Below are 131,693 nucleotides of genomic sequence, written 5' to 3' on the forward strand. Positions count from 1 at the left end.
GAGAAATCATCTGCGGAGCACCTGCTCCCGGTTTGGACCCTTCGTGGAGCACCTACTCCAGACGGGAGAAAAATAAGGAAAACATCTTTACCTAATCTCAAGCCGCGTGAAAGGAATAAAAAGAGTCCAAGCCGCCTATCTTTTCTTCTACGCTTTTCTTTTTACAATTTCCTGAACCAGAGAGTTTTTACTTGTAAGCTTTTGGGAGAAGAAATCTGCTACACTTGAGAAGAATTCTGAACCCTATTATCTCTTCTGCGATTTTTTAATCCATGAATTCCTTTTCCTCTGTTGCTGTGTTTCTTTTCTCCATGTCTGAGTAGATCTCTTAGCTAGATTAAAGCGTTCAAAGGATTTCATGAGTTAAAGGATTAGATGCAAATAGGGCTTGATATCTATTGTCTTCACCATTGTTAGACTTAATGCTTAGGTTGAATTGATCACTCAATCTGCGATTTTAGGTTAATCTATTCATCAAAAGTGTAATAGGTTGCTAGAATAAACATTGGTGAGCGGTTTGTCCTTAGCCAACGACAGTTGAAGTTAAGGCAAATCGTGAACAGATCAAACCTGCTAGCTAATGCTTGTCTGCAATTTTCTAAGTTCAAACGACAGTTTAGGATTTAGGTTGTTAGACAAAGTTATCGAGATCACAACAGTGGATCGATAAGCTTTTCTGTTTGAGTTCGAGACTTGCGTTACACTTGTGCCCTGAATAGTCATCTGGTTCTTATCTCTGAAATTCCTGCGAATTGCTTTGGTCTAGTGCTAGTTTTAATTTGAATTTAAATCGTTGTTTGCCATTCTGTTTACTTTTTAGTTTTCGCAACAAACCATCTTTCGTCTTAACTTTAATTCAATCCTCGCAAAGTCATAGAGTAACACTGGTCCTCTGGATTTCGAATCCTTTATATTACAACTACATCACTGTTCTATTGCAGTAGAAACTAGGAGTACATCCAGTGTGAATCAAATTTTGGCGCCGTTGCGACGGGGACCAATTCTGTCATTTTTCCCAGGTTTGGTGTGCTGCGAGTGGTGATTAGCGATGGAGGCTCTCACTTCATCAACAAAGTCTTTGAAAACTTGTTGAAGAAGAATGGTGTAAGGCATAAGGTGGCGACCCCATACCATCCTCAGACGAGTGGGCAAGTTGAGGTTTCCAACAGGGAAATCGAGAACATTCTGCAGAAGACTGTGAGCACCACAAGGAAGGATTGGGCAGTGAAGCTTGATGATGCTCTTTGGGCATACAGAACAGCTTACAAAACACCTTTGGGGACTACACCATTCCACTTGGTGTATGGAAAAGCATGTCATCTTCCAGTGAAACTTGAGTACAAAGCTGCTTGGGCAGTGAAGCTGCTGAATTTCAATGCAAAGAGTGCTCAGGAGAGGAGAGTAATGCAGTTGCATGAGCTGGAGGAAATTAGGCACCTGGCATATGAAAACTCGAAGATTTACAAAGAGAGGACAAAAACTTTCCATGACAAGAGGATCCTCAACAGAAGCTTTGCACCAAACAATCAGGTATTGCTCTTTAACTCTAGATTGAAATTGTTTCCAGGGAAGCTGAGATCGAGATGGTCTGGACCATTCACCATCAAGGAGGTTCGACCATATGGAGCTGTAGTGTTGCTGGACACTAAAGGAGGCGAGTTTGTTGTCAATGGACAGAGGTTGAAACCATACCTTGCTGGTCCAAATATCGCAGAAGGTGAGTCAGTCACCTTAAGCGATCCTCCTCAAGCCTAAATGGTTTTCCAAGTCAAGCTAATGACTTAAAACAAGCGCTTGGTGGGAGGCAACCCACCGGTAAGAGTTTCTAACTTTGTGTCTTTCAATTCTTAGCTACTAACTTTGTTTTTAGGTTCTTTGTTTTTGAAAAAAAAAAAACAAAAAGATAAAGCAGGTAGAGAGGTTTTCAGCGATGGAGGTGAAAAGAAGAAGAAGGAGGGAGCAACCCACCGGAGCACCTGCTCCATCTGCTAGGTTGGTGAGCTGCTCACCACGTAGAATTTGACGAAAGAGCACCATAGCCCCCACCGGAGCACCTGCTCCAAGGGGTGCTCACCACGGACAATGCGACGAACGAGCACCCTGCTCTAGTTTGGAGCACCTGCTCTGCCAGGGTGTTTGGCGCTTCCAGGTAAGTTTTTGGGGAAAATTGGAGTTTTAATGGGAACGCAGGGGCTAGTGTGCAAATTTTAGCAAAAGATTTATTTTACACAGAATTTTACCCTACCTGAGTTTCCCTTTTTTTTTAAAAACCCCGACCCATAAACACCTCCTCCTTCCTCCTTTCTTCTTCGCCATACTTGATACTTGAGCTCAAATCCCAGATTTTTCAAAACTTCACCGATTTCAACGTTTTTTTTTTTAGTCTAAGTTCATCGGTTTTTCGTCCTCTCTCCGTTTCTGCAACCAATTTCGACACCCAGCAAAGGTATGACTCGCAATTCCCTTTTAATATTTCGGCGAAATTTTTAAAAGGGTGCTTACTTCTATCTGTGTGTTGATTTCGACCTATGCGCATGTTATTGAGGTTCTAGAGCAGCATCAGTTTACATCTATGTGATTATCCGCTCTACATACACACATGCAAAACTCTGCTCGAAAAATTAGGTTGGAGATTTTCTTTGGGCTTAATTGTTTTCTTCTTCAATGTTGTTGCAGGAATGCCTCCCAGAACAATGTTCAAGAAGAATGGAAAGAAGAAGAACGGTGAGGGAAGTAAACCTACCCCATCGACGTATCCATGGCCTCGCGAAGGAAACACACTGATCGAATTGCCTGATGAGTTGATACCCGAACACACGGACGAGCAGTGGGACCAAACGGACTCGTTCTATTACAACAAGCTGCTCAACATCAAACTGCAACCAACCTTAGTGATGTGCACAGACACACTAAAACGGTTGGGAATCTTCGATGAGGTGAGCATCATCCTGCGCAACACGAAGCTGACGCAACTCGCTTTCGAGGACGACGATCTCTACCCTGATCTGGTCCGCCAATGCCTCGCATCTGCAAAGTTGCGGTACACAAATCCGACGAAGCCAAAGGCTGATGAAGCGACTTTGCTGAAGGGAAGCGCTACAGCATCGACATGGCGACGTTTTGCACTGCTTACGGGTTTCATGACGAGGATAAAGAGCTGCGTTTCCCGAGTAAGTTCGAGGTTTCCAACCAATTTTGGCAAACCATCGCCTCCGGCCACTACAAGTCGAACACGGCAAGCATATCAGTCATTCGCCACCCAGCTGTTCGCATCTGTGCGAAAATCTTCAACAACATGCTGTTCAACCGTGATTCTGGGAATAAGGTAGCGCTGGATGTTTTGATGTTGCTTTACTTTGGTTGTGGTGATTTGGTTGCAGACTCTTACAGCGTCAGCATCCCGGTCGAGCACAGTATCAACTTTGGAGTTCAGCTGGCGCAAACCATATGCGCAGTGAGGACCAAACCTTTTGGGAGTTCGCAGGTCGTTTACATTGGGAGTCTCCTCACAGCGCTCTTCACTTTTGCTCATATTCCTCTTCGGTATGCTACAAAAGATGTGAGCCGGAGGAAGATGGACACAGCCCATCTGCTGACTTCAGGTTTTCTATGCGATGAGAACACCTACAGCTACAAAGGTGCTTACGGAGTTGCACAGCGCACGCCTCTCCCAAATCCTGCCATGACTGCGCTAAACACTGCAGCTAACCTGCGTTTCCTGATGGAGGTGCCACTTTTAGCTGATGCAGCACACGACGAAGCACCCGCTCCAAATTCTGGAGCACCTGCTCCGAATTCTGGAGCACCTGCTTCGAGTTCCGGAGCACCTGCTCGCGCCAGTTCTTCACGCTATCCACATTCACCGCAGGGAGATGAGGAGCTGCCTGACTACGTTTCAGCTGATGCTGGTGAGTTCGAGTTGGCTCCTATCTCTGATGATCCTGATGATGCAGAGTATCGGAGGTGGATGGTCGCGTCTACAAAGAAGAACAACAGCCTCATGAAGAGGTTGTTGCAGATGCTTACCAGTGGATGTCGTAGCAGCACTGCGACCGCAGCCAGATCTCCGGAGAGGCACCCGAGACGCAGACGTCGCACTGGTGGATCTGGTAGTGAGAGCCCAGAGGACACCACCACTCACTGACCGCTAGTAACATCTCTCTACCACCATTGTATTATCCGCCTTGATTTCTTTTCTTTTATTTGTTTCGACAGGATTTTTCTCTGCTCCTATTTGTACACCAGGGACGGTGTATAATAAGTTCGGGGGAGGATCTTGTCATCTTTTGCATTTTCTTGTGTTTTTCTTGAGTCAGTTTTATTTTGTTTCTTTGAGTCAGTTTGTTATATGAGTCAAGTCAAAGCTTGTGGGAATTAGGACCAATTCTATGATGATTTCAGACCATTTGTGAATCTTGACCATCTTCTTCTAGTGATTATTGCTGCAGAATCATCTAGATCGACTAATGGAAAATCCAAAGACAAAGCAGTAGACTAGAGGAGCCCAAAATTCTTGACACATCCAATGAACCTGAGCTAATTTTTCAGCTCTTCATTTTCCTCATCGATCAGGTTAGTGCTCATAGGGCTTGACTCCTCATTCTTACCTGACAAATAAAGACCTGTGTGATAGATTTGGTATTCTTCTCTCATGTTCTAAGCATTGTTTCAGGCTGTTTCTAAAAAAAAATGAACAAAAGGCAGAAAAGATTGAAATGATTTTCTTTTAGAAGTAAAGGGTTAGGAAAATTTCCAAAGATCCCATTATTTTACTTCTAAAGTGGAATGATCACACAATGGATGGAAGCGAGGGGTAGGAAAATTTCCTGTGACCCCATTATTCGCCTACACCTTTGATATATAATGACGGGACAAACCGGGGATTCGGTGGCAATCACCATCAATACTCGCGTCTTTGAACCTTGTTATATGTGCCGAAAAAAAAAAAAAAAAAAAAAAACGAAACAGCTTGAAAAGTGAATAAGTTCGGGGGGAGAGGAAAGGTATTTTTGTGTAGTATGGTCAATTTGTTAAGGTACAAGTATGGGAACGAGTCTAGAAGGTCCTTAGCACTAGTTTTATTGATGAGATTCAGCAATGATGGGACATGGATGATGTTATGAAATTGAGGGACTAATCTGGAAAGCTGCAGCGTCTACGGAGAAGTACATGGAGGTTAGATTTTTGATTGATTTTGCAGCAGATTGTCACATGCCTTGGTCAGGTTTACGGTCTTTTGAGTTTTGCGAGTTCCCAGCTTTATTCAGTCATTCTTTTGGAATTGAATTTGAGTTTGTTTGAGGACAAACAAGGATTCAAGTTCGGGGGAGTTGATGAGTGGAGATTTTGACTCATTCTAACCTGTGTTTACTAATTGTTTTAGGAGTTTTTGGAGTCTTTTTAGGAAGTTTCAGGTGACTTAGAGACCTTATCAGAGGATTGGAGTGTTTAGGAGGCATTGGAGCAAAAGGAGATGAATTTGAGCAATAAGGAGCTATTTCACACGCTTTTGGAGAAATCATCCGCGGAGCACCTGCTCCCGGTTTGGACCCTTCGTGGAGCACCTGCTCCAGACGGGAGAAAAATAAGGAAAACATCTTTACCTAATCTCAAGCCGCGTGAAAGGAATAAAAAGAGTCCAAGCCGCCTATCTTTTCTTCTACGCTTTTCTTTTTACAATTTCCTGAACCAGAGAGTTTTTACTTGTAAGCTTTTGGGAGAAGAAATCTGCTACATTTGAGAAGAATTCTGAACCCTATTATCTCTTCTGCGATTTTTTAATCCATGAATTCCTTTTCATCTGTTGCTGTGTTTCTTTTCTCCATGTCTGAGTAGATCTCTTAGCTAGATTAAAGCGTTCAAAGGATTTCATGAGTTAAAAGATTAGATGCAAATAGGGCTTGATATCTATTGTCTTCACCATTGTTAGACTTAATGCTTAGGTTGAATTGATCACTCAATCTGCGATTTTAGGTTAATCTATTCATCAAAAGTGTAATAGGTTGCTAGAATAAACATTGGTGAGCGATTTGTCCTTAGCCAACGACAGTTGAAGTTAAGGTAAATCGTGAACAGATCAAATCTGCTAGCTAATGCTTGTCTGCAATTTTCTAAGTTCAAACGACAGTTTAGGATTTAGGTTGTTAGACAAAGTTATCGAGATCACGACAGTGGATCGATAAGCTTTTCTGTTTGAGTTCGAGACTTGCGTTACACTTGTGCCCTGAATAGTCATCTGGTTCTTATCTCTGAAATTCCTGCGAATTGCTTTGGTCTAGTGCTAGTTTTAATTTGAATTTAAATCGTTGTTTGCCATTCTGTTTACTTTTTAGTTTTCGCAACAAACCATCTTTCGACCAGAGTAACACTGGTTCTCTGGATTTCGAATCCTTTATATTACAACTACATCACTGTTTTATTGCAGTAGAAACTGGGAGTACATCCAATGTGAATCAGATGGTTAATGGAGCTGACACGAGCGCAGGAACTGACGTGTTCCCATAGACCATTATCGCCCATGACAAGGTTTGCCTTCTTTCGCTCGTGGGTTTTGTCTTTCTCTCACGTGTTTTTGTCCGGCGCCGAATTCGCCTTCATATAAGTCTTAAATCTCCAAAATTTTGGGTTAATTATCTAATGTATAAAAATTATTTAAGATTTTAACTTGTTCAAAATTTCTTACATCGACAAATGTCATCTTAAGCTTCCAATATGGAGTAGAAAACTCCAATCTTCTTCTTACAACACATCTCGCAAAATATTTATTTACCGACTTACCTCCTTTTAAAGCGACTCATCAGTCAGGTCTGAAATTTGAAAATCGGCAGAGCTATTCAATTTATTAAAAATTTAGTTCAGTCTTCTTTTTTTTTTTTTTGCCTCAAATAGATATTCCTGAATGTTAATCTTTTTCGGAAAGTTTGATGCTAACAAGTACTCAACTCATTTTTTTTTGTTTGCAAAGAGTTCAATACACACTGCTAAATTTAATTTCATTGATGAGATAAAAAAAGTTAATAATAATACACAAACAACCAACATTTTTAATTTAAGAAAAAAAAAAGAACATTTCAAAAGTCTGTTTGATGATTTCTTTTACAACATTGCTCCTTTGTAATTTTTTCTAACTTGCACAAGCATTTGAATCGATAGACAGGACATGAGTCACGAGTTTTTCTAAATACCTGGAAGAAGAGCCATCTTTACTTAAGCAAACTTTAGCTCGCTCTTTCCACTTCAAACACATCTCTGTCAGTCCATCTCCTTCCTCTATTATTACACTTCTTATTACCTTCTCAATCTCCTTCCTATCCATCTTACTTCTCTCTAACATCACCCCGGCTTGCCATACATCAACAATGTACCTTGCATTCACACGCTGGTCCGTGAAACAAGGCGTACATATCATTGGAACACCTTCACATATGCTCTCTAGTGTCGAGTTCCATCCACAATGCGTCCAAAACGCTCCCACCGCAGGATGCGCCAAAACTTCTAACTGATTCACCCATTTCACAATTTTTCCTTTACGACTAATGTTATCTATAAACTCCCGAGACAATGACTCAAGCCACTCCGTCCCCCTTACTAGCCCTGGCCTAACCACCCACAAGAATGGTCGTTGGCTGTTTCTTAGACCCCAAGCAATCTCGAGAAACTCCTTCTCCTCTATATCCGCAAGGCTTCCAAAACTCACATAGATCACAGACTTCGGGTCTTGCTTGTCGAGCCAATCGGTTGTTACATGGTCTTCTTTGCTCTTTGTCGTTGGCAGAAAGCTGTCGGTATGTTTGTGAAACGGTCCAATCAGGAATATCGGAACTTGTAACTCGCTGTTCAAAGCCATAAGCGAGGGTCTTTCAAGATCTTCGAATGTGTTCCATATGATTCCTGAAGAAGACTTGGCTCCTTTCACCATGTTGTTGACTACTCGGAATAGTTCCTCCGGCTCATTCGTTTCCATCACCGGAAGATCCTTCACTTTCAAAGGTGTAAGCTCTGTCACCGGCTCATCTAATCTAGAATCTTTAGCAAAAGAAATGTATCACTATTTAGCTTTTGATTGATTGTTTTCATTAGTTTTTGGTTTTACATCTTTAGTATAGGTTACTCTATCAGAATGAATATACTCTTTTTATTACATTAGGCAATTTTTTGTTTTGATTGTTAATAATAAAACATATAAAAATTCAAACTTATACATTACATTATATAGTTGACAAAAACAAAAAGGCTAATCAATCTCTAGACTCTAGCCAGCCAATAAAACAAAGGAAAATTGTGAAAGGTAATCATTTTTTTTTTTGGCCAAATAAAAGGTAAGCTTTTATATTTACCTTGTATAGGGAGGTAATGCTTATCTCTAAGGAGAGGGTAAGCGGCATAAGCACAAAACGACGCCGCACCACTGGTGCTCAACACCATCCTACGAATCCCAACCTCCTCGGCCGCATCCTCCGTGTTCTTACCCCAAACAACGTCGGAGACCAAACAACACACCTTCTCTCCTCCGCCTACTTGCGCCGTCAGAGACTCACGAAACGGCTCGGCGTAAGTTTGTCTCAGCAGACGAATGAAAGCGACGAGGTCCATACCGGAAGCCTCTGGTTGAGCAAGAGGGTCCTCTTCTTCTCCTTCGTTGTTGTGATGGATGGTTCGAAAAGTGAACTCTGGATAGAGAGAAGGATCGGGAGGGTTAAAGGAGGTGTGGAGTATCGTGACGGAGAAGCCACTGCGGTGGAATATTCCGGCGAGTTTGATCATAGGGTTGAAGTGTCCTAGAAACGGTAAAGGGAACATGATTATTCTCCTTTCTTTTCTCTCTTCCATTTTTACGTTTTTTGTTATTGAAGATTTTTGAGGATATATATTTGATTTATTGTTGGTGTGTGTTTCAAACTTCTACTAGTACGCCGCCGAGAACGACTTGGGCAAGTAACTGAAGTGCATGACTACAGTGGACCCCGACCAATATTGAATAAATAAATTGTATATTAATAAACTGAGAGGAAACCTTTACAAGATATCTGGTTTAACAGAAAAAAAAAAGAAATAAATAGCCTCAGACGAGGAGACATAATTAGAAAAGAATAATCTGATACAGAAAAAGAGCTTTACTATCTAGATATAACTAGATATCTAATAGAATAGAGTATCGTTATGTTTGTGAAACGGTCCAATTGGGAAGATCAGAACTTGTAACTCGTTGTTCAAAGCCATAAGCGAGTCTTTCAAGATCTTCGAATGTGTTCTACATGACTCTTGAAGAAGACTTGGCTCCTTTCACCATGACCCGGAATAGTTCCTCCGGCTCATTCGTTTCCATTACTGGAAGACCCTTCACTTTCAAAGGTGGAAGCTCTGTCATTGGCTCATCTAATCTAGAATCTTTAGCAAAAGAAATGTATAAATATTTAGCTTTTGATTGATTGTTTTCATTAGTTTTTGGTTTTACATCTTTAGTATAGGTTGCTCTATCAGAATGAATATACTCTTTTTTGTAACATTAGGCAATTTTTTTATTGTTAATAATAAACATAAAAAAAAAATCAAACTTATATATAGTTGACAAAAACAAAAAGGCTAATAAATCTCTAGACTCTAGCCAACCAAAAAACAAAAACAAGGAAAATTGTGAAAGGAAATCATTTTTTGTTGGGCCAAAAAAAATGTAAGCTTTTTTAATTACCTTGTATAGGGAGATAAGTTCATGTCCATCAGGGTATGTTAACCTGTTTTGAGTTCGAAAACCTGGGTCTAACGGATTTTTTTTTAAAAAAAGAAAAAATGTTTTTTCCAATGAACTTGTATGCTAAATAAGAGATTTAACAACCAGTCTCTTACGAGACGTGGCAGAAGGGAATTGGATGTTGGGGAAAACTTTTTGGATGTTTTTACTAATTAACAACTCCAAGAACAGTATCACCAATAGATGCCAAAACGAGTTCGGTTTGTCCAGTGTTCATACTTCCAAAAATTAATAATATTTAAATACTAACAACACCAAATTGAGCGTCTTTATGGAGAGTATCTCAACTTTAAAAATAATTTTAAAAAATAATTTCAGAAAAAAAATTGAGAATCGGTTCTCAAATGAGAACTTTTGAGAATCCCTTGAGAATTCCTCTTATTAGACACATTCAATCTCTAAATAGTTCATGTTCTTTCTTATATTAATTATATATCCAACACTTTAAAATACAAGTAAATAGTTTAAATATTTTTTTTTATAATTTTCAATATCTATTAAGCATAAGATAAATTTTTAAAATAATTTTAATTGATATTAGTTAAAGTTATATAATATAAATTAGTAATGTTTTAATAAATATAATTAAATACTATTAATAATGCAATAAATTATAAATAATATAATAAAATTATATTATAATGAAAAAATTTCTAATTTAAAATAATATTGAATATAGTTTTAAATAAATTGTAATTAAATAGAAAATTATATTAAAACAATAATATTATATGAATGAAAAAATTTAATTAACTTCATTAATAAAAACGTGAAAATGTAATTTTAGTATAGAAAACAAACATAGAATAACTTAACAAAAAATAAAATTCAAAATACATAATTAATATCATATATAAAAATAAAAAACCACAAATAAAATTAACATAAGCTTAAATTTTTTTTTGTTAAATAAACTTAACATTACAAGGCAATTTAGTTATATTCTTATAAACCATTATAAGTAATCTTATAAACTCTTATAAAAAATCTTAAAATTTTATAAGTATGATTATAAACTTTTATAAGTATGATTATAAACTCTTATAAGTAAGCTTATAAAATCTTATAAATAAGCTTATAAATTCTTATAAATATTTTATAAACTCTTATAAGTAAACTTAAATAAGTAAGATAACTCTAAGACATTATTAGTCAAAGACATTTCATTTGAAAATAAGATAATTTGATATTACATGAAATTGGCGATGTCATTTATTACAAAATAAGATAACTGGCACAACAAACAATCTAAGATAACTAATACAACAAACAATATAACTATCTTACCTTATGATTAAAGCATATTTCCATGAATTTGTTTTTCAAAGTTTCTTCTTTTTCTAAAAGTTTTGTTTTTGCAAGAAAACTTCTAAATATTTCCATTTTTGATAGTTTATATCTCTCTGCTATGTCTTTCTCTTTTAATGCCCACAAGCTCTCGAGCCTTGATCGAGAATAGGCCTCCCTTTCTTCATTTTTTGCTTTAGTAGTAACCTTCTTCCCTTTACGCTTTGACGACTTTACTCCGAGAGGACGAGCTTGCTCTTCCACATCTAGATCGATAGGACTATCTGGATTAGAGCTTGAAGAATAAATGCCATCTTGACTCAGTTTTGTTCTTTTTGAGCTTCCATTACCCTTAGAATTTTGAGAAGTGTAAGAACTACACCACTTTTGATCATGTCAGAGTTCCCTCCATCCATGCTCAAGTGTGAAGTTACTCTTATAATTGTTGTAGTATATTTGGTATTTAACTTGGAAAACATCATCTTCAGATTGGCCACTAGTTCTTTGGCACACAGCATGATCATAAGATCCAACTTGTAGACGCTATCATTTCGTTTTTGCCATCTTTGCTTGCAATTACTCCAATTTCTCTTTGATAGGTTTGCAACTGCGGGACTTTCTAAAAAATATGCTTTAATTTTTCTCCAAAAAGCAGATGCTTTTTGTTCGTGACCAACAATTAGATCCTTACTTGTATTTAGGCATGCACTAATGAGAACGACATTTTCAGCTGGACTCCATTTGTGTTTTGTTTATCTTCGATCGGTTGAGTTTTGAACTTGGTTTGGATCATCACTCTCTCCACCCATATTATTATATTGGGTACTATATTGTGGAATCTCTGATGAACTCATTAGAAATGAGGTTGAAATTGGAGAAAAAGAATTTGTAGTATTACTTTCTTGTAGATTACTAAGAAGATCCATGAAATTTGTTGAGAAATGAAAAGGATTGTTTGAATCCATAATTCAAGTGATCAAAGAAAGAAAATCATATATGGTATGGTATATAAGTGAAGACATAAAGTCTATACTGTGTATATAGAAGATGATAATAATTTAATATCAGATTTTTAAATTTTCAAGAATTTTACGTATGTAAAAGATTGTATTCACATGAAAATGTTTTCTTTGTGTGATAATGGGGAAGATAATTTTCGTTGAATATTATACAAGGTTAAATACAAGACTGATCATTAATATTTTTGTTTTTAACGTAGACATGAGTTGGAAAGGTAAAGGAATCTTCTGCAAAATTATCTCCACAACTACAAGCAAAAGATCAAACTGCAAAGGTCATTCAAAAACGAATACTGTATATGCTAAAGGAATATATTCTTACCACTTACTTCAAAATAATTCCAAATAAAAACAAATTTCTCGGCTATATAACGTAGTATTCTCCATCAAATATTTCACTCTCATCCCACATATTAAATCATTCCAAAAAAATCTTCCATCAAACAAATTTCTCATTCACACTCAAATACAAACTTTCATATATTAAATGTCATCTCCTCTTCAAAATCCATTCAATTCTTCACCGAATTCTTCACTCGATGAAGAATTTGATAAAGCTTTTGATAAATATTTTGATGAAAAATTTGATAAAGCTTTTGATGAACAATTTGAGAGAGTATTTAATGAGTTGTTAGGTGATTATGAACAACGTCAAGAAGCAAACAACTCAAGACAAAGAAATCGTCGAGCCGCTCGTGGAACAAAACTTGAATACAAAAGACCCCGCACCACAAGAAGGACACACCCGCCTGTGGAACAAAACGACGCCGCACCACTGGTGCTCAACACCATCCAACGAATCCCAAGTACTTCCTCCGCCGCATCCTCCGTGTTCCTCCCCCAAAAAACGTCGGAGACCAAACAACACACCTTCTCTCCTCCGCCTACTTCCGCCGCCAGAGACTCACGAAACGGCTCGACGAATGAAAGCGACGAGGTCCATACCCGAAGCCTCTGGTTGAGCAAGAGGGTCCTCTTCTTCTCCTTCGTTGTTGTGATGGATAATTCCAAAAGTGAACTCTTTTGTTTTTGTTATTGAAGGATTTTGAGGATATGTTTGATTTATTGTTGGTGTGTGTTTCAAACGTCTAGTACGCCGCCGAGAACGACTTGGGCAAGTAACTCAAGTGCATGACTACAGTGGACCCCGACCAAAATTGAAAAATAAATAAATTGTACATATTGAAGTGAGAGGAAATGACTGTGACTTTTAAAACTTTAACTTAAAAAAAAACTGATACAGAAAAAGAGCTTTTTACTATCTAGATATAACTAGATATCTGATTCTCCTTCTTCCCTGCTGCACATTTGATATCTAGAGTCTATGCACATTCCCCTTGCTCTAATTTTATCTATATATCACCGGTAAAACACCACAAAAAGTTCAAACTCCAGAATAGTTGGAGACTAATAATACAAAAATAAAAGTATAATAGATGAGATAGTATAACTATACATAATCGTTTGTGTATAAGGTGGGATTCTCTTTTTTTTTGGGTCAAAAAGTGGGATTCAAACTTAAAAACCTCAATTTCAGTTTTATTTGGTTATGAACCAGTTAGAACCAGATTCAGTTTAGAACGAAGCTGTAAAACCGAATAAATTCGATTTAACACTCAAATCATCTTTGGTATTGATTGTTTTAGCCATTCCTAGAGGTAATACTCACTCACACGGATAATCATACAAAACTTAAACAACTTATAACATTATTATTTCAGGAGGGAAAAAAAACATAACATTCAAAAGTTTGATGAGCGCTGTAAACATTGCCTCTTCATAATTCTTTTTAACTTGCAAAGGCATAATTATCAAAAGATGTAAACTACAGAATAATTGGAGAATAATCATACAAAAACCAAAGTATAATATAGATGAGATAGTATAATTATACACAATTGTTTGTGTATAAGGTGGGATTCAAACTTTAGAATCTCAATTTCAGTTTTATTTGGTTTAGAACCAGATTCAGTTTAGAACGAAGCTGTAAAACCGGATAAAATTGGTTTAACATTCAAATTGTCTTTTGGTTTGATTGTTTTTGGCATCCCTAAAGGTAATACTCATTTTCACAAGGATGAACAATGTCAATCGTACAAAACTTAAACAACTAACATTATTATTTGAAGAGAAATAACATCCAAAAAGTTTGATGAGCGCTTTAAACATTGCATCTTCGTAATTTTTCTAACTTGCAAAGGCATTATTATCAAAAGACAGGACATGAGTCACAAGTTTGTCTAAATTCTTGGAAGAAGACCCATCTTTACTTAAGCAAAGATTAGCCTTCTCTTTCAAGGCAAAGGACCTCTCTTTCATCCCATCTCCTTCCTCTATCATTGCACCTTTTATCACCTTCTCAATCTCCTTCCTATCCATCTTACTTCTCTCTAACATCATTCCGACTTGCCATACATCAACAATGTACCTTGCGTTCACAAGCTGGTCTGTGAAACACGGTGTACAAATCATTGGAACACCTTCACATATGCTCTCTAGTGTCGAGTTCCATCCACAATGCGTCCAAAACGCTCCAACCCCAGGATGCGCCAATACCTCTAATTGATCCGCCCATTTCACAATTTTCCCCTTACTTCCAATGTTTTCCACAAACCCACAAGGCAATGACTCGAGCCACTCGGTCCCTCGGACCAACCCTGGCCTAACCACCCACAAGAACGGCTGTTCACTGTTTCTTAGACCCCAAGCAATCTCGAGAAACTCCTTCTCTTCTATAGCCGCGAGGCTTCCAAAACTCGCATAAACCACAGACTTGGGGTCTTGCTTGTCGAGCCAATTGGTTGTTTCATAAACTTCTTTGTTCTTTGTTTTTGGTGGTAGATCGACGCTATGTTTGTGAAACGGTCCAATAGGGAAGATCGGAACTTGTAACTCGCTGTTCAAATCCATAAGAGAGAGTCTTTCAAGATCTTCGAATGTGTTCCATATGACTCCTGATGAAGACTTGGCTCCTTCCACCATGTCGTTAATTATTCGGTATAGTTCCTCAGGGTCGTTCGTTTCAATTACCGGAAGATCCTTCACTTTCAAAGGTGGAAGCTCTATCACTAGATCATCTAATCTAGAACCTGCATAAAGAAATATTTTAGTGAAAAAAAAATCTTTATCAAATATCTGTGAATACATTATTATCTACAGTTAACTTATTTTTGTTTTGATTACAAGTAAGTTAGCATGATACAAAGGTAATTAATTTTTTTTTCATTGTTCGTATTTTGGTGGTCACCAATCAAAAGATTAGATTGGAACTATGGGGTTAATATTGTTTGGTAAAAATAAATAAATTGAAATTAAAAGATAAAATGTATAATTATACCTTGTTTATTACGGAAGTAACCCTTATCTCTAAGGAGAGGGAAAGCGGCAAAAGCACAGAACGACGCTGCACCACCTGTCCTCAACACGACTCTACGAACTCCAACCTCCTCCGCCGCATCCTCCGTGTTCTTTCCCCAGATCGCGTCGGAGACCAAACAACACACCGTGTCTCCTCCACCTACTTCCGCCGCAAGAGACTCACGAAACGGCTCTGCATACATTTGTTTCAGCAGGCGAATGAGGGAGACGAGGTCCAAACGCGAGGTTTCTGACTGAGACAGAGGATCATCACCTCCTTCTCCTTCGTTGTTGTGACGTATGGTTCGAAAAGTTAAGTGTGGATGTCGAGAAGGATCGGGGGAGTTATAGGAGGTGTGGAGGATCGTGACGGAGAATCCACGGTGGTGCATTATTCCGGCGAGCTGGATCATTGGGTTGAAGTGACCTGGAAACGGTAAAGGGAACATGATTATTCTGCTCCCTTTGCTCTCTTCCATTATTTTTCTTATTTACTTTTGTTTTTTTGTTCGGGATATTTTCAGGAGTTGTTGTTGTGTAAACTCTTACTACACTTCGAGACTAATATGACATACTATATATTTACCTTGTGGACAAGTTAAGCATTATCTTTAGTTCTTTACACTACACGCGTCTTCAAATTTGTGGTGTGTTTAGTTTTACTTCTTTGTAACAAATGGTCCAATTCTTAGTAAAAACAAGAAAACAATTGTCCAAAAGCACGAAAAAGTTGTGCATTGATTTGCTTCGGACAAGTTTTCCAACATAAGATAACTCTTATTCATCTCCTTATTGTAACGCCTCCGGCCTTTCATATGTACAGTCAAATTATAATTTCAAAATGGTACCTCGTGAGGCTCGTGAGGGTAAGATGAATAAAGACATTAAAAAAAAAAATTAAGACAACTATTGGACTGAACTATGTAAACCAAAATCTTTAGGTGTCTAGACTCTCTGTATACTTTTTCGTTAGGAACGTTCCTCTTTTGATGAGCTGGGACGGACCAAGATAAGCGAATATAGGATGTTTTAGATGTCTAGTTTTTTTTTTTTTTCCCTCAGATGTTTAGTTTTCTTTTTTACTAATTTTGATATGATGAATTGTAATTTGTAACGCCCGAAATCAACGGGGTTCCATCTTCTTTGCATAATTTTCCGTTTGAGCCTAATAATTTCTCATTTTCTTAATTTACCTGGTTCAAGTTAGGATTCAGTTTGGGCTTTTTTTAGTCACTTATATAAGATGGACTTTTCATAAACTATGAAATGGGCTAATCCCCTAATTAAGCAACGTTTCTAAAAAACACACACACTCACACACTAATTTGGTGTATGTAATTAACTAAATTATTAATTAAACAACATCATCCACTACAATTTTTACTTAAGATTAAGCAACTACATTTCTTAAGAAGAGGATGTTTTTGTTGGGAGATCGATACCAAATCTCGATTTTGGGTCAATATTCCATGAGTTTATTTTAAGTATATACCTTTATAGGAGCTCCTTTGTAAATGGCTTAATGTTTAATATGCTTAATTAGTCTTTTATTTATAATTTAATTGCGTGAAATGTAAGAGACAATTAGGTGATTTAATTTTCCTTTTTATATATTTTTATGTCTTCTCAAAACTTAAATCAAATCCGAAACTTGAATATATTTTCTTGTGACAAAAAAAAAGAAATCAAATAAAAAAGGTTTATTTACTAAACCGAAATTGCATCAAATCAAACCAACTAAGTAAAAATAGATAAGGGATTTTTTTTTTTAATTGATGAAACAAATTCAAACAATAAACCAGATTTTCCTCCTCTTATTCATACAATTGTTTCGTTCATCACAGACAACAAGTAGTGGAAAAACCACATAGTGTGAGTGTGTGACCACTACACATGTGATTTTCTCGTTTTCTCATTTGACCTTATATATTGGTCAACCATTTGGGGTTTCTAATGTCGACCAGGAATTACGGACTAATAAAATAATGAATATAAAATAAAAGGATACATAAGCAAATAAACTACTAATGCTTTTTAGCTGTCTTATTGAAATGAAAACCTTAATAAAGAGAGAACCCTCGTCAACATTTAATACACAATAGACAATAGAGCCCTCTTTCACTCACTGTCGTTATGGTCGCGCCGCCCTTCGCCGCCGCGTCCTCTGACATCCATCCGCCGTGTCCAGCGGTCTCCGAATCAACCCTGAGTCAACTCGGCATCCCGAACGAGTTCCCTTACGAGTTCGACTCCTCAGCCTTTTCCTCTGTTTTCAACTCTTCAGAGGACTCCACGGAGACGCAATGTGAAACAAGCGACGACGAAGATGACTTCCTTGCCGGGTTGACTCGCCGACTCGCCCTCTCCACTCAACGCCTCTCTTCTCCTCCTTCCTTGGTCAACGACAAACCTGAGGTTAGCTAAAAAGCTTCAACCTTTACAAATGTTGGAAACTTAAAACATTCACAGTTAAAAAAGCTCACTTTTTAAAATTCTTTTCTTCAAGGTGAAACCTGCGAATTCAACACTGAGTGGACCCGTGAGCTGCTCAAACTCCGGAGACAGGAGTCCCAATGGTCCGTTTTCTCAAGTGCCTTCACCGTCGACATCTCCATTTCGTGAAGAAGAAGAAGACTCTTTGAAAGTGTTATCGGCTGCAGCTGGAGAAGTCGCCAAGATCAAAATGGCTAATTTCGTTGCGAAACCCATTAGCCGCCCAAACCCTAACCCTAGCTCCTTCGTCCCCTTTCCTCAAAACGCAGCGTTTTGTGACTACTACTACTGGCTATGGCAGCCGGTTCTGTTCGCGTCTCCTTACCCCGTTGGAGGCGTTTTAGCCGCCCCAACCGCCGTTAAACAGACGTCTGCTGGTACCGGCGTTTTCATTCCCCGGAATCACCCAAACCCTTCAGATTCCCGGAAGAAATCAGGTAACTTTACACCTTAATTCTCAGTAGGAATTTTGAGAATTTTCGCTTAATTTTTGAATCTAAACTGAAATCTGGATTGATTTCAGGAGGTGGATCGGTTAAGTTTCGGTCAAAGGTTGTTCACCAACAAAAGCCTAAGATTAAAGAGTTCTCCGGTCGGTCTCAATCGTCTTTACAATCTACAGGAAGCAGCAAAATCGGTACTTGTTCAAACATTCTCAATATTCATTACTAATCTAGGAAAAAAACAGACATTTGAAGCTATCCTTTTGTTTGCAGTAGCTGGTGGCTGTCTCAAGGAAGAAAGACATCATCTTCCACAAGAATGGATGTACTGAGCTCAAAATTAAGTTGTCTAGGATTCAAGAATTTGGAAAGAAGAGAGAAACAAAATTTTCGGAAATGGTCGTAGTTAGTTTGGGTTAGACTTATAGTTGATATTGTGATGGTTAAGGGTTATAGTAAAGAATAATTGTGTTGGGTGGTGAGTTGGTTATTGTTGTTAGTTGTTGTTTTTAATTAGGAGAATAACAAAAGCAGCGGTTTTAATAAGAATATTTTTTGGCCTTGGGAAGATTTTTCATCTGCTCTTCTTTGGTTTAAAATGGTTATATGTCGTTGTAGTTTAAGTTCACAATGGGAATTCAAATGGTGTGTTGTAGTGCAACAACATAGTGCTGAGAGTACTTTTAGGGTGTTTTCTGTAGTTTTGGAATCTATGGGGTTGCAAATTATCTGTAATTTTGTTTGGTTGGTTTGTTTTGATTAATTGAAACAAAGTTGTAGTGAATAATTGTGGTAATAGAAAAGATTGTATCCCCCCCCCCCCCCACCAGAAATTGAACTAAGATATTTTGTTGGACACACGGAAATTGTATGAACATTGCTTACACGAGAAATATGATGAAAGCTGATAGATACAAAGGCAGAGCATAAAACATTTATATCATGTATATCATGCCTTTGAGTTCATTTGCGAGTCCTCTTCACTTTTCAGACTTGTTACAAGCCTGAATTCTCACAACGTGTCAACAGTTTCATTTACTAAGTATTTTAGCTTCTCTCTATAACCAACCCTATGGAGCGTATGCGTGTCACTATCTCACTCTTACAATTTCTGCATATCCAATTAATATGGTGATTTCTGTTTAAGTAACCGGTAAAACGCGTTTAATTTGGAGAACCGCAAGTAGTCTAAATCCAGGGTTAAAAATCCAACTTGACTTAAAAATAGTCTTAAAAAATCGAAATCAAACCCATCTCCGAGAGTGAGGTTTTTATGGGTTCATCTATATATCTCTTAATTAAAATCCTCTTTTTATTCAATCAATTTTGATGGTAACATTAATTATTAAATGAGATATAGTAACTATGACAATAAATCTTTATTTTTTTTTTCTTTTTTCTCAAAGACGATCATTTATCGTCCCAGTCGAAACAGTAAGGAAGTGACCCATCGCGATTTATACGACACATAGGCTTGAGTGAAGTGGAGTAACTTCCCACCTCCCAAATACATTCTTTACAGACTGGAGTACTTCCAGATGGCGTATCGTCTCTTGATACTTTAAATATATCAAAATAATGAGATCCACCTCCATATCCCCACGTAAAATGGCAACGGAATCTCGTAGTTTTCCAAAAGTTAACATGAAATCTGAAACCCCATGTATGATTCCAAGGGATATGGATCAATCCCAAATCATCCTCGCTAGATTTGCAATGTACGTTCACAGTCTCCCCGTTCTCTACAACGTTGTGGATCACCACATGCTTTCCTGCTAGAGGTAAAAAGCCGTCGTGGCCGCCCGATCCTGCAGATGTTGGTGCTTCCGCCACATCATTTATTGACACAATATCTAACGCTGATGCAAAAAGAACAAGAGTAAATAATGAGATCATAAACATCAATATGCAATGAGGATCATTGGAGAGAGCCATTATATTGTTATGTAAAATTATGCGGAGTGGATTGTTAGATACAACTTAAGATACATATATATTTATATAGACGTGAACAAAATGTACGGTAGCTTCTTTTCCTAATTATTCATGTAACGTTGAATGGATATTTAATTTTATGGTGGTAGTGTTAGTATGTATAGGTTGTACATATGAGTATACCTATATATGAAGTTTGACTAGTATATATAAGTATATAACTATATATATATCTATAAATATATGAAGGCACTATATTATTATATACTAGTCAAACTTCATATATAGAGGATTTTGAGAGATATCATCCAAGAAAACATTGTGTGATTTCAAGAGATATTACTTTCCCACCTCCCAAATACATTCTTTACGACATTATTATATATGAGTATACCTAAATATGAAGTTTGACTACTCTAAAGATTAACCGACGAATTTGTGTGTATATATAGTTTATAGGTCTCTTTTTTTTTTTTTTGACCGATCGAATAAGTTCCAGTACCATTTGGATTTGTAGATTTGGTAATATAATTCTGATCCAATCTTGTCAGCACAGAGTGACATGTCAAATTTTTTTCTTTGAAAAAAAAAGAAGGAAGGGTTACGAAGTGTCCTACAATAAGAAATCGAGCTTACATGAGGCTTAAAGAGACCCGTCTCAGTCTCACTTTCGCACATTTTGTAGGTTTTTAGAACTATTGAACTACGATTTATATATGACTGGATTTGTTATATACATGTATATTAAATTCTAGATGGATCAATATTGGACTCCATCCAAATAACAAGAACAATTTTTATTTTTTTACGTCAGTGTTATACTTATTTTAGACGATCTAAAGATTGACTAACAAGAAACCACGTTTTTTTTCGATGAACCAAGACATGAATATGATGGTCTAAGCAAACGGGATGGCCACATCCAACCATTATATCATTATTTCATTCAATATATACCTAAAAGAGAACATACGCACCGAAAAACTATCTCCATTAGCTGAACTTTGTAGATTTTAAATTTATTACATGTCAAACATAAAGTATTCACGATAGCTCTAAAGTATAACCACATTAATCCTCTCATAGAAAACATTGAAATCTCTATCAAAGTGATAAATTTATTTTATCTTGTAGACAGAGCCGTGTTTACCATGTAGTGAAAAAGGCTTTCGCCTCAAGCCCCCAAAATATGTTAATTTTTCAGGGCCCCCATTTTCTTAAGAGGTGGTTAAGTGGTTTATGGTTGGCATGAGGTCTTTTTTTACATAAGATTTTTTTCTTATTTTTGTTTATAAGAGAGAAAAAAAGGAATAAATATAGGAAATAGATTAAGATTACATTCTCCCAATAGTTTTAGGAAATTGATTAAGATTTGTTTAGATTATCGGCTTTATAACATCCTAAAATAAGATCAAAGCCCTAAAGCCCAAGAGAAAAAAAAAATCATAGATTGCTTATCAGATATTGCTGACGATTCCAGTTTCAGTTGCCTTGGTTAAAAGAAGTTTTTCAAAGTTGAAGTTGATAAAGTCTTAGTTGCGATCAACTATGTCACAAAAAAGATTGAATGGCCTATCTATCATATCTATAGAAAGAAAACTAGTTAAGGACCTCGATTATGAGAGTTTGGTGAAAAAGTTTATTGAAAAAAAAGGAAGAAAGATTATGTCTTAATTAGTTTTTTTAGATTAAAATTTTATTTTTGAATATTTTATATGATTTTAAAATTATATTATATTTTTTGGTTAGAAAACTTTTTTTTTAAATGAAAAAGGCCCTATTTTTTTAGTTCGCCTTAAGTTCCTATAAACTTTCGCACGGCACTGCTTGTAGAAATTTTGGCTAGAAGCTTGGATAAAGTGATGAATCAAATTAAAGTAATGTAAAACACGGAGTTTTAACGGAAACATTCCGTATAACCCAATAATTAATAACCCAAACCAATGAAATTGTAGAGATTCGAAAGAAGTTTTGGTTTAAGTTTTGGACAAAAGACTGCGGGAAGATCACGGAACTCTTTTTGTCCGAAATCTGACGTGGCAGGTATAACGGCTACTTCGAATAAAAAATAAAAAGAAATATATATATAAAAAATCGCAGAGAGACGTTAAGATTTGCATGTGACCTTTTGCAAAATTCAAAAACATTAAGACAGAACAAAAAACAACACAAACAATTGGAATAATCAGAAGAAGAAAAAGAAGGATTTTTTTTTGTTCTCGAATTCATGGAACACAACAACTACCACTCTTCTTCTTCTTCTTCTTCTTCTTCTTCTTCTTCTTCTTCTTCTTCTTCTTCTTCTTCTTCTTCTTCTTCTTCTTCTTCTTCTTCTTCTTCTTCTTCTTCTTCTTCTTCTTCTTCTTTGTGATCTTTCCTTCCTTATTTTTCTGGGTATCTAAAAAAATTCCCTCTTTTTTAGCGAAATGGAGAATAGCTGTATTGCGTTTGAGGGATCGAGACGATATGGTGAGAGTAAACGAACCGTTGGTTTAATTGACTCGGTCACCGAGTCTACGACCGAGTCGAGCCTTAGCAGCTCAAGTTGCGGTGCTGGATCGAGCTCCGGTAGGTCGTCAGTGGCTGAGAGATCTGTCTCTTCGCCGTCATCTCCTCCGACGAAGTCACAGCTCCTTGGATGGCCGTTAGGGCAAGGCTCGTGGAGGAAGAGTTCCGGTAAGATGAAGAAGAAAACGCCGACAAAAATGGACAATTTTGGGTTTAAGAGAATCGGAACAGAGACTTCAGGTTTGTGGAAATCAATCTCTCTGTTTTATAAGAAACGCCCTAAACACGAAGGAATATTGACAATTTCTTTTTTGTAGAAGTTGAGTTGTTGAAAGAGAGAATGGCGAAATTGCTGCTTGGTGAAGACATGTCAGGTTCTGGTGAAGGTGTTTGTCCTGCTTTGGCTATCTCAAACGCCATTACCAATCTCTATGGTATTATAAAAACAAAAATTTACATACTTTAGCTTGTTCTCTAAGTGATATTTAATTGATTTATGATTCTGAGTTTTTTTACTTTTATTTTGATGAAAGCTGCGATTCTGGGGCAACAATGGAGGCTAGAGCCATTACCTAGTGAGAAAAAAACCATGTGGAGAAGCGAAATCGAAGTTCTTCTTTCTGTTAGTGACCACATTGTTGAATTGGTACCTTCTTTTCAGAGTTTCCCCAATGGAAGCAAGATTGAGGTATTTAATTCAATTTCAAAAGTCTACAACTTTAGTGAGAATAAGTCATGTAGATTGTGGATGATTGTCACTGAGTAATTGTGTTCTGTTTCATTCATGATTTGGTGGGTTAAGGTGATGAATTGCAGACCAAGATCAGATCTGTTCACTTGCCTTCCTGCTCTTCGGAAGCTAGACAATATGCTTATTGTAAGAACCTGACCCTTTCTCCTTGTTGATCTCATGAGAATCTGTGATTTCTTAAACTGAGTTTCACTCTCATGATGTACACACAGGAAATATTAGATAGTTTTGGAGAAACAGAGTTCTGGTACGTTGATCAAGGGATTGTAGCTGCGGAATCTGCACGGTCCAACTCTTTCCGTGAAGATGGAGACAAATGGTGGCTTCCTCTGCCACGTGTGCCATCCGATGGACTTACCGAGCAAGCTAGGAAGAAACTTGATCACACTCGAGATTTCACAAACCAAATCTTGAAAGCTTGTATGTCAATAAACAGCATTGCTTTGGCTGAAATGGAAGTTCCACAACCATACCTTGAAGCACTTCCAAAGGTAATTTTTAAAAAATAAAAAAAGACAAATTTTTGAGTTGTTGAATCACAATTTCTTCTATCTAAAACTGTTTTAATCTCGCAGAACGGGAGATCATGCCTTGGAGATTTTCTTTACAGAAACATCACATCGGATAACTTCTCAGCGGATTACTTGCTCGAATCAATAGATCTTTCATCTGAACATGCGGTTGTGGAAATGGCAAACCGAGTAGAAGCATCAATGTACATTTGGAGGAGAAGAGCTCACTCAAGGCATTTGATTTCTCTGTATCGATCCACAGGTGCAAGACCCTCATGGGGGATGATAGTGAAAGAGATGATGATGAATCAAAACGATGGTGACAAGAGGGAGATATTTGCCGGAAGAGCAGAAAGCCTATTGATCCGCCTCAAGCAACGTTTCCCGGGACTTAGACAAACAGCTTTGGACACAAGCAAGATCCAATTCAACAAGGTTTTTTCTTCATTACCTTTTCAAATCTTACTTAAACATGACAATATCAAATCTTTCAAAACATTTAAGTATTGAACTTTTTGCAGGATGTAGGAAAGTCTATACTTGAGAGCTACTCAAGGGTATTAGAGAGTTTGGCTTATAGCATTGGTGTACGCATAGAGGAAGTGTTGTACATGGATGACATCAGCAAAGATGATCATGATGATTCTTCCTCAGACAAGCTGAAATTGTTGTCTAAAGAAGAAGCATTGGGTGGCTCAGGCTCTCTAAGGAAGAGACTTTCGGCTCCATCATTGTTCTCTGTGTCATTCTCAGGCACGTCAACTCCGTACAGAACTCCATCTTTCTCTGCATCAACTCCAAGTTATTCGCCAATGCCATTGACAAGCCCCATTAATGGAGGAGGAGAGAGAGCTCCGTTTCTCTCAAGGAGGAACATTAGGGAACGTTGTGGGTTTGGTTCAAAGAAAGCATTGGCTAATTATCTCCGGGGTTGAATTTAAAGAATCATATTTTTATTATTATTATGTTATGTTATTGAGTTAAGCTTAGTTGATTCTTTTTGTTATCTCGTGTTTCTTTTATATATAAAAGCAAATCGCTTGTCTGTATCACAATCCACTTTATGTTGTTGTCCTGGTTTGTATTCTAATTCATTCTTCATTGTCTCTTGTAGAACCATATATGTTATGTTCCAACATATATTATGACTCTGAATGGTTACTTAGGACAGTGTATGTTGCTACTCTCAGCCACTCAATCAAGTCTATTGTGGGATAGAATTTCAAATTTCTCAATTCTCTTAACTGAAACAGAACACACACACACATACACAAAAACAGAGGAACTTAATACTTAGCTCATAAACTTAATCAGCTGTAATTGGCTTTTTCACCACTAACAAATTCGGTTAAACACTCAGCCAACACTGAACCAAGTTATTCTTGCTCCAATATTCATCTTCAAGATTAAACATAGTATATTGATGAGACCCATCTTGCTTATAGGATGTCGAAGCTGAGAAGTAAACAAGGGTTTAGTAAGAACATTAAGCTAGTTGATTTTCAATCAGCACATTTTGAAGGTCTTGAGTTGTCCAGATTGCAATTTTAACTCCCTGTCACTAATATGTTATGTGTCCTCAAGAAAGATTGTTTTGTTGTATAATATTGAAGTTAGTTAAAATCTTATGATTGAAAACTAATATAGATGGAAGTAGAAGCAGAACAAGTTTTATTTGATTTAAGGTAACATTACATCCATAAGATCGAAAAGCTAGCAGGTATTGATTCAACCATTATTCCATTATACAAAGACAAGTCCCTAAAGTGGGAGCTAGCTAGCGAACGATCGTGCTAAGATAAGTGACTTAATCTCAGTAGATAAAAGGAACCGTAGTCTTCAAGTAAGATGAAGCCTCCTTATATCCTGGCTCATCACCCTTCGGCACAAAGATGACGTCAAGGGAATTTGGGTTGAGAACAAGGTGCTCTATAAGACTGGTTGGTTCCGTGAATACACCGACACTGCTAGACTCGTAAACAAACTTGTAGACATCGTTGTCTTTCTGGATCGTGAACGTGCTGTCAGGTGCAAAGACAGAACCGGCCGCAGTTATGTCAGGTGTTGGGAAAGGTGAGCTTTTGTCAACTCTCCAGATCCCTGACTCAGGGCAATGATCGTATGCGTCGTAGCGAATGCTTAAGTTGGTGGACAAGGGAACGTAGTCTGCTCCTGACTGCAACAAGAATACAACAGACAAAGGTCTATGTCTATCCGACAATACGGCCACTTGTGGACATTGAATGTCGAGGAATCGCTGGTGACGAGAGATCCATACTTCTGGTTGACCGGCCGGGTGGATGAAATACGGTTTGTTGGGCTTAACTGGTCTCCCTTTGGCATCCATCACGGCTTCGTTGATCCCAAGAGCAGATGCTGTGACGACGACCGTGAGCAGCAAGAAGATCACCAAGTTTGTGGTTGCAGCTGGTTTCATCGTGTGGTATTTGCTTTCTTGTGAAAACTATTTCTCTTTCTCTATCTCTCTTTTTGTTATTCTTTCTTTTGCTGTGTGTTTGGTGTGGTGAGCTCTTAAGGCAAACGTTGCTAGGGTATTTATAGTGGAAAAATACATGCATGCTAAACTAGAGAACTACTAAAATAATGGAATCTTACCTACTAAAGCTTATAAAATAATGGAAACATTTATGTTATAGCACTTGTCACGAGATCGTATAACATCCAGCTTAAACTGATTATTTGTACTTTTCTTTTAATTAACTCGATAGCGGAAGCAAGATGCGTTTTGTTTTGCGTTTAGATTGGAAATTTAACGTATATATATATATATATATATATATTATTTTTTTGTTAGCATTGCTCAAGTGATTATTGCTTGCTCTGCATCCTTGATTTTTGATATTTGAAAATAAAAGTTTTAAGAAAATTATAATTTTTAGGACGATCGAGAAATCATTGATAAACGTTCCAACTGCGATAAATAAATAAAAAAACCACAGTTTAGGAAAAAGTAAATGTAAATATTTAAGAAAATATCATTCTGAGATTGATATGAAGCCCTCTAATATAGGCAATGCAATGTACCTCTCAGATAAGCATATTCTTAATCCAGCATTCAGGACATACTGTATGACATGGTGATGATGGCCATTGATCGACCGACCTTGATGAATCACCTAACATTTCCACGGATCGGAGACGAGTTACTAAAATTTAGTGGCATGCTTGCACTTTTTAATATTTAAGTACGATCTTTTTTGTTGTTTCACCGATTTGAATTCAAGGGTGGTCTTGCGAGATCTTGTTCTCCATGCCGTTTTTTCTTATGTTGATGTAAAAAATATATATAGCAAAATATTATTTCCACATTGTAAAGTTAAGCATGAACGTTAACAAACTCAAATTTCATTTCATTTCATTTCATTTATTGTTTGCGTGCGCGTCTAATATGTGTATGTATTCTAAAATATTGTGATTTTATTTGAAAATTAGTAATACATAAGGAGAGAAGGATGTTACTAAAATTTACTTGTTAAGTCAGTCACATTTACGAATTTCAACATTCAGGAATTCGATATGGGGAAAAACAATAATCTACTTCAAGAAGTTGATCCAATTAATTGATCACAATGATTCCTCCAAAAACTAGTGCGCTGTCGAACAAAAGTAAATTAATTAATTGTAGTAATCTTATATGCTACCTAGTCTAAGATAAGAGATCAGAAAACTTAACGTGGCATATATAGCGAATTTTACGAATTGTAAAATAAACACGTTCAAGGCGAGCTACTGTTTATTTAACAGTTCACTCTGATCCATAACGACTAATCTATTAGTAAATTGAATAAAATCTACCCAAACCTTTTGATTCATCTTAACTTATTAATCTTGTATACGTAGACGTGTTAACTTGTGACAATTTTTAAATCCAGCGAGATGGATATGCGCCTAGATGTTCGTAGACGTGTTAATGGAGAGATACAACGATGAGTAGAAATTACAGTAAATATGATGGCGAATAGACTGGATCAGCGATGTTAGGAGGAAACGGCAGAAGAGCATTCACGATTTACCTTTGAAACCTACGATTCACTATATCTTTCCAGCCTATCAATTTAATCATAAACGTAAAACAATTTTATGTAATTTGTTGACATAAAAATAAAAATAAATGCTATAAATTCTTTTACGAAATGAGCTCATTTGAAGGAAAGGCATACGAGATGAGCTCCTTTATAGGATTTTGATCCATTGATTGTTTAGTTCTTTAAATTTGATATAGAGAATTTGATCATCAAATTCCTAGTTTGCAACTGATATATTTCGGGTGGGACTGAACGGGAAGTTTTTTTCGTCTCTTTTGATTTATTTGTTCATTACACGGAACATAAGATATTAATTAAGATACAATGAGCTTATGCTATTTTATACTAGTAATAAATATGCTTATTCATTATGATCTAAATATAAAGTTATATTACAATCATACATATAGCACCAAATGCATCATATAACATCGCATCACACCACATAGACACACTATTAGAACAAACAATAATATCATCCAAGAGGCTTGTCTTAGTGTTGCGTTTTTCGTGAACAGAACAAATCAACATGTCAAGAACAAGTTACTCTTCTTTTATACAAATACTACGTACACTCTTTAATTTAGAAAGGATCTTTATATAGCTTGTATATAGTAGTACTTTCATATTAAGATTGTCTCTTAATTCCCTGTAAAATGGTCACAAAGACTATATCAGAGATTATGTAGATCAGAATAATTTGTGAGACCTAGAAAATTAAAAATAATAAAATATTAATATGTTGTGTGATCTAATAATAATTAATAAGTAATTTGAGGTATATATATATTTGATAATTCAGCTGAAATTTTTATCCACTATCTTTTTTTTTTGGTCTTTAGATAAAGAAATTACGAAAAAAGCATGAGATTTTCCGTAATCCTTCTGGAGCATCTATTTTATTTAATCAAAGTACCTTAGCAGTTGCTCAAAATCAGGATTGCACGACATGCAGTGCATGTTAGTAATATAGCGACCCTGCATGCACCAAATATAAATTTTTGTTATCATAATTAGTAATAATGTAACAAATCGTAGAAAATGATCGGATGTAAAACGAGCCTTTCAAATTGTTATAAGTAAATCTTTAGAATTGGATAGGAAAACATGCGATATATATACCTTCCCACCAGTTTCCTCTTGATGCGCTTTTGGAATCGCCTTCCTCTCCATCTTTCGTGTACTGTATATATAAATTCAAAGTAAATTAAAGGAGAAAAATAAAATCTTTAAATAAATACATATACAAATATAGACTATATATACATACGTGTAAAGAATATGAGTTTTGTCACGTAGGTGTTATGTATATGACTACGACTTACAGTATCTTTGGTGGTAGTCGTTGTGGAGGAATATTTCTCTTGGCCTCCATAGTAAATGGATGAGCTCAAGTGGCAGGGTGGTTCTGTTTCCTCATTATAATGGTAACTCTTTTTCTCCTTTTTGTTGCTTCTTTCACCTCTTTCATCTACATATTAACCCGCCAATCGTTGATAATTTTTTCGAAATGACATTAAAAGACTACATTTTGGAATCAGTAGAACACTAAGTAGACAAGTCACACTCTAAATTTTGACGCATTATTCATAAATTTTTCTTTAATTTTCCGAGAATTCTATACTCCATATTTGTTTTTTTAATAACCAGAGGATTCTAGACCTCAAAATACTGAATAATCTATAAACCATATGAAAAATGGATATTTACAATTTGAATCGTTTACAGTAACCATTAACCAACCATCATTTATTTAGAGTCCATGACATGGATTTGAAGTTTCTTAAGCCAAAATAAACATATCCCACTTCTACGAAAAAGAACTCATGAAAGATTAATTACTTGCAGATTGATACTTCAGTTGTCCACCTTCACTTGTGAAGCCCACTTGCCTCCCCAACATCCCCTTTTAGTTCACACCAAGAAAAAATTAGAGAGTAAATCAGCATAATTATTAATATTAATCTAGAGCTCGTAAACATATATGTAACATGCATATGTACGTTAAGAATGATTTACGTATTCTTCTGGTGTAAAAATATGGAGATGACGTACCGCAGAGGGTGGTGGGAAGATAGATTTGAACAATCCACTGGTTGATGAAGAAGACAATGAAGAGGCTCTTGGACCAAATATATGGTCGAAAGACGAGGAAGAAGAGGATGAAGCAGCAACAGTCTTCTTCTTGTCCATTGCCAACGTTGTGTAGGTGGATATGTATATGTATATAAAATTTAAAGGGTCTTTTTGGGGGAAGATGAATTGTAAGAGAAAGGATTAGATTTGCAGAGAGAGGCGAAGAAAGGAGAGATCATGTGATGAAACAAAAGAGAAGACACGTGAAGATTTGCAGTTGTTTTGTGAGACTGTTATTAACTGTCGTCTCTGCATATTTATAGTTGAAAACTTTGACTACATGTGATCGGTCTTTTAGATTATTTGTAGCCTATTTTAAATCTATTTACTCGTCATTTTCTTTGTGTTATATCTGTCATATGAGAAATTGAGAATGAATAGATATGTTTTAGTAAAATATTAAAAGACGAATAAGAACAAGAATATTAAAATTATATTACAAAATTAATGATAATTTTGGTTTTTATTATATAAGTAGAAGATAAAGTATTGTGGAGCCTAATTTTTTATATAACTTGTACTTTATATAAATTCTTCCCCTTAAATGGGCATCATTGAAGTTACACGATTTTTTTTTTTTTTTTTGGTAAAAGAAGTTACACGATTTGAGATACAGAGATGAATATAATACTAATTAAATAAAAATCACAAGACTTTTCTACACTAATTTTTGAGCTATTTTGTGAGCTATCGATAGTAAACTAATATAGAGATAGTGTAGATCATCGTAAGAAAATAATGGATTAATTAAATTATCAACTGTGTAAATCAGTATATATTTATGTATGTGCTTTGTTAGGTGTATGGCCAGTCCCAAAATTTATATCTATCGACATAGAGGTTAAGATTATGAAAGAGGCCAGTCTATATTTAGACTAGCAAGGAATTCCAAGCAATACCCCAACCGTAATTAAGGACAGTGCTGATTAAGGATCTATACTGTTCATTTTCGGTTTCCAATTTGGTAGGGTATTTTTGTAAATCTAACTAATTTTAGATTCAATTTCCTTATAATATGAAAATGATAAATTTCTTCAAAAGGTTACGCGGTACGTACGCTACCAAAAGTAGTTGTCGTATCAATTAACGTAGAATCTTGAAGATCATTCCCATGAGTGACCTAATGTAGTGCCCACACTAAAGTCAATAAAGAATTACGAGGCAAATAATATGCAAAATGCTTTCCAAAGTATTCGTAAAATAACTTTTTGTTCTAGAACATTATATATAGTTATGTTCTAAAAGGAGTTAATAAATTCCTTAATATTAGAAAGAAAAAAAATCCATACGAGAGCATACATTTAATTTGCTCGTTGTGAAGTCATAAATCGACTGCAAAAATTGTCAAAATTATTAAACGGTCGTCTAGTGACTGATTAACGTACGGAATAGTTTTCTTTAGCCAATACAATTTCATTAGAATGACGCCATGCAATCGAAACATAATATGATTAAGCTGACAGTTTCTATCACATTCATGCATGTCTGATCATGTATTCAATATAATTTTTAAATGGTCTCAGTTAAATGTTTAGTTGATTGGCAAAAATATTGAAATATATAAGAAAATTGGTGTCTTAATTATAGGAAAAATAAAAGAAACCATAAACGTTTCTTACAAAAGAAGCAACAGAAAAAATCAAATGACGTTTTGACAGAAAACAAATAAAAGCAAAGAAACAAAACGTATATTGAAAAAATGTTTCGATGGAAGTTTGAAAAGAACTAGTGGGTTGACATTTATACCAATCTGCGGAGCTAGAGATAGGTATTATGGGGGTCAAAAAAAATTGGACTCAGTATATAGAGAACAACAAAAAGAAAATTTGACCAATTCACCACAACAACAACACTTGAAGTAAGCTTGCAAACAAAATTTTATTGATTTGTAGGGGTCACTTGACCCTCTCTCCAAGCTTGCTCCGCCACTGAATCTACCGTTAATATGATGAACGCAACAGAAGACAATAAAAATTTATTGTGTTGGGGAATATAAGTATATATATGAAGGACCATAAGATCGATAATGTCAAGTTTAATTCGCTGTAGTGTGATATAAGATTCATCAATAACAAAGGGTTGACTCTGTTGGTGTCTCGCAACTTGCAAATTGTGGTTCATATCGAAAAAAAAGAACAATTATTTTTTCTTTGCAATTTGTGGAATCAACGCGACACAAAAAGAAAAATGATACCATATTTTCAGATTTCAATAGAAAAGAATACTGATGAGTATATCTTATATAACAAGATGACTGTTCATGAGAAGGGCACAGCCGCACAAATATCCATATATTGACATGCATGAAGAATGTTGGAGAGAGAAGCATAGCCACATGTTAAGAAGGAGATAAAGAAGATATAGCTAAACAAAAAAAAAAAAAAAAAAAAAGATATCGCTAAACAACATATATTCTCTCTGCACCTATTGTTCGAAACTTGGACCAAATTACCGTTTCGAAATTCGGATCACTTATTCTTGGTTGACATTACATTTGACTTGAGTTTCTTCATCTTAATATTGTAAGTGACACTTTGTAAAATATTTTGGTCATTTACTTTCCACGTAAACACCTCTTCACGGATGCTTTCTTTTGACCACTTCTGGACAATAACTAAGTATATTACTTAAAATTACAAAATAGTAATATTAGCTAAGTTTTAGTGTTTCAGCATTGGCGAATTTGAACTGTCATTCTAGACACACACACACAAAAACAAAGAATGTTGGCATAATAAATTTATATTAAAAATACATAAGTTTCAAAATCTTCAATCTTTTTGGAGTAATTGTAGAACATCTTCTTCATGAGTATCCCTGAATGGCTTGAAAGTAACACAGTTCCTTGAATGTATATTGTCCTTGAAGTTGTATCTTGATAGCCTTTCTCGGTATGTGGAGCAACATATATGAGTCTTTCTATTCCTGAAATCTCCATGAGTCTCTCTCTTTGGTTTTGCTCTTGAAGGAGGCCCTGGTGGTTTTGAGCAAGGTATCATGAAATTAATCTTGTGGTGTACGTTATAGGCACAAAGTCAACCTTTTTTAGCCTTTACTTTCTCCATCAAGTCATTCAGTGTTTTGTATATATCATCCTTCTGAGGGTGGTGTTGATCCCCGGAGCAAAACTTGTGGATTTTACCTCCAACAGAAAACCAACTCAGTCCAGGTTCTTTTCTCATTGCGTGAGAGTTCATCATATTTCTCACATATAATTCAGCTTCAATATTCCCAGCTTCTCTATATGTGTTTGACAAGAGAACAAGAGCAGCTGAATCTTTTGGGTTGTAAGAGATAACCTTTTGAGCAGCAATCTCTGCCAACTGAATGTTCCCATGAACCCTACATGCTCCAAGCAATGTCAACCAGAGTTTCACATCAGCTTCTATTGGCATCGTCATTATAAATTTCCATGCTTCAGATAGACGTCCCACGCGGCCTAGGATATCAACCACACAAGCATAATGTTCAAGTTCCGGGACCAATCCGTATTTTTCCTCCATCAAATGAAGATACCTCAAGCCTTCATCAACTAGTCCACCGTGGCTGCAAGCAAATAGAAGGCATAGAAATGTAACAGAATTAGGTTTTGGAAAGACAAGCTCCATTTTTCGAAACACTTCCAAGGCCTCCATGGCCATACCGTGTTGGGCATATCCAGATATCATGGCGGTCCATGAAATGACATCAGGGTTCTTCAGCGATTCAAAAACCTTGATGGCTTCTCTTACGCTACCACATTTTGCATACATATCGATAAGAACACTCTCGACACATTTGTCTCTAGCGAAGCCAGTTTTGTACGTTAAGCTATGGACTTGCTGCCCATACTCGAGAAAGCAGAGGCTAGCACATGAGGCAAGTACACCGGAGAATGTGATCTGGTTTGGTTGAAACCCCATTTCTCTCATCTGAGAGAAAACGCTTAGTGCTTCCTCCCATTCAGAAGACTGAGAATAAGCTGTCACAAGCGTTGTCCATGAGATTTGGTTTGCTTCCTCCCTAGTGTCAAAAAGCTTCCTCATTGCTTCAAGTTCCCCACATTTGGCGTATGCATCCATTAGGGCATTGCAGAGACTCACATCGATCGATTCTTGGCCAGTTTTCCAGATCATCCCCTGAACTTGCTTTCCATATTCTAAAGACCCCATGTCAGCAATTGAATTCAAAGTACTGCAGTATGTGTATACATCTCGCTTGACATTATTCTGACACATTCTAAGGAACAGCAACATTGCTTCTTCTCCGTTCCTAGAAATCGTATAAGCAGATATCATAGCGTTCCACGGTAAATTCACTCCGCATCCAGAGAAATTCGCCTCAAAAATTGACCGCGCTTCAGTTACACACCCACATTTTGCAAGCATATCAATCAAAGCTGTTCCAACGTGTATGTTTGACTGTACACCCATTTCTTCAGCAATACGAGTTATGTATCTACCTTTCTCAGCATCTTCCAACTGTCCAATAGCTTTAGAGACACTAATAAAACAAGATACATTCGGTCTGATTCCCTCCTCAAGCATTCTCAAGAAACTATTGTATGCTTCCGTGTAAAGACCGTTTGACACAAACCCTGATATCATCGCATTCCATGACACTTCGTTACGATTTTCCATAGAACTAAACACCTTACAGGAATCCCAAATCCTCCCCAACTTAGCATACATGCTAAGCAAAGATGTATTAACAAACGAAAGAGACGAAAATCCCCGGATTATAACTTGAGCATGAACCATTTCACCCAGATCAACACTATCTACACCAATACATGCCTGCATTGCAGCAGAAAGAGCGTACTCATCAGGGAAAATATGGCATCGCAGCATCTGAACAAAGTAATCAATACCATCACGGTAAAATCCGTTCTCCGTGGCTCCGACCATTAAAACAGTCCACGAGAAAACACTCTTCTGGGGAATTTCGTCGAACACCTGACGAGCAGAACCGAAGTCGGAGCATTTGGAATATGAAATAACCATCTGATTCATCATCACCGTCAAAGAATTCTCCAAAAATTGAAACTTTTTAATGATACTATGAACTGATTTCGTTTTCTCCAAACACCTTTTATCTGCAGACTCTCGTAATAGCTCAATCAGTGATGTAACTGAATAACAGTTCCCGTGAAGTTCATCGTTTACTGTTAATGATGATGAGATATTATTCCACGAAAAGGAGATTCCTCGAGTCTTCTGCTTCATCAGAGCTGGTAGAAACACAGATGAGCTTCCTGTCTGGAATACATGATCTCGTCATGAATTAAAAAAAAAAGCAAAAATAAGAGGGACAAAGAGAAAGAGAAAGATTCTCACAGATGATGGAACTTCATGTAATTTAATACCCAGAGGAAACGATGTCCCGACAGAGGAAGAGTTCATCTCAAATGTGTTGCAAATCCAGAAACAGGGGAATTCGGCAAAGAGACGATATATTTCCCGGGAAAATTCAGAGGTTTTCGTCCAACAAAAAGCAAGAATTACCAAATCAAAAACATTGAAAAAAAAAAAAAACTAGGATTATACAAACGCCATGATGTGCTATCAGATTTGTTAAGAACGGCGTGATTTCCTTTGTACGTATTATAACTGACGAAAATCCTCGGATTATGTTTGACAGTTTTGTCAGAAACTCTTTTCTAACTGTCCCCTCCAAAAATAGGCTCATTCTAAAGAGATGTGAGTCAGATTATTTATACTAAAATTTCCACTACCAAACTTTCTCTTCTCTCCGAGATGGGATACAGTCAAGCCCATTATCTTTATTCACAACGGCCCGTTAGCAATTTCCTTTGTTCTGCATTCTTTTCTTTTAATCACAACAATCTTAGAAAATCATATGCAATAATAATGGATCAAATTTTTAACACTCTCTTTAATCGATCGAACTAGCAAGAATACAAAGTATCATCTGCTCTACTGCAAAACTAATTTTCATATTTGTGTTCATTATACATTCGTTTCATCAACCAATAATCACAATCCATTGCAATATTAGAGTTACAACCCAGCAACAAGATCAATTCATATACTTTGCCTCTCTAATCAAAACCAGTATATCGTTTACAAAATTTTTTACAACAAAGTCATGTTTGTTTTGTTGATGATGAGGGCCATTAACTAGAACTGTACAATGTTAATAATATCGTATAATCTAAAATCACTAGATATAACCAAAAATACATATATAATTCTACATTTCGTATAATAATTATCCATCCCCGCTTTTTGGTTTACAGTTTTTGCCTCTCCCCAAAAATAGACCTACAAATCTATAGCATAAAACTTGTTATAGCTGTGAAGAAAGATCCAGGAAGTAAAGCTTGAGCGTCTCGTAGGTCATGAAACAGATCCCAACACCAGGAACCACTTTATAGTACTCTGGAAGAATTCCTCTGTACAAACCTTTCACTCCTTCTGTCTTAACAATACGCTTCAATGTCCCCAACAGACCTGTCTTGTACACAACCGCTCGCCCACCCACTCCTTCTAGCTGCTTCCTTCTTCTCACCAGATCCAATGGAAACGTAGCTGCGGAGTTAAGATGACACATAACGTGTTATAATCACATGTTGGAAGTTTAAGTATAGTGTAAAGCGAATTCTGACTTGAGACTAATGATGTGATGCTTGCAAGCAATTTGAAATCGATGATATTGCTGATATAATCAGGTATTTAAGAGCAGAAAGATATATTACAATGGCAAACAAGAAAAGAAAAAAAGGTCAAAGAAGAGCAGAAATAACTCACCTGTTGAAGATGCAATGCCTGAAAGACTTCCACAAGCTAGACTGACTATGACAGGAGAATCATGGGGCCTTGGGGGAAAAAAAAAAAGAAGAAAAACAAACAGACAAATAATTTTAGGAGGAAAAAATATGATAAGTTAAACTGCAGACTACTGTAATTTAGAGATGGATTTATCACCTATTTGACCTCCAATAAGATCTCAATGATTCGTACACAGAAAAGCTAATGGCGATACTAGGCCCAACACCCTGTATCAGAAAAAATGAAACCTTAGTCACGAAAACAGGAGAGTGGAAGGATACAACATTTTATAATGGATGCATCTTTGTTTTTGTGGAAAATACCACAAGCGTTGTTCCGAGTCCCTTGTAGAGGCCCAAGATACCTTCATCGGTGCTGATAGTGCGCATAGTATGCCATATACCCGTGTAGTAGATGACTTTTGTCTGCCATTGACACAACGATGAATATCAATGACCAGCTAACGCAACAGGGATGAAATCAAATACGTATGTTCAAAAAGCCAACCTGAGCAGCAAGGCGAGTTCTAACAAGATCAAGTGGATAAGTGGCAGAAGCAGCTGTGATTCCAGCCAAACCACCGGCTACAAAATGTATAAAAAGGTTTGAGCTTATACTCTCCCTGTGATTTTCCATCCCAGTAACCATATACATGAACTGAAAGCAATGAAAGATCGAATCAGAAAATAGGCTAAATGTGGGAGCAAAATGGCACACTATGGCCAAACTTGTAGACAAAAAAATCTCAGACCTTCTTGTAGTGTTCATATGTGTAGAAATTGATAGAAGAATATGGAAGCCGGTGAGCAATTGTAACAAGATTCCCTTTCCAAAAAGCCCTGAATCCTTCTTCATTCAATATCCGTGAAGCCTCGTGCAATATGCTCGGCTTTCTTAGAGCTGCCGCATTTGAGTGCATGCCTTGCACCTAAGTCACAAGAGAGTGTATAATCAAGAAAAAGAAAAAAAAAAAAACTACCTTTCATGCATTTCGAGGTAGAAAATGTGCGGTTAATAAAGATTTGGGATCATCAGATGTAAACTTTACAAAAAGAACTCTCAAGCACTGCATAATAATCAAAACAATAGTAACTTCAATAGTATCAAACACACTTAAATCGTGAAGAAGAAGAAGAGAAATACAAATAGCTCTACATTTCTAGGGATTCTTAATTTTTCTCGTCTGGAACAAAATTAGAATTAAAGGATCACCGAAATTGCAATTGAAAAAATCCTTAATTGGTCTTTCGCTTCAATAACCCAACAATCCAGTTCTATGAAACAAACAAAAATGAAATCTCGAATTTTCGCGTTGCTCTCTCGATAAAAACGAAACCTGGAAGAGAATGGTGAGGCGAGAGAGAGGGGCAGTGCAAGTCTTGCTAAAAGCGCCGGCGATTCCTCCGGCCAAGAGCTGCGACGCCGATTCGATATGTGATCTCTGATCCTGCGTTAGACGGTGAGACGACGATTTGTTCCCGACGACGCCATGCCCTGAGCTCACCCCAACCCTAGCTTCCGTCTGCATCACCATTTGCCGCTCGAATCCCGATCAAAATTCTCAATTTCACACCGAGAAGATTATCCGAACAATACCCCTCTCCTCAACACAAAAAAGTAGCTCCGATTCCGGTGAAAAAAAGAATCTATCAATGATCTTTGATTTCGTTTGAATTGGGTTTGTTTGCTTCAAAGTTTGGCTATCTCTTCTTTTTGTGTGCCTTCTTCTCTCTCGTCTTTTCCAATTTTCTTTCTATTCGGTGCTTTCTCTCTGCTTAAGACTTGGTGTACGCTTGTTTCCAACGCGCACACACTAAACGCTCCGAACGACAGCGTTTTGATGCGACGAGCGTTTTACCGCCACGTGATTGTTAACGTCTTTTTTTTTATTATTATTGTTTTCTTGGTCAGATTTGTTTTTTGTTACACTTGTTGCGTTGCATCCACTCTCTTTAAAAGCTTGGCCAAACAAATCTTTGTTGGTGGTACAAATTTGCAAACGTTGTAACATGTAAGATATCTGTGAGAGAGTTGGTACTACCACGTGTTTTATTTATAAAACATGTCCAAATATTTCTTTCTTTTTTTTGTTAAATCATGTCGAGATATAATCATCATCACATCACAGTGAAAAAAAAACATACAAAATATCTCATTATTGATAATTAGTCTAGCGGCAGATGAGGATAATGACATTACTTTGTCACGGATGACATATGTAGCCTGAGCCTACAAGGAGCTAAAATCAATCTTTGTATGTATTTTATAAATCAGCAACGTATGGAGGGCTAAGCATAGAATGGATGGTAATTTCAAACTAATTAAAATCATGTCATCCTTAATACACAAAAAAAAGAAGAAGAAAAGATTCACATTCATTTCCTGATTAATCTCAAGAGATCACCCACCAAATGTAATGAACCAGTCACCAACACCTAACACACAAAATAACAACAACAAAAATTAATCCCAATTATACCACTTTTGTTAACTTATAAGAAGAAGCTAAAGACCAATATTAGACTATAGTTAAGTACAAAATGATGCAACAAACTACTTTTTTTTCTTTACCTGAAAACGAACTTGTTTACTCCGGCGAGCATTATCCCGGAGCCAGTCAACGGCCGAAGGAAGTGAAGAGAAAACGAAGCTCTTCTCTTCTTCTTTGCCTTTGGAATCACTTCCTGTATTAGATTTTGCTTCACCTCGAGCCATATTCTCCCAAATCCTCTGAAGACCGAACTGCCACGTCATCGTCTCGACACGTGAGTCAACGTTTGAACAAAATCCCACTTGGTTGTACACTGATACGTTTGGCACAAAGATAGCTTTCTTGAACTCAACTCCTAAACATCATTTGAAAAACATCTTAAAATGAGATCTCTAGTAGAAGCCTCCAATGATTAGCTTAATTAGTTTAGCTCATAATAAACACACACACCCTGATCAACGCATTTACTTCTTAACCGCGGAAGAAGCAAACTCGGATCACGAACTGACATACAATTGAACAAGAGTATCTGCATTCATATGTATGCCAACATTATTAGAACAACTTTCACAAGTTTTTGAGATTTCAGACACAATATATGTTATATAAAAATTACCTTCTCTGCTCTTTTCTTGTTTCTTTCTTGGTTTTGTTTGATCTGTTGTGTAAACCAAGTAGCGCAAGCTTCCATGCTTTCGGGACTATGAGCTCCATCAAGGTAAAACACAATCTCCTCAGGGAGTTCTGAATCAGGCACGATCATAGCACGTCCCATCAAATAAGCATTTGCTAATCCAGTGATGAACTTTTCAGGTAATCCGTTCTGTTTTCAAGAAGAAACCGTTACTAAACAAGAATAAGAGAGACTTCATAACTCAAGAATGTTTTGATTCGATTCGATTCAACTTACTGTGTGAATCAAATCATTCTTGTCCTCAAAACCAATCTTCTGAAGAAATGTAGAGCACAACGCAACAGCAAGACTAGCGTTTAGATATTGATGTTCGCCTTGTAGCCCGAGTCTATAACTCTTGTTTAATGGTTCCACCACCTGAAGATTCACCTGCAACAAAGTACAAATTAATAAACTTTATATATCATCTCAACATCTAGCCAATGATTTGGTTATTTTTGTTTAGCCTTTACCTCCAATTTTGAAGCTTTCTCATTAAGTACACGCATTGCTTCATTAGGTTGAGGCACTGTAAAAGCCGGAACTCCACTCTGAAGCAGAGACAAATGACTTAACTAGGAAACCGAAACTCGAATAACGCAGAAGCTTTTTTGTCTGTACCTTGAAGATACCAGCTTTCTCTGCAGCGATTTCAGCAAGCGTGTGTCCTGGATAAAACCGAGTGATTAAAAACGCATTGGATCCATTTTTTTGTTTCGAGCATTGCATCCTGGCGTGAAAGAGACTAACCAAGAATCTCCATATGATCATAGCCAAGAGAAGAAATACCACATACAACAGGTCTCTGGACCTGTATTAAGATATGCTTTGTTAGAGACAGAACCTAGTAAACTAGAACTTATGATCTGACATTGAGAATAATTGATATCATTACCACATTAGTCGCATCGAATCTCCCACCTAAGCCAACCTCTAGTATAACAACATCTACCTGCAGCGTAAACATCAAATAACATATATGGCTACATTACATGAGTTTCAAATAAGAAAAAGAGTTTTTTCAGAACCTGTTCTGTTGTGAAAATCTTGAAAGCTAACAATGCAAGAAAGCAGAAGTAAGTAGGCATTGGAATCTCATTGCTGGTTTTCTCCTGCGCTTTAATTTGTAATGGTATGATGAAATGAGAGAAATACAAAAAACCCAAAATGTCTTTACATGAATGTTCTGTTCTAAAAGCCGAACCTTGAGCTTATGGAAGCAACACCAGAAGTAGTCCACAAATTTATCCTGGCTTATCTCAATGCTGAAGCAAGCAAATTGTGTTTTTTGAGGATACCCTTCGATCAAAAATCGTGTTTGATGTGTATGTTTTCAGAAACTCACCCGTTCAGACGGAATCTCTCTCTGACATCAAGTAAGTGAGGAGATGTGAAGAGACCAGTTCGAAGACCGTAATTACGAAGAATAGATTCTGAAAATGTGCACGTTGATCCCTTACAAAAAAAGAATGCACAAATTTTAAAACCTTCATTGTATAATCTCAAGTAACTATAGACATGAGCCTTTTGAAAGGTGGTACCTTTCCTTTAGTTCCAGCCACATGAATGATTTTCATTTGTGAGACTGCGTCTTCGAGCTCAAGAACCTTAGGAGATTCATGAGTCTATTACTAAAAAAGCTCAATATTTTGGTATGACACAAAAAGTTTGAAAGTGGTTTTGGTACCTTGAGATAATGGAAGAGCAAACGGAACCGGTGAGATTGGTTGTTATTAACAAAACGGCTGCGTTTTGTGATTAAAGACGACAACGCATCCAATGCGTTCTGGTAACGAGCTGACAATTCACCTTCATCTTCTTCTTTTTCCCCCCGGCAAATAAAAACAGAGACAGAAGCTCACGTTCAAACAAACTCTAATAGAAAATAAAAATCAGAACAGAGAGAAACAGAAAATTTACCATTTGTCATCGAAGAAAATCCAAAACCAACTCAACTATGAAATTTGGAATCTGTATTTGTAATCGTGTAATCGTAGAGAGAGAGAAAGAAATGGGTTTTGGGATTGCAAACGAAAGGTCCCAACTTTCAAATCAATCGTCAAACTAGCTAAGCGAAAAAAGTGTCAACTTTATCTGTATATACATAAAAAATGCAGAAATTGGATATGTACCGAACAAAACCGTTATCCATTTCCACTAGAATATGAAGCAAATGTGGACCTCAATTTCTCAAGAGATTCTTTTATGGATCACTCAAAAAGATTCAAAAAAACATTAACCTGTTAAAGTGTTAATACTTAAAACACGAGAAAATAAAAAAAAACTAATTCTTGAAACAGTAAAGAGATATTCAGAGCCTACAAAGACCACAATAGATAATGAAAATTTTCGACATTGACGCTTGGGGATACTGTCGTGTGTTTCATCCAAACAAGCAATATTTAAACATAGGTATCGATCAAAGACTTCCTCATCTCATCGACAATAGAGCTGGGTCGGGCTTCTCTTAGCTTGAAGATGCTGTCTATAACAGAGAGCTCTGTTGCGGTTGTGTCTGAACCGCAGAAAGACGTCCAGTCATTAACGGTCATACCCGCAGCTATAACTTCACAACCACGGTTCACGGTTCCTGCAACGAGAGGGACTTGAAGAAGTGTTGACAGTTCGTCCAAGTCTTCCACTGAGGTGTGGGGATGGACCTGTTTGAGACAAGACATTAAGTTAATTCAAATTCTAGTGAGACCAATGCCAATTCCATTGGTTTTCGAAAGAGATGTTATGTTTTTGTATTCTCTTACCATTCCACCTCTGTTGGATAAGGCACAGTAACTGCCCACAAGAATGTTGCCTGCAATCGTCTGACGGAAAACTTCAACACCAAGAACATCTGCTATAATTTCCTCAGTTTCCTGTCAATGCAGAAAAACAACACAAGAACCAAACGTCAAACCAAATGGTATATGTACAGCTCCATTAACAAGCCAAGAATAAAATCATTCAAAACACATTCAGGAACAGTAAGGGAGCATATGATATTTTGCATCACACATATGTTGACAAAAAATTCAATTTCGTACATTTCCCACACATGTTATTTCACCATTATTTGCCAGCCATGAAAAAAGGATTTGGGAAAACAGCAGATACGTTTTGCAAAGCAATTTCAGAAGAGAAATTCAGTAGGAAATAAATCTTCACCTTGTCAAGATCAGTGTGAGCAAGAGCAACATGGTCATTGCAGGCAATGCAATTTCCAAGAGCAGACAGACGTTCCTCGATTCTCTGGACAACAACTTGATCAGGTAGACTGTTCCTCAAGTGTTGAAGCTCTGTCAAAAAAGGAACACAAAGTAAGATTCAGGACTTGCAACCATATTACAGAACACAGCACCAATACATAATATTTCAATGTCAAAAGAACAAAAGACTGGTCTATAACACAACATTAAAGATTCCTCAACAATATAAACGGGGATAGGCAGTACAAATGCTTCTGCCAAGTTGCATAAAAGATATTCAGCAAAAAACTATCTCTATATATGTCAATAGGGTCATGCATTATCAGGAATATTCAATGATGCTGAGAAACGGGCTAGTGTAAAAACTGTCAAGGTTTACCTTGGTCAGTAGTTGTATGAGGCACAAGAAGCCCATTCTTGTTTCCTATACGGAGAAAGAAAACCACATTTTAATCAGGCTAGTAAAATATATCAAGAAGATAAGAAAAGTGAGAAAATCGAAAGGTGTTGAGAAAGCAAACCAGCACAGAGACGCCCAATAATCCTTGTTCCTCCAATAGAGGTCTTAACAATTGGGATAACATCTGCTAACTCCGCCTCAAAAGCACTGCAAAACATCAAAACGAAAACATCAGCAGTTTTAAAACTGATGTACAACTATAGAAGAAGCAGAACCTGAAACTTAAAAGATACCTGTAAAAATTCTCGGAGCCTCCTATAGCGACTAAGCAATATGCATTAGTGAGTTTGGAAAAGACACCAACATCACAGTTGTTCTCAAACTGAAGACCTGCATATTACCCCCATTAAAGCCAATTAGAGCGAAATCCCAAAAGAGTAAACAGAATTAGTATAAGTAGAGCTCGGCAGAAAACTTACGAGTCGCCATCGAGTAGAGGAAGCTAGGAACTGTGTTAACGTACACCTGCGTGAATAAGGCAAAGATGAAATCTTGTCAACAACAAGGCGATGAAGAAGAGACGGGATGTTGCGAATCAAACGAAACAGACGAAATTAGGGTTTTAAAGGTCACAGAGATCATCAACTTAACGCAACGGTTGCAAAACTAGGTTTCAAAAATCCAAAAGTTAGGTTTTTTAAGACAGTAAATTTCAATTTGCAATCCCCTAACTATCCTAGGTAAAGAATCTTACAACAGAGCAGGAAAAATTAGGTTTACAAAATCTTGAAGACGATGAACGATTGGTCTAAAAGAAGAAGCTTACTTGTGTTGAATTAATCGAGAGGGTGAGAAAGCGGCGAAGAAGAAGAAGAAGAAGAAAAAAAAATTGTAATTTTTGTAAGGTTTTTATGAGGAAGAGAAGGGTTGCGTTTTAACGCCGGCCCTGGACAATTCGAAGATGCTATCGCTTGGGCCCTAATTTAAAGGAGCCTCCAATCATACAACAATTAACATATTTATACTATCTTTTTCAAAAGAAACAATATAATCAATTATTTTTGTTTCAGGCCTTGGAGGAAACGTAAAGTTGAAAAGTCAGACCACTTATAAATACTTGCACAAATTATTTTTGACTTACAAAAAACAAAACATGTTGAAACTAAAGTCAGCTTTGGGTATGAGATGGGTCAATTCAATTTTACTCTCACTGTTACGGTTCAATCAAAAGTCATCAAAGTTGGGTATGACTGTATGAGATTATAATATTGGCATATAGGAGTTTCTATCAGACATATGTTTAGGCAAGTTAAACTTTATAGGTTATACAATTTCACTTCTATTTTGCGGGCATTTTGCTAAATTCCCCTCTAACTTATGTGCCATGAAAATATTTTGATCACGAGCTACTTGAAAAAAACTACGAATTAACAAAGGGCCCATTGACCCAAAAAAAGGTGGTCTAAGCCCATTAAAACTCTAAGAGCATCGTTATCGCGGTTTTCTACCGCAGTTTCCTATCCAATTAATTAAAAAAAAATAAACAAAAAATAATGAACAGTAGAAAAATCGGCTTTTATTTGGGAATGAAAGGGAGCCGTTTCTTGCTGCTACGTGTCATATTTGCATTGGTTAAAAAAAAAATAGAGGAAATGAAAATTTTTCTTTCTTCTCTTCGCATTCTCGTATTCGTCGACCAGAAAGATTTCAACGATTCTTCTACTCCGACGAAGAACAAATCTCTTCTCCTCCATAAAATTTCCGTAGCCTGCGAAACGTCTTCCTGAAATCAAAGCTTTGGTGGAGGCATCAAAGATTTCTCTCCTTCTTCGACGTCTCTTTGGATTCTCCACCGGCATCTCCGCGGCTTGCATGTATCCTCTGGACTCTTCACGGCGAATCCTCTCCACTTCGATTCCTCTCCTCCTTGGTTCCCTCAAAGCCTCGGTGGATGCATCGGAGGATGAGGATCTCCGAGACGAATTCTATGGTAAACAAAGTCTAAACTTAGTTTTTATTAATTGCTTGATTTTGATTTTTTTTTCTGTGCTGGATTAGTTTAAGTCAAGAGTATGGAGGATTAGTAGCTTGTAGATAATTTGATTTGTTGATATTGGTTCAATTTTTGTCCTGAATTTGATTAGAGATCGAATAGTATAGATGAGTTTGGAATTGTTTGTGTTTGATATCAGGAAATGATATTTGCACAAGATATAATTAAGTGCAAATCGGTGCTTGAATGTTCATTCTTGAATGAACCCATTATCACACTAATTAATGCCGGTGCTTCTCATATGTTTCTCATCTGCTTCTTCTTCTTCTTCGTTTCTACTTTTGATCTGCTTTTTCTTCTTTCTGCTTCTCATCTGCTTCTTATTCTTCGTTTCTGCTTCTTCTTCTTTCTGCTTCTCATCTGCTTCTTCTTCTTCGTTTCTGCTTCTTCTTCTCTTATTTCTTACCATCCGATCACACTATTTCGTCTACTCTGCTTCTTCTTCAATTTTTTTCTGCTTCTTCTACTTCTAAACGTTGGCTCTTCTCTTTCTTTATGCTTCGTTTTTGTTGTTTCTACTCCTATATACATTTGTTTCTTCCTCTTCGCTTTCTTCTTTCTTTCATCTTTATTAAAAAAAAAATTTAAAGAAACTCATTAAAAGTTTTACCAATGTACAAGTAAAAACAAGAGATTTCTTAAACAGGTTTCTTAATCCATGTTTAATAATAAAAAACACTTAAGAAACTCCTTAGAAGTTCAGGGATAACGATGCTCTAAGACTCCCACTTCTATTCGATTCTTTGTCAATATCTATTTGATTTTAATAAAATTTCACAAAATCTCTTGAGAACAAATACATATCAAAATGCGGAATGTCTCCATTCAATTATTGTCGAATGCTTGTACTGTATAGCACGAGTGGATTGTCCATATTTTTCTTTCTTCTATATATAGTTTATTTGTCTAGGATAAATCTCTTTTTTGTTTCCAAGAAAAATCTATGTTTAAAGAGAAAGAAAACAAAAAAAAATTGGAGGGCCATTGTCGGCCAATTAAATTACTCAATCGTCAATATTAACTTTTTATCTTGTCGACATGTCTCTCTTAGCTTTTTCTTCTTCTATATGCGTCTTCTAGTCACTGCGTAGTAAAAAGGAATAACGAGTTAATTATATTTCAATGAATCAGCCTGTTATTGTTAGAATTTATACCTAAAAAACTAACATGTTAAAACGATCAAACGTTTTTTCTTATAGAATTGTTCGAGCCAGTCATATCTTGTTTTTTTTTTGTTCAACGAGCCAGTCATATCTATAATATTTATATTTTACAAAACAAATAAAAATGTGCATTTCAACCCGTTATAGTTTTTCTTCACATATCTGGTGATAGTTACTATTGCTAAATGGTTTGGAAAGTGAAAGTGAAAGTGTGTTCACGAAGATATTCAGCATTTTACATTTGAAAATTATTACACACACTAGAACACTGTTGAAAGTGTAAATGGTAAGACCATGTGCAACGGCGTATACACGTTGCGTCTCCAGCCATTTTTTAGCAATTAAATAAAACAAAAACACATAAAAAAAAAAGAGAGACGTCGCCAAATTAGAGACTGGAGAGACGTTTTTGGCGACCACGTGGCATGTTGTTATTGGAACCAAAAAAATAAGATGGAAGAAAATGCATTCTCTTTTTTTTACCCGAGAACTTTGTTTTTTTTGCAGTCTTCGTTCTCTCCGTCGGCGATTGTTCGTCAATTTATCTGGATTCTTCGTCGGTGATTTATCTGGATTCTCGTTGCGTATTGTTTCAGACAGAGGCGTCAATGTCCTCGCAACATCTGCTTGGCGGAATGAAGGATCAATTGAAGCTTAACTGTCGGCGAAGGTAAGCAAAGCGTCAAGTTGAAATTGTTTTGATTTTTGTATTTAGATTCTATGTTTGGGATGAAATGGTTTAATAAAAAGGTGTAGATTTATCGGGTTTAGGTTGTGATTGGATATCTATGCCGATTTAGTCTGGGATGATATGGTCTTCGACTTTGGCTTTGATATCGCCTCAATGTGGAATTTTGTTTTTGCTTTGTCTGTTCTTGTATTGAGTTGTAATTCGACAAGATAGACAAGAGGAGAATTCATGCTCGACATAAAAGTCCATTGGTGTTTCAGTTAATCTCACGATTACATTTGGATCAGTTTTGGTTTGTTTAAGTTTGTCTTCCATCTTTGTATCAGTTTGCATATGTTTAAGTTTGTTTATAGTTTGACACGTTCATTAACTCTGCTTGTTTTGTTTAAGAAATAAGTTCTGAGCATTGGTACTTTATGGTTCCGGTTGTAAGCTAACCTGAACGTTGGTATTAGTTTGTCAAGTTCTTTATATTTGTTTGTTTTCTTTATAGTTGAACTTCATTAACTGTGATTGTCTTATCCATGTCTTGTTTGTGTAGTTGTAGTTCATTAACTGTTGTTTGTATAGGTTCTGTTTGCTAACTCTTATTTATTGTCGCCTTTGTTCTATGCACGACGAGTGAATGTTGCGGAATGACAGGAAGAAGAGAGAAGAAGCACATCTGCATAAAGCTATCCATCTTCACTATCCTGAAAAGGTAAGGTACAATCACTTACTAGGTAGTTGTATTAAATGGGTTTAGGTAGTGTTAGATAATAAATGGAATAAGGGATTAGTTAATGTAGAAGGTAGATATCTGTCTAGTCAAGTGTAAACCCTTGTGATGAATGCTTCTTGTATATGGTTGTGTTTAAGGTAGGCGTAGAATGATGAATGCTTCTTGTTTGTGGTTCTTCATGCTTTTATAAATTCTTCTCTTTTTCGCATTTCTTTCATCTTAGTCAAATTGTCTTCAAAGCTCACAACCTGTTCTCTCTTTCTATTCTCTCTTTCTGTTCTCTCGTTCTCATCACTTTCTATTCATCTTAGTCAAATTTTTTTCAAAGCTCACAACCTGTTCTCTCTTTCTATTCTATCTTTCTGTTCTCTCGTTGTTAACACTTTCTATTCAACCATTATGTCTTCTCGCTTCCCATTTAACAACCCCTCAAACTTTGTTGATCTTTTACAAAGTCAACAAGAGAGTGTAAACCCTTACCCAAATCTAAACCCTTCATTCGAAAACCATGCCTTTGGTACCCAAGCTTCCATCGATGAAGTAGAAGAGGTTGGAGTGACGAGCAAGGTGATAAGACGACCTTGGAGCCCTGCGGAAGATACCCTTCTCATCAGCGCGTGGTTAAACACCTCGAAGGACCCGGTTGTAGCAAATGAACAGAAAAATGGAACTTTCTGGAGTCGCATAGCTTTGTATTTCGCAGCGAGTCAAAACGGAGGAGAAGTCCGAGAGGCAGGACAATGCAAACAAAGATGGCACAAGATTAATGACATTCTGTGGGGCTTATGAGGCTGCAACAAGAGAAAAAACTAGCGGTCAAAACGAGAATGACATTCTCAAAAATGCTCATGCTATTTTCTTCAATATCCATAAGAAAAAATTCAGTATGGAACACGCTTGGAAGGAGCTGAAGAACGATCAGAAATGGTGTGATTTGTCAGCCATTAAAACCAATGCAAGCTGTAAAAGGAGGAGACCCGATGATGGAAATACAGAGGGGAATGAAGATGGAAACAAGAATGGTGCAGCTAATCAGGGAACGGTCAGACCTCCTGGTGTTAAAGCCACAAAGGCTAAAGGCAAAAAGGTCGACGTGGTTGAGGCTGTTAATGTGTTCAGCAACATGTGGGGTATGAAAAGAGAAGAACTGGTTTTGAAAAAAGAAACCCAAAAGATGGCTCTTCTTGATTCCCTTATTGCGAAGGGACCCCTTTGTGAAGAAGAAGAAGCTCTGAAGATGCAGCTAATCTCCGAAATGATGCAGAATCAGTGACTTGGAACTTGTTACATGGTCATGTTTGTAACCGTTATGTGTCTGTTAGGTGTCTGTTATTTGTATGATTTTCAAAATCATGTTTGTGTCTGTTATGTTTCAGTTTTAGAATTGTCTGTTATGTGTTAGATGTGTTTGTTATGTGTAATGTTCTAATGTTTTTTGGAGATGGTTTAGAAGTAACCGTTATGTGTAATGTTCTAATGTTGTAATGTTTTAGTATTTCTTCTAATGTTGTAATGTAAAATAAAAACTGAAGTTTAATGTAAAATTTATGTTTTTATGTCAAATTGAAGTTTAATAAGAAATATAATGTAAACTTTATTTAAAACAGAAGTTTAAAGTAAAATAAAAACTAGATTTTTAAAAAAAGATTTTTAAGAAACCATTAGGATTTCTCCCATTGGATCATACAAAAATACAAAATCTCTCTCTTAGGTTTCTACTACTAAAACCTGATATTTTATTAATAAAAAAAGGGATAGAGACTCTATCCCATTGCACATGCCCTAACTTTTTTATCAACCGCATTTATCAAGCTCTTCAAAACTCTCGGACAAGAAGGAAAATATCTAAGGGTCGACTATTTTTCTCGGTTGGTGTGGAGCGAAAAGAGAAGGAAAGACAAAGATAGGGTGATAACGTAACTTCTTGTTTGCTTGTATCGTTTGTATTATAGTCTCTGACCGTAATGGCACTCGGCTTTTCAACATTTGGAATTGGTGCTCGTCATGAGACTTTTCTTCTTCTTCTTCTTCTTTATTTTTACAAATGAAATCAAACAGCACCAATCAAACTTATCTTCTTTAAAAATTGTTTTCGGCTAAATGTAGTGGGTCCAAAACCCCTATTTTGTTCCATTACGCGGAAATTAAAAAAAGTTGAGTTGAAACACTCCTACAGAAATACCACAAGCCTACTATACAACTTGTTTCCCCTAAATCATAGTCTGTTTTTTCTATTAATATTTTCATAAACCAAAAAAACATCCGTGAACCCTATAACAAGATGAAATTGTCAGACTTACAATACGATGATGTCGGCCATTCTACATTTCTACTGTGGCATAAAAAAATTGTAAAGCGACATTATTTTGACCCCACGAATGATTCTATTAGAATTATGCTAAAATTCACAATTACATAAATCTGTATATACAGAAATAATCGTTTTTTCGCGCGTCGTCGGCCGAGTAATTTTGCATGATCCAAAGAAGAAGTACTATGTGACTATGTCTATGCATAGAAGCCAGATCCCTGATTACGACACTACCTTCTTCTTCTTTTTTTTTTCTTTTTGGGCGTCTAATGACACTACCTTCCTCGAACTCTATTCTTCGTGGTGAAGGATTGTGATCCAATTATTCAGCACATAGACACACACACACATGCACAACTTTTATTATTTTTCACTCACAAACGAGTAAATAGGCCACCACCACGTACGTCATGCACTAGAAATGTAAGCATATTAATTATTTCCTGTTTTAGTAAGAGTGCCCACCACCACAATTCTGTTTATTTATCTATTCATTTCGACTTACTTAAATACGAAAAGAGAAAAACATGGAAGTTTTGGTTATGTGGGATCAAACACTTACCGACGTCAACATAATCAATCACAATCTTTTTAAGTAGAGGTAAAGGTACGTAGTTTTAATCTTTCATAATATAGTGTGTGATTAAGTGTGGTATCCGTCTCATATTAAATGTCATTTTAGAATTTAAAAATTGATTTATTATAGATATCGTCTTTTTGTAATGTATATTTTTAATATCTTTTTATCTTATGCTGTTATGCATATTCTTTTACCTTATTATTTATTAATCTGTAAAATCTCTAATATATTGTATTAATTAGGGTAATGTAGAAATTTAATATGTTTAATAGATGTGAAAAAACTTAAACGACATTAACAATGAAACATATAGAGTATTTAATAGGTGACTGAAAATGATGCAGGTGTATACAAATAAAGATACTTTGTAAATTTAAAGGTTCAAGAATTTCAAAACTAGAACACGAAAGCGAGAGAAAAAGTGGGTTGTTTTGTGTATAGAGTTTTACTATCTAAAAACTTTAAACATATCTATAATTGTGATTGTTTACTGCCGTGTGAAATTGTTAAATTGAAACGTATTCTAACCGGATGTATTGTTAAAAATTGATAGAGATTGGACAGAAGTTGGAGCTCACGTACGTATTGATAATTGACAAGAGATTGGGCAATTGTTGATTATATAAATGAATACTTTTTAGCTTCCCATGCGAGCAAATTTGAGCTACAATTATAGAGAGACGCCCGAGTCGTATAACTTTTCAAGTCTTTCAAATGGAAACTAAAGAAAATCTCGAATAAACTTAATAAATTGTTTTCCTTTCATTCATTATTCCTAAATATACTACTTATCAAAAATTCGTCTTCACTTAGCGAAACTAATTTTGAACGCTTCACATGAGCTAAAAAAAATGTATGGACCCGTCTCCGTCAAATAAACGAATACATATATCACACACACACACACAAAATTGTTGATAGAAGAAATAAAAACAGAAAAAATTAAAGTAGGTACGAATGTCTAAGAGAATTTACAGGTGTGTAAATTACTACTAAATTGAAATACACTACTACATGTAAACTCAATAATATCCGTCACTAGTAATATAAGAGAGTGTTTCAATTCCCTACAGATTACTGAACTCCCGAAGTTACTAAGACATTGCACTTGCTTAAGCAAAACGTAAGTAAGTATAGATATGGACTTAACGATAACAAATTATATCTTTGTCAAAAAAAAACGATAAAAAATATATAAATTTATTAATTTTAAATTATAAGATAAAGTATCACATTATTGTGTCAAAATCACTAGAATTTTTGGATTTGACGATGACAAATTTATAAATAATGATGATAAAGAAATGTTGTGACGCCGCGTATGAATTATGAATATTTTAATTGTATCATGAGATATTTAGTAAACCTGCTCTGCTGTCCTCCTTTGTGTTGTTCACGTTCACGGTGCTCTCTCAGCCGCCAATTTTATTAAATTACCCAAATTGCCCTCGCCACTCGAGAGAGCTGATCCACTGTGTCACATAACGGCCACCATGACCACGTCATCATTTAGGATCTAGATGTGGGAACCCTCACTCCTCACGTGGCGCCATGTGGTTGCATTTTTTTTTTTTTTTTATCGCCGTGGTTGCAAATTAGTTAAAAACTTGACTACATTTTTTTTTTAATAAAAAGAAATTAGAACTCGTTAAAGAGTTTAAGTTTTATAATTTTTCAACATAGCGATAGTTTTTGATACAAATTAGCAATCCGACATAACTTGACCACAAAAATTATGCCTTTAAGAAAAAGTAAGCATTAAAAAATAATTTACGATAAAGTTTTCTCAAATAAATAATCACAACAAATATGTAGCATTACTCCGAGAATTTACAATATTTGTTTTAAACATGACCATTTGAAATAATGATTACATGGTTGTTTAGCAGCTATCGACAATCTACAGCAAACTAATCAACATGGGACAAATAATATATATGTATATATATATATATATATAATTCTTAAATTCACAACAAAATACATATATAAATAACGTTGACGTTCAATACGATCATTTGCGATACTAGAATTGTAGAATTGTTTTGTAGTAGTGTAGATAGAGTTCAGTTTTTTTTTACAGAAAATTGGGTTTCAAAATTATTATTAAAGAACTCGGGTGTTATTACTTAATATTCGACAAAATATAAGGGTTTGTTTAACTATTTTGACATCTTTCTCTACGCTCTTAAAAACCCATTCGCTTCTTCCCACCGGATTATCCCATTTCCTCCTCCTATTCTCACGTCCTCCTCGTCGTGGTGGTGACCGAGTCCGACTGAGTTGACTCGTTCCCTCTGGTTTTGATAGGCAACCATGGCGGAGATCGATCGTTCTCGAGCTTTCGCCAAGGACGTTAAACGTATCGTTGTCAAGGTTTTCATTTCTCAATTTTTTTGTTTGATCAAAAAAATTTCCCGGGTTTGACTTTTATTGAAGTCTGATCATTGTTGGTTTGTGTCAATTGGTATTCGTGTTCTCCTTCATATTTCAATAATTGCTTCTCTAAATTTAGCATTTTTGGCGGCGGAGAAATCTGGGGAACTGTGGAAAAACAATAACAATGTGTTTTTGTTTGTTTTTCCAAATTGAAACTTTTCCCAAATCTGCGAACTTTCTCCCTTTATTACACTTTCATTTGATTCAGAGATTTATGGTTATATTAATTATCCGATTTTTGAATATTTTACAGGTTGGGACTGCAGTTGTTACTGGGAAAGGTGGAAGATTGGCTCTTGGGCGCTTAGGAGCTATCTGCGAGCAGGTGATTTGATTTTAAATTAACTTCGATAAACGTTTTTGGTTTAGCTCAAAAAAAGAAACAAGTGTTTATTTTGTGTAAAAGTCGTCCCTTTAAATTTTAATTCGTACAAAAAAAAATATAATGTCAGCTCGCGGAATTAAACTCGGATGGATTTGAGGTGATTTTGGTGTCATCTGGTGCGGTTGGTCTTGGTCGCCAAAGGCTTCGCTACAGACAATTAGTGAACAGCAGGTTATGTCATGGAAACAAGCCTTAAGTTTGGTTTCCCTCAAAGACTCGAATTGTCTCTCAGGGGGGAATTGTATTTTTGTTTTTGTTTTTGTACTGATCCTTCATCTTCTTCTTCTTCTCTACGGATTCCAGCTTTGCAGACCTCCAGAGGCCACAGACCGAACTTGATGGGAAGGCTTGTGCTGGTGTTGGACAGAGCAGTCTCATGGCTTACTATGAGACTATGTTTGACCAGGTGATGCTTCTTTTGGTTTTCTTTTCTTTTATGGCTGTTTATTGATTATTGGCAAGCATTTCAAATACTGATGTGTTGTTTCCTCGTCAATTTTAGTTGGATGTGACGGTGGCTCAAATGCTGGTGACTGATAGCAGTTTTAGAGATAAGGATTTCAGGAAGCAACTTAGTGAAACTGTCAGAGCAATGCTGAAAATGAGAGTTATTCCAGTTTTCAATGAGAATGATGCTATAAGCACTCGAAAGGCCCCCTATAAGGTTTGTTCATTGCCTTTCTTTTTGGTTGCTTTTGACTTGAAGTTTTCTACTAAGCGTTACTAACTGACTGTACATGAATAAATTTCGATCGAGTAGTTTCCTCTTTCTTCTGATTCTTCTAGTCTAACCCTACAGCTTCACCACACTCTGAACCTATGCAGGATGCTACTGGTATATTTTGGGATAATGACAGCTTAGCTGCTCTACTGTCGCTGGAGCTGAAAGCTGATCTTTTGATTCTTCTAAGTGATGTTGAGGGTCTTTATACTGGCCCTCCAAGCGATCCTAATTCAAAATTAATCCACACATACATTAAAGAAAAACACCAGGATGAGATTACGTTTGGCGAAAAGTCCCAATTAGGACGAGGTGGTATGACTGCAAAAGTTAAAGCTGCTGTTAATGCAGCTTATGGTGGCATTCCTGTTATCATAACCAGGTAAAAGGCCCTTCCTTGCTCATAATCTGTAATTATACTGCATAGTACAGTGACCTTCCATTTTGAAAAAAGAGAATTAAAAACTGTCTTTACTTTAAAAAAAAATGAATTTAAAGAATAAGAGATGCTGTAACTTCATATTGCAGCTCTGTTGAAGTTCTTTCCTTTATCACAATTTTTTTCTCCACGTGCTCGAATTTTAGCATCTGATTCTTCCCCTGAATCTTAATATTTTGTCTTCAATTTAGAAGGACTGATCGATAAGAGTGATATTTTTCTTGCTTTTTTTTTGAAGCGGCTATGATGCTGAGAATATAGCTAAAGTCCTTAGAGGACTGCGTGTTGGTACTCTATTCCATCAAGATGCTCATTTATGGGCTCCGGTTGTAAATACTACTTCTCGTGACATGGCAGTTGCTGCAAGGGAAAGTTCCAGAAAGCTTCAGGTAATTTTAGGGCTAATGCAAGTTTACTCAATTTTGTAAATTCAGAAATTCCTTCCCGTTTTGCAAGTGAACTCAGCTAGTTTGCGATCTGCTTACAGGCCTTGTCTTCAGAAGATAGGAGAAAAATTCTACTTGATATTGCCAACGCCCTTGAAGCAAACGAGAAAACAATTAAAGCTGAGAATGATTTAGATGTTGTTGCAGCACAAGAAGCTGGATATGAAGAGTCTATGGTAGCTCGCTTAGTTATGAAGCCTGGAAAGGTAAGACATTATTCACTGTCTGATTAAATATACTGCGCCAATTTTTTTCTACTCAAAAGGTCCATTTTTTTCTACTCATAAGGTCCATTTTTTTCTAACTTTACATTGTTTTTTACTTGATAGATCTCAGGCCTTGCAGCTTCCATTCGCCAGTTAGCCAAAATGGAAGATCCAATCGGTCGTGTATTAAAAAAAACTCAGGTAATATGCTGTAAATCTTCCTCTCAGTTAACATGAAAAAAGTTGTCAAATCATATTGTTCATGACGCTCTTTTTTATGTAACAGGTTGCAGATGGCCTTATTTTAGAGAAAACCTCATCGCCATTAGGTGTTCTTCTGATTGTTTTTGAATCCCGTCCTGATGCACTTGTTCAGGTATGTCACGAGTCATTGCCTTTTAGGCTCTTAGATTTGAATTTTGATCGCTGAACACCATGCTCTGTCACTGAATCAAACAGATAGCTTCGCTTGCAATCCGAAGTGGAAATGGTCTTCTGCTGAAAGGTGGAAAGGAAGCTCGTCGATCAAATGCCATCTTACACAAGGTACACTGACCTCATATTTCATAATTTGAAGTAATCTCTAATTTTGTCTGGAACTAAGTTGTGAAATCCATGGATAACTTGTAGGTGATCACTGATGCAATTCCGGAAACTGTTGGAAGTAAACTCATTGGACTTGTGACTTCGAGAGAGGAGATTCCTGATTTGCTCAAGGTAAATAGATACATGAACGGAAAGTCACCAGAAGTGAATATAATCTTACTTTAAACTGAAACCCACCAATTGCATTTATGCTACAGCTTGATGACGTTATTGATCTTGTGATCCCAAGAGGCAGCAACAAGCTTGTTTCTCAAATAAAAAACTCGACGAAAATTCCTGTGCTAGGGCATGCTGGTAAGTATTTAAGTTCACTTCCCATTAAGCTGGATTGACTTAGAGAGAACATGGCTTATTTTTGTGTGCTTCCAGATGGAATCTGTCATGTATATGTTGACAAGTCTTGTAAAATGGACATGGCAAAGCGCGTAGTTTCAGATTCAAAGATAGACTATCCAGCAGCCTGCAACGCGATGGTTAGAGGCTTTTACTTTTTTCAGTAATGTTCACTTAGGCAATTTAGTGATTCCGTTTTCGGCACTTATTCCTTCTTGTCTCACTTTATCTTCTCCTTCTTTTTTTTCCTTCTCCTAATAGGAAACCCTTCTTGTACATAAGGATCTGGAGGAGAATGGTGTTCTCAATGAGCTTATATATGCTCTGCAATCCAGTGGTAAGAATAGAAGTTTGGGATAACCTCATAAAATGAGTGTGTTGTATTGGATCTATCAGAATCACTAGTTCAGTCTGGATGTTTCATAGCCACACAATTCTGACTTTAATCATGAACTATCAATGCTTCAAACCATAAATACTAGTTTGTTTACTAGTTTCATTAGAGATTTTTGTTTGAAGTGTACGTGTCAAATTGCAGGCGTCACTTTGTATGGTGGGCCAAGAGCAAGTGCTAAACTGAACATTCCGGAAACACAATCATTTCATCACGAGTACAGTTCCAAGACATGCACCGTTGAAATTGTAGAAGACGTACATGGTGCTATAGATCATATTCACCAACATGGAAGGTAAAAATTATTGCTGATTCAAACTAAATGATAACAACAAAATTTCAAAGGGCCTACCGCTCTGTATACTTTGCATGTGCGGAAAATTAAGTGTGGTCACTTTTTTTTGTCTATCTCGTGAGAGCAGTGCACACACTGATTGCATAGTGACAGAAGATGGTGAAGTCGCAGAGATTTTCCTCCGCCAAGTGGACAGGTACTAAAGCATTTTATGCTTTTGATTTCCAGTTTATAAAATGTTTGAGGGTGAATATATTGGAAACTGAACTCTTAAAACTTGGCAGTGCTGCTGTTTTACACAATGCAAGCACAAGATTCTCTGATGGTTTTCGATTTGGACTTGGTGCTGAGGTACGAAAGAGAGACACATAGTTATCACATATTATAACAAATAAATTGAGAAGATCTAGTGAATGAATGAATGGCCAATGTGGTTTGTTGTATAGGTGGGAATAAGCACAAGCAGGATCCATGCTCGTGGTCCAGTTGGAGTCGAAGGACTATTGACAACGAGATGGTACAATTGAGTTGTTTTTTTTTGTTTCTTCCTCTGTACATTGCTTTTGTTAGAATCTGTGAAGTTTGAATGGTTGTGGTGATGAATGACAGGATATTGAGAGGAAAAGGACAAGTTGTGGATGGAGACAATGGAGTCGTTTACACCCACAAAGACCTTCCTGTCTTAAAAAGGAAAGACGCATTGGAGAATGGACATGGCGCAATGGAAAATGCGCTTTAGCTTTCTCTCTCTCTGCTAATGTCATATCATATTTTACTATTCTGATTGAAGCTTTAATTAGGATATAGTGTTCGTTGAGGATTGCATCAATGTAAGAAGATCCCTCTACCTTTTGTGTTTGATAATAGCAAAGTGTTTAGCTACTCTTCATTGTAAAACTCCTTATAAGCCACCACAATCTTTAATTTACCATTTCTACTTTCATCATTCTCCATGCAAAAGAAGCTGTTAACAAAAAGATTTGAATTCGAATTTCACATTCTAAAAGACCATGTGAACTTAGAAGTCAATACAATAAAACCTGCAACAATAAAGACTACTATTCTTAGAATGTCTTCATTCTTGGATAAAGTTCTTGAGATTCTTCAACCATAGCAAGTACTCTCTGCTATCTTTCTTCATCATGTACTCATACATGAAATCCGTTGCGCTTGCTTTTATTCCTCTGGTCTCGAGAAACTTGTGAAACGACTTGCGCATATTCTCATCCAACTCTCTGCACAGCCAAACAAAGAAAGAAAGAAAATTTGAAGTTTTTGATCATCATAGTAAAAAAAAAGCAACTTTCGAAGATAAAAAAACTGTTGCTTACTGAAAATCAGGCCCATCATATGCCAATTGCTCTTCAGAAGAATTCTCTGGATGGTTCACAGACAAACCATCAATGACAATCTCATCGGGGAAAGCTGTGCAGCTAAACTCTAAGCTGAGTCCACTCTTCTTGGTCACTGTGACAACTAGTGGAATGCTTGTATCATTCGATTTCTCATTACGAACATCTCCATCTTCATTGTCATCCATATCATCCTCATTTTCATCCATGGCAAGACCAGGCATGCTTACTTCTACTCTAATCTGCTCTCCGTTGTACTCTCTAGTCAATGTTACACTCCGGTGTCCAGGTTTATCTTCGATTTTGAAAGGAAATTCACCAGAGGCTGTTGTCCCTTCATCCTGCATAAAGAACATTTTCAATAACCAGGAATCATGTAAACGCTTAAATCACAATTCCTAATCCAGTGCTTGTGAAAATAAAGGCATGATCCAAATTTGGAACTTACTCAGGCAATTCAAGTAGAAATGTATAAATTAAGGCAAAAATACGCCAAATTTTCAACATTTGCGTTTTCAATTCTCTTTTAGATATCAAACTAAACCCAAACAATATCTTCTAATCTGATAATCTCTCGATTGTTTCCAGTGAATACAAGTGAGCTGAAAATGGCGTTTTAGGAAATGGAAAAAGTGGGTTAATTTACCACATCGTGATCATCGGCTTCGAAAGCTTCGTTGATCTCGGAGTCAATCACTTGGAGAAGCGTCTGATCGGACTTTAACCGCTCAGTGGCCGTCGAATAGAGAAAGCCACGAGATACGAAAGGACGCAGCAGAGAAGATGGCTTGGGAACAACGAGAGACGAGCGATTGACGAAGACAGAGACGGCCTGAGCTCGAGCCACACGAGCACACACGAAAGCTAAACTAGAAGCTGACCTGCGAATGCACCAAGCGAAAACCATGGCGGTTTCAAGAAATTGGATTTTTCTCAAGGTTTTTCGCCTTTACTTAGGGTTTTAAGTGTTGCCCAAAAAAAAAAAATTATCACAGATACAAAATTCACGAATTGCACTGATCTGTACCGAAAGTCAACGTAAACCAAATTAATTTCTTTAGTTGACTTCCGGTTTGTATAAAAATCCGGTACGAATCTTAAAGAAAGTAGCTTCACAAATCCAACTCATAATTTACAAAGTCACAATGATCTTTTAACAACTTGTATAACTAGCTAATAAAGAGACTAAAATGTTCTTAAAAGTTTTCACTAATTTGGTTTACACTCGGAACCATCTTCTATGTGACTCGGATCAACAATACAACCATTATGAACACACAGGTCATGGCGAACATCAAAAGCCATTGGAAACAACTCGTCTTTGAAGACTCTGAATAAATCTTTGTGGCTCTTACGTTTGCGTGTCCCGTGCTCGCTAAGCTTTGCTCAATGGCCTCCTCGGTAGAGTCAAGTATCTTTTGTCAAATGAATCCACCACCACAACAACAAAAATGTTAAGACCAATGAAGCCACAGTAAAAACAATATACTACGAACCAATAGTAACAATAATTGGGGGTTTGTGAGGAAGAAGTTTAGCATCTAACCTTCTCTGTATTTTGCACAGATTGGCTTATCATGAGGCTACTCTCCTTGAGTTGTCTCGCAAGTACCACCATTTCATCCGTGAGATGCTCCTGAAGCTCTCTGCCATCAAATAATTGACCAACACCGCAACTTAAACTCAAACTCACATCGCGATCATCTTGGTGTTTTACTAAGGAAAGTGCACAGATTATATGAGTTCCTTAGTTTTTCTCATTGAAGTATGAAAGCACCTGTGCTTATCAATGTGTGCTTGAGCCGCGGTGTCTAGTTTTACTGTTTTTGATGGATCAGCATTAGCAGCATCATAGCTTTGATCCTTGGAACTTGTAGACCTAGCTCAGTCAAAGAAGCCAGTAAGAAACTAAAAAGTTTACAAGGTTAGAAGCTAGCGAATCAAGTATTCAACTTACACAATTCTTCTTCTCAGCTGTGAAGAAGTCGGACTTCGAGCATCGTCCTGTAATTTTGGAGAGCTTTCACAGGTGGAGTCCTTAGCAAAAGGTTCATCAGATACCTCTGTGACAGGCTGTAAAATTTGGCAAAGATCAACAATCTTTTTGGTATTAGTCACACAAGTAGAGCTTGGAATTCTTGTAACTAGAAATGGTTCTACGCGGGAATTCTTGTAACTAGAAATGGTTCTATGCGGGAAGTATAGTAGGAAAGAAAGTTGAAACAATTTACTAAGAAACAATGCGCATCATATTAGCTAGAGCCTACATGTCTTCTATGAGGTTACTCCTAATTTCTCCGCTCGAGAACCCAAAAGAAGAAAGAAAAACAGTCTCTTTATAGTATAGGTGACTTACCACTTGAGCAGCTATTTTGGAAGCAACAGCTTCAATCTTCTCATAGTATTCATTCACTTTAGCCTTTGTAACTCTGGCAAAGAGATCAGAAGAGAAGATAAGCAATTCAACTCAAATCTCTAACACTTGATCCTAGAAAGAGATAACCAAAATCGAGATATTAACCCAGTAATCTATGAAAGATTAAATTTGCAATGCTGAATCATTCAGAGAGAGAGTAGTAACCTGGGAAGACCTTCAGGTGTCTTCTCTTCCGAGAGTTGTTCTAATTGTTCCCTCAGAGTAGCAACATACTGCAAATATTTACATCAAAGTTGGTTTTGAGGCTATAAGCACAATAACAGAAGGAGATTACAAGAAACTAATATAGTGTGTACATGAAGAAGATCTAGAAGGCGTACATGCATAAGTTTTGACTGATTTTGTTGATTAGGTGCAGCGGAAAGCAATCTCCTTAAATTGATCTCTGTTTTGCTGATTCTCATCATCACAGATCTGACAAAAGAATTGAATATTCAGATCCAACTAAGAGACCACACCAAAAACGAATCGAAAACCCAATTCCAGAATCCTGAGAGACAGGATAGTGATCGATTCCAAAAATGGAATACTTGATTTCGCGAAAACATAAATTTGAATACTACTGAATTCAGGAAACAGATAGAAAAGAAAAGGATGAGGTTAGACCTTGTTCAGATTGGAGAGGAGAAGATAAATCGAATGCCTTCAGTTTCTCCGAATTTCAAGTCATTCAGACAATTCGTCAAACACCTTTGAGGCAAGTAAAATTCGAGACGAAAGGAAATTTGAGTGAACGTAACTTTTTTATTTGCAAGAATAACATATTGTGTATCCGGTTTATGGCTTTGGTTGCTTTAACCGGTGGCTTTCTATTTAAATAACCGAAATCATAAATACCCAAACCATTCATCAAACTCGTATGAATAAAATTATTGAAATGGATTATCCATGTTTCCACTAGGCTACAAAAACAAGTTCGGACAAAATCAATCAAATGGTTCATTACATCACTCTATATGGCGTTTCAACTTCTCCATTACAATAAATATCATGGCAAATATAAACATGTTTTCAAGTATCAATATGTTCTCGAACCAAGACCACTAATGATTGGTCGTCGATGTTATGTTTCTTTACGTGGATACCACGCATCACCGTGCAGCCACGCGAAAGCCCAACACCGGAACTCAACCACCATCTTCAAACGTCGTTCATTATATTTCTATGCAAAACCTGAAATAAATCATGATACAGTACAAAATATATATGGAATCTTGATTGGTGAAACAAATATTTTAATGTTAACGCAAGAAAGTCAGAGTAACTCACTTCACACCTGATGCAAAATGGTGTAAGATAGTCAAAACGATCTTCAAGCTCGTTTGGAAATGTGTGAGTTCTGCTGATACAAGAACAATAGACGAGAGAAACGAGATTATCAAATTGGATTAGATTATAACAACAATATACTACGAACGAACTTATATTAAATATCCCATCAGTAACCTCATTGGATTTAAACTACTTTAAAATATATAGACCAAACAAAGTATACATATTCAAGCTTCATGAGGAAATTAATGTTTGTCCAAAACATTTAATAACACTGTTTGAAGAAGTATTATTATATGAGATTCAAATTGAATAAATATTAACCGTGTAAATGAAGAAATATACTCCACGTTCATCAAAATATACACTAATTTGTGTGCTTATATATATGATGTTTATAATGATAGTTTCAAGAGCTTTAGATGCTTCTTCTTTACTTTTAAAGTGAACAAAAGAGATTTTTTTTTGTTTATACGAAAGATACGAAAGATATAACATATTCGGAATGGTTACCAAAATAATCTTATAGGTCATATTTGTTGTGTTTAGGGTAGCTATGAACACCTAGTATATTTGAAGGACTCCAACCTATGACTTACAACATCTGTTTATATGTAACATGGACTCAGATCCATCAACAACTAGATTCAAGTAAAGATAATGTCTAATATTGGCTCTAATAAATTCCATATAAAGGGTCTGTATACTTTTGTTGCCTTAACCGGTGGCTTTCTATTTAAATAACCGAAATCATAAATACCCAAACCATCTGTGGTAAGAACGGGACATTCATCAAACTCGTATGAATAAAATTATTGAAATGGATTATCCATGTTTCCACTAGGCTACAAAAACAAGTTCGGACAAAATCAATCAAATGGTTCATTACATCACTCTATCTGGCGTTTCAACTTCTCCATTACAATAAATGTCATGGCAAATGTAAACATGTTTCCAAGTATCAATATGTTCTCGACCCGAGACCATTAATGATTGGCCGTCGATGTTTCTTTACGTGGATACCACGCATCACCGTGCAGCCACGCGAAAGCCTAACACCGGAACTCAACCACCATCTTCAAACGTCGTTCATCATATTTCTGTGCAACACCTGAAATGAATCATGATGCAGTACAAAATATATATGGAATCTTGATTGGTGAAACAAATATTTTAATGTTAACGCAAGAAAGTCAGAGTGACTCACTTCACACCTGATGCAAAATGGTGTAAGATAGTCAGAACGATCTTCAAGCTCGTTTGGAAATGTGTGAGTTCTGCTGATACAAGAACAATAGACGGGAGAAACGAGATTATCAAATTGGATTAGATTATAACAACAATATACCACGAACGAAATTATATTGAATATTCCATCAGTAACCTCATTGGATTTAAACTACTTTAAAATATATAGACGAAACAAAGTATACATATTCAAGCTTCATGAGGAAATTAATGTTTGTCCAAAACATTTAATAACACTGTTTGAAGAAGTATTATTATATGAGATTTAAATGGAATAAATATTAACTGTGTAAATGAAGAAATATACTCCACGTTCATCAAAATATACACTAATTTGTGTGCTTATATATATGATGTTTATAATGATAATTTCAAGAGCTTTAAATGATTTTTATTTACTTTCAAAGTGAACAAAAGAGATTTTTTTTTTTCATACGAAAGATATAACATATTCAGAGTCGTTACCAAAATAATTTTATAGGTCATATTTGTTGTGTTCAGGGTAGCTATGAACACCTAGTATATTTGAAAGACTTAAACCTATGACTCTTACAACATCTGTTTATATGTAACATGGACTCAGATCCATCAACAACTAGATTCAAGTAAAGATAATGCCCAATATTGGCTCTAATAAATTTCATATAAATGGTCTATATATTTTTGTTCTATAATTCCATAAAAATGGTCTATATATTTTTGACTTGAAGAATTTTTTTTTCATATGTAGATAATATATTCAGAGTGGTTACCAAAATAATCTTATAAGTCATCTTTGTTTGTGTTTAAAGTATCTATGAACACCTAGTATATTTGAAAGACAAAACTTTACAACATCAGCTTATATGTAACATGAACTCAGATCCATCAACAACTAGATTCAAATTGAGATAATGTCCAAAATTTGGTTTTTGATTTTTCATTTTATTTTATTGATTTAAACTTATTTTCGTTGAAGTATTTTTTTCATTGTAGACTTATAGTGTTATATGTTGGCTTGTTTATAAGATTGAGTTGTTTGATTTATCGATTTGTGTACTTTATAGATTGACCCAAAAAAATGATTTGTGTACTTTATAGTAGTTGACTTCATTTTGATTTTCGTAGCGTTTTTATCAAGTAATCGATTTTATATTTTGGTTAGTTGATTTTTTCACAAAATTGATTTATTTTAACCCTTGATTTAATTTTTGCATCCATTGACTTATATTTTATCGTTTTGACTTATTTCTTATAGTAAATAATTTTCTATAGGATTGTCTTGTTTTAATATTTAGTAGCAGAAGTATAAAACATAGGAACATCAGCTGAATCTAAATTATTGTTTTCAATTCCCCTCCATTTTAAAGTTAAGCTAATCAGAAGAAACAAAAGCTGAGTAAATCAGCCTTACATTGTATATACTTGCTGCTAGTGTATGTACAACACTACGTCTATGTATATGAAATCTAAAGTTGGCTCTAAACACTAACAAAATTGGGGGATCTCTGTGTGTGTGTGTGTATTGTGTTGTGTGGCACATTCAGAGAGAGGGTTGGCCTAGAAGCAGAGTATGCCACCAACCACACGCAATGTTTTTGGGGAAGCAGTCTTTGATTTTAACCTCTGAAGGAGAATTCCGATCAATCACGTCTCCTAGACCCAACTGTTTCAGTCACACAAAACTGTCTTTCATTAGTAGAAAATGGAACAAAAGCAACAATAGTTTGCAATTTCAGAAACTCCTGCTATATCTTTACCTGCCCGTATTTGTTCCATCCCCAGCAGAATACTTTCCCTTCATCTGCAACCAATAGAAACAAAAAGACAATGCAGTGTTTAATCTTTAAAGATGAATTTTCTTTCCAAGGTAACTAGAGGTGGTCTTGGTTATAATGGGTACCTGCGATTACGGCGGTGTGACGAGCACCACAGGAGATGATTTTGACGTTCACGTTTTCCAAATTTGGAGCCTCCAATAATTTTGGAAGAGTCTGAAATAACATATTGGTTTTCAAGTTCAACGAAAGGCCTTCAGAATTAGCATTACTAGAGCTGAGTAAAACAATATAGTTCAAGATTCTTACCTTGGCTTGATCGCAACCAGTACCTAACTGGCCAAATTGGTTTCCACCAAACGAATAAACATCACCATCAGATGAAAAGCAGGCTGTGTGCCATAGACCTGCAGCAACTCCCTCTATTTGAATTCCCAACAACGAGGATACACATGTAGGACTTAGTTCATCGTCTGTGCTCCCTTGGCCACACTTCACAGAGCAAAAAAAAAAGAAGAATATTCAATTACTTCTAAAGACCCATATATAAGAACTAAGTGCAAAAACTAGTAGCACAAGTCAAGCAAAGGAGATTGTTTTCAGTTGATTAGCTTTCCTCAAAATTTAGTTGCCAAAACCACATATAGCGGAAAGCAAGAATCTCAACTCATTCAAGTTTTCAGCAACTGTTTGAAATAGAAAAGCCAAAGATCTTTCGTGCTCACCTGTCCATAAAGCCCCCAACCAAATGTAAGGAGCGCTCCAGTATCTGTCCATACAAAAATTGTTACAAGTCATTCGTATTAAATGCAAGGCAATTTATAGTTCATCTGAAAAATCCTTAAATAACATTGACCAATCTTTTCGCCATTAAAGGGTCGACATTTTTGTGGCCTGTTCATAGTTTTATGAAGGACTCCAAGAAGCCTCAAAACAAGCAAACCTTAACTAAGGAATAGTGCAGAAAGGAAAGCAAATTTCAAAATCCTGGTTACAGAGTTCATCTAAGGTTGAAATGCGTTATTTTCAGTGATAAATTTAAACACTCGAATCAAATAAAAGTCTAGCCACAAAAGAAATATAGAGAGAACAATACCTGTGATCACAGCACTGTGTCGCCCTCCACATGCAATCCTTTTAACATAACTTCCAAGAACTCGGCCACATTGTACCTCTGAACTCATGTTTACACCAGAAACGGCCACAGAACTTTCTTTTCCATAAGAAGAAGGCTCAATGCACGGAATAGGATGAGGAGAAGAGACTAGGCGTACACGGGAGCCCAATCCAAGCTGTCCTTCTCCTCCATAACCCCAACCCCACACCTGTCCAATATCTGGACTTCAGAGAAAAATTAGGATACATAAGTGTTTATTACAGCACACCAGGAGCTCTTACAGCTTAATGGAGATACCGTCACTGATCGGTCTAAGAAGCTGAAAAATCTCACCTGATAATGCTAGAGTATGACGTCCACCAGCAGCAACACTGACAATCCTAACTCCTGGAGCCAACGATACAAGGCAAGGCAATGCCGAGAGGTCGTTGTTGTTCTCGGACTGTGATGAGTTTTCAGCAGCTTGCTTTGCCGGCGAAATCCGCCTTTTCTTTGTTGATTCCGCTCCACCTCTAGCTTCCATTTGAGAAGACGTGCCACCGCTAGATTTTTTCCCTTGAGAACTAGGGCTCACTGCAAAAGATACACCATCCTCCAAATTCATCCACAACGCAAAAAACATATTTATAGAGCTTTCACAAAACAGGCGAAGGAGAAAGGTGATTCACCTTGCTCTGCTGAGAAAGAAATGTTTCTTTCACATGAATCTCCCTCTATCTGTCCAAACACTCTCCCAGTGGGTATACATTTCCTCCATCCCCATGTATAAACTTCATGGTTCTCTGTAATCCAAAGGAAACAAATGGTTCTAAAACAATTCAGTAATGAACTTCAAAACAGATGTGGTCAAGCTAAAATCAGATCATGAAATGCACCTGTAACTGCCACGCAATGAGCCCATCCGGCCTCAGCTTTCTGTACACTAACCTCCGGAGGAAGAGGAAAAGGCTCCGGAGTTTCCTATAAAAGCGAAACATTAAGTGTAACTCAATTTAGTAAGAGACTGTAACACTAATTTTTTTCACAATTAGCAAATTCACACAACAAGAGAAAGAAAAGCTTACTCCGTGCTTCCCGGATGTGACATAGCTTTGACCTAGATCATCTGTCGAACCCCATGTAATTAGCTTCCCCGATTCTGATAAACATAACCAAAGAAGTCAAGTAATCAAATACAAAACAATCTCACTATGATTTCGATTAAGCTAATCTACAATCAAATACATTGTGAGATTTGGGAGGAATTCGAGAATGTGGAACTTTAAACGCAAACTGATTGAAACCGTTTCTGAAAGATGGAAACCTAATAGATTGAGAGAGAGAGAGAGAGAGAGAACCTGCAGTAGCCATTGCGAAACCGCAACCTCCGCCGGAGACATCTTTCCAGGAGCTTTCGACTTCCGGCGGAATCTTCACCACGACCGGTGACAACAGAGGCGACCGTTGCGGCGAGGCTCCGGGCAAGTAACCCCACATGTACACCACTCTCTGCCCTACTTCCTCCTCCTCCTCTGGTGCGACGGCGTTAGCTCCAGCCTCCGATTTTCCCTCGCCATTCATTTCAGTTTTTAAAAAAGACTCGACGAAGAAAGCAGAAAGAAACAATGAATTGAAAAATGCAGTTTTCAGAGAAGTTGACGTGTAAGGGGTATGTGTATGTATAGACGGAAGGGTTTGATGGGTTTTTTTTTCTTTAGAGAGATAAAAAGGCTATATTTTCAAATAAATCTCTATGATTTAAGAATCTTTGATTCATCCCCCGTATTTATTTTTGTATCAGAAAGAACCCCTCTTCCATGTTGTTTTTATTTGAAAATATTAAAACTCGTAATCAAAATTTCCGCAGCCGTAATTCGTGAACAAAGAAAGATTCATAACTAATATTTCACATACATATATATTCAGAAACAATTAAATGTATATATGGAAAAAATGTATATATGGATGAGTCCAAATGTATTGGTTAGAAAGTCATTTCATTCCCTTTTTTCTGTAAAAATCATTTCCATGAATATTTATTGATTATGTCTAATTATTTTCATTAGCATACATAATACAGCAGGTTATTTTTTCGCTTGGCTTTTTAGTTTTACATTTAGATGTTTTGTATTTCAAAGGTTAGAAATAAACATTATTCAAATGACTTTTTACAGTGTTTTCTAATCATGCACATAAATAAGTCATAAACAAATTTCGTAATTAATTCATAAAATTAATTAAAATTAGTTGCATATATTAGCCGTTAGGTTGCAATTAATTTGTAGAACAACAAAATATGGAGTTACGATATAGAAGATGAGTGATTCAAATCTTTTATATGTATCATTACTAGTTTTGGATCTAGGAAATTTGATGATTTTAATAGTAGTAAAAAACGATTGGGGTTTCAAGCATAATAATATTGTACCCAAAAAAGGAAAGAAAGTAGTTAAGAGTTATATCTTGACTTTTAATTATGAATTCTCACAAAATTGTTGGGATTTGGTGGACAAAATTTTGAAATATCTTTTATCCAAAATAAACATTTGAAATATCTTGGAAAATATGTGAGCCAAGTAAATATCTCTTCGGAATATATATTGGGAGATATGTAAGCCATTCAAATATCTCTTTCGAATATGTGGACCAAAACATTTACGAGAAATGCAATTTTGTAATATCGTTATTTGTTTCCCAATATAGGGTTGTCTTCAGAAAGTGTTTTTAGACACGACCCTGGTTATATTGACGAATGAAGAACGAGGAAGGACAAAGGAGTGTTTATACGTGGATCAGATAACAGGGGCGAGTTAAGAAAGTAGCAATAAGTTTGGGGTTGTTTTAAAATCTTACAAAAAAACGCGGAAACGTATCATTATTTCGGAAATGAGAGTAGCCACGTAGGATAAATAACGTGGGATGTCCATATACGTGGCGTGACATGAACCGCTAATTTTCTGGCGAAATCTAAGCCAAGAGTTTGTGACGAAGTTTCTGGAAGCAGAAGTGTGGTTTTGGTCCATAGGGACGTCGGCGAAGCCAGTGGGGCTCGTTCAATGATTTTTGATGACACGTCGCAGGCTCTCAGACGAAGTGAGTCACGATGGGACCTACAAGAACCTGAGCTAGCAGTCACTGATTTGTCTTATATTTTTTTTCGATTTTGTTTCCTTTTTGTAACGTGGATAGAATTGCTAATTTTTTGAAGAGAAGAACAAAGTATTTGGGAAGGAGTAAAACCCATCAGATTAATAAACGTAATATTCACACACACACATACAAAATATTATTGTTTTTGGAATTTCCTTACAATGTTATTACATATGAACATTATAAATTTACACTGATTTTTGCCACCTCTGATTTTATTATTCAAGAGAGAAAACCTGATTAATGGTATGTACAAGAGATCTCGCAAGAAGAGAATTAATAATAAACCCACTATAAGGTTACACTATCCATGTTAAATTCAACACATTTAGAGAGTAATACATATTATTATTCAAGTTCTCATTTTGCCTAGAAGCCAATTCTTTATGAAATTTTATACTAAAAAGCGCGTGTTTTATGTTATTTCATCGAAAATGTCATAAAAATATCTCAAGCAGAACGATAAGAGTTGAACATATAAGATTTCAATATTGAACGATATTATGTTTGTGTTTTTTTCTTTCAGTTTTGCTAATTTCCCAAAACCTTAAACGAGAAAAATATACTTATCATATTATACGACACCCAAATAACATCCTTTTTTTTGTCAAAGTCCAAAAAACTATACTTAAACCATAATTATAGCATCGACGTTGATATCAATTTGTATATTCTTAGCAGTTTAGAAAACGTATTACGATCCAAGTTTTGTTTGAAAACTATCCGTACGTACGTGCACTAACGTGTCTATCCACATGTTCATGCGTTTAGCAAAGGAAATTGAAGAAGGTAAGCAAACCAATCCGTGTGACAAAAAACTCACACGTTAAGTGTGCAAACCATCGCTTCCAACATCTTTATATATATTACAATCCTTAGAAGAACATAAACGTAACACATGCATATTGCCACATCGGAAGCAAACACATAAAAAGAAAAATATTAATGGATGTCGGGAATCGCAAGAACGACGAAGCAAGTGTGTTTCAGATGCCTCTTCACTACCCGAGATACTCTAGAGAAGATTACCAAGACATGCCAGAGTGGAAACTCGACAGGATTTTAGCAGATTACGGTTTGTCTACTTATGGTGACTTGGCTCACAAGCGAGAATTTGCTATGGGAGCTTTTCTTTGGATTTCAACTCATAATCCAAAGTTTTATCAAGACAAGTCATCAACTCCAAACTGAAGAGAGACAAAATCAGCTCTCTTGCATAAGGTTTAAAAGTTTAAACTACCAAGTTTGTGCTATGCTACGATGAATTATGTTAAGTAATAAAGAAACATATGTAAATTAGGAGTTTCTTGTAGCAGTATGTAATGGAAGCAATTAAAAATCAAAAACTAATTTCACCACATATTTGGATCGAGCGCTTCCCCTACACTCTTTTAAAAATTTAGTGCAACTGTCCTCAATGTAACTAGTTTAAGCCTAATTTCTCCCTCATCTTTTCAAGTTTTTAAATTTTCATATTATAAGCGGACAATTTATTTTGGGCTAAGGCCCCACCAAACTCAAGGCCCAAGAAGCAGAACATAGTCCACCACACCCACCAATGCAATGGATTCAGAAACCTTTGTTTACAAGTTAACTAGCGCTGATACTCTTTTTGGACCACTCTTAATTTTGCCTATATCATTCTATGAACAACAAAGTTACAACAAAGATTTAGTAGTTCTTCGTTTAAGTTTCTTAAGAAATAACTTAGGACTGAAATCATATTGTACCTTATGAAACCGTGATATGTTTATACATTAGTTGTTGCTAGATATGAATTTTTACTAGGTCTAAGAAATCAATATCAGGATCTTTAATAAGTGGGATTTACGATAACACGGCACATATCACGATACAAAATTAGAAGCAAATGGCGCATATCTGTTACAAAATTAGAAGCAAAATGAATTTTCAATTATTTGGCTGGGCCTCATGAGAATCAATGTTCTCTTACTTCGGACTCTGCGGTTGAGTTCCCGAATGACTTGGCGTGTTGTCTTTTGGAGGTTCGTAATCGATTTGAGCAAACACACTTATCATACACTCCTCTGTTTCACAATTATCCTTCATTTCCAATCCCTTTATAAAAAAAACACAAAAAATGAAATAAAGGAAGTATTTTAACCAATCTGCGGAATGAACGTACACATATTTGTTTTATTTTACTTTCATTAAGTTATATATATTGTTATGAAGACTCACCTGTGTTCAATGATTAAACCCCAAAAGCTAAAATACTTATATGATATGTTCGACCATGTCAGATATAAAATACTAGTATAAGATATTTTATATTCTACCATAAAATTCTGACCTGTGAGTAAAGAGTCGGGTTTGGCCGAGCGAAAGATGCAATAACCATGAAGCTCAAAAGTAACGTTGTAGCTAGAAGCAAATTTGTCTTCGCCATTGGTTTTATCTTCTTTGTTCATTGTTTGGGGAGGGGAAGAAAAAACATATTTATAAAGATTATGAGTACATATGGATTGAGTGAATTTGGTAAATGGAGATTCTCTTATATTCTTTCATAAAAAAAAAAGGTGGTGAATGGCAAGAAATAAAGATGTATTTAGGTAAATGATCATTTCTAGAGTTGTTATTAGAAAACATGAAAATAGTAGTAAGGATAATATCTATCAAGATCCCTATGATTACTCCATACAATTATTCTCTATGAGTTCTCTCTATGATTCTGTAGCTCTTCTATATATAGCTTTGTAATTCTCATCATATGAAATAATATAACACAGTATTCTTATATTCAATAAATAGTACCATTAAAAATTTTAACAAACATGGTAGAATTTAACGCATTCTTTTTGGAAATCAATAGTTAATACCTATATAGAAAAAGTCTAATACGGAAAAAATCTGATTATACAACACTTAGAAATTAGAATATATGCCATAAACCAATATAAAACTCCATATGATCAACTACCTGTTGACAGAAAAAATAACTAGTTACAGAAAGAAATAATCTGTAAAAGGTAAAATCGTCCAAAATGGTCAAAAATCACTCTTGTCCATTAAGATTAAAAATAATATTTTCTCATTTTGTTAATACCATGTTTTTTTATAGTTATGAAGCGCAAACTACAAAGAGTCAATGACTATTTGAATTTAGCCAAAATAACTCATGAAAATATATTCTAAATTTTACAAATTTAGTTATATATGTATATATATATATATATATAACAATTTCGGGAGTTCAAGCGATACAAGCGACATCATAACGATAAGTAATATATACATTGTAGCGTAGTGTATTTATGCCAGAAAAATGTGTTCTGTCAAAAAAAAAAGTGTTGGGTAGTATATTTATGCCAGAAAAGTTGTATTTACGATCAATTTGATTTAATAGTACTGTATCATTAAGATTTATTTGAACGATATGTATCACCCTTGACATGCTAAGGTTTGAAAATCGTTTTCTATCATGTGTACAAGTTCCAACTAGTGTTTTTAACTTTGATTTTGCCTTGCTTCAACCATAATCATTCGAGATTATAATTTCTAAATTGATGTTGTACCTTTTTTTTAACAAATCGGGCCACATACATTGTATACGTTAATGTAATAGAACTTTTTTTTTTTTTTTGGAACATCAATGTGAAAGAACAGCGATATTACTGCTTAGGATATTCATTATTAGGATACTCTTCTTTTTTTTTAGCTTGACTTTGTTAAAAGAAAAACACATTTCTTTACTTGTACCCATAACCTATTTATCAACTCCTAATTATATATTTTTTATTCCTCCAAAGTGATTGGAAAAATGGTATAAGAATATATCCAAGTTCTTGTTTGACCTACATAAAATAATATCAAAATGAAAAGTCAATATAATATATCCAAGTTTTAACGAAAAGACATCCCGTTCATGAATTGATTATTGGTAAACAAATCTATATTGAATACTTTATACATTGATACGATAGAACATCTAATGTAAAACTCTACCATTGACAAGTTTAGAGGAAACTTTAGAAATATAAACAGTTTCTCTCAAATTTATTGATTAGTCAATAGACTTATTTATATAAAGATATAACTTGACTAACAAGTTCTTTACATATTTGATAATGGAAATCTACCTATTTAGTTAATAGAGAATATACACAAATATTAACTTTCTTTAACTTGATATCTCCGAGATCTCCGTAATACCCTCCCGCAAACTTATATGTGGTAACACATATGAGATTGGACAATCATTAAAATCTATAACGCCATATATCGCTGGATCACTGAAGTAAATAACTTGAAATTATCAAGTTGATCCGAACTAAAGTCACAAGCCTGGGTCACTCTTCGAACTTCTTGTCCATGAAGAAACTTGTGTCTTAAGTTAAAAAATGTCATATACATAATTCTAAACCATCGGATCAGTATATATCCGTTGGAGCCATCATCTTCTTGGCCACATTGATTTTATAGTTGATGAATAACCACATGAAGACCTGAAATAAAAATAAGAGAATGAAATATGAACAAACCCATTAGGTTCATGCTCATAGTCGCCATAATCACCTAAACATTTTAAAGTTTTTTTTTAAATCAACTCAATAATTAAAAGAAGAAAGAATGAAGAAAATAGAATAATAAAATAGAAGTAGAAGAAGTTGTTGAATAACTAGAATAAGTTATTGAATAAGATAGAAGACAAGGTTAAATATATATATATTTTTTAAGTGATTGTAAATAAGAAATTGTAGATGATATGAAGCAGTTCAAGGATCGAACAAAACCAAAAATTTGTATAATTTGGTTATGTCTCTGATACCATGACAAGTTTGGAGGAAACTTTAGAAATATAAACAGTTTCTCTCAAATTTATTGATTAGTCAATAGACTTATTTATACAAAGATATAACTTGACTAACAAGTTCTTTACATATTTGATAATGGAAATTTACCTATTTAGTTAATAGAGAATATACACAAATATTAACTTTCTTTAACTTGATCTCTCCGAGATCTCAGTAATAACCATACATAGAATGATAGAATGACATTTTTATCTGCACTAAGTTGCGTTCGAACGGTGACAAAGAAAATACTACATAAATGATAGACGTATAGAGAGGTAGGTATTAATTTAATATATGATATAATGTAACGTTCCATCCTAGTGGCCATTGGGGCCGGTGGTGGCCTTCTTTTGATTCACTTCATAAAGAAGTGAGACCAAATTCATTAATTTTGGTATTACTATTATATAGTTTTGTTGACATCAGACCTAATTTATTACTATTATTATTGGATATGGTCGTATGTATGGTCAGACCAAATATTCGAGGAATTAAAATTCCAATTTCTCAAGCGGGAAATGAATTTTCGGAATGGAGTATATGAATTTTAAACATGTCGTCGTCATCCTTCCTCAAATTCAATGTTTCTAAATCCTTTACCATTACAATTTTTTGTTCTTCTGGTAAATGGTTTTTGTCCTTTTTGCATTTATTAGAGATAGTCAAATGATACACCCCCACTCTTGCATTCTATCCAAACTGTACTTACCTATATAAGTTTTAAATACCAATAACTATCAGACCTTACTTAGATCTTACGATCTATTTATACTCTCATTTCACATTTAAACTTTGTAATAGTCTTTCATATTAACAAATTGGTTTTTTGAACAAACTAAACAATAATCTTTTTTTTCTTGGTAAAATTCTGCAAACATTCAAGGATCCTTCCACCAGGCACCAACTGTATTTATTTTTGTCAACAAAGCATCTACCAACTGAACTCGTAAATAAAGCGATTACATTATAACAGAAAACTTCAAATATTCATAGTAATTAATATCAAACGTAATATAGATTTTCCTAGTCTGCTTTAGTACGAAATTTATTACATGAAATTACATAATGATATAATAGATACAGACTGTACCAATTTTTCAAATGTTATCCAAAGTACTAAGAAACTATGCAATATATGTGATAAGGATCTTAATCATATGTAAAATTTGTTTTTAGATATATTTATAGTCCTTGAACACACTAGCCTTTTTTGTTAATATATTAAAGTTGTTGCAAATGCAATTTTCGCACATACGGTACCTAAAGACGGTTCTTATTATTATGTATATTACATATAGATATCTATTTGAAACGTATAAAATAGACCTGACGGAAACTTAGTTCTAAACTTCTAACTTCTAAACTGATGATCAAACTTTTAAAAAGGAAATAGTTTAGCGATATTTCTGTTTTCAGTAATTTTTGTAACAGAACTAATATCAAAGTGTGTTTGCCTACCTGTTAGATACTTAGATGGGAAACGAAAATGTGAATAAACAATTTTTTTTTAAAAAGTCGTAAAGATATACGATAATTCAAGCTCAAGTCAACTTTTTTCTTCTCGTTTTCTAGCCTGATTTTTTCCACAATCAAACCAGAAAACTTATTACCAAATATGGATATGAAAATTGACAATTGAGGTCAGGGGTAACTTAGTAATATGAGGAATGGGTCCACAAAAGAAAAGCAATCCAGGGCCTAGTGGTGAGGAGATAGAGAGAAGAAGAGACAAGGCGTGTCTAGAGAAGCTCGCTCAAACTTTTGCACGAACACCTAAAAGTTCAATGGTCCAAAAGGACGGCTCTGGTCGAGAGATAGAGAGAGAGTAAGAGAGAGAACCGCCTCAGAGAGCGTAATCACGAAAGATCAAATCACCAAGAATCATCATCCACCACCTCTCACTCCCCTTATCGTACGCCTCTTTATCTTCGGTCCTTTTAACGTACGCACACGCCAAAGTACGAAATAGAAAGAGACGGTAAGAGATTTATACGACTTTCAAAGTACAAATCTTTCCCTGAAACAACCCTTGGACTCTCTCCCTCTCTCTTTGGGTACGGAATATTTTTCTCCTCTCTTCTCCTTTAATTTAACCTTTTTTTCTCATTAGCTACTAGAGAAGAAAACAAAAACAGAAAAAGGGACTTCCTTTTATTCAAAATCACATAAAGTTTGGATTTTTTTATTCGATTGGAAAATAAAGTTAAGATTTTTTCTGGTTGGGGTTTCTGAGTTTTTTGATATTTGCTGATAGCTTTTTGGGTTTTTTTTCTTTCGGGTTTTCTTCTTGTTCTAGATCTGATTCTTTTCTTTTGTCCTTTTTTTTTCTTCTTCAGGTATATGATATAGAGAACAAAATGATGTCCCATGTCTTCTGTGTCTGCTTCATGCAACATGTTGGTTTGGATTTGGTTACAAAAGATGCAATCTAAAGTTTAGGATAAGGTTTTCGGATTCTCTCTTCACCCTTGTAATAGTTTCTTGTCGGAGAGCCGCAACAACAAAAAAGAAAAAAAAGGTTTCATTTTTACTTTATTTTCACTAGAGAGCACAAAAAAAAAAAAGAAAAAAGTAAAATCAATGGCGAATCCTTGGTGGGTAGGGAATGCTGCGATCGGAGGAGTTGAGAGTCCAGTGACGTCATCAGCTCCGTCTTTGCATCACAGAAACAACAACCCGACTATGACCCGGTCGGATCCAAGATTGGACCATGACTTCACCAACAACAGTGGAAGCCCTATTACTCAGACTCAGAACAGCCAAGAAGAACAGAACAGCCGTGACGAGCTACCCGCCGTCGAACCCGGTTCCGGATCCGGGTCTACGGGTCGACGTCCAAGAGGAAGACCTCCTGGTTCCAAGAACAAACCAAAGAATCCGGTGGTTGTCACCAAAGAAAGCCCCAACTCGCTGCAAAGCCATGTCCTCGAGATCGCAACCGGAGCTGACGTGGCGGAAAGCTTAAACGCCTTTGCTCGTAGACGCGGCAGAGGCGTTTCGGTTCTGAGCGGTAACGGTTTGGTCACTAATGTCACTCTGCGTCAGCCTGCTGCCTCTGGAGGAGTTGTGAGCTTACGTGGTCAGTTTGAGATCTTGTCTATGTGTGGTGCGTTTCTTCCAACCTCTGGTTCTCCTGCTGCAGCTGCTGGTTTAACCATTTACTTGGCTGGAGCTCAAGGTCAAGTCGTGGGAGGTGGAGTCGCGGGACCGCTTATTGCATCTGGACCGGTTATTGTGATTGCTGCTACGTTTTGCAATGCTACTTACGAGAGGTTACCGATTGAAGATGAGCAACAACAAGAGCAGCTACAACCGCAACAGGAAGAAGCTAAGAAGGAGAAGGAAAATGATGATAATGAGAGTGGGAATGATCGGAATGAAGGGTCTATGCAGCAGCAGCAGCAGATGTATAATATGCCTCCTAATTTTATGCCAAATGGTCATCAAATGGCTCAACATGATGTGTTTTGGGGTGCTCCTCCGCCTCGTGCTCCTCCTTCGTATTGATAAATTAGATAGGCGGGTGGTTTGCAAGGGTTTCTTTTAGCAGGAATGATTTACATTTTCCCATCTGTTGAAATCATTTAGGATGGTTAGGCTTTTGTTTGTTAAGCTCTCTCAAAGTTTTCTTCTTTTTTTTTGTGCGGATTAATCTTGTGACATTTAGCTAGTGTTTGTTTGTTTGTTTGTTTTGTGGCGGTGATTACTGGTTTTTCTGACTGATTATTTTGATCGCGGATAGCTTTTGATGAAGACAAACTGATTGTAGAATTGCCTTTTTGAGTTTTGATGTTCTTCTTCTTTCTTTAAGAAGTGGAAAAAACTGGAGCAATGTCTTGAAGAGAAATGGTGTGTGGCTTCTTACATTGAAAGCATTTATGACTCGTTCCTTTCTTAATGTTGGTAAGTGTGATTCTCATTGAGCTTTCTTTGTTTCTCAAGGCATCTTAATTGTTTAAAGCATTGTTTAGTTCATTTCTTAGATTTTTGCACTTCAAACTCTTACTTGTTGAGGCCGGTTAGTTTGGTTCAGGTATTCGCTCTATTACTTTATTCTTCTCGAGCTTGTGATGTGGTAAATACTAGTTATCAAGGGCATGGCTTACTTGCAAGTAGATAACCATGGTTATATGTAGCGATTTAAGGAGTTTGCATTTGCTACATTTTGAATCTTTAATTCTATCGACATAAGAGCATACAGAATAGGATTCTAGCTCCGCGGCGATTAGGGTTAGTGAGGTCTTATGTGCTTAATAGTGATATGTTCTCACATACAAGTGTTTATTGTTAACTCTTCTAGTGAGAGTTGTTTGGTAGCTGAGGAACTTCAAAAAAGGTGATTTCATTGGTTTTTGGTTTTGGTCCCAACGTTTTATTGCCAAAAAAGGGTGTTGTTATGGTTTCCTTAAATATGGTACTTTTTTGGATATTTTCCACAGTCTTTGGTCTTACAAATTCCTCCTTTTGTGTTACACTTGCAATACAAGCAAATCAAAATAGAAGTACGGACGATTTGGTCCCATCATAACTTAACTCCGTATTTTTGTATTTCAACGGTTGAGTACAAAATGATAACGTTTTTTAACTCCTTGGGATGATTTATTTTTATTTCTGTGGGTTAACGATTTAGCCATCTACGTAATTTTTGTGGGAAAATTGTTGCCAAGGTTTATAATATATTAATTGTTTATTTGTGTTTTGCGATTGCAAGTTCATTTTGAAATATTTTGTTGGTGTATAAAAAGCATAATATATTAACATGCAAATGTGAAAACTCGCTATTCTAAAGGGTGAGCCAGAGATACCGACCGGATCGAATCTATCATCTCACATTAGCACATATTAGTTTAAAGTTCTCTGGTAGCACGCACTTTAAAAAGATTAAGGTTCAATGTTTCTAAATTTTCGTTTAAAGGAAAACACACTGCTCTTAAGGTGCTAAAAGGAGTGGATATCTAGTTCATTTGGCCCAGTTTTTATTTTTCGAATTTAAAGAAACATGTAAAGAAGAGGAACCAACTGTTTTGTTTGTTTTGGTTTGGTTAGAAAAAATATTGTTAATTGGGGTTTATTTGTTCGGCTTCAGTTCCAAAATAACTGAGCCAATCTAGACCGAAACAATCCTCCGTCATCAATATTCCTTTTCCAAACAACTATTTATTTACGCTTCTCTTTTCAAAAGCTTGATTCTGCTATTTTCTTACCTGTAACCAAATGAATTAAGACTCACGTTTTTCAAATGATTTGCTATGTATAGATGATGGCATGATGCACTCTTGAAATATAATGAGGATATCAAAGCTATCAATAGGCATTTCATGATTATTAATCATTGATTTTATTCTGTTCCTATACCTTTGTTATTTTATTATTCCGTTATTCCATCATCCCACTATTTATCTAACCATTTTAGTAATCACTATAATCAATATCATTTTCTATTTTCTTTAGCTATTTTAACTTTTAAACGCTCTCTTTTTCAACAACCATTTCTTTTGTTTTGAACGACTTTAACTTATTAGCCGTTAGTCTCACCTGAACTTAGACTTATCCCATTCTTCTTTCAATAGCTTTATAATTTGATTTATTGACTTTTTGTTTCATATCCAAGACTATTTTCGTATTTCATATATATAATCAAAGTGCATGCATTTCAAAATTTTCAATGTCAAGCGGAACGTTTACACAATTCATTATATATGAAAACTCGTGTCATAATACTTTAGCATATTTAGTTTTTCTACGAAATTTATCGAATGGTGAAACTATATAAAGTTATTTTGTTGGTATTAGTTTAGTGCCTTTGCCCAAGACATCGTCACTGGTGCCGAAACTTGAAACCACGTTACCGAAGAACTGTCCAGGCTGTCCTGGCTGTATACTTCGGCGGGTTTTTTTTTTTTTTTTTTTCTGCTAAAGGTGTATACTTTGGAGTTACCCGACAAATTCGTGTATTGATAGTACTTTTTTGTTTTGTTGCATTTGCCTTTGTTTCTCTAAGAATATATATTTCTCACATAGATACTGTTATTAAAAAAAAGGGACTAAGTGTTGATTGTGATTTTTAGTTGTTTTCAGTTATATATTTACTCCGACTTAATTAATAAAATTGTGGTTAGTGGTAAAAAATATCATTTAAACCTTAAAGTAGTAGTAGTTATTAAATCATGAAACATCGACCCCCGATATCCTCTAGTAAAACAGAGCCGATCAATTACCAATGTTAGTAATATTGTTGTCTCCATAAGAAAATAAAAAACTGTTCTTTATCTAGACTAGTGTCATTTTAATAGCGTTAGAAGTTTTCAACGAAGTGTGTGTGCCTCAGTAGCACGAACGGTGAGATCAGATGAATCAAGATTAAAGATCAAATTTCATGTATCTACAAAAATTATTGAAATTCTTTCTTGGTCATTATGGACAGAGCCGTGCCTTGTATTCAAAAAAGGCATTTGCTTTAGGCCACCAAAATTTGTTCTAGTTTTAAAGGTCACATTTTCTTATAACGTTAACCAAATATGTAAAATACATGATTTTGTTTGTTATATATAGTAGAAGAACATTATATAGTTATATATAAATGTTTGAGACCTACAACAACAATAAAGGTATTTTGATGTTTAAAATTTCATTTTGTTTTAAGAAATTATAATAATATTAACATAAAATAAACTATAAATAGAAATACATATTTAAATATATAAAAAAAACACATTTTATGATTTGCCTTAACCTCCATAAAGCTAAGCACGGCACTGATTATGGACATCTTAAATAGCAAGAATATCCAACTTTTTATAAACATCCGAATTATTTGGATTAACAATATACCCTGGTTATTAAAAAACAAATATATGGAAAAACTCCGACACTTGGACTTAGTTTACATATTCCCACATATTCGGAAACTAATTGTTTCGACCAAAAAAATAAAAATTTGTTGATGCCATATATGTATGCATAAGAAATAAAATTCACAAGTCCAAAGTCGTGAATCGTAGATTACAAAATACATACGTACTTGCTCAACGATTAAACTAGTCAATACCGACGATCTCGACTGATATTACCAACATCGATATAGTATCAAATAGTACTAATTAACCTCGTATAATCGTATTTAAAGCAAGTTCAGTTTGCTGTTTAAAAATTGAATATGTGATACTGTAATCTATCTAGAAATAATCACATGTTCCTGTATCACCAACATCATTCTCAGCATCACATGCTATCATAATATTCACCATCTTCTTACCTCTTCCTAATAGATCGTATGTTAGAACTAATAACCATAACAACTCATTATCTTGTTTACTTATCTCCCAAGGAAACAACTTACAGAGAATCTAAACCTTTCAAACAAAAAAAAACATTGTTGATGGAGACCTTTGTCTACATATGGCTACTACTCATCTTCTTCACAAACTTGGTTTCATCTCTAACTCATGACTTCTCCTTCGTTGGGTTCAAGAAAGCCTCTCTAAATCTAATCATGTCCGGAGGTGCAGAGATCGCCGACACAGGAGCCATCAGGCTCACTACAGACACAAGTCGCGTGTTCGGTCACGCCTTCTACTCCTTACCAATCCGGTGCAAACAAACCGGTCAAAACCGTTGTCTGTCTTTCTCCACCTCTTTTGTAATCGCCATGGTTCCAGAGTACGTGACGCTTGGAGGCCACGGACTTGCCTTCGCCATCACGCCAACGCCAGATCTCGCAGGTTCTCTTCCTAGCCAGTACATGGGCCTTTTGAACTCGAGCCGAGTAAACTTCTCGAGCCACTTCTTCGCTGTGGAGTTCGATACTGTCAAAGATTTGGAGTTTGAGGACATCAATGATAACCATGTTGGTATCAATATAAACAGCATGGAATCGAGTGCTTCGACTCCTGCTGGCTATTTTCTCGCAAACTCAACAAGAAAGGAGCTTTTCCTCGACAGTGGTAGAGTGATTCAAGCTTGGGTTGATTATGATTCATACAAGAAAAGGTTAGATGTTAAGCTTTCTCCATTCTCCGAGAAACCAAAGTTGTCTCTTCTCTCTTACGACGTAGACCTGTCCTCTGTTTTTGGAGATGAGATGTATGTTGGATTCTCTGCTTCGACCGGTTTGCTAGCTAGTTCTCATTACATCTTAGGTTGGAACTTTAACATGAGTGGAGAAGCTTTGTCTCTGTCTTTGCCATCTCTCCCTCGGATCCCACGTTCAATCAAGAAGAAGAATAAGAGCCTTGGTTTGATCCTCGGAGTATCTCTATCGTGTTCCCTTTTGATCATCGCAGTTATTGTCGTTGCAGTGATGTTTGGTTTAAAAAAGGCGAAAGATGAAGACAGAGTTGAAGAATGGGAGCTAGATTTTGGTCCACATAGATTCTCTTATCAAGAACTGAAGAAAGCTACGAATGGTTTCGGAGACAAGGAGCTTCTAGGGTCTGGAGGATTTGGGAAAGTATACAAAGGAAAGCTTCCGGATTCAGACGAGTTTGTAGCCGTCAAGAGAATCTCTCACGAGTCAAGACAAGGTGTACGAGAATTCATGTCTGAGGTCTCGAGCATTGGTCATCTCCGGCATAGGAATCTTGTTCAGTTGCTCGGTTGGTGTCGAAGACGAGAGGATTTGCTTCTGGTCTATGATTTCATGCCTAATGGAAGCTTAGACATGTACTTGTTCGACGAAAAACCTAAAGTTATCTTGACTTGGAAGCAAAGATTCAACATCATTAAAGGGGTTGCTTCAGGGTTACTCTACCTACACGAAGGATGGGAACAAACCGTTATTCACCGTGATATTAAAGCAGCAAACGTTTTGTTAGACGGTGAAATGAACGGGCGGGTAGGAGATTTCGGTCTTGCTAAGTTATATGAGCACGGATCAAACCCTGGAGCTACAAGAGTAGTTGGTACATTTGGTTACTTAGCACCAGAACTTACTAAATCCGGAAAGTTGACAACAAGCACAGATGTTTACGCGTTTGGGGCGCTTTTGTTGGAAGTAGCTTGCGGAAGAAGACCGATCGAGACAAATGCATTACCTGAAGAGCTTGTAATGGTTGATTGGGTTTGGTCAAGGTGGCAAAGCGGAGACATTAGAGATGTTGTGGACAGGAGACTGAACGGTGAGTTTGATGAAGAGGAAGTTGTTATGGTTATCAAATTAGGGCTTCTCTGTTCGAACAATTCGCCGGAGGTTCGACCTTCAATGAGACAAGTGGTTATGTATCTTGAAAAGCAGTTTCCGTCGCCGGAAGTTGTTCCTGCGCCGGATTTCTTAGACGTAAATGATAGTATGTGTCTTGATGATGGAAGTGGTAATGCTGGCGAGTTTGAGGATTTTGTGGATTCAGCTACGTTTTATAGTGGACCAAACGAGAGTACTACTACATCGTCGATATTCTCATTCGCCGGTAAAACTAAAACTGATGGGAGATGACGGATTTTGATTCAGGTTCTTTAAAACCGTATTATGGTTACAGTTTAAGTAAATTCACTTCACAGTGAAAAATGTAAGATGTATGCTCAAATGTGTAGTATTTTCATTAATTATTATGATTGTTTTCAGTTAAACCCGTTCAAGTTGTTGCTCAAGGTTTTGTGTTGGTCGAGTCCATCCTGTGTCGAACATTAGGTATTTGCTTATGAAGAACATCATGTTATCCTCAGCAATATTAAACCCCGCATTATAAATATAATAAGCTAATATAAATTAGTACAGTGATTAGCAAATTTTGTTTAGTTTGCTCATTCCATCTCAAGCTCCTAGTTCGCTTAGTTTGATATGGAAGGCGAGTTTTCGTTTGACTGATGTCTTAGATACAATTTAAAAACTATTTATATAAAATTTATCCCCAACAATATTCCTATATACAACATTATCATATAACCAAATATTCTTTTGTTTCAAAACGATAGATCTTTGTCAATCTGAATTATAACTAAAAGCTTAACTCTTAAAATAAACTAAACTTTGACCTCATATACCTTAACGGAATGCCAGAATTTAATACCTAGGTTGGTACCTTGACTAAATTTAATGACAAACTCAACGTCTTGGCAATGTGTATATATTAATTGATTTCTTAGACTAACTTCTTCTTTGCAAACTTTGATTGGTAATCTATTAACTAAAATTCAAACAATCTTTTTCTGGTTTCCTTCACGTATCTGGTTCCTTGATTCTAAGCGTTACCAAGATTTAGTTATTGGTTTTATTTTCCTCACCCGTTTTTAATGCATTTCCACCCTCGTCATTTCATTTCCTTAATTGCAAGAAATTCACTTAAACACACATATATATATATAAGGATGCATGAACTGATAACAATTAGGATTTGAAGAGATAAACAATAAACAAAGATGTCTTCATCATCGATTCATCTCCAAATCACATTTTGGCTTCTAATAATTTCCCCTCTCGCCATCTCAAGAATCTTCCCAACAAACCAAACACTACTCATCCTCCCTCTCACAACCCAAAACATCCATAACTCTTCTTCAACAATACTCCTGCAACGACGTCGTTCTTCTCCATCCTTCAAGATCCTTTTCACTCACGGTGTCACACTCACCGCCTCTCTAACCGCCGGTTCTCCTCCACAGACCATCACCATGGTTCTCGACACCGGAAGCGAGCTCTCGTGGCTCCATTGCAAACGATTCTCAGCCCACACCTCCATTTTCAACCACGCAAAATCCTCTTCTTACACTTCTCTACCATGTTCATCACCCGTTTGCACCACCCAAACCCAAGACTTAACCAATCCTGCCACGTGTGACCACAAGTCTAATCTCTGCCACGTGGCTGTCTCCTACGTTGATGGTTCCTCCATGGATGGGAACCTCGCTCAAGAGACGTTTCGAATCGGGTCGTTGACCAGACCCGCCACGTCATTCGGGTGCATGGACCTGAGTTCCAGCACAACACCAGAGGAAGATGGTAAAACCACCGGGTTAATGGGAATGAACCGGGGTCGGTTATCGTTTGTTAACCAGATGGGTTTATCTAAATTCTCTTATTGTATCTCCGGTTCTGACTCTACCGGTGTTTTGGTTCTCGGTGACGCGAGTTACCCATCGCTTCCACCTCTCAAATACACGCCTTTGGTAACCAAAATGGATCGGTTACCTTATTGGGACCGGTTCGCGTACACGGTCCAATTCCAAGGAATTCGGGTCGGGTCTAAATTGCTACCCATTCCTAACTCCAACTTTGTTCCGGATCATTCCGGAGCGGGTCAGACAATCTTTGATTCCGGTACACAGTTCACGTTCCTGCTAGCTCCGGTTTACAACATCCTGAAAACCGAGTTTACCCAACAAACCAAATCTATTCTCACTGTTGACCCGAGTTTCGTTTACCAAACCGCATTGGATCTCTGTTTCCGGGTCGGGTCAACTAAACCTGATTTTTCGAAACTGCCTACGGTGAGTCTGATGTTCGCAGGCGCAGAGCTAACCGTGTCGGGTCAAAAGCTGTTGTACCCGGTACCCGGGTCAGGACCCGAGCAGAAGTATTGCTTCACATTCGGTAACTCGGAACTCGAGGGCATCGAAATGTTTATAATTGGGAATCATCATCAGCAAAACGTGTGGATGGAGTACGATCTCGCACAGAGAAAAGTTGGATTTGCTAATGACGTCAAATGTAGTCAAGCGAGTCAACTTCTTGGATCGTCTGGTCTATATGGACACACTGTTTAAAATAATGTTATTTCATATAATATTATTGTTATGAGTTAATTGTTAATCAACTACAAAAAAAAAGCTCAGAACAATATTGTGGTTGATTATTACTTGGTCCGTATGACTCAAAAGCAAAAACTTGAGTCTTGACTATTATCCATATACATTGTTGTGTAATAATAAAATTTCTGAGGGTAACCAACAAAATTTGTAGCAAATTTTACCAATGAATATTCAATCATTTACCCCCTAACAAATTAGACAATGCAAGTCTGTAACAATACTATTTTAAAGATTAAATTCAAAAACAGGTTTATTCGGAATTTTTCTCTTCAATTCTATTGATTTTTTACTTGGTGACTGATCACTAATGGAAGTTCTTTTTGTCTCCTCAATCGAATCTTTCTTATATACAAATTTCACCTAAATTTGTAAATTTATAAATGAATATATCATAGGTGACATGACACGAGTTGAAAAAGGTAGGAACCAATTTACATAAAAGAATGAAAAAACAGACAAGTGGCGACGTAAAACGGCGACGTTTAAGGTAGTTCATCACTTGAAAGTTGAAACATATATGGTGGATGAAGACAAAAACTAAGATCGTCAGGGTCGGGATTCGGACAAAAATCCCCCAAGGAAAGCGTTTGGCTTTCCGCGGAAAAAAAAAAAGCGAGCGATAACTCGTCCCGAGTCGACTCGGTCCAACGGCGATTTTGTCACTCCATCTTCGCTCGCGGATGTTACCTTTCAATCTTTCATCACCAGAGTAAAACCGATCCTGTAGATTCTCCACCTCCAGGTGATATTCTCCTCCGATCTCTCGTTCCATTCGTTTCCGTCGATTATTTGATCGAAGAACTCTCTCGTTTTACGCCCATTTTTAGTTCCTTGGACATTTTTTTGAAAGATTCGTGATATCATAAATCTTAATTCCTCTCCTCTGTTGCTGTGATCGACATGTTTCTCGAATTCGCATTTAGTTAGGGTTTTTGAATTGATTTGATGGAACTGAATAGATTCACTGACAATTTGGTGTCTGCCTTTGTATTGCATGGCCAATATAACAATTGTAAGAGCACAAATTTTTTTTTTTTGCAGGCTCTTTTGCATTTGGTAAAAGATGAGTTTTGTTTTCCGGGGAAGTAGAGGAGATTTAGAAAGCGGATTCTCAGGATTTATGCCCGAGAGACGAGCTATGGTATGCTTCCTCTTGAGAAATTCTCTAATGCAGGAACATTAACTTTGCATTACAATGATTTTTCTTGCTAAGAGTTATACTAATGGAAAATGTCTTTTGGTATCGCCAAACACTGCAGCGTGTTCATGGAGCTCGACCAGTGAATTCTAATTCCCTCGCTTTTCTGGTTACCGGTAATTTAACATCCCCTTTTAGTTCTTTCTGCAATCATCTTTTTTTTTTGTTTTGGCTGCAGTTTTGATGAATTAATCTTTTGTTTTGTGTATTGCAGTTCTTTTGCTGTTTATGATTCTCAACTCGCATCAGATGCCTCCTAATTTCCTGGTATGTCATATACACTAGAAGCCGTTTTTTTCTTTCTTAGTTTGTCATGTTTTGGGTATGAGTTTGATGTTTCACGAATTTGTAGCTCTGGCTTGTGCTTGGGGTGTTTTTGATGGCAACGACCCTTAGGATGTATGCGACTTGCCAACAACTTCAAGCTCAGGCTCAGGCTCATGCTGCCGCAGCTAGTGACCTCTTCAGCCATACTGAGCTCAGGTTGCATGTGCCTCCTTCCATTGCTCTTGCAACGAGAGGGCGTCTTCAAGGACTTAGGCTCCAACTGGCTCTTCTTGATCGAGAGTTTGATGACTTAGGTCAGTTAAAATACAATTTATTATTAAAGTTTAGGATTTGATATGCCATTATCATCCCTATTTCGTTTTTTCTTCTTCCGGTTTGCTAGTCTGCTCTTTATTTTTGAACTCTGAGGGAAAAGTTGTTCTCTTGCAGATTATGAAACATTAAGGGCACTTGATTCCGATAATGTTCCCACAAATTCTATGAACGAGGAAGAGATAAATGCACTCCCAGTACATAAGTATAAGGTGTTGGATCCTGAAAAGTAAGTAAATTTTGTATCCCTTGTCTCTCTTTTATAAGTTCTCAAAAGTTGGAATTTTGAGAAATAAGAAAAATAGTTAAGTTAGGATGCTGTGGCATAGCAGGAACTCTTATAGTACTTCCTGAACATGGGAAGGGAGCGTGGTAAGGGTCACAATTTTATAGTTTAGAAAATGATAACTTTGTGCTTATTTTTTACTGTTTACTTTACTGTAAATAAATAGGGGGGGGGGGAATGAAGATGAATAAAATGGATATTGGTTTATTCCAGTATCCTGTCTATTAAGTTACTAAAGCTTTGTTATCAATAGAATCGTTACATTCATGGGTTTTGGTTTTCCCATCGCTTCACTGATTAATCATTTAGGCCAATAATTCTACAATCGATCTCTTAATTAACCCTCGTTTTTTGCCAACTTCCTCCGTTCTAGTTAGCTCAAGGCCTTAATGGTTTTTTTTATATTGGATCATATTTACCTGATTATTGTGAATGAATCTGATATTCATGGTTTTCGGCTTGTGTTGCTTTTGTTAATAGTGGTGGCTCTTTGGCAAAGCAGGCATCAACCTCATCCTCAGCAGAGGTATTACATATTTTTAATTTCCCCAACAATACCTGACGTACAAATTTTACATTAGAGTTGGTCAATACTCAGATAAAAACTTCTTGTTAAGTGGCTAATACAATCTCTTATTTTTCATGGTGTTTTCCTCTTGTTCAAAGCAGAAGAAGCAAGATGCTGGCAATGGAAGTAAGAAAGGAACAGACGACGAGCTCACTTGTAGTGTTTGCCTAGAACAAGTTACCGTAGGGGAAGTTGTTCGCACTTTACCTTGCTTGCATCAGGTATTCATATTTACTCTTATCTAAAACAAAACAAAATCCTCTTATGCATTTTATAGTCTCTCACGACTCATGCATATGTTCAATTTCTCAGTTTCATGCAGTCTGTATCGACCCATGGCTTAGACAGCAAGGAACATGTCCTGTCTGTAAATTCAGAGCTCATTCAGGATGGCAAGAACAAGATGGGATTGATGATGATGCTTCCGACATGGTTTGAAAGTTCGGTTTTCGACACTTGTTATATTATTAATGTGTGTGAGAATCGAAATCAGCAGAATTAGACCTCAAACAGATCATGTAATGGTTGATGATGATGATGAGTTGTTATATGCAGTGCCACTTTGATTTTGAAAATCAAAGAATTCTAATGAGTCGGCACGTGAGAGCTTATATTGAGAAATATCCTCTTTTTTTTTTGTCGTCGATTGAGAAATATCCTAAAACGACCTTTTTACATATATCAAAAAATTCAAATGTGAGCCTAATTTATTTTTGTTACCTGGTTAGACCTAATTATTACCCACTTTCCAATTTAGTACAAAAAGAAACACGTGATTTTCAGGATCACTGACATTGAAAACAATTCAAGTTCAGTTAATTTTTTGTATTATTTTCATATCAAACAAGGAAAATTTAATACAAAAAAACACGTGATTTTCAGGATCACTAACATTGAAAACAATTCAATTTCAGTTAATTTTTTGTATTATTTCATATCAAACAAGGAATTTTCATTTAATATACAAAACAATATAAACCTAAATATTCAACAAGTGTGCAGGTTATTTAAAAAAAGAAAATAACAAAAAAAATTATCAATTAGATTTATTCATACATCTAAAACTTAAATGAATTCGGCGATGAAAGAAAGCTAATGCAAGAGTGAAGATCTTGATTTGGTCGGCGAGATCTTATGGTAAGGAGAAGTCCTCCATTTCTTGCAAAGGAACCTCAACATCATCAAAAATTCAAGGGTGAAGAAAACAAACAATCCTAATAATAATCCAGATGATGAATTCTACCGAAATTAATCGCAAGAAAAAAATGATACTGAAAACTCCTGCAAAACGACTGAGATATTCAATGATCTTTTGATTTGTGTGTTATCTTCGAGCACATGAATCCACCTTAATAAATAGCAAATAAGCCACTGATTTCAAAACAGATGGGTGAAAAGAAGTCTTGTCCATGCTCATGTCTATGTCTAATCCAATCTGCCCAAACACGATCGCTCCTCCAATAGTCGCCCAAAAAATTAGTACATGGATCTTCTACTCTGAGGTTTTTTAATTTTGTTTATTAATTAGTAAATATTGTGCTACGAATATAACAAAGTAAATAATTTAGTTATCCTTGTATGTGTTTGTTTTATTTAACAAAAATATTAAGCTGAATTAATTCTCATATATTTATTTGATTATATTACATTTCTGTTTTTCAATAATATTTTTTCTTTTTTGAATCGATATTAAAAAAAATAAAATTTTAATCAAGGGTCTCTTTAATTATTTTATCAAATTGGTAAAACTAAATTATAAGTGTCAAAATCTGAACTACTCTCTATTTTCTATGACGATGACTACAGTCTACCACTAAAATCTACCTAAAATCCTTACACTGGGATTGGGTGGACCAATTCTCTGAACTACGTGGTAACAATGCATTGAGTGATGATTACCACAATGCACTGAGTGATATACAATCGTATCTTTATCTCATGAGTTCATGCTATGTCTCACCAACGCCTATCTTACTAGTGATACTTCCGACATGGTTTGAAAGTTTGGTTTTCTGACACTTGTTATGTTATTAATGTGTGTCTGAATTGAAATTAGCAGAATTAGACCCCAAACAGATCATGTTGGTTGATAATGATGATGAGTTTTAACCGTTTGACTAGAGTCCAGCTAAATCATGAAATAGTATATAAGAGTTTTACACTTTGGTCTCTTCCTTTGTGACTTATTTAGACTTGCCTTTGCCTTTTCCTTTGCCTTGACCTTTCTTAGCGTCTAGCTTAGCTTGAATCCTAGCAGCTGCAGCAGCTTTTGCTTCTTCTCTCTTTTTCTTATCATCCTCTTTGGCAGCTGCAGCAATCTCTCTCTGCTTCTTCAGATCTCTGCAACGATAACCATAATCATAAGCAAAAGGGTTTTTATATACGCCTGTGGAGAAGAGATCAAAAGTTAGTGAGATCCAAAATGGTGTTATAATGCTTACTCTAGCCTGGCTCTGTCCTCAGAAGCACTTCCAACACTGGCACCTTTCCTCGGTCTACAAGCAACCAATTCCACTTCGAAAATCAAAGTTGCACTGCAATTATCAAACATATCAATAACCAAAATAAAATGGGTGCTACTCAAAACAGGAACTTCTCTGATCTTGGTGAATGAGATGCAAGAAGTGGAACATAACATACTCAGGTGGGATGTCAGGAGGAGATCCTGCACTTCCGTAAGCATATTCTGGCTTACATGTGATCTTTGCAACTTCTCCAACCTGAAAAAAAAGATTGGCCAATTAGTTTTCCTACAACTGAGTAGCTCATATTGACAAAATGGAAGAAAAAGAGTGAAACTAGAGAACCTTCATTGTTTTAAGTGCAATGTCCCATGACCGGATAACACTGCCTGATCCTAACTCAAAGGAGAAAACCAGATTGTCTTCGCGTGTAGTGTCGAAGACTTTCTCATCCTCAGCCAATATACCCTCATAGTGAACTAAAGATCATCAAATATAAGTATGGTCCTTCATCAACATATGAAGACTAAAATCTCACACAAACCACTACTAATTCTTGGAAACAATACCATCGACAACAGGAAAATCATCGGAGGGTGATATAGCATCAGGTTTGGCTCTCCTCACAATCTCTTTCAAGACGCCACCATCTCCACTCAAATCAATCACATCCCCCATCGCTTCAACGGTTCAAAACAAAAACCTATTTCACCAAGACAAACGTCTAATAGATATTACAATAAGTGTTTATGAAAACACGTATTTTATACATTCCAGTATCCACAAACATATTACACACAAAACTTACTCAAATACATCAGATAAGAGCAGATAAACTCTGGATATCAAATCCCTCAAAATTAAAAGCTTGCACATAGATACACACAAATGGTTACATATCTTGGGAAATTTGTGTGAACTTCTCACTATTACTCCGAAATACTCTTCTTCGCTCAGAATCAGCCAACTTAAGATAAAAGAGAACAATTGGATAGTTCCACACTTCCACAGATACACACATGGTTGAATTCAATTATTCAGAATTAAGAGGCGGCCAATAGAATCTACAATCAAACTTCTAGAGATTTTAGTTTAACATGATGAACTTATCATCTAACCAGAACAACAAAAATTAGAGTTAGCTTAAATTTAACGGAACAAGCAAAACATTCTTGCTCAAGATTATCGAACTCACCCGATTCCAGGAAAGATGAATAGTCTCCGATACGATACGAAAATGGAAGAAGCGACTGAGAAGCGGCGAAGTTGTAACCGGAAAGAGATCGGTGGCCATAGACTGTCCAAAAATGAGTCTCGAGTTTTGCTGGAATCGCTTCTTCTCTAATCCCGATGCTTTGACGTCACGTGTTGTTCTCTGCGTCTCGTGGCGAATTCATATTCGGTGGCCCATTAGGCCCATCATGTTTTCAAGAGTGGGACACTAGACCCAAGCCCATGCAGATGTAAATAAATAGGTGATAGATGAGTGAACGTTTTGATTCCGCTATTTTTTTCACTCTACACATTCATCAAAAGTTTCACTTTTTTTGTCTTTAGGAGAAAATTAAGTCTCATCTTCACTCTTTAATAAGGAAGAAAAGTATAATTATAAATTTGTAGTCCCCAATAATTACGAGCAATCTAAAGTACAAAAGATTTCACAAAGTGAAAACAACAGTTGAAGTCAAAACAGAATATTGTCCGCGTGTTGTCTAATAGAGGATACACCAATTCCAAATCAAGCATGCTAATGAATAATCAACATTTTATAATCATTTAACAAAGATCCCTTTGGATTTGTAGGGATGATTGATAAAGCCTAAATTTCAAACATACCCCCGAAAATCGTCAAATCAGCAACTAATCAAAAATTATTTTCATTTGTCTCTCTATAATGAAATTTAAATTTATACTTATTTTATATATTTGTTTTTTACCACCGGCCATTACTCATATATCTATATGCACAATTAGGAAAAAGTGTTATCGATAAACGTTGCAATGATCATACATCATCCATATACATTGCAATTTTCAATAAAACAATCAAATCGGGCCCATTCAAATCTCTGTGTTAAACAAAAGCAGGCAATTTTATACAAAGAAAGCTCTAGCCTCTATGCATAATTCATAAATTTGTAGATATTAATCATCACTGACTAAAACATAAGATCGAACTCTTTAGTTTCATGGTTTAACGTTAAGGTAATATAACCACTTTTTTTTTTCATGAATCTTTGGAACGGTATATGTATATGAAATTACAACATAATTTAGTAGAGTGAGCTAACAGAAATTACAAATAAAAACTTATGATGCTCTAAATCATTAGCCTGGTTTCTTAAATCAAATTTGATTGATTCCAAACTTACATACCGTATATACATGAATAATACATATAAACTGATGTGAGTAAATCTGTAAAGATTATGGTGAAATTGGGAACACCCCATATATTATTATTCCGCTCCATCATTGTTAAACTGATAATGATAAAATTTATATTTTCATCCGATTTCAGTAGTTAATCCGACATACTATCTGATCATCTCAAAAGGAGAATTGGACAGGCTCTGCATTTAAACATCGGTGGAAAAAATAAAATTAAAACATGCTTTGATTTCTGGTTCGAAGAGATTATGGATCTTGGTGTGGACCTTTTCAAAAAACAATTATGATGGTAATAAACAAATTAAGAAAAAAAAAAAAAAAAAACAATCATTGAGAGGGTCTGAATCGTGTCTTAACCTCTCAAGTGGAATTCCAATATTATTGGCCATTGGGAAATAAATCATTGAATGCTGTATTAGCCTTGCACTAGTATGAGTATTAGTGTATTACTAGCATATATATATTTTTAAAAAATATAATCACTATCAGTTTATCACTTCTTCAGCAGTAGCTCAATGACAATGAGTAGCAGTAGTGACTTTCTTTTTTAAAGACCCTCCATCTCTCTAGCCTAACCTCTGTTTTTTTTTTTTTTTCAATTCCCTAAGCCCAAAGCACTATAGGAAACAAATATTCTTATATATTTGAGCTAGTATGAACTATATGATTAATGTGGTCATAATTCTTAAGAAGAAGGGAAGATTTTTTTTTCTTTTAATATTAAAAAGAATGGATGTTCCGGGACCAAATACGTAGTGGGGTTTATAAACTGAATGTTTGCTCTCGTTGTAGTATTTCTTCTTATAGTATTCTAGTGGTAGCTATTTCATGAAGTCGTGGACTAACTCACAGTGCAGAATCCATTGCATAAAATAATTATTTTCATATTTACAATTATGTATGCTTTCTCTATCCTTTTGGTAAACTTTAGTTTTGGCAACAAAAATAAAATAAAGATTATTACTTAAAAAGTTTAACTAGATAATCTTTTATATTTGGCACGTTCAATCCACTCTAGTAACAACTCAGTATTAATTTTTTTTTTCAGAACATTTTGAAAGTCACCAACGCACCATACTATTGTCCTTTGACTTCGATGATGTTCGAAAATACTAATCACATTTGAGTATTTAACCCATTACAATATTCCTTTTATTTATAACACATTTAAGCTCTAGCTAACACGTTATTCAGTCTAGTGATAACTACGATATGTTCGAAGCACGTTCTAGCAATTAGTAAACTATAAAATTAAATGGGAGAGCTAAAACGAACACAATTTACTAATTTTATAATTATACTAACTGCTTAATTACGTACGTTCATTCTCTACTGTTCAAGTGCATAAACTGAAACTGATGAACAAAAGAGAAACACTAACATACGAATCAAAACGACAAGTCTACAACTAAAAGCGTAGAATCCTTTATGTACAGTTGTATCTCTATATCTATATTACCAGAAACTAAAACAGAGTCAAGAAGAAGAAGATTCTGATGTTTGAATTTAGGAGTGGTCGGAGTAGCTATTATCATTATTATTATGATTATCAGTCCAACAAATAAGCATGACGACGCATCTCCTCATGATGTAAAAGCGAGCTCTTTGTTCTCTCACCAGTCTCCCACACTTTCTCGTGAAACCGTTTTTCCCCTGTTTCTTCTGTCTCGACGAGCGCGTGGTCTTGGACGCGCCTTCCTCGCCTCCGAAGCTTTCCTTTTTCGAAGACAGCTTCCATCTCTCGCTCAGCTGAAACTGCGATGATGAGTTTCCTGATCTAGTCATTTTCCTCAAGATCCTGAGATTCTTGATCTTGCCTCGGAAGATTCTTGTTGTTGGTTGTTGTTTTCTTAAAAAAAAAAAGATTCTTATCGTTTGATTTTTGTTTGGATTGATGGATTTGGGGAATCTGGGATCAGAGAGATTCAGCAAAGTTAAAGAGAGAGTATAAGAGGTTTGGAGGACAGTTTAAGGTATACTAACGCATTTATAATGGTGTTACAAATAAATATCTTTTTGAACACAATAGCGGCTTGACGAGAAATAACAAAAAAAAAAAAAACAATTTTCTTCTTTTTTTTTCTTTTTCCTTTATTCAATAGATCTTTAACTTATGAAAAAAAAAATATTTCTCTACACTATAATATATTACAAAAGAGAGTACATAAATAAATACTTTTTTTGGTAAAATAGAAATAAATAATTTGCCAGAAAGAAAATAAATAAGTTAATTATTTTCAATGAACGAAAGAAAAATAAAAGAAAGGGATGCTCGACGGCATGGAGATCTATCAATCATCACCAATAGTTCGACTCGTAATTAAAGCTCATTGTACAAAACCATTAGAAACCGCATCAGCTCTCTCATCTAAAGACGCAGCATACAAGAAAAGTGTAACCATGTAGTTTGCCACAAGATACGAAGTATATAGTGGCAAATTCTTTTTTTTTTCTGTATCTCTTTTCAGTATTATGTAAATCTTAATAATTAGATCAAAATTTAAAGTGGTAATCATTGTAAAAAATATTTTTTGGAAGAAGAAATTTCATATTATTTCATATTTAATTCAATAACAACAAAAATGGGAATTTATGATAAGGCTCCACTACGTTATCGTATTTGCGTACGGTATCATAGCAAACCAATCATGGCATATGCAACTTGTTTTATACAAAACATTTGCGCCCATAATCTGTTGTTATTGCATCTACCAAGTTTTTTTTTTCTTTTCTTAGAAAGATAGACTGACTACTGAGTGACACTGAGTTATTTCTCCAAAAGAATTGGTATATGGTGTTATCGAACAAAATCAAATCAAAATTCAGTTTTAACATATTATTAACAGAATTAAAAAAACATACTCATAAATATATTGTAAAGATTATTAATATATCTCCAAATAAACTTTAAGAAAATTTAGATAAACATAATTAATACGTTATTTTTACAGAAAATTCTACAAAGTTGGATTAAGTACTGAAAAACGGGTACAGAAGTCAGGAAATAGGAAAAGCTTGAACGGAAAAAGAGATCTTAATGCATCAAAGCAAATCTAATTTACGGACCTTTTCTCTGCATCTGTAACTGTTTCTTGCTTTCTCAGTACAATTAAATTATTCCACCAACAACAGTCATACTCACTCGAAAACAAAATACCCGGCCCATACGAATATATTGCGTCTTTATTTCTGCATGTATATCGTTGTTGTCTCTCCGTGTACGACTCACTAATGGGATGTGAAAGGAAAAAAAAAAGTCCAAAACTAGTATACTGAATAAATATTTTGGAAGTGAAGAAAACAAAATGAATTTGGTTTTAATTCAGTAGAAACAATTTCAAACAATTCTTGTATATAAAATCTCAATCGCTTTACAGTCGCACTGAAAATGAAAGCAAAGACATATCTAACAAAATCAATCTTAGTCAAACACCAAATCTTGTTCTAATCATTGTGATTAGGATCACAATCACCAATAACAGTAATACAAAAATCTTAATATATATATATACTTTTCTAACCATTAAATGAAACTAATATGCATATGAGTGTCCAATTTAAGTCACTATATCAACCTATGATTGAATGCAACTCATACAAGAATCTTAGTTTTCAAAACTAAGCATTTCATTTTGTCCCTTTTATAGTTTTATCCTTGTTATTATCGTCCTATTACGAAAAAGGAAGACAAAAACTACATGAGATGAACGAACCCTTGTAAAAAAAAACTACCGGAGATACCAAACGCCAATAAATGAAAAAAAAAACTTGAATTCTAGTTTAGGAAGAAAATATTCAAATGAAAATTTCGTTGGAGAAGAAGAAAACTGTAAAAAATGTAAGTATAAGGGGGTAATGAATTTCGGTTCTGTAAGTATAAATATAAGAAGAAAACTGTAAAAAATGTAAAAAATGTAAGTATAAGGGGGGGGGGGGTTATGAATTTCGGTTCTGTAAGTATAAATATAAGAAGAAAACTGTAATAAATGTTACGTATCCATTTTCATATTAGAATAGAGATTCGAAATGATACTAAAAATATATTTTGATAAGCAAAAGTGTCAAGTTTCTTAGGACCGAGTGTTATGAAGAAAGCTGGTGTACATACATTGGAAACCCATTTCTGAGGCCCAAGATTAAAGGCCAGAAGTTAGAAAAGGCCTTAACTGCTCAACGTTATCTTGACTGAAGAGATGCATCAACAAAGCGTCTAGTGAATTGACCAATAAAACCAATAAATTGCCAAATTTAACCATCTACCAGATTTTGTAATAAGTTTTTCAGTTTTTCTTTTTCCCACCTCAATTAAATCATCATTTAAATTAGAAAATATCAAAATCCTACAAATGACTAATATACTCATCACAAAGCATAATGGACAAAAACCACAACAATCAATGGTCGATGGTTGCCAGCTCAGCTCATAATTTGATCACATTATACGAAACCGCGATAGACAGTTTAACCTACAATTGCATGCTCAAATTTCAGAAAAATTACATTCGACCATAATAATTTGCAAACATCTTGATACTCATATATATGCTGGAGAAACGATTAAAGTTTTGGTCAAACACAAATGTGGTTAAGCAAAATTATAAGTTACATAGTCTATCTGAATTTGATCTCTATCTAATTACTTTATTTCCCAGTAAAATTTGATATACATTATTAGGCTTCCTAGCCCCAATTGTTCCCTTAAGTATATATTGCATATATTACTACTAAACTCAACTGTTTGGAACATTGAATAAGGAATCCATGACTCAAATCTTCCTACGAGCATTCATATTTTACGTACATACAGTATATATGTTAGAGAGAGAGAGAGAAAGGCCATTGGTGTTGTAAAACTAAGTCTCCAACTCGTTTATGTTAATGAGATCAAATTGATAGGAAGCAAGTTAGATTTAATAAAACTCTAAATCTATGTTATAAAAGCTAAGAATCTTTGAAATCAAAACTATCCATATGTTTTAGGTTACATTTACCTGGTCTAAATATATATAGAGTTTTACATGAATAAAATGTTGTCTTTCATACCCTCCAATAGTATTCATGTTCTTCAAATTCCTACTACATACCGACATCTGTCAGTATTAGATAAGGTATGAAACATCAGTGAATCCTTGCAGGAAAGAACAACTGCCCAAGTCTAATACATTAATTTACCACTTCACAGATTGTGGACAGTAATTTGTTCTATATGCATGATTGTTCACATATGGATACAGTAAATCCTTTTTCATACCAGAGTTAGATCATATATAGTTCGAGTGGGCATTAATGAGATACAAATTTTAGAAATCCTGCCTCACGTGAACACGCATGTGAGTATAATACAATACATCATATCTCATCATCATCTACTATATCAGAGAGCATGATCCGAAAGTCAGGATCTAGCATATAAAAAGAAGCATGGACACGAAAAACAAGGAGGAGGGTTAGGTTTCACATGAAGGTGAGTCCTTTGATTAACCAATAGACAAAGAGAAGGTACATAACCAAATGCAACCGAACATAAAACAACAGACATATGCTTCCTCCATACACTATGTCAAACCCAACCCTGTAATATTTTTTTTTTTTGTCGACGCAACCCTGTAATTAACCCAACCCTGTAAATCTGTAATTAACCGAACCCTGTAATATACAACATACATCATTATTTAAGCAAAACCCTCAAATATTCGTTAGAAATCGTGGCAAATAACAAAAAAAAAGGAGCTACACAATGACTATATACTATACTTTCCTCAAATATTCGTTAGAATTCGTGGCAAATAACAAAAAAAAAGGAGCTACACAATGACTATATACTATACTTTTTCGGTAGAAAAAAACCCTAATACCTTTTAGAATTTTTTCACAATCAAGCTAAACAAGGGCTCATTATTAATCAGTTAAAATCATTCTTCAGCGTTTCATCAAAAAAAGTTGTTCACATACGCACCAAAAATTTATATAAAAACAACTATATATATGTGTATTCTTAATTAAATATATTAATAATAGATGCATACCTGTGCAACAGGATACACGGTACACCATAAGTTATAGAATTGGACGGATGTAATATAGGTTGATCTGGATTTCTAGTAAAAAAACCCATAGAATTAAATTTTTATGAAAACCCTAAATCAAAATAAGCCATTTAATTGCCGCTGCAGCATCATCAAGATTCTCAAACCAAAGAAGATAGGCTCAAAAAGAGAACCCATCAAAATATCTGATTTCTGAATCTTGAAGATGATGCAATAGCAAACAATGACTGCCACTACTTCAAAATCTGAACTCATCGTCACATTAAACCTAATAAGGCAAAAGAGAAAATCAAGATCTGAAGAAGGAGAAAAGATTTAGGATGAAGTAAGTATGAAAGGGTAAAGAGTTTAAATAGAAGAAAGAGAAAGAAATCTACGGTCGAGATTTTCTTGACATATCAGAGATTTAGAGAGAGAGAGATAGAGAGATTACGAAACAGTTACACATCATAATCGGAGGTACCAAATATACCATAGCTCATTAACCCTCATTGTGCCCACAATTAATTAAATAGGCAAATCTGAGGGACAAAAAAGGAAAGGAATTGAAGAGAGTAGATTAATGGAGGAAGTGTTAAAACAATAGAGAGACAGAGAAGAGATGCGTTGCGTAGTCCACAAGCATTAAGTTTTGTGGATCGATGGAATTGACACATTTGACAGCTCTTCCCTTTCGTCACCATTTAGGGTTTAGGGTTTTCTCAGACGTTTCTTTTCTTTTGGTCCCTCCTCTTACCCTTTCTGCTTCTCTCTTTCTCTCTTTTCTTCAGATTAAAATTATTGCGATTTTGAAAACCTTTTTGGGGTTTTCACATTCTAATGTTTTATGCCTTTTTAGTTTTTTGGTTTTTTTTTTTTTTTAAGTTATCATCTTTGCTATTTGGTTTCAACGAGCGGCGTTCTCTTCCCACAACTTTTTTTTTTCTCTTCCCACAACTTAGCTTACGCTTAACATTCCAAACGCCAAAGATATAACTCTACTTTGTATTAGTAAAATAATAGTTTAATACACATAATTGTTTGTATTAGCTATATATAGTTGCTTAAACAAGTTGTTTGTCATGATTCGTGTGTTGCAATACTTAAATTGCAATATGTTGAAGTTTCCAAAAAATTGAACTTGTGCTTTATGTAAAGAAAAATAATTTTAGAGTTTTGTATCCCATATCCGATGTAGAAAGGAAAGACTTATCTCTCCGCTATCCATTCGGTGACCAAGTACCCAAAAATTAGTCATAAAATTTAATCTGTGTCGTATAATACCTATAGTTAAAATTTGAAATACATGAATATTGTTGTGTTTGCCTGTATATATAACCCTGTAACAGACTTCGAGCATATAAACTTCTTAATGTCCAGGTAGTTCCTCTCCTACTACAATTTCTTCATCTAGTGTCTCCTCTAATCGCAAACAACCTCTTGTAAACCTCAAGCTAGGTACGTAGTTGCTACTATCTTTGAATGGCCAAAAACACTTCCCATTTACAGTTTTTAATATTTATCAGAAAATAGTATATTACAAATACTTGAATTATTCTGATAAAATCACAAGATATAATACACAAAATATGTTTTTAGTTTGACTCGTAGGCTTCTTTTTAAAACCAATCGATTTCATCGGATCGTATGATCCCTTGCAATTAGGCTTACTGTTATGCTAAAAGCTTGCAAGGACCTATTATTTCGGCGTCGCGCTTGTACAACGAACCCTCCCTAAGCAATTTCTAGGGAACTTGCCGATTTAGGAGACTTGTGTTGCAAAAAGTTACCACTTATTGAAAAGACTACGGAACTCAGAAGCAATAAATTTCAGCTCTTAGTTAGTATAGATGATAAGGGAAAGCTTTAAGTATTTAGTAATTTATCTAATCGAATATAGCTCAATCGATTAGAGAGATCATATTTTAGTATTTACTGAATTCGAATTAGAGTTTAGTGCTATGCTTGAAAATTTTGATTGTGCAGTTTATCAATTTGCTATAAATATATATAAAGATTAGTGGCATGAACAAAAAAATAAAAATTATCCCAATTTATATTTTACGAAAATGTGTGGACCGCCTAGGTTAATACCAACTTATTGGTAGTTGGAGAAATAGTTCAAATTTACTTCCCCACATGTGGTGGCATAATGATCGGTGTCATTATACATTAGGGACCTCATGGTTCGGTTTCTGTTATAATGATGATACAAAAAGCTATAACAAAACAAGTATACATGGTTGTCTTGTCTACATGTTGGTTGAGCCTATAAGATTAATTACATTCTCAGTGCACACATGGTTATATGGACTCCTATAAGAGTTTTTGGCTATACAATTGAATAACTCCAGATAATTTCTTGTCAATACTATAATTTACAGTGTCAGATAAATATGGGGGAGAAAGGAGGATTGGTATGGCACAAAACCCTAGTATTGTTGCCCTGATCTCGAATAAAAACTTTAAAATCTCGCAAAATAATAAGTGCGTGCGTAATAATAAAATGGGAAGTACCAAGTTGGAGAATAAAAATTAAAAAGAAGGAAACACGAAGATAGAGGAGATGGGACATTGACGTGGCTGCATATGCCAAATGGTACGGATACATGAGAAATGGAGCCAAAGAGCCAATCCTCCTCCTCGTACGGGGCCCTTTTTATTTCTTTTTATTTTCTTAATTGTCACATCCATCTCTTCATATAATTTTCGGTAATGTGTACACCAATATTTTCGTTTTATTTTCTATAACTAATACCTAAGGGTAGTCTCAAAGTATTTAAATTGTTGTGCCCAAAAATATGTTGAATATATTTGATATGTTAACTTTTAGCGAGTCAAGCAGCTCTGGAATCGTTGGTGGACGTCTATTATTATACAATTTGCTTTAAACTTTAAGGAACGATGGTATTAAATATTATATTTGACAAAAATAAATTATTAAATTTGATTTATATACATATTCATGATAAAATTATGATTTAACACACATTTCGTAATTGTTTTGTTGAGAATTTTTGGAATCATAGCCATAATCGAATGCACCAATTACTCGCACTCGCTAAAATAGGTTTTGGTTGCAATATAAACGCGTGGTAATGACCCCACATGCATAACCTTATGTATCTGAGTATATTTCAAATATAAAAAGTGATAGGAGCCAATATAAAAGTGATGAAAGAAAAGTTTAGGATAACACACATATATTAACCTAATCAAAAATTCTTTTGGGAAAAAGATTTTTTCCATGTCAAAATGTAGAATTTGGAATATTTGTTACCGGCAAATGTAGATGATAGTAGAGAGAATATGAGATTTGATCGAAGCTCGTCTCTAAAATACGAATAGAAAGGGAGCCATGACACATTAACTGCTCAAAACCTATCGATCCGAGAGAAAAAAAAAAAAAAGAACTATTGGTTCTCGAAATTAATGAATGTAAGATAGTACTTCGTAGGTTTGTGTAGCCCTTAAATTTCGCTGACAATTTATCCCAAAAAAAAAAGAAAAAAAAAAAAGAGAAAGTGAGAGTGATAAATAGATTTTAATTATTACTCTGAATATATATATATATATATATATAGTCTATTCTTATTAGCTTTCTTCATTTGGAAAACACTTTAGGGCTCTCTCACCCTCTGACTCTGTCTCCTCGTATACCTCTTTTCCCCTCCTCTCCAACTCCTTCTGCCAACTGCTTTAAATTTCATCCCAAAATCAATTAATTACATCATAAGGATAACATATTATGTCCATTAGTAGCTTTTTCCCCAGTTTATTTTATGTTAATTTCTTAGGAATTTTTTTTTAACAAAGTAGAAATTAATATAACATGACATATAAAAATACATGATTCATGACATAACTTATCTTTTTCACACATCGATGCTTGCTTTGTTATCCATATTTTTCAACTCCGCAATTTGCTAGAGTTCTTTTTTATATTTTCATCTTGATTGTGTCGTTTTTTTACGACAAGATCCTCGAATTAAAATGTTTGATGCATATGAGTTGATTCAACTGGAGTACTGGACCATCACTATTGTTCTGTGAATGCATTGTCGCCTTAGACTTCTTTAATAAACATTCCATAAAAATCAAATTAAGCTCATTGACATTGATGATCAATTAATCACATGCATTGTTACAGAACTGATTAAATTAATATATAACTAAGAAAGTTAAAACAGAAACCAACATATGGTAATCATCGTGGCAAATCCAACAGAGAGAATCAACTTATTAGTGATGTTCTAATTTTTCCCAATATAATTTGATTTCCCAATGTTACTGGCAAGATGTGTATATATGCAACATTTTTTGTATATGAGAGAAATACACAACGTTTTTTATTATTTTTTTGATAAAACAACATTTTTTATTACATATTTAGTGTTACATTACAGACTATATTGTATTGTTGAGCTAATGTTAACTGTGAATCATATATTTAACAATTTTACATAAATCTTAAGTCAATCTTTGAGGAATCGGAAAACATAAATTGTTTCCACAAACACTTGTCTTTTATTCTTCAAAAAGTAAGAAATAGATGTTATACCAACGAATAATATGTTGTATTGAAATTTATGATTGGGGCTATTTTAAATTTTTAATATTATCTGATTAAGGCGCCTCTTACTCGTAAGATTGTTGACGAGTTAATGTTCTTCTAACTGACTCCTACTTTGTGTCATATAAAAAAAAACATTAAACGGTATTAGAACAAGAGTAAAAAATACAAGAAATAAATGCGACGTGGATCTTATCTCGTCGAGAGTTGGGAAACCATTGTGCTTTAAGTTTGCAGAAGAATCTCGTCAGACTCTGCGTTTTTTTTTTTTTCAGTTCTTCCTCGGAAGTAAGGTACCTATATCATCATAATTTTCTATAAAGTGAATTAATATTATAAAAGCATAAACATAATACTTTTTAGTTCGTCATAAAATGATATACACTAATTTTATGTATTCGTAAAATTAGCTTTAAAAAAGGTATTACTCGAACACCTGAATTTAATATACAAAATTTTCTATTCTTAAGTGAACTAAATTATATGGAATATACAAATTGATTTGGAATCTTACATAGATCCGCTTCCCAAATCGACCTCCATTCATAAAAATTATAGCGCTAGATTTTGGAAAGGAGATGTATAAAAAAAATTTCCTTTAAGAGACCGGACCAATTGGATTCGAGTTTTAATATTCGCAATGATCCGACCTATTGAATTAACGCGTATAGTACTTTTTACCACATAGACTATAAAAAACATTGCTTTTGAGAAAAAACAAATCTAGCGCTATAATTTTTATGAATGGAGGTCGATTATAAACGAAGTAACAAATGAGAAAAAACACAGAGACAAAATCTTCAAAGGCATTGGTCGATAAAAGACTACTGTTGTTGCAAAGTCCCCAATTAAATATTGTAATATTATTCCACACTTGTCTCACTTCTTCTCCTTCGTTCCAAGCGCTTTGTCTATGATGCTTTGATAGTATTGTGTATACGGAGCAGTCTTATTTCGCTTCTCAAGCTGCAGAAACGTTTCTGTCGATTGTTGATCGTTAGGAGAGAAAGCCGCTTCATCTCTCTTCATTTGCACAAACTCAATATTCAACTCTACCTAAACAAAACAAAAAAATTTCTCAGAAACAAGAATGTTTCAAAGCCAAGATTATTGATATTCCACAAAAGTAGATGCTTGGTTTGGTTGCTCTAATCTTTATAAGAATTACCTGCTCGATAAAGCGTTTAACCACCCGCTTCAAGCCTTCCATAGTGCTCCTCTCGTTAAATTTCTTCAGCCTCATGACTGGAATAGTAGCCAGCTCGGGAAACGATATGTGGAAGCTCCATTGAGCAAAGTGCACAGCAAGGAGTTCAATCACAGAAAAGATACATTGTTCTTGGAAATTTTGCGACTTTAACCAATTCTTAGGCAGCTGCAAAACAAAGTACCTATTAGCTTACTCAAGAATGATATAAACTGAAAATGCACAATGTACGACCTTTCTACTACAGAGCGTTTTACGATGCTAAATTTCTAACCTTTACGGCTGAGACAGCTTCAAGCTTCTTTTCTTGCTTTTCACCTTCATTTGTGGTTTTGTATTCCAACATATCCAATACTAACGACGCTATTGGAACAAATATACCGCTTGTACGAGAGATATGATTGAGCCATTGAATACATTTAACCCTTAGGAGCAGGTACCGTGGTCCAATAAATAGTGTAGCAACTCCATTTATAACCTGAACTATAGTATAAAGCAAAGGCTGGAGATCACAATCCTGAATGTTGGCGGCGATAAAATTCACCCAGAGATCAACACAGTTTGTGTAGTGCCCGCTCTGTATCTTCTCAACAGCTTCCTACTTACAAAAATTGAAAGAGGCTAAGAAGACAAATAAGAAATCTCTAAGTAGAAGAAAGAGTATGCAAAGACTAAGAAGCACCTTATTCTTTGTAGTGAGAGCCATCTTCAATAACTTGGCAAGTTGTGCGATAGAAACAGAGGCCTTGGTATAAGACTTCTGCATGTCTTGAGAGCATAACTCAACAAGAGAATCTCTGAGGAACGGCAATTGATCTGAATCTGCCTTTGGAATATCGCAGTCATGTAGAAAGGCTTTGTACATGTTGATAAAGCAAGTGTCGAAGCATTCCGAGTTAAAAACCATACTGATGTCTTTCAAGATTAGAAAAGCCTGCTGCGATAGAACCCCTTCACCGGTTACCCACAGGTCAACAGAAAGCTGCACCAACTTACACAATTAAAACATGACTTCCTCTAGAAAGAAAGGTACATCATATCTAACATTGGAAAGAAAAAGAAAATGCTAGTTAGGGGGAAACTACGTAAAAGCTTTTACCCAAGCCTACTAAATTAAAGGTGTAAATAAGGAATTGTCAATGAATCTCTCTAGATAGTAGTGAGATTTTATAGCCGAAAGATTATACAATGTTTTCAGCTATTATCAGCTAATGAGTCTAGTCCACTATATGCAAATTTGCTTTTAATAAAAACAGTGTATATATAGAGCGTACCTTGATTAATTTTTTCAGCGAATCTGGAAATGCGGCAAAAAATACTATAGAGACTCTAAGTTGGGTAAGAGCAAAGACTATTATCTCCAAATCTGCAGCATGATTAACAAGATGCATGGTACTTCTTAAGAAAGATTTGATCAGTGGTTTTAAACTATCCCATTTTGGGTTGTTCTTCAACTTCAGAATCTTCTCCTTGTTACTGGAGGCTGATAATCCCAGAATATTCCTGAAAATGTGATCAGCCTTTTGGAGCACAAACACAATGACCTTGGCAAATGTCTCGCTGTCTTCTATGTCATAGTATATATCAGGCGTAGTAATTCCTGATGGTTCCTGCCCATAATGACATGCAGCTCGATACCAATTTAACAAACTGATTAACGCTTGAACAGAGTGCTCCTCATCAACCAGGTCACAGCAAGAGCTTAGAACAGATCCAGAGAGTACTTTACGCTTCATTATATCTGATTCAGCTTCATCTACCAACTGCATGGGATGATCGATAGCTTCACCTTTATTTTGCTGTATAAACAAGAAGAGTATAATAAGAAAACCTGACATAGTAAACAACTACTGCCATTGCATCAACAGTTCAAAAGAAACAAGTAACTGTTACCTTTTCATTCAAGCTAGCAACCTTCCTCTTCTTTTTCTTAAGTTCTGAAAGAATTTCCTTGCTCTGCATCGTCGTCTCATTATCACTCATTTCACCTGGAAATATATCAATTGAGTCAAACAGTAAAGGAAGGAATTGAAGGGAACATAAGAGACAAACAATATAATGTAAAGCCATTACCTTCTGTTCCATTTGCCACTGCATTTGTCAAGCCAGAGTCCTGAAAGCAATGATATTGTGAGTACTTGTCTACTTAGTACCATCACAGAGAAACTCCAACAAACACCAAGTTAACGAATACCTCAGACAGATATCCATCACTATCTGAATCACCACCGCCGAGAGCTTTAACTTCATCCTTGTCGAACACTGCATCTATGAATATATCCCGAGGATTTTCTTCAAGACATCTGAAAACATATAGGCGAAATAAACGCACGACTAAACTTTTGAGCTATCAAGCATTAAAGAAATTAATGTGACGCAAATGCATAATTTCAGTGGAAAAAATGGAATTAAAGCAGATATCACTTAGAAATAAGAAACTCAAACAGAATACTGAGAAGCTGTCCGAGTAACAGGATTGTACTTTTACCTTTTCTTCTGCGGCTGTTCTATCTTCTCCTCCTCTTTATCTTCTACTTCTCGACGCCCATCTCCTAAACCACAGAATTTAATAACATTGCTTTAAAACATTCAGCTCCCATCAAATACAAAAGTATAATCTAGATCCTAAACCGTAAACATCTCAAAAACTGTTGCAAAAACCATTAACTCTCCACTACCCTCAGATTCGAGCATGATAAATCGAAGATAAACACTACAAATACAAGTAAGCAAATACCTACAAAGACGGGAATTAAAAAAAAACTTACTCTTTGCGAATTTTCGTTTGAGAAAGGGCTTCTGCTTCCTGTTTCGCTTCTCAACAGACTGGAGATTTTTCTTGGCAAATTTCCTAGCTTTCTTCCCAAGCTTACCCATTTGACAGCTCAGGTACTAAGGTTCTGCAAAGGGTTTCAAGGGTCAGCTCTATCAACTCGAGAGAACGATTCAATAACTAGGTCGGCAATCTAATTCCCAATCTAAGACTTTGAAACAATGTATCCCAATTAATCAGAATCAAGTTTCCAAGACCCGTGCTTTACGATAGAATCAAGAACCAAAAAAAAGGTAGGATTATCAATCTCTTTGCTTAATTTCCTCCGAAGACGAGCTACTCTGAAAATCGACAGAAACCTTGGACAAGGAATAGAAGAAGCCTTACCGTTTAGAGCCTGGTCTGAAAGGAGAATCGAAAGAGGCGAAATTTGAAAAGGAGAGAGTTGAAAGACCGTGAGAACGCGGCGCAGGACGAAGAAGAAGAACAAACAAGACAAGAAGGGTTTAGGGTTTATTTTTGTTTGTTTGTTAGCGAGGGTTTTAGCCAACAGGGTTTTTTTTTTTCTTCTATAGTTTAATTATTATAAACGTTTTATAGCGTTACGCGCTTAGAAATAAATTAGCGTTTGTAACATTTGAAATGCCTGCAATTGTTGGCTATGTTGAAAAGAAAAAAAAAATTGTGGATTTTGGGCTCAACCCGATCTTGTCTGACTTTGTAATCCTCTCAGCTCAATTATTACCCTTTTTTGGCAACTTTGTTTAACACTGAAACTTGAAATTGGATGGACTATTTGACGCAAAAAAAATTGGATGGCCTTTCTAGTCATTACAAGAGATTGGAGCCAAAAAAAAAAAAAAAAAAACAGAGAGAGATTTGATCCACTATTGTACAAAATATATGGATTCGATAAGTAATCAAAAGTATGGCTTTAACTTAACATTTAGACCATAAAAAAAAGGTATGGCTTTAAAGGTTACTAGTTACCACTTACTACTAACCACAAAAACGGTAATAACTAACGATACCAGTTTTGGCTTTTTTATACCGCCTTCTTTTACGATTTACCTCTTACATCCTTTAACCATTTTGGTAAACGTAACCATTCTCTAGAAGTAAAGAACTTGTATCGCTTTGTCTAACCAATCTACTCATAATTATGGCATCATCCATAACAAAAATAAATATGCTCAGCGATTTGCTTGGGAGATAGACTAAACCATACCGGAAGATTAGGTCGGAGTCGTCTGAAAATTCAAAGTTCTTTCGAACCATTCTCAAATCTAAGGTTACTCAATAACTTTTCTTCCACGAGAGGCTCCTGAGTCGTGACGAAATCCTTGATAAAATCTTAAGCAAAATGTCACCTTTTAAAGCCCAATCTTTTCATGCAAAAAAAAACCTAACTGGGGCCTTCTGCTTCGTAGTCGAGAACCGCCAACAATTTAAATGTTAGAATAGTTTTAGACCTTTGGTTCCTAGTCCTGATGGATTTACGAGCGATTTAATATACATAACTTCTTCATTCTTGACCCTTCGATTTAGACGGAAAGGTTAAAAGCTTAGAGTTATCATGTTTAATTTAAACCGAAGGTTCCTTTTACCAATCATTTTGTATGATTTCATTTGTTGCTTGATTCGTAGTTCACAATTAATAATCTACACGTACTTATATTTTACGCTTAAGTAGTTACTGAGCATGTAATTAACCTGTTTCTGTTATTTCATGTAATTTCATCAATCATTTCATCACATTATTTCAATTTCAATCCGAGACATAATTTGCTCTAAAAACCATCAGAATGGTTCTTATGTACGTTTCCCGAAGTCAAAATCGATAGCATGCTAGTCATTATTTAATGTAAACCAAAGGTTCCTCTAAAATAAAATAAAAACATTTGTAAGAGTTGAGTCGACGATGAAATTTTTGTACATAACGCGCAAGGAGGACGTAAAACACCTTGGTGTGGTAGATCTTAAGCAGAAAATTAAAGTATACGGAGACATGGGTTTATTATATATCGAGTTATCAGGTCAAGTGGGCTCATGTCTCTAGCTAGATCGCAACGTGCTTAATTTCATTGCCAGATGCAAATATACGGGATCGTACTGTATGTTGTACCCTGGTCCTTTCGACCAGTATCAGATCTGTTTTTTTTGTACTTTATACAATCTTTTTCCTCATATTAATGTGCAACTTCCATACATTGTGACATCATTGAATACACACGTCAAGTTGTTTGATCAGTCAAACGTGGATCAAGTTATTTTAGATCCATACATATACAAATACTTTTCATCTTGATAGAATAGCCGAAGATATTTGAGATAATGAGATTAGACATTTATTTGTTTTGTTTTTTAATAAAGGACTTTCGATTGAAATGTAAAGTAAAAAACTAAAGACTACAAAACCATAATTTTGTGGGTTATAACTTCGAAAGAAAATATGATTAAGCTTAAGCATATAGCTACCCTTTGGAAGGCAACAGAATAAATAGTCCCCTATAGATGCTTACTTGGGTATTCCACAACCGTCATGGACTCATGGCATCCACGACGATCTATCATAGTCCATTGCCATTTTACATGGCTCCAAAGGCAACCGCATCTACATTTTCTCATTTACCAAAGAGGATCGAGGATATATGGTAGAGAGGGAGAAGTTGATAAAATATTGTTTGAATCAGCAGGGACAACATATGAAGTTTCAGTGCTCTTTGGAGCGTCATTTGTTGTTATACTTTCCATAACAGATTCTAAGATAGATTGGACAACCTGTTCAATGGCTGAAGCAAGTGATTCTTTGATTAGAGAAGAGTAAAGACTGACACTTATACTATAGTTATAGTTATATAATATGACTCTATTAATGTCTTTGTCATATGTAGACTATGACTTTCTTTGTTATAATTATATGATATGATTTATTTTATTTTATTTGTGCTCTAGAATTGTATATATGATTTTTGTTTTGGGGATGAAAATTGACAATTGGCATCTATATATATAACCAAAAATAATAATTAATAAATGAGAAGACGTGAAATTTTCGTGAGCGGAGAGGTAGATAATAAATTCACATGCAAGTGGGATGTTCTTGGGTGATAAAGCAACTCCTTATTCTCTAAGTGTTCATGTGCATTTTGGAAAAATATCACACGTAGCTTAGCTAATTGCAAGTATACACTCTTTTCTTATTTCGTTGTATTTTTATAGAAACTAAATATGAATTATGATTATACTTCACAATATCATATCTACCCATTAAAAGAAGAAGAAGAAAATCTATATACACGAGAAGCTATAAACTTTGGTTAATTAACATAACACGTGTGCAGATATATGTTTGTATATTGTTTGCTGGCGTAGATGATGTGGCAGATATAACAAGATCTGGTTGGTGGATTGGTGCATAGATATGCCTTGTCATCACCAAATGTCCTTAATGCTCTTCCACCCTCACCGCCCCTAACTGTTTTCCTCTTTTGTTCTTTATTTTCATCTCATGCTTCACTCAGTTGTAATTTCCCAACTATTTCTATTTTTTTTTTTTCTTATCATGAGTATTGAGTATCACCAAATGTCCTTAATAATCATTGAGTATTGACAATTTCATAATCACATCAAAACCATTTTTGTATCAACAGATATACATATATAGCAGTCCTAATAATAAAATTAACGTCGACGTTGTAAACTTGTTATATCGAAATTCCATACAAAAATTGAACTTCATTAGTTTTGAAATCATATAATGTGCTGTTGACTTTGCTTTTTCATATACAAATAATTTCAAAGTTCTACAAAAAGTGTATGCATGAATTTATTACAAACTCGGCGATGATTGAATAAATATATATTTTCCTACACTTTTCAAATTAATACATGATAACTTAGGTACGTACGCCGTACGCGGTACGTCTACAAACAACTTGCATATAAATCGAGTTATATTTTAGATATGATTTTACAAAATGAAAGTATTTTGATGATAGATAATACATGATCATGTTGCTAACGTTTTAGCGTTGAGAATGTGATTTTAAAAACTTAGAAACATCATTATGCCATTCGTAACATTTATCAATCTATGTGTTACTAGAAAATTATTTTGCTATATATAATGTACTGTATAGAAATACGTTAGGAAAAAAAAACCCCTGATAATCTACAAAACTATCTTTTCTATCTAGCTATTACATCGTTTCACTATTTCATCGATCTGCTATATAGATATCGAATGAGAGCTTGTTAATGAAAAATATTACCAGTAGATCTTTTGTACTCCGTTGGATAATGGACATTTGGCATTTTATTTATTTAAATTTTGGAGCTTATCTCACATTACATTTTTAATCGATCCCTAAAATTAACACGATCTCATCTTATTGCAATAAAAATAAGATTACAAGCAGTTATAAACCTATATTTCACCATGCATTGTAATCTACTTTCTAAATGCTTCTCTAGAAAAATAGTAAATTCGGCCAATAATATCTCTTTCTCTAACTTTGGAGCTTCTCTCTGCCTATATAAATAGCGATCTTCACAAGTGATATTTCCACCATCATCAAGTCTCTCAGCCTTTTAGTCTACAATCTTCTTATTCCCTACCTCCTCCATTTGATATCACTCAGAAACATCTACGAAAAAATGGCAATTAATCCATCGGTTCTCTTAACCATATTCACTCTCTTTCTCCTCTTGAGCCTCACCAACGCCGGAATCCCCGGCGTCTACTCCGGTAGCTCTTGGCAAACCGCTCACGCCACTTTCTACGGTGGAGATGACGCTTCCGGAACCATGGGTCAGTCCACTCTCTTCAGTCTTCACACACACACATTTCCAAAAACCATATATAAAAACAAAAAACAAAAAACAGAGCACTCTGTTTTCTTTTTGTTTGGTCGAAACAGAGCACTCTGTTTCATTTTCTCATTTTTGTTTTGATTAACTGTTGTCAGGCGGTGCGTGCGGTTACGGAAACCTGTACAGCCAAGGGTATGGCACAAACACAGCGGCGCTAAGCACGGCACTGTTCAACAGTGGCTTAACCTGCGGGGCATGCTTTGAAATCAAATGTGTCAATGATCCTAAATGGTGTCACTCAGGCAGCCCTTCCGTCTTCGTGACCGCAACCAACTTTTGTCCTCCAAACTTAGCTCAGCCTAGCGACAACGGTGGCTGGTGCAACCCACCACGCGCTCACTTCGACTTAGCCATGCCCGTTTTCCTCAAGATCGCTCAATATCGCGCCGGCATTGTCCCCATCTCTTACCGCAGGTATCTATATATACTTCACATCTACGCTTAAAAGTGTTATTTGGATTATTCGAGTGATTGAAATTGATAAGCTTGAGAAATTTTATAGGGTGGCATGTAGGAAGAGTGGAGGGATAAGGTTCACGATCAACGGTCACCGTTACTTCAACTTGGTGCTGATCACGAACGTGGCGGGAGCAGGAGACATCGTGAGAGCGAGCGTGAAAGGGTCAAAGAGTGGTTCTTGGATGAGTTTGACTAGGAACTGGGGACAGAACTGGCAGTCTAATGATGTTCTTGTTGGTCAGTCACTTTCCTTCCGTGTCACAGCCAGTGACCGTAGAACCTCTACTTCATGGAACATCGTACCTTCTAACTGGCAGTTTGGACAAACCTTTGTCGGAAAGAATTTCAGGGTCTGATTAAAGTGAAAATGTGAGGATATCGAACACATTCAAGTGGTAGATACGAAGAACACTCCACCACTTTCAGTTTCGACATCTTTCAATTTGTAAACTACTAGTATATTTTGAAGCTGAAGGTGGCTGTTGGAAAAACTGTAAACAGCCCGCAGCTCTTAATTAAATAACACAAGGTTGCTTGTAATGTGAATTTCCAATTCCACTTATGTGTAATTTACCACCACTTATAGTATAAAAAGTCCGGTTAAAAATATTAACCATAACTCTATAATGTTTCTGTGATCTTTTGAAAGTGTACGAATAGCAGCTCACTTGTTGATTCCAGAGAGCTTCAATACTTTAAAACGCAAGGATTCTATGATTCTATCTAACCGAGGTTCTCTAAAACTCTTTTTTATTACCAAATCCATAATCCACTAGGTTGATATTAGCATGTAAGTATGTAACATGTCAAAATGATGTAATTGACCAACATAAAATCTGATAATTGCTTATTTCGGGAAAGGAATGAGATGGTTGAATCAAAATATTGTTTTTTTGTTATATTTTGACAGAAAAACAGTGTAAGAAGACCACATAAAAAACAACACTGAAATGAAAATATATATAAGGGCTCATATCAAGTGTACGAAATGGAAGGACCGTCATCGAGGGAAAGGGATGAAGAAAAATAGCCCAAAGATTCGAAAAAGGGAAAAATAAAGAGACATTTTATCATCTCTACTTCTCCTTCGATTTCGATTTGGGTTTTTCTACATCCCACAAGAGTTTTGTTCACACTCCCCACTCAAGCCTCTCTCTTTATAATCATCGCCCACAAGATATTTGAAAATTTTCAATGTATTCATTTAAAAAATCAAAAAGAAACTCCCTGATCCACTTTCCGGAAAGCATTTCACAGGAGAATGAATCAGAACAACGATGAAGAAGACGGCGAATTCACAGCTCAGTGTGGAGCAAAAGACACATATAGATAGATATACAAATTTAAGATGGGTTTTAGGGTTTTATTCTTAGCCCACTCGGGATGGGCTTGATTTGAATAGTCAAACCGGTTTAGGATCCGATTTAACTATGATAGTCCAACATTTATACGGGTTAACTCCAATCCTGGTTTTGGACAAGGCTATCCCATCACCCAAACACAATGCCTCTCTTCTGAAAAGCTTGTTCATCGTCTCTCTCTCTCCAGTTGCTGAAGTTTTTTTTGGTTTTTCTGAATTTCGGATGTGGCGTTGATCGGAAAACTTCAAATGTTTAATCAGTTTGGTTCGACGGCGGAGACTCTGAGCAAAGCCTCAGCTGTGGTGAACCGGATCGGCACCGACGCGCATCTGTATGACGATCCGGAGGACGTCAACATTGCTCCACTTCTCGATAGCAAGTTCGAATCCGAGAAATGTGAAGCTCTCAAGCGTCTCCTTGCTCTCATCGCCCAGGGATTTGATGTCTCCAATTTCTTCCCTCAGGTGTTTTACCTATTTGCTCTGATCCCTTTGATAACATTGAATCAGTTGAATTGAACCCATTGAGATCGATTTAAGGTTTTAGAATCCTAGATTGTTGGATCATATGGAGAGAAGAATCATACTGCTCTCAGATTTTAAACTATTCTTAAGACGGATTTTACTGGCAGGTGGTCAAGAATGTGGCGTCACACTCATCGGAAGTGAAGAAGCTGGTTTACTTGTATTTGCTACATTATGCCGAAAGGTTAGTGAACACAAAATCCTTATATATTGCTTGTTCATTTACATCTTGATGTAATTTACATTCAAGCTTCCATTGATAGGCGTCCAAATGAAGCGTTGTTATCGATCAACTACTTCCAGAAGGACTTGGGGGATCCAAATCCGTTGGTTAGGGCTTGGGCACTTCGTACAATGGCAGGGATTCGCTTACATGTAATTGCACCTCTTGCACTTGCAGCTGTTGGTAAATGCGCGAGGGATCCAGCTGTTTATGTCCGAAAATGTGCTGCAAATGCTCTTCCAAAGTTGCATGATTTGCGGCTTGAAGAACACGCTCCTGCTATCGATGAGGTTTGTCTTTGTCAATTTCGTTTTAGTTGTTACTACTGCCATGTATAGATGGGCACTAGGATTTGAATATCTTGTTAAGTTTCTGTTTATGCATCGTTCTACTGTTTCAAAATTAGAGTTGGTTTTATGAATTTTAGAAATTGTGAATGGTGATTTGTCATTGAATGGTGATTGGCCTTGTCGCAGCTAGTGGGGATATTGTTAGCTGACCATTCTCCAGGAGTAGTTGGAGCAGCTGCAGCAGCATTCACCTCCATCTGTCCAAATAACTTCAAACTGATCGGAAAGAGCTATAAAAAGCTGTGCCAGATTCTTCCCGACGTAGAGGAGTGGGGTCAGATATTACTCATAGGAACTCTTTTGCGCTACGTCGTTGCAAGGCATGGACTTGTACGGGAATCTTTGATGTTGTCCTCACATGGTTTGGATAATAATGGTTTCTATGAGAAGGATGGTCTAGTCATAGATCTCACATTAGATAAAAGAGATGGTGATAAGAGTGACTCATTTGATGCTAATCTTGTCAGCCTTGTATCTAAATGTTACATTGAAGGTCCAGACGAGTACCTATCTCGATCTAATTGCCCGGATACAGTGTCATCTGCCTTCGATAGCAAAGAGACCACATCTATTTCACATAATGAAGATGTTAAGATCCTGCTTCAGTGTACATCCCCGTTGTTATGGAGTAACAACAGTGCCGTTGTGCTAGCGGCAGCTGGTGCTCAGTGGATAATGGCACCTCTGGAAGATGTTAAAAAAATTGTTAAACCGCTCCTGTTTTTGCTTAGGTCATCCACTGCCTCTAAATATGTGGTAACATTCTTTTATATTCCCGCCAGTGTACATCTTGCTTGTCCACTCCACACATGTCTGTGTGGGCGTGATAAAATCTGCTCTTTGACCGTTGTTTATTCATATTTGTGGCAGGTCCTCTGCAATATCCTAGTTTTTGCAAAAGCAGCCCCTTCTCTCTTTGCTCCACACTTCGAAGATTTCTTTATTTGTTCGTCAGATGCATATCAAGTTAAAGCACATAAGCTGGAGATGCTTTCCCTCATTGCTAACACTTCGTCTATCTCTTCGATTTTAAGAGAATTTGAGGTATTACTTTATCCTTAATCGTTTATAGAACTTTTTTACCCATTCTGGAAATTTTGCGTGATCAATTAGGTCTCCATTATTATAAGAACTTCTGAAGGTGTTGTTAAATAAGCATCGTCATCTTTGTCCCTCTTTAATAGTTTTCTAGCAATAATTATTTGTGCATGACTGATTTTTTTTTTCACCGTGAGCTTTTTCCAGGATTATATCAAAGATCCAGACAGGAGATTTGCAGCTGATACAGTTGCAGCAATTGGTTTGTGCGCAAAAAGACTGTCGACAATTCCAACTACATGCCTTGATGGATTGTTAGCACTAGTTAGACAGGGTCTGTTATGCTTCATTTCAATTGTATTCATTAGTTAAACTAATTGGCAGTAAAGTTAAAGTAGCTCTTAAAATGTTGCAGAATCTTTTGCTGGTGATCTCGAGTCAGTGGATGGAGACGCTGGGGTGTTAGTGCAAGCCGTGATGTCAATTCAGACTATCATAGAGCTAGATCCCCTTTGTCATGAGAAAGTATATACATCTCATCACTGATTAAGCTTCTTAATGTTGTCACATTCAAAACACATGCTTAGAAGCTGTCGCAATGATCTCAGAAATGTTGTTGACTCTTTTGTAAATTATTTTAATGAGCTATTGATTTTTTTCTTGTTTTGGTTGTTTTAAGGTGATAATTCAACTGTTCCGTAGTCTGGATTCAATCAAGGTAGCTGCTGCTCGTGCAACTATTATTTGGATGGTAGGTGTCTACTGCTCGTTGGGTCATATAATTCCGAAGATGCTGACCACAGTAACCAAGTACCTTGCATGGAGCTTTAAATCAGAGGCATCGGAGACAAAACTACAGATTCTTAATACTAGTGCTAAGGTATAGCTAGGGGCGTGGCTTCAAAACTTTTTATTTTAGTTCAATTATTTTTAAGATAACCTTTAGTATAACCAGTGTTCTATCTCTACATCGAGCCATTTGAAGGAAAAGCTACATAGTTTAATGAGAAAGGCCATCTACATGTGTGCTATTTGAACAATAGATTTGTTTCTCTCTGCAAAACTCAGTTCTATTTCTGAGCTAATACTATAAAAATTATCATCTGATGGCTTTTCTTTCCTGAGAATCTTGTATGTATACTACGAAAATATATACTATTCGTGTTAATATGTATTACTTGGGCACATCTCACTACAGTTCTCAGAAGGTATTGATCAATTACCTTCATAATTGCAGGTTCTAATAAGTGCAGAGGTTGACGATTTTCAGATGTTGAAAAGGATTGTGGTTTATGTGCTTGAATTGGGCGAATCTGACTTAAGCTATGATGTCCGTGATCGAACTCGTTTCCTCAAGAAATTGCTGTCATGCAAATTAGCTGAGACAGCGGAAGACAGTGTGGCATCACAAGAAAATATTGCTGAGCATGTTGTGGAACATGTCTTTGGAAGAAAACTGAAACCCTTTTCACCTTTAACCCCGCAAAATCGTTTTTATCTTCCTGGATCTCTGTCACAGATAGTTCTTCATGCGGCTCCTGGATATGAACCTCTTCCAAAGCCCTGTAGTTTTGTGTTTGAAGAACATGATCAGCTGTCAGATTCTGATAGACAAAGAGAGGCCACAGCTGGTTTGCATGGTTCTCAGGAATCTTCTGAAACAGTGGATGAAGACGGCTCTTCTGAATATGATTCTGAATCATCTAATGGTTCAGATTTCAGCAGTGACGTTGATGATAGAACGATATCCAATGATGCCAATGATCCTTTAATTCAAATTTCTGAGGTTGCTGTTTCCACCGACCAGGAAGAACTAAGGTCAAAGAGGGCCCTCGATATGTGGTTAGACGAGCAGCCTAGCACATCAAATCAATCTTCATCTGCATTAGATAGGAATCAGAGCTCTTATGCGAAGATATCCATTGGTGATATAGGAAGCCGAGTGAAGCCTAAAAGCTATACTCTCTTAGACCCAGGAAGTGGCAGTGGCTTGAAGGTAGACTATACCTTTTTATCCGAATTCTCTACGGTATCTCCGTTGCATGTTTGTGTAGAGGTTCTGTTTGAGAACGGTTCTACGGAACCTATCCTTGAGGTAAATTTGGAGGATGAAGAAGCAGCGAAAGTATCAGATTCTGCTGAACAGACTTTGGTAGGAAAAGCAAAGTGAGTTTTGTTCCTTTATGTCCATTTGATTTACAAAACCTGGCTTTTGCCTAAATGATCTATCGCTGAGCTAACATGAAGGTTGCCTAATTACGTGTTGTATCAGACAACTTCTCATCCGAATTCTTCTAGGACTTAGTCCTGGTAGAAAACCATTATCTTTGATTTGTCAGATCATCTCATTTCCCTTTTCGAAAACCTTGCAGTGTATTTCACAACAATGTGCCAACACTAATTCCAATGGAAGAAATTGGCTGCCTTGAACCACGTCAAAGCGCAAAAAGGCTTATCCAGGTTCGGTTTCATCACCACCTGCTTCCCATGAGGTTAACCTTACAATACAATGGAAAGAAGGTTCCCGTCAAGTTACGACCTGATCTTGGATACCTTGTGAAACCATTTTCGATGAGCGTTGAGGAATTCTTAGCCACAGAATCACGGTTACCTGGAATGTTTGAATATAGTCGAAGGTTAGCTGCTTTCTCTACTAAATTTTCTAGGGTTGATGTCATTAAATGAGAGTTCGAATTTTACTTTCTGCACAATTTTTTTTTCTCAAAAAAGTAACATAAAACTTGGAAGCAAAAAATATTTTTTCATTTTGGAAACTGATTTTCCTTAACCTGGGTTCTCTTTTACTTTTGGTAGGTGTAGTTTTGCAGATCATATCGAAGATTCAAGAATGGAGAATGGGAAAGACAAATTTCTTAGCATCTGTGAGAGTATAACACTAAAGGTGCTTAGCAATTCAAATCTATACCTTGTGTCTGTGGATTTGCCAGTTGCAAACACACTTGAAGTTGTAACTGGGCTGCGTTTAAGATTCAGCAGCAAAATCTTGAGCAGTGAGATCCCTCTTTTGATTACCATCACAGTCGAAGGTAAATGCACCGAAGTTCTGAATCTAACGGTCAAGATCAACTGCGAAGAAACGGTTTTCGGTTTAAACCTGTTGAACAGGATAGCTAATTTCATGGTTGAGCCGTCTTCTTGAGCCAGCTTGTCCGCAAAATTGAGGGATTTTTAATATGTCACCACTATGTCAATGTAATATGTTACCAAACGCTTTTAAAGAAAAAAAATTTGTTTTGATACATATCTGTAAAATTAAATTATAAATACAATGAGATCTCTAATACATGCATTGGGGTAAACTCAAACTCTTACTAAGATGGAGATTTCCCACAACCCCACAAATAATTATATATTTTTAATGTAAGTTTTTTTTTTTATATAAACTTCTGAAGAGCTTAATGATGTCGGTCGATACTAAAGGTAAAACAGGAAAACAGAGAATCGAGCAATTAAAGAATTGAAACTAATCAAATTGGCTATGCTTCCATCCACCAAAATCTTCTCCTTCCATTCCCCTTTCTTGCTGTGAAAAATTTCCCAATAAAAATAGTAAACAAAGAATTTTAATCAGGAGTGTAAATAAAAATTTAGTTAGAAAAAAGCAGGTAAAAAAAAGTAAATAAAGAAAAAGAGAGAGAGGGTACGGTACCATAAGAGAGTAAGAAACTCCAAGGAAAATCTCTCCGACAAAAGAGAGATCGGAATCAACAACGTTGTACTTGGTCGGCCTTAGCTCCGCCGTTCCTTTCTCCACTCCCATTTCCAATAGCTCTTTCACATATACCCTGTTTATTTCATACATATTATTGGTTTTTATTTTAATCAAAGTCCATAGATACATTTAGAACATGTATAGGATGATGATACTTACGTAGCTTCGCCGATGAAATCGTCGGCGGAGAAAGTATCATGATCCATGACTTTGACGATAAGCTTATAGTCGGCACCGGAGCCAGGAAACTCTGCTCTCCATTTTAGTTTATCATTCCATGTCGGATTTCTACCTCCATCTTTTCCATTAAAAAATCACACAAAATTTCAGTCAAATCTTTAGTTATTTGTTCTTATTATCTTTAATTTATAGGTCTATCTGATCTTTTGTATTACATAGTTTTCAAAGTTCGCGTGCCCTTTTTTTGGCTATCTCACTTTCAGAAGGATATTAAAATAATTATCCTATTGGTAAAAAGCAGAATTGTCTTGTTTTGTGAGCATATACATTATAATAATTTAACGAATTAATTATAAAGTTTGGTGTATTGATGTTTAGTTAAATATGAGATTGGCCAGAGCCGCCAGATGATCTCACACTAAAATGCGATTACTACTTTTAGAAGAAAACTCCATACACCATACATCATTTTCTAAGATTTAAACCATGCAAGAAAAGACAACTTACAAGCTACCACAAAATATCTCAAATATAAATATATACTGAAATGACGAATAGCGAAAAATTAAACTCCTTTTTTCTTTGTTAAAGGAATAGCTCTATAAATCTAATGTGTAGTTTACACAAGCTAGTATAAATAGTTAAAATACCTATAGATGCATTTTAACCAGGTTTATATCTAAAGCCACTTCAGATCTACAGTAATATTTAAAATATATAATCGTTGTTGACTTGTTGGTGTAATGTTTTTAAATTGTCAACTATTACCATCACCTTCTAAACTTTTTTTTTATCACCTTCTAAAGAATTACAACCATTATTAGTTCACCAGCATCTGGGTGTTCAAAAGTAAATATTCACACGTGAATATTTTTTTTTCCAAGAAAAGTCATTAACAATTCGGCAATTCCTCTATCCCTAAAAAAAAAGAGTTAAATCTCTCTGAATTCCTATCAAACAATAATAAATTATAAAAATGAAGAACTAGTCTCTCGCATGAAACGAAAGAAGTCAAACAAAAAAAGGCGAATAAAGCTGAATTGAGTTTTGGAGAGAATGAATTTTGTAAGCTAATTATTACCTTTATCAACGCTGCTTTTGCGGGTTTGTCCTTTGTATTGGATCTCAGCATAAGGTTCTATCTTACCTAAAAGATTGAAATCAAATTAAGTTAAACTAAAAGCAAAAAGAAAAGAAAAAAAAAGTAAAGAGGGTTTTGCAATTCAAAGGGTAACAAATCTGAGAGAAGAAAGCAACTAGTAATTACCAAAAAAATCAGAGCGTTTGAGACCTTTGCCACTTATCAGATTAACCTCGAGGATTCCCACAGCCATCTCTGGAGAACTTTAATAAATAAATTCTGTGTTTGTGTTTTTTTTTTAAGTAACAATTTACTGTGTTTGTGTTGCTAAAAGAAGGAGAGGAAGAAGAAGAAGAAGAAAGATAAATGATGAAGTAGGTTGTGTCAGGGAAAAGACCTTAAATACACAAAAGAAAGAACACGCAGATCTTCTCGCTCCCAATTAAAATTAGTTATATTCTTATTTATTTTTCAATTCGAACATAACCCGCGTTCGTGGTTCTGGACCAAATACACCCCAACTTATTTTGGTCTGGTCAACTAAACTAAATGACCATCTTACCCCTACTTCGAGAACGGGTATATGAGGAAAGACACGCAATTATGTACGAGACAAAATAACAAAAAATTGGGTAAAGTCGCACTTTTTGTCCAGAAACGATCCCATAGACATCAGGTACGCTACGCATATAATGAACTTTTGTAAATTCACAATTTCTGCGAAATTCTTACGACTTCTTCTGGAATTTACAAAGGCTGCTTGCTGCTTAGGAATAAAGAGAACGTTCTCGACCTTTGACCATTGACGCCAATAAAAAGTTTCTCGAATCAAAAGCTTAACCAAATCTTCTTCATACAAACTTTTCAAAACAGACCCACAAACTGAGAACGATCTCAAGTCACAACATTACATCCCAAGAAGAATCTGTAACAGGCCAGAGTAGGGAGTTTCCAAGACATATAGAGACCACTACTAGCGAAATAAAGAGACAAAAACCCATAGAGAGTTGCACACACAGTTTTGGTCTGAGACAGAGAGAAAGAGACACATGCTTTTTTAACATAGGTTTCATCTAGGAGACACCTCCACAGATCTGGACCTGGATCCCGATGGCGACCTTGAAACAGCTCTTCCACCACGACGCCTTTCCTCTCCTTCATAGCCAGGTTTTCTGACAAAGACCAATCAATGTCCAAATCAGACACAATCAATCCCCAGCGGGCAAAAGATATTCAGACACAATGTCTCACTTACTCTCTAATCTCATTGTCTCCGTTTCTGTCCCGGTCTGCATCAGGAGCACCTTCATAGCCAGGGGAATAGGACCTGCGACTGTATTTTCCATCTTCTTCTCCTCGAGGAGGACCTCTTGGTGGTGATCGTGGACGTTCCTCTTGCCTTCTCCTTGGAGATGCTGAATAGTCCGCCCCTCTTCGTCTTGGTGCAGGTGAATAAGACCTGTAATATCATTATGTTAATCATACATCCATCTTTTTGACTTGACAATTATGGAAGATGTTACCTTGAGCGGTATCTGCTTCTAGAGTCTGATGGACGACGTGGAGAGCGTGATCTAGAGATTGACCGTGAACGAGACCGTCCTGAGAACAAAAAATCATAGGCAATCAATAGCTATGCATATTAACAAGTGTATCACAATCTAGCGGTGTTCATATATGATGAAATTTCGCTGTAAGCCACACAACAAACAAAAGAGAAAATCACGAACCATGAGAACGACCTCTTGAGCCTGAAGGTTCCCTGAAAAGTTGAAACAAATCATTGTGATTATTTCATCCTCAACTTCTTTGTACAAACAATAAACTTAAAAGCATTACTGATGAAGAGCTATTTGATTGATACTTACCTACTCCGTGTCCTAGTCTTCACACGCATCTCCTCAGGCCTTTTCCTAGATTCTGAAGCAACAACCACAGTAATCTCTCTCCCAGCAAATATTCTCCTGTTCATGCTTCTTTGAGCCTCCCCAGCATCATATGCATCAACAAACTCCACAAAGGCAAACCCACGAGGTTCCCTGCATCATTCATTACAAGCTTACCATTCCAGGTGATCGATGGTTGATAGCAAAAGCACATAACACCAGAATAAAATCTAGGATTACCAGCAAATCAGCCTATACTCGACTACTGTATACCTTTCTCAAATACCGTAAACGTCAGCTCCTGAGAACTTCTATGAAAAGCAGAGCTCTACATATACATATAGGGCTAGTAGCTGGTCTTTTCTTAACAGTTCAATCACAGCAACTCGAAAAGAGGCAAGAGATATCTTGTAAAAATAAGTAGCACTTGATCCCCAAGTTAGTTTTCTTCAAGTCAACTTCCCCAACAAACTTCTATGGTTTGAGTAATTTATCGTATAGCTTCATAAGGAACAAGCTTCACTTATGAACATACTTCACTTAATACTGCTTCCATAGAAGACTCTTCACTTCTTTCTTCCAAACAAAAGAAAACATTCTGGACTTTTCACTTGCTTCCAAACAAAACATTTTACACTTAATACTTTCACGAGGCCTTCATCAAATGTGGGGCTTGGTCTTGTTTTAACTTCAAGCCAACATACCCCCTGGGGAATCAGTTTAACATTTAATTTACTACGGAAAAAGCAAAGCCGAAAATAAGAAGCTCTGAAAAATTGAGAGCTCAACGAAAAAAATGTTTCTTCTCACCTCGAGAACTTAGCTCGATCAACTAACAAACAAAAAAGAAGTTTAAATGCGTATCACCAAAACAACAACTCATATATCAACTTCATTTTATCTCAATTCGTTCAAACCTAGACATATGAACACCCTTTTATCATAAAAAATTGTTCATCATTGAAAATAAACCATCAAAGTGCTTAAATATAAACAAAAGAAGTGAAAATAGCTCCAAGCATACAGCAATAAAAGCAAATTCCACGGATAGAAAACCAAATCATATGCCAATCAGCAGATCACTAGTCTATCTATAAAGATTTAACAATCAAAGTCAGACTCAAAGATTCATTATCATTTGTAGCTCAGAATTAGTAAAAAAATGAAGACATAGAGAGAAAGGAACAAGTCTCACCCTGAGTAATAGTCTCTTGGGATATAGACATCCCTCACAGGTCCAAACCTCTCAAAGGGCACACGAAGCTCTTCTGGTCTGCAAATCAAAACAATTAGAAAGAAGAAGAAAAAAAAATACAAAATCAGCAAAAACATATGAGTCTTTAACAGAGATAATTCGAGCTCAACCAGAGAAATTGAATACCTGCAATCGAGAGGAATGTTTCGAACCAAGAGACTTCCATGACTAGATCCCTTACGACCACCATAGCCACGTCGAGGAGGAGGAGGACTTCTGCCTCGACCGCCATATCCTCTCCTCGGAGGACTGTAATAAGGCGGACTGTATCTCCTCATCGCCAGAACAACCTAATGTACAACAAGACGAATTCAACGCGAGATCAAGAATGGTTCTTGGAAGAAAAGTAAGAAATTAGGGTTTACAATCGGAGGATTAACAGAAATTGAAGAGGGAATTGAGGAAATTGTACCTTCGAAGGAGCACTTGGTAACTTGAGTAGCAGAGAAGATAGTCAAAAGGAAACAAGTTTGAAGACAGATCTGAAGTGTACCCTAAGCTCTTCTCTTGAGAGAGAAATAGTGTATAGAGAGAGAAAAAAAAAGGGGTGACTTCCTTGATTTCTTTCTTCTTTTGATTGGAGAGTTGGCCCATTTTGGCCCATCTAAAAAATGGGCTTAGCCTTATATTGCGATTTTTTTTTCCAATATTTTGCGCACACATCAACATTTTAATACTCTGCACAACCGCCACTCATAACTCTTTGTGAGACCCTTTGAGGAATGTGTTCATTTGGGTAAATGGTAATGACTAATGATAATGTTTATGAGTTGTTCTTCGAATTTTGATATTTATCTTGGTTACGAGTATATTCGACAGCTGTATATGATTGAAATATATATTTACTAAACAAATCAACTTGACAAAAATTAGTTAGAAGAGAGTGGAATTGATTACTACCACATTTTGGTATAATATATCGCCAAAATATTCGATCTATCAATTTAACAAACGAAAAAACAATCTCCAAATCAGTGGTATTTGAGGAGCAAAACTATATAACGAGTGTCACAAAAACACTTCACATAATATTACACACACGCGAGGAGACATGGGACCTAACTAGGAGGAAGTCAGTAACGAACGGCTTTCTTGTTCAAGCCGCTTTTTTGGTACTTGTCTTCGGTTTTCAATCCCACAAGTTTCTTGGTATCCTTAACCGGATCAGCTTTCGCCGGTTTAACCATGCTTTCCTGCAGTTGTATCAAGGCTCTAACCACTTGGTCCATGGTAGGGCGTGACTTGGGTTCGGACGAGATGCACTGCACAGCAATGCTTGCCATTCTCACTGCCTCTTCAGGCTTGTACTGTGAGTTAAGACGAGTGTCCACAATTAGTAGAACCTTTCGTCTGCTTGTGAGGTAAGGTCGAGCCCAGTCCACAAGGTTTTGCTCTTTGGCCGGTCGGTTATAGTCCAATGCTCGCCTTCCAGAGAGTATTTCTAGAAGCACAACCCCGAAACTGTATACGTCGCTTCTTGCATTCAAGTGACCTGTAAAGATAGATAAAGATGAATCAAGAATTAAGCATGTAACTCTTGAAATTCACATCAAAACCAGCGCTTTTCATTATCCAACCACTGATTGCATCATATCTTAGTGAAAATTGATAAGACTTTACCTGTTGACACATACTCGGGAGCCGCGTAACCAAATGTCCCCATGACCCTTGTACTAACATAGCTTGTTTCTCCCATTGGACCGTCCCTCGCTAACCCAAAGTCTGAAAGTTTTCCATTAAAGTCCTAAGTAGTCATAAAATAGAAACAAGTCAGTATCTTTTCAAGTCCTTGATTAAGTAAAGACAACATTGAAAGAGCATGTTATTACCGAGTCGAGCAAGATGTTGGAGGCCTTGATGTCTCGGTATATGACTTTGACAGGGTCGCTATGAAGAAATGCTAGCCCTTTAGCTGCATCAAGTGCAACCTTAATCCGTAGAATCCAAGAGAGTGGCTTACACTGCACATCATCTGCTTCAAAAACCATTCAAACATAAGAACAAACAATGCTACAATCTCACCAATAATTTCATAAAGTGTTGAAATTTATGACTCACTTGTGAACAGATGATCCTCCAGACTACCCTTGTGCATAAACTCGTACACAAGAAGCCTTTGTTCATCTTCCAAGCAATAACCAATCAACTTAACTAAGTTCGGGTGACTCAACTGCCCCAAGTAGTTGATCTCTGTCTGAAATCACAACAATAAAACACAACAGATCAGACTCAGAAACATTGGATCTCTGAGATTGGAGAGACATAATAAGAAACATGTTGAGTACCAGCCATTCTCGGTGACCTTGAAAACCATCAGGGTTAAGCCGCTTGACAGCAATTACAAGACCAGTGCTCGATTTGGTTGGAGAGAGAGTGGTTTCATCGATCCAGCCTCTATAGACACAACCGAAGCCGCCTTCTCCGACAACAGTGTCCGATCTGAAGTTTCTGGTTGCGAGTTTGAGTTCGTTGAAGGTGAAGCTCTTAACGTTAGCCTTGCTAAGTATCTCTCCTTCTGCCTTATGAGCCGCCGATGATGATGATTGACAGCTCGAGAGGTGAAGGTCATAGAGACCACTGCTCTTATCTGCAAGAAACAAAACAGCGTTGACCAAAGTCAAAATTGAGGGGAAATAGAAAGGGGAAAACTTTTTTTTAACTTAGATCACGGGAAGATTCTTGCAAAGTTCATTCCTTTTCTTTAAACCCATCTTCAATAAACAGTTAAAAGAGCAAACTGGAAAAGAGGCACATGAAAAAATCCCAATTTTTCCCGGGAAAAATTTACAAAATGGGGAGGTTAAGAAGTAGGTGGAGAAAACGTTTGTAGTTGCAGAGAACGTACTATTGACACGAGAACTGAGGCAAGAACCCATTAGTAGAGAATGGAAGCAAACGAAGAACAAGAATTAGGAAGAAGCTCGTTTCGCCCTTTCTGACAATAAATTGCTTCTTCTTCAGCTGTTTTTGTGTGGAAGAGATTCTGTCAGAATTTTGAGAAACATGGGATGGGAAAATAAGGAGCGTGAAGAAGACTCATTAAAGCTGAACAATACTATTAGAGAGAGAATAAAGAGAGAGAGTGAGGGAAGATGATGGGTGTTGATGAGATACGAGAGGCAACGAAAGAATAAGGAGAAGAAGAAAGGTCTTTTTCTGTGTGTAATAAAGTCCAAAAACAAATTGAGGCAAAAGTGTTCTTTGACCAAAAGACACATTTTTGAGGTTCTAATCGATTGAGTCCAGTGTCGACAAAAAAAGAAAAAAATACGATTGAGCCGAGTTCAGAAAAAAAAAAGTATCGGTGGAACATTTCTCTTGTTCGGTTTTACTTTTTGTAGGTTGTTTTTTTTTTCTTCAATGTAAATTACCTAAAATATAGCTTAACGTACAAAAAGATCACTAATCATAAGTTATATACAAAATAGTGTCTGATTAGACCTGACTCAGATGGTCCTAAGATTTTGGAATCTTTTGCCGGCGTGAAGAAGCCGTTGTGGGGTTGGATGTGGAAAAAAAAATATTGTCGAAAATGTTAGATATTATTTTTTTTTAAATGTTATATATGCCATTTCGGTGTGGAATGACGAGACATTTTTCGGGTTTAGTATTATTAGTCTGATCGAAAGACTTACAAAAGCAAGTTTGACCTTGTTAGAGTACGATAAGTTTTACATAAATAGGTAAGAAAATAAGATTTGTAAGAAATTATCTACTCATAGAAGTAGGTAAGAAAAGTAAGATTCTAGTGGAAAACCAACAGATGATCTTTTGTTTGAAAATATCTACTCTTTGTTAATCCACTTTATTGGCATTATATTAGAGGAATTGGACACGAGGTTAAACGTGAATTTGTTAAAAAAAGCAAAGTGAAAAAGCTTATCCAGTTCTCTGTTGGGTTAGTTGGTGTACTATAGTAAATCCTTTTAAAATGTCGTTTTTTTTCTGCTACCCAACTATTATAATCACATTTGGCATATCATAGAAGTGGTTTGTGAACCATCTTCGACTGGCTCGTTATGATCGATTTGGGAAAAAATAACTCCTCTTGTTCGAGCTCCTTTTGCAAGACTATCCGCCCGGAGATTTTGAATTCTCGAAATATAGGATAAGATAAACTCTGAGAAGCTCTCGCGAAGTATACGAAAGGATTCTAATTCTGTCATAAAGGACGGCCAATCTGCTGGTGATTCACACATGCTCACAAGGTCCGAACAGTCGGTCTGAAAATGCACCAAAGTCATCTGTCTTTCTCTCAGGCATAACATAGCCCATAAGAGGCAATCCATCTCGGCGTGAAGAGCCGAGAGGCTTCTACGACATCCCTGTAGACCAAAAATCTCAATTCCTCTGCCATCCTTAAAACTCTAACCAAGGCCGCTAACCTGTCCGTGATTGATCCAAGAAGCATCAATCCGGCATATCGGGGTCTGCGGTACCTCAGGTAATGATATCGGGGCCGGAGGGGGGGCCAACGCCTCAACGTGAGCATCATCATCGTCTTCAGGTTGGTTTGCTAGTCTCCAACTTTCTGCTTCCACCTTCGCGTGGATCAAGGTGTCTTCCGGAGAAATTTCTTTCCCATTGAAGATTTTCTCGTTCCTTGCTTTCCAAATAAACCATAGAATCCAAGGATATACATCATTTTGAGGATCTGTCATGTATTGCTCTTTTGTTTTCCAAAAGAGAAAACTCATATTTTGATAAATAGAGGTACTCGGGAAGACACCTGGAAGGGACGAAAAGTCCGATAACGCCCAAACTTGTAAGGCCGGAGGACATAAAAACAGTAGATGGTTTATAGACTCCTCAGGATCCTCACAACGAGGGCAACGTTTGTCTGAACCCATATGTCGGTAAGTGAGGTTCTGACATGTGGCAACGCACCCTGATAAAGATTGCCACATAAAGTGTTTCATCTTTCCAGGTGTACGGACTTTCCAAACATGTCGTTGTAGGGCCGTGATACTCGGTTCTCTCATCGCTCCAGCTTCCCGTTCTAACTTCGTCCTTCGAATCAGATCATATCCCGACTTAACTGAATAAAGTCCCGATTTGGAATGATTCCATGCGTATCTATCCAAGGTACGGGTACGGCTAGATCTCAACCCGAGGATAAGGGAGACATCCTCAGGTTGGAAAAATTCTCTAAGTAGGGGAACATCCCATTGCTTTGTATCTTGACGGATGAAGGAGTATACCAAAATTCCCGGATCCCGGAATCCGATCTGTGGAGCGGCTCTTGGTGGCCAAGCTCTAAGATCCGGGATCTACGATTCGCTCCAAACTCTCGTATTTAAACCTGATCCAATCGTCTTCCTCAAGCCCATCTTCAAGAACGGTTTTGCGGCCATTATACTCCACCACCCATAGGATGGTGAGTAGACATTTCGGTCCTCTAGAGGATCAGATTGTCTATAGTATCTACCTCTTAAAACCCAAGCCAAGAGAGATGAAATATACTGAATAAATCGCCATAACTGTTTAGCTTTTAAAATGTCATTTTTATTAGCAATATGCTAGCTTTTATATATAGAAAATTTGATGATGACACATCCGACACTATTATTTACAAACCGTTGTTTATGTAATTGTAACAATAGAATTTTAAACAACGGAAGCTTAAACTTGGAGAGTCTAAATAAAAACAGGTTGTTCACAATATCTTGTTTGGCTCAGAAAATCCCAAAAATCAGTTACAGCGATTCACCTTTTGTTCAGAGGTCACATGCTCGATTACGAATTTTCTTCTTTTGCATTCATCCATTTGGAATAGTTTCCCTTTGTTTGATGTTAATAATATACATTTGTCTATTCTATTGTAATCGAGTTTTTATTAAAAAAAAAAACAGAAAACTTACAGGAAAATAAGATTGTGAATTTGATTGTTTTGGGTGGAAATAGGCTGACTTTAACCTCCTATGATATCTAATCTAAAAAAGTTTTGAGTCGAATGTCCAATTTTCTTTGGACTATTAAAGAATGGAAGTTTATTGATATAAGGTCGTATTGACTAGAAAATCAAATGAATAAAAAAAAGCCATATAATCTGTTTGTCCCATTAGAATCCTAGATAATTTAATATTTAATTGTCAAAACTCAAAACAGACGATTAAAAAATCACAAAACATTGCTTCGGACCCCCAAAATACGCCATCGCGAAATGATCGATGACTTCGTCAAACCTCCGTTCCAAAGGTCACAGCTGTTTGCTCATTAAG

The 131,693-nt window shown here is 35.9% G+C and overlaps 28 protein-coding genes and 1 non-coding gene across 40 annotated transcripts; 11 read left to right on the forward strand and 18 right to left on the reverse strand.

The window, feature by feature from the left end:
• Positions 1-7,001: 7,001 nt before the first annotated feature.
• Positions 7,002-8,829, reverse strand: LOC18021630 (UDP-glycosyltransferase 76F1). 2 transcript variants are annotated; one of them, XM_006403363.2, is made up of 2 exons: positions 8,337-8,829; positions 7,002-8,025 (listed from the first exon to the last, which is right to left on the reverse strand). In XM_006403363.2, the coding sequence occupies exons 1-2, from the start codon at positions 8,827-8,829 to the stop codon at positions 7,124-7,126; spliced, it is 1,395 nt and encodes a 464-aa protein (XP_006403426.1). In that variant the 3' UTR covers positions 7,002-7,123. The 2 variants fall into 2 exon arrangements, with proteins under 2 accessions (XP_006403426.1, XP_024013681.1); XM_024157913.1 differs by having other exon boundaries at positions 7,002-7,980; positions 8,337-8,821.
• Positions 8,830-14,156: 5,327 nt separating this feature from the next.
• On the reverse strand, positions 14,157-15,952 carry LOC18021631 (UDP-glycosyltransferase 76F1). The gene is made up of 2 exons (XM_006403364.2): positions 15,392-15,952; positions 14,157-15,143 (listed from the first exon to the last, which is right to left on the reverse strand). The coding sequence occupies exons 1-2, from the start codon at positions 15,888-15,890 to the stop codon at positions 14,242-14,244; spliced, it is 1,401 nt and encodes a 466-aa protein (XP_006403427.1). The 5' UTR covers positions 15,891-15,952; the 3' UTR covers positions 14,157-14,241.
• A 1,561-nt stretch (positions 15,953-17,513) lies between these two features.
• On the forward strand, positions 17,514-19,152 carry LOC18021632. 2 transcript variants are annotated; one of them, XM_006403365.2, is made up of 4 exons: positions 17,514-17,826; positions 17,918-18,341; positions 18,428-18,541; positions 18,621-19,152. In XM_006403365.2, the coding sequence occupies exons 1-4, from the start codon at positions 17,545-17,547 to the stop codon at positions 18,677-18,679; spliced, it is 879 nt and encodes a 292-aa protein (XP_006403428.1). In that variant the 5' UTR covers positions 17,514-17,544; the 3' UTR covers positions 18,680-19,152. The 2 variants fall into 2 exon arrangements, with proteins under 2 accessions (XP_006403428.1, XP_024013706.1); XM_024157938.1 differs by having other exon boundaries at positions 18,624-19,152.
• Positions 19,153-19,757: 605 nt separating this feature from the next.
• LOC18021633 (S-protein homolog 3) lies at positions 19,758-20,282 on the reverse strand. The gene has a single exon (XM_006403366.1). The coding sequence runs from the start codon at positions 20,280-20,282 to the stop codon at positions 19,758-19,760; it is 525 nt and encodes a 174-aa protein (XP_006403429.1).
• Positions 20,283-22,622: 2,340 nt separating this feature from the next.
• Positions 22,623-25,100, forward strand: LOC18021582 (rop guanine nucleotide exchange factor 6). Of its 2 annotated transcripts, none has more exons than XM_006403367.2 (7): positions 22,623-23,030; positions 23,108-23,224; positions 23,324-23,478; positions 23,593-23,667; positions 23,754-24,032; positions 24,117-24,488; positions 24,575-25,100. In XM_006403367.2, the coding sequence occupies exons 1-7, from the start codon at positions 22,709-22,711 to the stop codon at positions 24,986-24,988; spliced, it is 1,734 nt and encodes a 577-aa protein (XP_006403430.1). In that variant the 5' UTR covers positions 22,623-22,708; the 3' UTR covers positions 24,989-25,100. The 2 variants fall into 2 exon arrangements, with proteins under 2 accessions (XP_006403430.1, XP_024013669.1); XM_024157901.1 differs by having other exon boundaries at positions 23,111-23,224.
• A 766-nt stretch (positions 25,101-25,866) lies between these two features.
• LOC18021583 lies at positions 25,867-26,577 on the reverse strand. The gene has a single exon (XM_006403368.2). The coding sequence runs from the start codon at positions 26,488-26,490 to the stop codon at positions 25,867-25,869; it is 624 nt and encodes a 207-aa protein (XP_006403431.1). The 5' UTR covers positions 26,491-26,577.
• Positions 26,578-28,453: 1,876 nt separating this feature from the next.
• LOC18021584 lies at positions 28,454-30,459 on the reverse strand. Its single transcript, XM_006403369.2, has 6 exons — positions 30,155-30,459; positions 29,942-30,005; positions 29,425-29,570; positions 29,222-29,282; positions 29,016-29,077; positions 28,454-28,748 (listed from the first exon to the last, which is right to left on the reverse strand). Exons 1-5 carry the CDS (start codon positions 30,290-30,292, stop codon positions 29,061-29,063), a joined length of 426 nt encoding a protein of 141 aa, XP_006403432.1. The 5' UTR covers positions 30,293-30,459; the 3' UTR covers positions 28,454-28,748; positions 29,016-29,060.
• A 2,509-nt stretch (positions 30,460-32,968) lies between these two features.
• LOC18021585 (pentatricopeptide repeat-containing protein At3g53360, mitochondrial) lies at positions 32,969-35,616 on the reverse strand. Its single transcript, XM_006403370.2, has 2 exons — positions 35,551-35,616; positions 32,969-35,472 (listed from the first exon to the last, which is right to left on the reverse strand). The coding sequence occupies exons 1-2, from the start codon at positions 35,614-35,616 to the stop codon at positions 33,271-33,273; spliced, it is 2,268 nt and encodes a 755-aa protein (XP_006403433.2). The 3' UTR covers positions 32,969-33,270.
• A 693-nt stretch (positions 35,617-36,309) lies between these two features.
• On the reverse strand, positions 36,310-38,891 carry LOC18021586 (mitochondrial substrate carrier family protein B). Its single transcript, XM_006403371.2, has 7 exons — positions 38,342-38,891; positions 37,757-37,933; positions 37,513-37,662; positions 37,329-37,430; positions 37,162-37,232; positions 36,985-37,052; positions 36,310-36,765 (listed from the first exon to the last, which is right to left on the reverse strand). The coding sequence occupies exons 1-7, from the start codon at positions 38,537-38,539 to the stop codon at positions 36,524-36,526; spliced, it is 1,008 nt and encodes a 335-aa protein (XP_006403434.1). The 5' UTR covers positions 38,540-38,891; the 3' UTR covers positions 36,310-36,523.
• Positions 38,892-39,307: 416 nt separating this feature from the next.
• LOC18021587 (folylpolyglutamate synthase) lies at positions 39,308-42,261 on the reverse strand. Of its 3 annotated transcripts, none has more exons than XM_024157675.1 (15): positions 42,090-42,261; positions 41,857-41,990; positions 41,711-41,776; positions 41,515-41,624; positions 41,374-41,434; positions 41,198-41,281; positions 41,065-41,121; positions 40,920-40,980; positions 40,791-40,837; positions 40,643-40,720; positions 40,407-40,559; positions 40,113-40,319; positions 39,947-40,025; positions 39,577-39,851; positions 39,308-39,440 (listed from the first exon to the last, which is right to left on the reverse strand). In XM_024157675.1, exons 1-15 carry the CDS (start codon positions 42,097-42,099, stop codon positions 39,381-39,383), a joined length of 1,482 nt encoding a protein of 493 aa, XP_024013443.1. In that variant the 5' UTR covers positions 42,100-42,261; the 3' UTR covers positions 39,308-39,380. The 3 variants fall into 3 exon arrangements, with proteins under 3 accessions (XP_024013443.1, XP_006403435.1, XP_024013444.1); XM_006403372.2 differs by having other exon boundaries at positions 41,857-41,987; positions 42,090-42,257; XM_024157676.1 differs by lacking the exon at positions 42,090-42,261 and having other exon boundaries at positions 41,198-41,286; positions 41,857-42,055.
• A 42-nt stretch (positions 42,262-42,303) lies between these two features.
• On the reverse strand, positions 42,304-44,764 carry LOC18021588 (eukaryotic translation initiation factor 6-2). The gene is made up of 8 exons (XM_006403373.2): positions 44,596-44,764; positions 44,249-44,294; positions 44,063-44,159; positions 43,891-43,976; positions 43,749-43,793; positions 43,329-43,459; positions 42,929-43,039; positions 42,304-42,829 (listed from the first exon to the last, which is right to left on the reverse strand). Exons 2-8 carry the CDS (start codon positions 44,256-44,258, stop codon positions 42,572-42,574), a joined length of 738 nt encoding a protein of 245 aa, XP_006403436.1. The 5' UTR covers positions 44,259-44,294; positions 44,596-44,764; the 3' UTR covers positions 42,304-42,571.
• Positions 44,765-45,467: 703 nt separating this feature from the next.
• LOC18021589 (glutathione S-transferase T3) lies at positions 45,468-49,908 on the forward strand. Of its 2 annotated transcripts, none has more exons than XM_024157996.1 (2): positions 45,468-45,759; positions 47,493-49,908. In XM_024157996.1, exon 2 carries the CDS (start codon positions 49,164-49,166, stop codon positions 49,668-49,670), a length of 507 nt encoding a protein of 168 aa, XP_024013764.1. In that variant the 5' UTR covers positions 45,468-45,759; positions 47,493-49,163; the 3' UTR covers positions 49,671-49,908. The 2 variants fall into 2 exon arrangements, with proteins under 2 accessions (XP_024013764.1, XP_024013765.1); XM_024157997.1 differs by having other exon boundaries at positions 47,582-49,908.
• A 3,518-nt stretch (positions 49,909-53,426) lies between these two features.
• On the forward strand, positions 53,427-58,501 carry LOC18021591 (delta-1-pyrroline-5-carboxylate synthase B). Its single transcript, XM_006403379.2, has 20 exons — positions 53,427-53,664; positions 53,981-54,052; positions 54,180-54,283; positions 54,416-54,518; positions 54,615-54,776; positions 54,938-55,215; positions 55,511-55,661; positions 55,760-55,924; positions 56,048-56,125; positions 56,211-56,300; positions 56,384-56,470; positions 56,555-56,641; positions 56,728-56,824; positions 56,900-57,003; positions 57,125-57,200; positions 57,402-57,552; positions 57,680-57,748; positions 57,837-57,903; positions 57,999-58,069; positions 58,162-58,501. Exons 1-20 carry the CDS (start codon positions 53,605-53,607, stop codon positions 58,289-58,291), a joined length of 2,202 nt encoding a protein of 733 aa, XP_006403442.1. The 5' UTR covers positions 53,427-53,604; the 3' UTR covers positions 58,292-58,501.
• Positions 58,502-58,525: 24 nt separating this feature from the next.
• Positions 58,526-59,895, reverse strand: LOC18021592 (uncharacterized protein At2g39795, mitochondrial). Its single transcript, XM_006403376.2, has 3 exons — positions 59,551-59,895; positions 58,884-59,245; positions 58,526-58,787 (listed from the first exon to the last, which is right to left on the reverse strand). Exons 1-3 carry the CDS (start codon positions 59,809-59,811, stop codon positions 58,628-58,630), a joined length of 783 nt encoding a protein of 260 aa, XP_006403439.1. The 5' UTR covers positions 59,812-59,895; the 3' UTR covers positions 58,526-58,627.
• A 104-nt stretch (positions 59,896-59,999) lies between these two features.
• Positions 60,000-62,110, reverse strand: LOC18021594. Of its 2 annotated transcripts, none has more exons than XM_024157911.1 (8): positions 61,948-62,110; positions 61,662-61,734; positions 61,486-61,553; positions 61,261-61,333; positions 60,862-60,977; positions 60,682-60,783; positions 60,451-60,550; positions 60,000-60,319 (listed from the first exon to the last, which is right to left on the reverse strand). In XM_024157911.1, the coding sequence occupies exons 2-8, from the start codon at positions 61,665-61,667 to the stop codon at positions 60,143-60,145; spliced, it is 642 nt and encodes a 213-aa protein (XP_024013679.1). In that variant the 5' UTR covers positions 61,668-61,734; positions 61,948-62,110; the 3' UTR covers positions 60,000-60,142. The 2 variants fall into 2 exon arrangements, with proteins under 2 accessions (XP_024013679.1, XP_006403443.1); XM_006403380.2 differs by having other exon boundaries at positions 61,662-61,755.
• Positions 62,111-65,180: 3,070 nt separating this feature from the next.
• LOC18021593 (ultraviolet-B receptor UVR8) lies at positions 65,181-68,360 on the reverse strand. Of its 2 annotated transcripts, XM_006403381.2 has the most exons (11): positions 68,073-68,360; positions 67,800-67,873; positions 67,611-67,695; positions 67,404-67,517; positions 67,069-67,308; positions 66,715-66,954; positions 66,344-66,387; positions 65,928-66,110; positions 65,744-65,834; positions 65,601-65,644; positions 65,181-65,506 (listed from the first exon to the last, which is right to left on the reverse strand). In XM_006403381.2, exons 1-11 carry the CDS (start codon positions 68,293-68,295, stop codon positions 65,384-65,386), a joined length of 1,461 nt encoding a protein of 486 aa, XP_006403444.1. In that variant the 5' UTR covers positions 68,296-68,360; the 3' UTR covers positions 65,181-65,383. The 2 variants fall into 2 exon arrangements, with proteins under 2 accessions (XP_006403444.1, XP_024013533.1); XM_024157765.1 differs by having other exon boundaries at positions 65,744-66,110.
• A 2,449-nt stretch (positions 68,361-70,809) lies between these two features.
• On the forward strand, positions 70,810-71,055 carry LOC18020729. The gene has a single exon (XM_006403382.2). The coding sequence runs from the start codon at positions 70,810-70,812 to the stop codon at positions 71,053-71,055; it is 246 nt and encodes an 81-aa protein (XP_006403445.1).
• Positions 71,056-76,413: 5,358 nt separating this feature from the next.
• LOC18020730 (AT-hook motif nuclear-localized protein 15) lies at positions 76,414-79,455 on the forward strand. Of its 2 annotated transcripts, XM_024157778.1 has the most exons (3): positions 76,414-76,735; positions 77,018-77,199; positions 77,284-79,455. In XM_024157778.1, the coding sequence occupies exon 3, from the start codon at positions 77,364-77,366 to the stop codon at positions 78,186-78,188; it is 825 nt and encodes a 274-aa protein (XP_024013546.1). In that variant the 5' UTR covers positions 76,414-76,735; positions 77,018-77,199; positions 77,284-77,363; the 3' UTR covers positions 78,189-79,455. The 2 variants fall into 2 exon arrangements, with proteins under 2 accessions (XP_024013546.1, XP_006403446.1); XM_006403383.2 differs by lacking the exons at positions 76,414-76,735; positions 77,018-77,199 and having other exon boundaries at positions 77,214-78,584; positions 79,121-79,455.
• Positions 79,456-82,059: 2,604 nt separating this feature from the next.
• LOC18020731 (L-type lectin-domain containing receptor kinase S.4) lies at positions 82,060-84,111 on the forward strand. The gene has a single exon (XM_006403384.1). The coding sequence runs from the start codon at positions 82,060-82,062 to the stop codon at positions 84,109-84,111; it is 2,052 nt and encodes a 683-aa protein (XP_006403447.1).
• Positions 84,112-85,020: 909 nt separating this feature from the next.
• On the forward strand, positions 85,021-86,555 carry LOC18020732 (aspartic proteinase PCS1). Its single transcript, XM_006403385.2, has one exon. The coding sequence runs from the start codon at positions 85,035-85,037 to the stop codon at positions 86,376-86,378; it is 1,344 nt and encodes a 447-aa protein (XP_006403448.1). The 5' UTR covers positions 85,021-85,034; the 3' UTR covers positions 86,379-86,555.
• A 413-nt stretch (positions 86,556-86,968) lies between these two features.
• Positions 86,969-89,677, forward strand: LOC18020733 (E3 ubiquitin-protein ligase SDIR1). The gene is made up of 9 exons (XM_006403386.2): positions 86,969-87,165; positions 87,465-87,564; positions 87,683-87,737; positions 87,836-87,888; positions 87,974-88,202; positions 88,339-88,450; positions 88,988-89,033; positions 89,177-89,296; positions 89,388-89,677. Exons 2-9 carry the CDS (start codon positions 87,487-87,489, stop codon positions 89,511-89,513), a joined length of 819 nt encoding a protein of 272 aa, XP_006403449.1. The 5' UTR covers positions 86,969-87,165; positions 87,465-87,486; the 3' UTR covers positions 89,514-89,677.
• A 1,450-nt stretch (positions 89,678-91,127) lies between these two features.
• On the reverse strand, positions 91,128-92,903 carry LOC18020734 (peptidyl-prolyl cis-trans isomerase FKBP20-1). Of its 2 annotated transcripts, none has more exons than XM_006403387.2 (6): positions 92,733-92,903; positions 92,107-92,240; positions 91,883-92,016; positions 91,716-91,795; positions 91,517-91,609; positions 91,128-91,415 (listed from the first exon to the last, which is right to left on the reverse strand). In XM_006403387.2, exons 2-6 carry the CDS (start codon positions 92,213-92,215, stop codon positions 91,259-91,261), a joined length of 573 nt encoding a protein of 190 aa, XP_006403450.1. In that variant the 5' UTR covers positions 92,216-92,240; positions 92,733-92,903; the 3' UTR covers positions 91,128-91,258. The 2 variants fall into 2 exon arrangements, with proteins under 2 accessions (XP_006403450.1, XP_024013631.1); XM_024157863.1 differs by having other exon boundaries at positions 92,107-92,261; positions 92,733-92,872.
• A 12,371-nt stretch (positions 92,904-105,274) lies between these two features.
• On the reverse strand, positions 105,275-109,028 carry LOC18020736 (nucleolar complex protein 2 homolog). Its single transcript, XM_006403389.2, has 11 exons — positions 108,895-109,028; positions 108,503-108,634; positions 108,223-108,286; positions 107,929-108,037; positions 107,808-107,847; positions 107,628-107,722; positions 107,009-107,533; positions 106,417-106,716; positions 106,009-106,332; positions 105,696-105,902; positions 105,275-105,583 (listed from the first exon to the last, which is right to left on the reverse strand). The coding sequence occupies exons 2-11, from the start codon at positions 108,609-108,611 to the stop codon at positions 105,407-105,409; spliced, it is 1,950 nt and encodes a 649-aa protein (XP_006403452.2). The 5' UTR covers positions 108,612-108,634; positions 108,895-109,028; the 3' UTR covers positions 105,275-105,406.
• Positions 109,029-113,082: 4,054 nt separating this feature from the next.
• On the forward strand, positions 113,083-114,434 carry LOC18020737 (expansin-A16). The gene is made up of 3 exons (XM_006403390.2): positions 113,083-113,320; positions 113,478-113,796; positions 113,885-114,434. The coding sequence occupies exons 1-3, from the start codon at positions 113,167-113,169 to the stop codon at positions 114,195-114,197; spliced, it is 786 nt and encodes a 261-aa protein (XP_006403453.2). The 5' UTR covers positions 113,083-113,166; the 3' UTR covers positions 114,198-114,434.
• Positions 114,435-114,806: 372 nt separating this feature from the next.
• On the reverse strand, positions 114,807-115,013 carry LOC112087941. The gene has a single exon (XR_002900346.1). It is a non-coding gene; the product is annotated as a small nucleolar RNA snoR125 (small nucleolar RNA).
• A 339-nt stretch (positions 115,014-115,352) lies between these two features.
• LOC18020738 (AP3-complex subunit beta-A) lies at positions 115,353-120,692 on the forward strand. The gene is made up of 11 exons (XM_006403392.2): positions 115,353-115,666; positions 115,834-115,910; positions 115,990-116,239; positions 116,426-117,055; positions 117,170-117,343; positions 117,545-117,671; positions 117,753-117,862; positions 118,017-118,217; positions 118,575-119,503; positions 119,710-119,973; positions 120,152-120,692. The coding sequence occupies exons 1-11, from the start codon at positions 115,451-115,453 to the stop codon at positions 120,495-120,497; spliced, it is 3,324 nt and encodes a 1,107-aa protein (XP_006403455.1). The 5' UTR covers positions 115,353-115,450; the 3' UTR covers positions 120,498-120,692.
• A 31-nt stretch (positions 120,693-120,723) lies between these two features.
• Positions 120,724-122,828, reverse strand: LOC18020739 (16 kDa phloem protein 2). Its single transcript, XM_006403391.2, has 5 exons — positions 122,518-122,828; positions 122,332-122,397; positions 121,230-121,368; positions 121,008-121,143; positions 120,724-120,881 (listed from the first exon to the last, which is right to left on the reverse strand). The coding sequence occupies exons 1-5, from the start codon at positions 122,582-122,584 to the stop codon at positions 120,822-120,824; spliced, it is 468 nt and encodes a 155-aa protein (XP_006403454.1). The 5' UTR covers positions 122,585-122,828; the 3' UTR covers positions 120,724-120,821.
• Positions 122,829-123,148: 320 nt separating this feature from the next.
• On the reverse strand, positions 123,149-126,041 carry LOC18020741 (serine/arginine-rich SC35-like splicing factor SCL30). The gene is made up of 8 exons (XM_006403393.2): positions 125,885-126,041; positions 125,599-125,762; positions 125,413-125,490; positions 124,200-124,370; positions 124,062-124,093; positions 123,855-123,933; positions 123,587-123,790; positions 123,149-123,503 (listed from the first exon to the last, which is right to left on the reverse strand). The coding sequence occupies exons 2-8, from the start codon at positions 125,748-125,750 to the stop codon at positions 123,401-123,403; spliced, it is 819 nt and encodes a 272-aa protein (XP_006403456.1). The 5' UTR covers positions 125,751-125,762; positions 125,885-126,041; the 3' UTR covers positions 123,149-123,400.
• A 318-nt stretch (positions 126,042-126,359) lies between these two features.
• LOC18020740 (probable serine/threonine-protein kinase PBL1) lies at positions 126,360-128,595 on the reverse strand. 2 transcript variants are annotated; one of them, XM_024157667.1, is made up of 6 exons: positions 128,318-128,595; positions 127,758-128,059; positions 127,531-127,666; positions 127,302-127,447; positions 127,093-127,216; positions 126,360-126,964 (listed from the first exon to the last, which is right to left on the reverse strand). In XM_024157667.1, the coding sequence occupies exons 1-6, from the start codon at positions 128,346-128,348 to the stop codon at positions 126,546-126,548; spliced, it is 1,158 nt and encodes a 385-aa protein (XP_024013435.1). In that variant the 5' UTR covers positions 128,349-128,595; the 3' UTR covers positions 126,360-126,545. The 2 variants fall into 2 exon arrangements, with proteins under 2 accessions (XP_024013435.1, XP_006403457.1); XM_006403394.2 differs by having other exon boundaries at positions 126,443-126,964; positions 127,302-127,444.
• Positions 128,596-131,693: the final 3,098 nt, after the last annotated feature.

This window comes from Eutrema salsugineum, unplaced genomic scaffold (genome assembly GCF_000478725.1).
Source record: "Eutrema salsugineum unplaced genomic scaffold, Eutsalg1_0 scaffold_16, whole genome shotgun sequence".
Taxonomy (NCBI): Eukaryota; Viridiplantae; Streptophyta; class Magnoliopsida; order Brassicales; family Brassicaceae; genus Eutrema; species Eutrema salsugineum.

Bases quoted from the DNA above. Each gene is read 5' to 3' on its own strand.
- LOC18020733 (XM_006403386.2), top strand. From the start codon at position 87,487: ATGAGTTTTGTTTTCCGGGGAAGTAGAGGAGATTTAGAAAGCGGATTC. The intron at 87,738-87,835 runs GTAATTTAACAT...TGTGTATTGCAG, and splicing joins CCTCGCTTTTCTGGTTACCG to TTCTTTTGCTGTTTATGATT. The intron at 88,451-88,987 runs GTAAGTAAATTT...TTTTGTTAATAG, and splicing joins AAGGTGTTGGATCCTGAAAA to TGGTGGCTCTTTGGCAAAGC.
- LOC18021587 (XM_024157675.1), bottom strand. The intron at 40,026-40,112 runs GTAATTTTTATA...ATATGAATGCAG, and splicing joins ACAAGAAAAGAGCAGAGAAG to ATACTCTTGTTCAATTGTAT. The intron at 39,852-39,946 runs GTGTGTGTGTTT...AATGATGTTTAG, and splicing joins AAGTAAATGCGTTGATCAGG to GAGTTGAGTTCAAGAAAGCT.
- LOC18021632 (XM_006403365.2), top strand. From the start codon at position 17,545: ATGGTCGCGCCGCCCTTCGCCGCCGCGTCCTCTGACATCCATCCGCCG. The intron at 17,827-17,917 runs GTTAGCTAAAAA...CTTTTCTTCAAG, and splicing joins TGGTCAACGACAAACCTGAG to GTGAAACCTGCGAATTCAAC. The intron at 18,342-18,427 runs GTAACTTTACAC...GATTGATTTCAG, and splicing joins AGATTCCCGGAAGAAATCAG to GAGGTGGATCGGTTAAGTTT.
- LOC18021589 (XM_024157996.1), top strand. From the start codon at position 49,164: ATGACATTCTGTGGGGCTTATGAGGCTGCAACAAGAGAAAAAACTAGC.
- LOC18021591 (XM_006403379.2), top strand. From the start codon at position 53,605: ATGGCGGAGATCGATCGTTCTCGAGCTTTCGCCAAGGACGTTAAACGT. The intron at 54,519-54,614 runs GTGATGCTTCTT...CGTCAATTTTAG, and splicing joins ATGAGACTATGTTTGACCAG to TTGGATGTGACGGTGGCTCA. The intron at 57,004-57,124 runs GTTAGAGGCTTT...TTCTCCTAATAG, and splicing joins CAGCAGCCTGCAACGCGATG to GAAACCCTTCTTGTACATAA.
- LOC18020739 (XM_006403391.2), bottom strand. From the start codon at position 122,584: ATGGCTGTGGGAATCCTCGAGGTTAATCTGATAAGTGGCAAAGGTCTC. The intron at 121,144-121,229 runs GTAAGTATCATC...TGAAATAAACAG, and splicing joins GATTTCATCGGCGAAGCTAC to GGTATATGTGAAAGAGCTAT. The intron at 120,882-121,007 runs GTACCGTACCCT...AATTTTTCACAG, and splicing joins GAGTTTCTTACTCTCTTATG to CAAGAAAGGGGAATGGAAGG.
- LOC18021592 (XM_006403376.2), bottom strand. From the start codon at position 59,811: ATGGTTTTCGCTTGGTGCATTCGCAGGTCAGCTTCTAGTTTAGCTTTC. The intron at 59,246-59,550 runs GTAAATTAACCC...TTCTTTATGCAG, and splicing joins AAGCCGATGATCACGATGTG to GATGAAGGGACAACAGCCTC. The intron at 58,788-58,883 runs GTAAGCAACAGT...TTGGCTGTGCAG, and splicing joins TATGATGGGCCTGATTTTCA to AGAGTTGGATGAGAATATGC.
- LOC18021631 (XM_006403364.2), bottom strand. From the start codon at position 15,890: ATGGAAGAGAGCAAAGGGAGCAGAATAATCATGTTCCCTTTACCGTTT. The intron at 15,144-15,391 runs GTATAATTATAC...TTCTTTATGCAG, and splicing joins TTACTTCCGTAATAAACAAG to GTTCTAGATTAGATGATCTA.
- LOC18021594 (XM_006403380.2), bottom strand. From the start codon at position 61,748: ATGATGAGAATCAGCAAAACAGAGATCAATTTAAGGAGATTGCTTTCC. The intron at 61,334-61,485 runs GTTACTACTCTC...TCTCTTTGCCAG, and splicing joins ACACCTGAAGGTCTTCCCAG to AGTTACAAAGGCTAAAGTGA. The intron at 60,551-60,681 runs GTGCTTTCATAC...ATTTGATGGCAG, and splicing joins GCACACATTGATAAGCACAG to AGAGCTTCAGGAGCATCTCA.
- LOC18020741 (XM_006403393.2), bottom strand. From the start codon at position 125,750: ATGAGGAGATACAGTCCGCCTTATTACAGTCCTCCGAGGAGAGGATAT. The intron at 124,094-124,199 runs GTAAGTATCAAT...TCAACTTTTCAG, and splicing joins AAGACTAGGACACGGAGTAG to GGAACCTTCAGGCTCAAGAG. The intron at 123,504-123,586 runs GTAAGTGAGACA...GGTCTTTGTCAG, and splicing joins GGAGACAATGAGATTAGAGA to AAAACCTGGCTATGAAGGAG.
- LOC18020738 (XM_006403392.2), top strand. From the start codon at position 115,451: ATGTTTAATCAGTTTGGTTCGACGGCGGAGACTCTGAGCAAAGCCTCA. The intron at 115,667-115,833 runs GTGTTTTACCTA...TTTTACTGGCAG, and splicing joins TCTCCAATTTCTTCCCTCAG to GTGGTCAAGAATGTGGCGTC. The intron at 117,344-117,544 runs GTATTACTTTAT...AGCTTTTTCCAG, and splicing joins CGATTTTAAGAGAATTTGAG to GATTATATCAAAGATCCAGA.
- LOC18020730 (XM_006403383.2), top strand. From the start codon at position 77,262: ATGGCGAATCCTTGGTGGGTAGGGAATGCTGCGATCGGAGGAGTTGAG.
- LOC18021586 (XM_006403371.2), bottom strand. From the start codon at position 38,539: ATGGTGATGCAGACGGAAGCTAGGGTTGGGGTGAGCTCAGGGCATGGC. The intron at 37,431-37,512 runs GTTGGCTTTTTG...TGTCAATGGCAG, and splicing joins GAACTCGCCTTGCTGCTCAG to ACAAAAGTCATCTACTACAC. The intron at 36,766-36,984 runs GTGAGTTATTTC...TTAACTCCGCAG, and splicing joins AGGCATTGCATCTTCAACAG to CTACGTTTCCATTGGATCTG.
- LOC18021582 (XM_006403367.2), top strand. From the start codon at position 22,709: ATGGAGAATAGCTGTATTGCGTTTGAGGGATCGAGACGATATGGTGAG. The intron at 23,668-23,753 runs GTAAGAACCTGA...ATGTACACACAG, and splicing joins AGCTAGACAATATGCTTATT to GAAATATTAGATAGTTTTGG. The intron at 24,033-24,116 runs GTAATTTTTAAA...TTAATCTCGCAG, and splicing joins ACCTTGAAGCACTTCCAAAG to AACGGGAGATCATGCCTTGG.
- LOC18020734 (XM_006403387.2), bottom strand. From the start codon at position 92,215: ATGGGGGATGTGATTGATTTGAGTGGAGATGGTGGCGTCTTGAAAGAG. The intron at 92,017-92,106 runs GTATTGTTTCCA...GATGATCTTTAG, and splicing joins TGATTTTCCTGTTGTCGATG to TTCACTATGAGGGTATATTG. The intron at 91,796-91,882 runs GTTCTCTAGTTT...CTTTTTTTTCAG, and splicing joins TTGCACTTAAAACAATGAAG to GTTGGAGAAGTTGCAAAGAT.
- LOC18020729 (XM_006403382.2), top strand. From the start codon at position 70,810: ATGGATGTCGGGAATCGCAAGAACGACGAAGCAAGTGTGTTTCAGATG.
- LOC18020740 (XM_024157667.1), bottom strand. From the start codon at position 128,348: ATGGGTTCTTGCCTCAGTTCTCGTGTCAATA. The intron at 127,667-127,757 runs GTACTCAACATG...TTGTGATTTCAG, and splicing joins AAGGTCACCGAGAATGGCTG to ACAGAGATCAACTACTTGGG. The intron at 126,965-127,092 runs GTAAAGTCTTAT...CTATCTTTACAG, and splicing joins TCCCGAGTATGTGTCAACAG to GTCACTTGAATGCAAGAAGC.
- LOC18021633 (XM_006403366.1), bottom strand. From the start codon at position 20,282: ATGGCTCTCTCCAATGATCCTCATTGCATATTGATGTTTATGATCTCA.
- LOC18020732 (XM_006403385.2), top strand. From the start codon at position 85,035: ATGTCTTCATCATCGATTCATCTCCAAATCACATTTTGGCTTCTAATA.
- LOC18020737 (XM_006403390.2), top strand. From the start codon at position 113,167: ATGGCAATTAATCCATCGGTTCTCTTAACCATATTCACTCTCTTTCTC. The intron at 113,321-113,477 runs GTCAGTCCACTC...AACTGTTGTCAG, and splicing joins TGACGCTTCCGGAACCATGG to GCGGTGCGTGCGGTTACGGA. The intron at 113,797-113,884 runs GTATCTATATAT...GAAATTTTATAG, and splicing joins GTCCCCATCTCTTACCGCAG to GGTGGCATGTAGGAAGAGTG.
- LOC18020736 (XM_006403389.2), bottom strand. From the start codon at position 108,611: ATGGGTAAGCTTGGGAAGAAAGCTAGGAAATTTGCCAAGAAAAATCTC. The intron at 107,723-107,807 runs GTAATGGCTTTA...ATATATTTCCAG, and splicing joins AGTGGCAAATGGAACAGAAG to GTGAAATGAGTGATAATGAG. The intron at 105,903-106,008 runs GTTAGAAATTTA...TTTGTTTTGCAG, and splicing joins AAGCTGTCTCAGCCGTAAAG to CTGCCTAAGAATTGGTTAAA.
- LOC18021630 (XM_006403363.2), bottom strand. From the start codon at position 8,829: ATGGAAGAGAGAAAAGAAAGGAGAATAATCATGTTCCCTTTACCGTTT. The intron at 8,026-8,336 runs GTAAATATAAAA...CTTTTGCTAAAG, and splicing joins GCATTACCTCCCTATACAAG to ATTCTAGATTAGATGAGCCG.
- LOC18021588 (XM_006403373.2), bottom strand. The intron at 43,794-43,890 runs GTTTGCTTTCTC...TTCTCCGTATAG, and splicing joins TATTGGGCGTCTCTGTGCTG to GAAACAAGAATGGGCTTCTT. The intron at 43,040-43,328 runs GTGAAGATTTAT...CTGCATTGACAG, and splicing joins CTCACACTGATCTTGACAAG to GAAACTGAGGAAATTATAGC.
- LOC18021584 (XM_006403369.2), bottom strand. From the start codon at position 30,292: ATGGACAAGAAGAAGACTGTTGCTGCTTCATCCTCTTCTTCCTCGTCT. The intron at 29,571-29,941 runs GTAATTAATCTT...GTTAATATGTAG, and splicing joins ACTGAAGTATCAATCTGCAA to ATGAAAGAGGTGAAAGAAGC. The intron at 29,283-29,424 runs GTAAGTCGTAGT...TTATATATACAG, and splicing joins CGACTACCACCAAAGATACT to TACACGAAAGATGGAGAGGA.
- LOC18021585 (XM_006403370.2), bottom strand. From the start codon at position 35,616: ATGAACTCTTCCTCTGTCGGGACATCGTTTCCTCTGGGTATTAAATTA. The intron at 35,473-35,550 runs GTGAGAATCTTT...CATGTATTCCAG, and splicing joins TACATGAAGTTCCATCATCT to ACAGGAAGCTCATCTGTGTT.
- LOC18021593 (XM_024157765.1), bottom strand. From the start codon at position 68,295: ATGAATGGCGAGGGAAAATCGGAGGCTGGAGCTAACGCCGTCGCACCA. The intron at 67,518-67,610 runs GTGCATTTCATG...TTTGGATTACAG, and splicing joins TCATTGCGTGGCAGTTACAG to AGAACCATGAAGTTTATACA. The intron at 66,955-67,068 runs GTGAGATTTTTC...TCTGAAGTCCAG, and splicing joins TCATACTCTAGCATTATCAG to ATATTGGACAGGTGTGGGGT.
- LOC18020731 (XM_006403384.1), top strand. From the start codon at position 82,060: ATGGAGACCTTTGTCTACATATGGCTACTACTCATCTTCTTCACAAAC.
- LOC18021583 (XM_006403368.2), bottom strand. From the start codon at position 26,490: ATGAAACCAGCTGCAACCACAAACTTGGTGATCTTCTTGCTGCTCACG.